This window comes from Lutra lutra, chromosome 7 (assembly GCF_902655055.1).
Source record: "Lutra lutra chromosome 7, mLutLut1.2, whole genome shotgun sequence".
Lineage (NCBI taxonomy): Eukaryota > Metazoa > Chordata > Mammalia > Carnivora > Mustelidae > Lutra > Lutra lutra.
The window spans coordinates 45688269-45791909 of record NC_062284.1 but is presented as its reverse complement, the minus strand read 5'-3'; the positions used below and the strand labels follow the sequence as shown (position 1 = coordinate 45791909).

The 103641-nt window shown below is 45.1% G+C and overlaps 6 protein-coding genes and 1 long non-coding RNA gene across 11 annotated transcripts; 5 read left to right on the top strand and 2 right to left on the bottom strand.

Moving 5' to 3' along the window:
• Positions 1–3719: 3719 nt before the first annotated feature.
• On the bottom strand, positions 3720–7855 carry KBTBD13 (kelch repeat and BTB domain containing 13). Its single transcript, XM_047739126.1, has one exon. It carries the CDS (start codon positions 7768–7770, stop codon positions 6391–6393), a length of 1380 nt encoding a protein of 459 aa, XP_047595082.1. The 5' UTR covers positions 7771–7855; the 3' UTR covers positions 3720–6390.
• A 4974-nt stretch (positions 7856–12829) lies between these two features.
• RASL12 (RAS like family 12) lies at positions 12830–26970 on the top strand. Its single transcript, XM_047739064.1, is given in 6 exon segments — positions 12830–14126; positions 16356–16412; positions 21461–21490; positions 21493–21533; positions 22249–22439; positions 25073–26970. Coding segments are annotated over 6 exon segments (798 nt in total). The 5' UTR covers positions 12830–14023; the 3' UTR covers positions 25449–26970.
• On the bottom strand, positions 26935–33890 carry SLC51B (solute carrier family 51 subunit beta). The gene is made up of 4 exons (XM_047739066.1): positions 33638–33890; positions 29532–29744; positions 28586–28676; positions 26935–27268 (listed from the first exon to the last, which is right to left on the bottom strand). Exons 2-4 carry the CDS (start codon positions 29626–29628, stop codon positions 27055–27057), a joined length of 402 nt encoding a protein of 133 aa, XP_047595022.1. The 5' UTR covers positions 29629–29744; positions 33638–33890; the 3' UTR covers positions 26935–27054.
• Positions 33891–42182: 8292 nt separating this feature from the next.
• On the top strand, positions 42183–47486 carry LOC125105515 (uncharacterized). Its single transcript, XR_007128921.1, has 3 exons — positions 42183–42364; positions 44915–45104; positions 47277–47486. It is a non-coding gene; the product is annotated as an uncharacterized LOC125105515 (long non-coding RNA).
• LOC125105513 (S-phase kinase-associated protein 1-like) lies at positions 45707–46684 on the top strand. Its single transcript, XM_047739065.1, has one exon. It carries the CDS (start codon positions 45802–45804, stop codon positions 46291–46293), a length of 492 nt encoding a protein of 163 aa, XP_047595021.1. The 5' UTR covers positions 45707–45801; the 3' UTR covers positions 46294–46684.
• A 321-nt stretch (positions 47487–47807) lies between the features above and the next one.
• On the top strand, positions 47808–72904 carry MTFMT (mitochondrial methionyl-tRNA formyltransferase). 2 transcript variants are annotated; one of them, XM_047739057.1, is made up of 9 exons: positions 47811–48061; positions 51276–51485; positions 53830–53952; positions 55645–55747; positions 57114–57189; positions 63379–63470; positions 70020–70098; positions 70963–71045; positions 72470–72904. In XM_047739057.1, exons 1-9 carry the CDS (start codon positions 47841–47843, stop codon positions 72665–72667), a joined length of 1185 nt encoding a protein of 394 aa, XP_047595013.1. In that variant the 5' UTR covers positions 47811–47840; the 3' UTR covers positions 72668–72904. The 2 variants fall into 2 exon arrangements, with proteins under 2 accessions (XP_047595014.1, XP_047595013.1); XM_047739058.1 differs by lacking the exon at positions 51276–51485 and having other exon boundaries at positions 47808–48061.
• Positions 72905–82420: 9516 nt separating this feature from the next.
• SPG21 (SPG21 abhydrolase domain containing, maspardin) lies at positions 82421–102414 on the top strand. Of its 4 annotated transcripts, none has more exons than XM_047739059.1 (9): positions 82421–82687; positions 86199–86285; positions 89188–89349; positions 93198–93278; positions 94216–94361; positions 97509–97617; positions 98393–98500; positions 100497–100637; positions 101873–102414. In XM_047739059.1, exons 2-9 carry the CDS (start codon positions 86223–86225, stop codon positions 101987–101989), a joined length of 927 nt encoding a protein of 308 aa, XP_047595015.1. In that variant the 5' UTR covers positions 82421–82687; positions 86199–86222; the 3' UTR covers positions 101990–102414. The 4 variants fall into 4 exon arrangements, with proteins under 4 accessions (XP_047595015.1, XP_047595016.1, XP_047595017.1 ...); XM_047739060.1 differs by lacking the exon at positions 82421–82687 and adding an exon at positions 82890–82952; XM_047739061.1 differs by lacking the exon at positions 82421–82687 and adding an exon at positions 83380–83401.
• Positions 102415–103641: the final 1227 nt, after the last annotated feature.

Below are 103641 nucleotides of genomic sequence, written 5' to 3'. Positions count from 1 at the left end.
CAGACTGCTGGACAGTACCCAGCTCTTCCCAACCCTGCCTGCCTCCCAGATGGGGTCCTGAGAAAGCGAGGGGGTGAAGAAGGGAACGTGGAAGGTGGGCTTACCGCATGCTGGCCCCTAGGTTCCCACTTCGCTCTCCTAACGATCCTCTGTGGCAGGGATTGTCCTCCTTGTCTGGACTGGAGACACTTTCATTTCAGCAAGCTCAAGCTACTTAGCTATGGTCCCAGAGCAGTTAGTGTCAGAGCCAGGGTTGGACTCCAAGAGGAGCTGGCTGCCTAGCAGACAGAGCTGGCCCTCTGCAGAGCCTCGGTCCCTTCCTTCCACCCCGACCCACTAGCGAGCTCCCTCCCTGCACCCCTACAGTCAGGACTGCGGGGTTACCCACATCTACGGAAGGCCAGAAGGCCACTGTTAGAATGAAAACAGGTTACTGGAAAGAGAAGTATACCTGGCCAGTGGCATCAGGTTGCACTTAGGTTTATCAAACGGTCTGAGAGACAAGAGATTCGAACCCAGATGCAACCGTTAGAGCTCAATTCCTTCGTCTCTGTCAGCTGAAAGAAAGCAGGGTGCTGAAAACAATGCGACGCCAGAGGGGGAGACTTATTGGGAAGAGTAAGCTTGGAGGTCTGGAATCAGGGAGGGCAGGTCATTGTGGGGAAGCGCCCTCCAGGTGTCCTGAGGGGCAGCACAGAGATGCAGCATGGTGTGCTGGGAAGAGGATTCCAGAGGCGTGGGCTTTAGCTCAGGGTGGTGTGTAGCATTGCTGTGTGTCTCTAGGTAAATTACCTGCCTCCCCTCTCCCCGCTACCCCAGAACTTCCCTCCCCCCTCCAGCCACGCAAAGGAGGGGTTACACAGAATGTTTATATCCTGGTCCAAGACTCTGCAGCCCCACGAAAGGCCTCCTTTACCTTTTGTTAGTTGCTGAAGCGAGTCACCAGAGAGGGGGGCGCTCCTCCTTTTCATGCTTCCCACTCCAGCTGGGGCCGAATCATGTGGGGATGAGCCCGGAGAGACCCCTCCTTGGGGGTCCCACATTCCATGCTGTGATCAGGTGCTCACAGGAGGCCTTTCTGCCGACATCTGTGTCTCCTACCAGCACAATTAACATGCCACCCTTATTCCTGGCAAATGACGGCAGCCTGAAGCAGAGCAATTAGGGTGAAAAAGAGGCTCAGCAGCTTGAGCCCAAAGATAAATAAACAGAGGGCCCTGTGGGTATTCAGCCACCAAGAGGAGCGATTCTTCATGGGGTGATTAGTGCTGCTTCCAACTCCAGTCTCCTCCCCTCTACTGAAGGCAGAGAAGTGACCTGTGAGCTGCTGTTCTCAGATCCCACTCTTCCTTGGAAGTACTACGGACCCCCCCCAGCTCATCACCTCCCCCTGAAAGTCTTCCCTGTTCACCTGCCCAGCCCCACCCCCTGCCCAAACTCCTCTGAAATCCGACAGCCCCGATGAATTTTTCCTCTGATAGATCAATTCATTCATTCCTTCTTTTGACATACATTGAGCACCATTCATTCATTAAATAATTAAGCCCTGGGGTGCCTGAGTGGCTCAGTTGATTAAGTGTCTACCTTCGGCTCAGGTCATGATCCCAGCGTCCTGGGATGGAATCCCACCTCCTCTGGCTCTCTGCTCAGGGAAAAGCCTGCTTCTCTCGCTCCCTCTGTCTGCTGCTCTACCCTGCTTTTGCTTTCTCTGTGTCAAATAAGTAAAATCTTAAAAAAAAAAAAAAGTCAGCCCCTACTATGTTCTAGTCACTGTTCTGGGTCCTGGTCAACAGATAAAAATCTCTGCTTTCATGGAGCTCAAGTTTTAGTAGGAGGAAACAGACACTAAAGAAGTAAAAGTATAGCATGATAGTTGATGCTAAATGTTATGGAGGAAAATAAGGGAGTAGGAAATGCAGAGAAGAGGAAGGTAGATTTTAAGGGATGGGGGGTGGTTAGGAAAGTCCTCAGAATGAAGGTGACATCTGAGCAAAGGCCTGTAGGAGGTTGGCAGTCAGCCAGGGGGCTAAGTGAGGGAGGTGAGCCTAGCACAGGTACCTGTGCAAAGGTCCTGAGGTTGTAGTGTGCATGGTGTGTTTGAAGAACAGCAATGAGCCCAGGAGGAGAGTGGTGAGAGATGAACTGAGGGAGGAAATGGGGCAGGGGATCCCGAAAGGACTGAGGCTTTCACTCAAGTGCATGAACGACCTGAGTCTCTGAATGGAGAAGCGATGAGGCTGGCTCCTCATTGGATGACTCTGGCTGCCACATGAGCAGACTGAAAGGAAGCAAGCAGGCAAGTAGGCTCTGGGTGGAATGTGGGAAGTTCTGGCTTCTTCTTCTGCCTCTGTCAGGCAGGCTATAGAACCACAACAGAGGGGTGCCTGGGTGGCTCAGTGGGTTAAAGTCTCTGCCTTTAGCTCAGGTCATGATCCCAGGGTCCTGGGATCAAGCCCCACATCAAGGGATCACCGGGGAGCCTGCTTCCCCATCTCTCTCTCTGCCCGCCTCTCTGCCTACTTGTGATCTCTGCCTGTCAAATAAATAAGTAAAATCTTTTTAAAAAACAATACAACAGAATAGTTTCCAGCAAGAGGGAAGCTTGGGGTGCAAGGCTTCCAGAATAGGGGGCAAGGAGAAATTTTGTGGAGGACTGGAGGGAGCCCAGAGAGTTGGGCTACAGGGCTGCCGTGGAGGCTCAGGAAAATGCTCCTTGCTGTAGTAATGTGTGTGTGTGTGTGTGTGTCTACATCTCTCTGGAAGGATAGACTTCTCAGAGTGGGCCAGTGGGCTGGGATGGAGAGATTTTTAAACCCTGCCTTCTGGGTTTAGTAACCCCTAAAGTGTCTCTTTATATTTGCCCCCGCCCCTCCCCAGCACCTGCCTCGTACCTGTTTTGGCCTCCCAAACCATACCTTCACTCAGTGGTCACGTCTAGGTGCCAGGATATGAGAGGCTGAGAATCCCAAGTTTTGTTTCCATGTCCTTGCTCTTCCACTTGACTGGCTACATGACTTTGGGTGACTCATTTCAGCTTTCTGCTGGTTTCTCACCTATAAACAGACATGGTGACCATGCTTGCCAAGGGTGGTGGGCTGTGAGAGGAACAACAGAGTCTGACCTCTAAGGTCAGAGAAGATGGGCTGTATTATGAAGACCTCCCTGACACTTCATGAGAGGGAGGGAAATCTGTGAAAATGCAAAACCCCCTCAGGGCCTTCACAAGTCATTAGCATCCTCAGGCAGCTAGCCATTAGAATCCCAGCTAGATCCTAAAGCAAGAGAACTCAGGATCGCTATTTTTTCTAACACAGGGAGAGGGGGAGGGCTAGGTTTAGGGGAATAGGTGAACCACAAGAAGAGATGGTGCAGAAAGAAAGGTAACAGGGAAGGGAGTGATAAGGAGTCTGGCAGAAACACCCTGTCCATCTCCAAATATCAGTGAAGCAGGGAGGCAGTCCCAGAAAACAAGCATGTGGCCTTGGGTTCAAGGCTGGGGCTCTGCTACTTCCTAGTTGTGTCTCTTCCGATCGTGTGACCTTTGGGTGTTTGGGTTTTTTAAATCTTCAAGGGTAGGGGTTTTGCCAAGCTGCCTAGCACTTAGAATTCTTACAGAGCTTAAATAAGTCAACTGTGGGAAAGCACACTGTGAACAGTATTATTATTATTATTTTTAAGATTTTATTTATTTATTTGACAGACAGACACAAGTAGGCAGAGAGGCAGGCAGAGAGAGAGGAGGAAGCAGGCTCCCCACTGAGCAGAGAGCCCAATCCCAGGACCCTGAGATCATGACCTGAGCCAAAAGCAGAGGCTTAACTCACTGAGCCACCCAGGCGCCTCTGAACAGTGTTATTATTATGCACAAAAGACATCTCAGAAAAGGCTACTCTGGACCAAGAAATATCATAGCCCCAGGAGCCAGCAGGCAATGTCTGGGCAGGTCCACACAGCGAGCTGCAAAAGCTGACATGCACAAAGCTCTATGGGTCGCGAGAACAGATGAGCCAATGGATCTCGAGATTGCAAATTTCAGGGCTGAGCACTAGGCAGGAGGAGTGAGCACGGAAGAGCATGCTCTGAACTGTTACGAAAAATTATCCGTAACTTGGACATAGACGGAAGGACTGTATATCTTTTCAATGTTGTTGTGGGGTAGGGTTGAATAGCTAAGAATTCTCTCAGGAAAATCTAAATCCCTGTTTCACAATTTACTATTGACTAAGAGTCCCGACTTTGTGAAGCTACACGCTCACTTGTAGCTGCATATATAATAGGTAGGTGTGTGTATGCAGAGGTGCAAAGGTTTTTAGTCCAGTACAGAACCACGAAAGTTATGGTTTTATTGTCCTGGAAATTAACAAGCTTCACCTCTTATCTTAGCAAATTTATTTCAATAGGTCTTTTCCAACTAAAGACACAAATCTCTGTCTCTCAAATGTTCCTCTTGAACCAGTTTTCCATTCTTCTGGTTCCTTTGTTAACAACTTAAATAAACCTTTGACACGTGGTAACAATTATACTGTGATGGAATCAGAAAGTGAGGGGCTCTGTTATGCTTCCCCATGGGGACAGTGGCTTTAGGTGCATCGCTTGGCCTCTGGGCCTCACGTATCTCATGTGTCTGCCATTGAGAGAAGGTACCGAACTCCCAGGACTGAGGTAGGGTTGGAGCAGGAAGACGGATGTGAAAGTACTTTGCACATTGTTCACAGGATGCCAAAGTCAGGATTTATTGTTGTGATTTAGGCTACTCCGGGGCTGGCAGATGCCAGGTTTCTGAGAGCAGCATTCCACAGGGCTTGGGACATAGGTCAGGGACAAAGCCTGCTCCAGGCAGCCCTGACACTAGGCTCCGTGCTGATGTTACATTCTATACTTCTGATGAGGCTGGAATTTTCCACAGACCTCAGGTCTTCGAGGATAGAGACCATTTAGGGCACTCAGGGCATGGAGAAGCTGAGGACTCGGGTAGGCAGGTGACCAGAAATCAGGATAGGAGTATTCTAAAAGAGGGACAAGAGTCTTCCTCTAATACCAGTTCCCTAAGTAGGACAGCCTCTATGGCCTGGGTTCTTTCAGGACCTCATCATTTGATTCTGTAGGTGGGGAAGTCTTCAGGTCAGTTGATAGGACAACGGGATCTCTGCCCTTATTATCTGCACACGTGCACGGTTTCACACATATACGGAAGGAAGTCATTCAGAGGTCCAATGAGCAATGCAGATGGCCAAGGTCGGGAACAGCCAACCCTGCACAGAGGAGGTAGGTACAGGGCCAACAGAGGGGTGGCGGGGGCAGGGGGAGAGGAAAGGCATTTCAGGCCCAGAGAATGGCAGGAGCAGACACTTGGAGGAGACAATTAACCTGCAGAATGAGGAGGAGGATGCAGTTAGACCTGGCCAGGATTGGGCTCTTGCCTTGAGTGACCTAAAGTCATGGAAGTTAATAATCCACTGCCCGCAGGGTGATGGCAAAAAAGGGAGTGGGCAAGGGCTTGCAACTGACTTCTCCCTGCCAGTCCGCATCCTGTGAGGGGGTGTGCAGAGCCCATTCTCTCTCATAGGTGTCACCCCAGGTTCAGCTCAGTTATTGTCTCTACAAGCCATGCCAGCCTCACCTCCTCCCCAAATGCCTCCATCCACAGATGTTCTGCCTTAAAGGCTGTGCTCACAGAGTCTCCTCCCATCTGTTCCAGCTTTCCCCCATCTCCTCTTCTGAGCCCTGTTTCCACCATCTGAACCTCCCCCCTGCAGCAGCTAATTACCCTGCCTCTCTTCTTCATCCTTCCTGGAGTTAAATATTTTTCCTTTCCCTATTTTCCCTTAGTCCTGATTTCTTCAATACTATTTTATTCCACTGTGAGGTTTTGGTTTTGTTTTGTTTTTGTTTGCATACTGACTTTAGCCCTCAGTGGATCAAGACAAGTGTGTGCAAACCTTGGTCTTGGGCTAGACTCTAGGCTTTGGAGACCCCTCTAGCAACTATAGTAACCTTAGGCCTAGCACTGTACAAGACACACAGTAGGTGCCTGATTCTTGCCAACTGACTGGCAGTTTGATTAACATCACTTAACTCACTCCTAGTAATGCTCAATTATTGGGCCATTCAGACACAAGCCTGGATTATTGAAATCCTACCCCCAACCCAACCCACTGGCATTGTGACCCACCACCTCTCAGCAGAGCCCAAGTAATTTGAAGGCTCAGACCCCAGCCCCATTGTTACTCTCTGAATTTCTTGGGCATGTTCATATCATCACAAGGCCCAAGACCTGCAGGTCTCAACCAGGGAGACAGAAGTTCCAAGGAGCTTTGAAGGCCAGCCTTATAGACTCAGCCATGGCTCAGCGAAGACTCGGGATATCCCCTCCTAAAGGCCAACTCAGGATCACAGTTCTGGTGTTGTTGGGGCCACAGGCCCGGGAGTGCCAGGAGGAAGCCTAAGGAGGAAGGTCTGCAAGGACCCTGGCCGTGGGAAGCCGGCCTTCTCCCTGAGCAGCCTCCAGGTGCCACCCTCGATGGCATAGAGCAACGTAAACATGCGATTGACCGTATAGACTGTGTCGCCACGCACCACCGCCGTGAAGAGCGCTCCCTTGCTGTTGACATACTGGCCAGGCAGTGCGGTCCACTGGCCCGTAGCCAAGTTGAGGCAGTCGATGGCGCAGTGGAGGAAGTCGTCTTTAGGTCCGTTGCGCACCACGTAGAGGCTGTCGCGGTGGGCCACCATGCAGTGACCGTAGCTCTGCGGACGCCGCAGCTCGGCCACCGGCAGCCACGTGTCCGCCTTCACAGCGTACTCCACCACAGCCGTGGTGTCGGCCGGCCGCCACAGACACACGAAGAGGCGGCCACGCGCCTGGGCGCAGGGCACGCCCGCGGCCGGCTGGGGCAGGTCGGCCACGAAGCTCCAGCAGCCCGTGGCTGGGTCATAGCTCTCCACAGAGCTCATGGGCGTCCTCTGGAACTCGCCACCGATGGCATAGAGACGGCCGTTGAAGCCGGCCAGCGCCATGTCATAGCGCGGCTGGTGCGGGCTGGGGAACTCGCGCCACGTGCCTCCCTCGGGGTCATAGCAGAAGCCCAGCTCCACCACCTCCTTGCTGGCACCCCGCACGCCGCCCACGATGTACAGCTTGTTGCCCAGCGTGGCCACGCCCGCCAGCAGTGTGCTGGCCTCCAGGGGCAGCGCGGCCAGCGTGCGCCACGCGTCCTCCTCCTCGTCCAGATAGCACACCGTGCGGGACGCGTCCTCCAGGAAGCCCGGCGCCGGCGTGTGCGTGCTCACGGCCACGTAGCTGCTGGGCCGCAGCGCCGCCACGTAGGCGCGGGCCTCGGGCAACGCCAGCTCGGCCGCCAGCTCGCGCCCGCCATCGCGGATGAAGAGCGCGGCGCTGTGGAACACGTCGTGCAGGCCGAAGACTGCGGCCGCGTCGCACAGCAGCGCGCAGTTGTCCGACGTGAGGCTGTACTCGAGGAAGCGCGTCAGCGCCGGCGCCTGCAGAAAGGCGGCGCACTCCACGGCCTGCAGCAGCTCCTCGTCGGCCGCCAGCGCCGGCCGCTCGCCGCGCAGCACCTGCAGCGTGGTGTGGAAGCCGGCGGCGCTCAGCGCGCCCAGGCGCACCTCGGCCGCGCGCGTCTCCAGCATGCCGGAGCGGAAGAGACCGCGGAAGAAGCCGCAGTGCTCCACCAGCAGGGCCCGCTCGGCCTGGAAGAGCTGGTCGTCCACCCGCACCTGCACCATGGGGGCCTCTGGGGCCCGTGGCATAGCGAGCCGGACGGGCGAGGGCCGCCGCCGGGGGGGCTTGGATTCAGCGGCCACAGACTCTGGGGCTCCCCCGCGAGCAGAAGAAACTTCCCGGGGGATATAAATATCTCCCTGGCTAAAGATAGTACGGCTCATGTGATGCCGTGACCGGCAAGCTGGATGGCTGTGGGCCCGCGGGCATCGGGAGACGTGCAGGGTCACTCACTTCCGTATGGGAAATAGGAACAGTAGTGACCACGTATTGAATACCGATTGCATGCGGGGCACTGTGAGGGCCGCTTGCAAAGATTTCCCCATTTAACCTACACTAAAGCGGCTGTGTGTGCTTGTGCAAGAATCCTAACTCTGACCTTGTCTCCTCAGAATGTGACCAATAATAACACCCCTTTCATGGTATTGAGGCAATATCCATCAGTGTTTGAAATGAGGTTCAGAGATATTACATGACTTGTCCAAGGTCATTCAACTGCGAAGAAGCAAGGACAGGATTCATACCTGGCCCACCCCACTGGTTCGTGGAGGTGGGGGGGGGGGGTAGATACTTGGGCCCTGGGCGGGAGAGGGAGAGGTAGAGCAAGATAGAGTGGACCAGGCTGGGTCTGGAGCAGTTTCTAAAGATTTTATTTGTTTGTTTGTTTGTTTATTTAAGAGAGAAAGAGTGTACGTGAGCATAGGGGAATGGCATCTCAAGACGACTGGCGCCGAGGTCGGAGCCCAGTGGGGGACTCAATCTCATGACCCTGAAATCAGGACCTGCAGGAGCCAAAATCAAGAGTCTGCGTTTAACCAGTTGAGCCACCCAGGCGCCCTATGAAACAGGTTCTAATTTGGCTTGAACCTCTGCCCTTGACTCTGAGCTAGTTTAATCTCCTTTTCAGCCTTGATTTCTTGGGAGCATAGCCCGTCAATGTCCAATAACTCTCTCCATGTGAAAGTACTCCTTGACTTGGTTTGGGAATGAGAAGCTGATGTCTACTCCCCACTCATCCATCCATTGCTGTGTAGCTCTGGACCTTGGGAAAGGGTCAGTGGGGCATGTCTATAGATGGGAAGGGGAAGGGTTTCTTGAATAATAATAGTTAACACTGAACTTGCATTCTGTCAGGCACTTTTGTAAGCACTTCAACTTCTATGGTCCTTGGAATAAGCCTATGAATAGATACTGTCATTTTTTCCTCATTTACTAGATGGTTACCCATGTATTGCTTACAGAAACACTATGAGTTTCCATGGATGAAAAGACTAAGGAAGGCACCAGGAGTTTAGTCACATGCCCAAGGTCACATGGCCAGAGAGTGGCAGAGCCAAGACTGGCTTGTAGCCGTCTCACTGTAGAGCATGTGGCCCTAACCACTGTGCTCTGCATCCTGACTGTGCTACAAATGCTGGCTATTCACCTCTTGCCAGGAGGTCACAACTGGAAGGAACTTCAGGTTCATATGGTTTTACCCCTTCATTTATAGTAGAGGACCAAAAAAGGAATTGCCCAGAGTCACATAGCTTGGGACAGACAGCCCCAGGCCTCCTGCTCCTCACCCCAGGGTATTTTCCCTATTATAGAGAACTTTCCTGAGTGACCAACTAAGACTTTGGGTTCCAAAATGTCAGGTGGAACAGAGCTTAGTGATTATTTTTTCCTGTCACCTTATTCTAGGGGGGGGGAGACTGAGGCCCAGACCTATGTAGGACATGTCCTACATGTCCATTCAGGACATCATGTTCAACTACAGGCTTTCTTGAGGAGGATGGAGTGGCTTACAATGACAGAGCCAGAGTTGGGAAGCAGCAGGGGAACTTTTCTCACCACTAGGGCACAAACACACATGCACAGATCCTCACGTATGAATCTGCAGACCTGACACAAATTTGCTTCTTCTGCCAGGAACTCCCACCCAGTTCACTCCATCAAAGCAGGGCTGGGATAAGGGGACCACTTCTGTGAGCCTGGGAAGCCAAAGGCCTGGAGGAGGCAGCCAGAAATATCCAGGACACTCTGCCCCAGGGACTAGACAGGAAGAGTAGGAGGAGATAGAGGGGGTGGGCAGGAGTCCTCACAAATACTATCCCAGGCCCTCTGCCAGCTTCTCTTCTTCCCTGAGGCCAAACACTGGCCGAAAGCATGACAGCCCCTCTCTTGGAGGAAAGTGGACTCTGCAGTGCCCAGTCCTGATTCTGTCCTTGCTGGTGGCCCCAGGGGGTAGGGAGAAGGTGTCTGACTGTTCCCATTTCACAGATGAGGAAAAGAGAGGCCCACAGATGGCATGGGCTTTTTCTTGTTATGAATGAAGATGTGGGACTGGATTGAACCCCGTCTGCTGCCCAATCCCCAGCCAAGTACTAGCCTTTTCTTAGGGCAGGGAAACAAGTGCCTCCTGCCAGGCCCAAGCTAAGGAACAGGGTTGGGGAGGGGCTGATTCCTGGGGAGAGTTTCCTCCCAAATGGTCTGCTTCAGGCACCTGGTACCTGGAAGTCACAACAAATAGAACCAGTGCCTGGCCCTCTCCTCAGAAGAGTGGAAGGAGAGCAACTCTTCCTGGCTGAAGCTGGCTCCCAGTGCCAGTTTTTCACAAGTGGGTTCAGTGGGTTGGGACATTGTGCACACACCTAGCACTGACCCTCAGTAGCCAAGCACTGGGGAGGGGGTCAGCGAAGGTGGGGGTTTATGGTTCCAAGGCTGGGCAGAAGACCAGCCATTTGGCCCTGCTTCCAAGGCCCCAGTGGGGTGTTGTCTGCAGCTGGTGTGAGTTTCCTCTACCCAGACAGTGAGCATCCCTCTGGGACTTGGAGAGGATGAGGAACTATCCTGGCTATGGGCAGCCCACGGAGTTCCCAGGCTCTGCCCGGCCTCACGCCAACCTCCCTCTCACCACTTTGCACCCCCATACTGGGCAATGTTCAGGGTGGGAGCAAGAAAAGACTCTGTGTCAGTGTCAGACTCTGAGCCTTTCTAGAGCACATACCCAGCTTTGTTCATCTCTCTATCCACAGTGATTGGTACACAGTGAGGGTTCTGTTAAGTGGACTCCTGGACCCTAACCTAAGTGGGAGTCTCCAGTGTGATAGAGGAGACACAACCCCTGTCCCAAAAGAGCCTGTAGTCTGATAAAGGAGACACAGTCCCTAGATGCCCCGAGCCTCATGGTGGACTCCTGGCCTTGCCACCTATGGCAGTGTTTCTGCACACAGCGTAGCGAGGAGCTTGCCTGGGTTTGAGGAAGAACACTGGACCAGGAGTCAGGATTCCTGCCTGGCTCTAATGCTGGTACTACCACTGATGTGCAAAAGCCATCCAACCTCTCCAGGCCTCAGTTCTTCGTCTATAAAGTGGAGCTTGGATCTGACATCTAAGGTTCTGTTTAGTGCTGACACCTGAATTTATCACTGAACAGCCACAGAAGGGCTTGTCATATTGTGTCTCCACAATGGAATACAGTGACACAATGGAATACAGTGACAACGTCACACAGGGCTCCCAAAAGCTTAGCTTTATGTGGAAGTGGCTCCTGGGGGGTGGATGACAAGGGTAGGACCTGGAATCTGGAAATCATCACAGGCCCCACCAATCAGACCTGTACACGCCCCACTCATTCACTTCAGAGACACCTATTGAACACCTGTTGCAAGTTCACTGCTGGGCCAGGTGCCACATCATCTTCATTTTGAATGCCTCAGGGCTCCTCATAAGAGCCTTGAAGATTGGGGGTAGGGGATAAGGAGGGTTGGGCTACTTGCTCTTGCAGAATAATCTCTCTTGACTTTCAGTGTCCAAACTACTGGTTGCTAAACAATTGTGGCTTCTTGGTGGGTGAGAAGTATGTGCTATTCATGTCCGGGGGAGTGGAGGAAACTATCATTTTGCTTTTTTGGGCCATGGGCCAAACTCTGGGTGGGACACTTTCATATCATCTCTTCTAACCCTTAATATTACCCCTATTTTAAAGATGAGGAACTGAGCCCCAGAAGAGCAAAGTAGCTTATTCCGTGGTCTGACAGTAAGTGGCTGATTCCAAAGGTCTTTCCAGTCCACAATGGGCGCTTCCAGGTGGATAAGCAGCCCAGAGGAGGAGACAGAGGTTGGGGAAAGGGACTGGTTGCAGTTGTGAGACTGGCACTGTTTTCCTCCCAAGCATCATAAGAGGGTAAGACCTCAGGCACTTAGCAGTCAAGGCCAAGGGCCTGAGTAACCAGCTGGCAGCTAGTTTAAATCTCTGACCTAGATGAGAGTTAAGGGACATCTCTTCCTATCCTGCAAGTTATGATGGAGTCTCCTTACAACACCTCTTTAAAGTGGTCACCTCCTTGGTTGCCTTCAATGTTGGAAGGTTCACTTCCTCTAAAAAACAATCCCTTGTAACTAGGGACAGCTCAGATGGTTCACACGAAGCTCGAACCTACCTCTTTGCAGTGCCCATCTAGTGGCTGGTTTTAGCCTCACACAAACAGGGCTTTAACAGAGCCCAAGTTTATACCCTACAGAGCTTTATACCCTACAGAGTTTATACCCTACAGGGGCCTACAGAGCTCCACAGCTTACCCTCTCTCCAGGAGTTCTCTGATGTGACTGGTTCTCTCCCAATAAACCCCATTCAGAACCAGTCTGTCCTAACAAGACTGGGGCCAGCCCAGGAAGGTGGCTGGAACTTGACTGCCACTTTTTTCCCATTTGCAACTCAAAGGAAAACCCTTGGCGATTAGCTCTGTGAGTGATTCTGGCCTGAGGGTGTAATCCAAACAGATTTTTCCCAACACTTTACAGACTTAATAACACAGCTGGTTTAGCATTATCTCCTACAAATACAATTAGGCTGAGTCAGTATTCAAGTCCTATGCGGGGCGGGGGGGAGGGGGGGGGCATAATTTTCCTTCCTGGTTGAGAAGTTAGTACCATGAGGCTCTGACCCCAGACTCTGCCTGTTGATCTGGCTTTCCATGGTTTCTTTTTCATGTGGGTGGGTAGATTAACTGGGGCAAGGAGGGGGAGTTGGAGAGGGGGGCATTGGAGGGAGAAGGGCTGCAGTAAGAGGTCTCTGAGACTCCCATATCCTACCCACCCCCACTCTAGCCATGAAGTATATTTCAAAAGAGAGGCTCCACTGGCTTCTAGAAAGTACTCAGACCTGGTGTTGTGTCACTCTCTGTTAGGCCTGAATCACATCATGGAATTTTGGATTTATTTTCCCCTTCCTTTAGTACTATAGATGGGGACACCAATGCTCAAAGAAGTGAGGTGACTTGCCCAGGGTCACCTCGTGAAGAGCGGCACTAGATCCTAAGTGTCTGGATTTCCCTTTGCTCTGAGTCCATCATGACCAGATTTACCCTGGGTCCCCCCAAAAATGACAGGTGACCCCTCCCAGGCTTGTCCAGCAACCCTAGAATCATTATACGCAAGAGAGAATACCAGGTTTTAGAATCAAATGCCCCATTTGCACACTAGGCTTCAAACACATGCAACTCATTAGCTCGCATGAGAAAACTAATCCAGGATGGGTTAAGTTTCTTGAAGCTGGACCCATACTGACCATGAAATGTTGGTTAAGGCTCCTTCCTTCCTAGGAGCCAGGGTTCTGCCTGGGGGTTGCAGTGATCCCTGAGTCCCCATACCGAAGAGCAGGGTAATGTGGTGGGGGAAGTGTTGTGCCAGGGCTGAGCTGGTTCTAACTGTGACCCAGAGAAAGGCCAAAGCTGCGAGTTGAACCAGGAAGGCTTCTCGGAGGAGGAGGCGGGGCCAGCTTGGTAGAACAAAGGAAGGAGTGAATTTTCTTGGAGGTGGTAAGAGATTGAGCCGAGGCTCAGATAAGGCTGGAAACATCCCTCCCCTCTAGCCCCCTACCCAGGGCCACCTCTCTGGTCCTTGTCCTTCCCTGCAGGGTCCAGGGGCGCTCCGGGAGGTGACAGTGCCCGGCCCTCGAGGCGGAGCCAGCTGTGGGGTGCGCGGCCGGTCTGGAGCTCCCTCCCAGGGTGGGGAGCGGGGGTGAGCAGGCCCCGCGGGGGGCTCCAGCAGCCCTTACAAGGAGTGTTGCGGCTCTCCGGGCGGCCCCGCCCGCCGGCCTCCGCCGGCTCCTCCTCCTGGCCGGGCTGGGCCGGGCCGCGGGAACGCAGCCCGCTTGGCGCTCGACGGGCGAGGACATCGACGGGGCCGAGCCCGCGAGCGCGAGGGGATCCCGCGATTCGTTCTGCTGGGCCCCGACGGGCGGGCACGCTGCTCGGGGCTCTCCTACTGACTACCCGTGTCCCTCTTAGTAGCCTCACCATGTCCTCCGTGTTTGGGAAGCCGCGCGCGGGCAGCGGGTCGCAGAGCGCGCCACTTGAGGTCAATCTGGCCATTCTGGGACGTCGAGGGGCCGGCAAGTCCGGTGAGTTGGGGGGGGGGGGGCAAAGGGAAGGGATGGGTGGGGACGTTGTGGACTTGCAGGCAGGCTCCCTCACTGGCTTTGGGGGCTTTCTGCACCCAGGTGCGTTGGGTCAGACAGTGTGATTTTCTTCTTTGCCTCAGTTTCTTTGTTGCTTGGTGCTCTCTCTACTTTGTCCTCAGCTCTTCCATCTCTCATCTGTCTTCGGTTCCTCGCCTGCTTCCCTTCTGTCTGTGACACTAGGTATCTCTCTCCCCTCTGCCTGTCTCGGTGTCTCCTGGTCCTCAGCCGATCTCTCCCTTGCCGTTTTGCACCTTCCATCTCCTCTCCCTGGGGCCCCCATCAGCCTTGGGGACTAGCACCAAAGGGACCTGTTAGACACTAATCCCAAGCCCAGGCCCCTGTGAGCTTAGTCACAGCCTTGTTATTCCTTGGTTTAGGCCGGGGATGAAAGAAGGTGGTAGAGGTCACTGGCTGCTGGGATTTTCCAGGGAGGGGCTCACTCCAATTCCCTGGAATGGAACAAAGTGTGCATTCTTATTAAACGTATTTGTTTCAAGTCAGACCTCTCTTGACTTTCTGGAAACACGTTGGACCTAGGTCCCAGGCCGCTGGGACTTGTTCTTGATGAACCAAGATCTTCAGTTACCACTTGAGCGCAGGTGGGTAGGGGGGAGGGCGTCACCACAGGCAGAGACCCAGAGAAAGGGTTCAGCCCTGCCCCGCTGCCACTTACAGTCCCAGGCAGCTGAAGGTAGGAGGGCAGAGGGGCTCCTCCTGGGGCTGTTACAGTTCCAGCCATTAGTGACTGTTGGACGTGGGCTGTTAGCTATGTTTCCTTCCCCAGAGTATTCTTTGAGACTCCATGGGATCCTACTCTCCATTTCTGAAACCAGCCCCCTGACTCAGAGAGGGGACTCTGAATCATGTTTTCCTACAGAAAAGATTTGCCCTCTTCCTTTTGAAAATCAAACTGTGTCTGTAGCTCTGTTATTAGTATCGTTTAGCCAGTGAACTACATGTATGAAGGAATTTAAATTTTAAAGTATGTATTCCCTGGGTAGTAGTTTGCAAAATGACACTGTTCGGAATCCTGGGAAAGAATTATAAGGATTTTCTTTAAAATATCACATTACTTTTTAAGAGTCCAGCATAATAATTGGCTGACCCTGGGCTTTATGTGGCTAAATTCTGAACAAAATCAGAGTCCTATTAATGAATTCCACCCAGGCAGAACCTCATTTTAAGTTTTACATTCTTCATAAGCGCAAGACAGAGCCAAGACTTGAGACATAGGGGACCAAGGACTGGAGGGTGTTTACTTGGGACGTGAGTGTTCGTACTCCTCCCGGGGATCACAGACTGATCAACTCAGCTTTTACTCTTTGGCTTATAGCCAGAACCAGAATAGATGCCCCCCATTCCAGAATCTTCACGACTTGACCAGGGTGGGAGATATCTCCCTTCAGTTTGAGTTTTACCAGGCTGACCCTAAGGTAACATGGGTCCTGGACCCCTCAGTTTGAGTCTCTTTTTCTTTTAAAAAAGATTTTATTTATTTATTTATTTGAGAGAGAACGAGAGCGAGCATGAGCAGGGGGGAGGAGCAGAGGAAGAGGGAGATGCAGACTCCCCATTGAGCCCGACTCAGGGCTAGATCCCAGGACCCCAGGATCATGACCTGAGCTGATGGCAGATGCTTAACCAACTGAGCCACCCAGGTGTCCCCAGTTCAAGTCTTTATAAATACCCCTTAGGCTTGCCTCTCATGACTTTTCTTGCCATTTAAAAAAAAAAAAAAAAATGCCGGGACGCCTGGGTGGCTCAGTTGGTTGGACGACTGCTTTCGGCTCAGGTCATGATCCCGGAGTTCCGGGATCGAGTCCCGCATCAGGCTCCCAGCTCCACGGTGTCTGCTTCTCCCTCTGACCTTCTCCTCGCTCATGCTCTCTCTCACTGCCTCTCTCTCAAATAAATAAATAAAATCTTTAAAAAAAAAAAATGCCAGGATGCAATTGGAGGGGCATGGTTCCTCATATTTCTAGTTTCTGCTGAGCTTCTCAAACCAAGTCCTCAGCTCCCAGACACATTCCCCCAGAGAGCTGAGCTGAGTGTCAGCCAGGAGTCACAGAGGCTAGATAAGGCCTCCCTAAATGAGAGGGACAACCTCCAGGGGCTAGCAGCCAGAGACGGTGGGGGGAGACTGAGCCAACTTCTTTCTGCTTCCCGCAGCTCTGACTGTGAAGTTTCTGACCAGGAGGTTTATCAGCGAATATGACCCCAACTTGGGTAAGAAAAGACTCCTTCCCATTCCTCCTACTGTTGTCCCACTTGGATCCCTGCAACACACGTCACTACACTGTGGTGGGCCCAGGCCTGACCAGGATCTATCATCTGGTGGCAGAGGGGAGGAGCCACCGGGATGACTCAGCCCATGGAACAACATGGTTTAAGTGCCAGAAAGACATCCTTCCATAGCCCACCCCAAGACAACTGGCTTAATTAAGAGAACTGAGAGAGGCTGATTTGCCCTAAAATATGAGGAATGGTAAGACTTAAAAAAAAAAATAGCAGAACGTCTGTAACTATTATTATTCTTTAAAATGGTCACTCGATGTACTTTTTCAGAAAAGCTGGACAAAACGCTTGAGAAATTCTGTAGTGTTACTGGCTTCTGACCCATTTTTGAACCACACAAGAAAACTTGTCTAGTTTTATAGACATATCATGGTCTATTGGAAGAAAGGATGCTCTGTTGTCAGTCAGAGCTAAGTTTAAACCCTAGCTCTGCCACTTACTGGCTGTGCAACCTTGAAGCAATAACCTAATCTCTCTGAGCTTCTGTTCCTCATCTGTAAAATGGGCATAAAGGTAGCTGTCTCAGAAAATTACTGTGAGGATTAAAGAAAGAACACGTGTAAAAGATTTATCCTAGTATCTGATCCACAGTAAACACTCAATCCATGTCCATTTTTCCTCCCTCTCTCTCTTTTATTTTTTTTTAAGATTTTTATTTATTTGAGAGAGAGAGAGAGAAAACCAACAAGCAGGGGGAAAGGCAGAGGGAGAAACAGACTCTCTGCTGAGCATGAAGCCTGTGGGGCTCAATCCCAGGACCCTGAGATCATGACTTGAGCCGAAATCAAGAGCCAGAGGCCCAACCAACTGAGCCACCCAGGCGCCCCTCCTTCCTCTTTCCTTAAGTTTACATTTATAACATTTGTTTATTGCAAACTGTTCCTGAGAAAAATAGTGTGTTTGGATATGCTTAACCTTTTGAAAATGGGGGTTTGCAGTCTTGGATGGTTTTTCCCATTCATAAGAATTGAATAAGGCACTTGTGGGACCCTTGAGGGCCCTTCTAGGAAATGCAGGGCGATGGGGCACAGACTGGAAACGCAGCAGTACAGACAGCACTGGCCGCAGCATGCCTCTGTGGAAGGCACTGTGACATCTGGAGGGAAGAGCCCCTGAGCCTGTTGGTGCCCTCAGTTCAGGTTGGAATATTGAATCCCAGTGTCAGAGCAGGAATGGACCTCAGGGCTATTGAGTCTATTTGATTAGCATGGGAGTGGGACACAGGGTGTAACTGTGTGCCAGCCAAGAGAGGTTGAGAGAGGCCAGAACATGAAATCAGATGGAGTGGAGGAAGGGAAGATAGGGAGGAGGTGGAAAGGAAAGGCATACAAGCAGGGGTGTCTGGGAAGGGGGAAATGGAGATTTCCAAGGATGGTTCCTCAAAACACATATTCTACCTAGCTCAGATGGGGAATACTTATACTAAGAAATATTAGCTGTTTCTCTGAAATTCAGATTCAATTGGTCATCCTGTATTTTCTCTGGCAGCCTGACTCTAAGTGTCTTCCTCCCTAACCCCATTCCTTACCCTTCTTTCAGGGTCCCTCCAGAAGAGCCTAGTACAGTGGTGGTTTGGGCTTCCTGACTGAGTAATTTTGGAGTTCTGACCTGAGAGCGGAATGCGTGGTCACACTGTCCGGGGGTGAGAGGGGTGGGGAGCAGCTCCACAGCGGTCAGTCGCCCTGGCCTGAGAGCCTGTCAGCTGGAGAGATGACGAGAACCTCTCCTTCAGCATTCTGGGAGGCCCGTGCCATGTCTTAGGAGTTCTGCCCCACCATCTGAACATTCCAGCCACTGTCCTATGGCTGGCCACAGCAATATGGGGACCCCAGGACCGGGACCTTTCTTTCTATGGAGAAAGGTCTGAGCATCCAAGGGAAGGGTTAGCCACTAGGACATGTAAAACAGCTCCTTCTTTTTTTTCTGAGGTCTTCTTTGAACCTAGAGTGAGCTTCTTGAGCATGGAGACCTGCATTATTTATTCTCATTTCTAGCACAGAGTACAGTACTAGGCACAACGTAGATGCTCTCAAACATGAGATTGAATTTTGGTTTTAGGATTAGCCTTTAAAGAAGAGTTCCAACTATTATCGCCATTTTACAGGTAAAGATATTGAGGCAGAGAGGGCTCAGTGATTTGCCTATGGAGAACCTCGGTACAAAGGAAGATGGGTCCCACTCCAGCAGCTTTCCCATAAGGGCAGCATAATGCCCTAGAAGGCCTGGAATCAGAGGTGTGTGGTACTGGGCTCTCTGAGCCTCAGTTTCCTCATCTGGAAGATGGGGCCAATAGCCTGTGCCGCATCTGAGTCAGGGTCGTGGCTGGGAGAGCTGGTCGGAGCTGAGAGAATCAGTGTCTATGGAAAGGCTATGCCTGTGCTGAGTGCTCCAGGAAGGGGCAGGGGTCCCCTGGAGAGCTTCCTCTCAGGAGCTGGGGCACCTTGCCTGGCTTGCCCAGGGCAGAATGACAGCTTCTCACCTCTCTTGCCTTCATCCTGCTCCAGCAAGGACATGGACACCATTTCCGAGGCATCATCCTACACACACTGACAAGAATGCCTTTAGTACCTTTAAAAGAGTATTATTGGGTAATCAGGGGGAAAGTTTGGGAAAAGAAACTTCTCTCAGCATGGAAGTCCTTGGAATATTATTTAGAAGGAGGAGTTGTGAAGCCCATGTGGACCCCAGAATGCTCTGGAGAGCAGGACTTGGTGATGAGAGGACAAGTTACTGTAACTTGGAAAGGACCCTCCACCTCCAGTCACCTCGCTTGCTAAGGAGGAGGAAGCTGGATAAGATGATCTCCGAGGCTTCCCCCTGCTCACTCCTGCGTGTGCCACATCTGGACTGGGAGCTTCTGCTCTTCCCCTGTACTCTGCCCAGATAGAGCTGGAGGATCAGCTGATCCCCTGAGCAGAGGGTGAGGGGGTCCCCACAGGGAGGCAGCCCAGCCTAGAAGACCTGAGTTCACTTTCCTTCCACTGATGGGGTGCTTCATGGCAGTGGGCAAGTTCCCTCCTCCTCTGGGCTTCCTCTCTCTTCAGTGGAGCTAACAGTAACCTTGAAAGGCTATTTGCTGTGAGGAACCCCAGGAGACCAACACTGGGCTAATGTTTTTCCTTGGGCTGGGAAGGACACAGTGCCTGTTTTGGGGTGGGGGAGGGGGTGTGGAGCAACTAAAAGGGGGGCATTAGGCAACTTTGGCAGGAAAATAAAAATCTGAACAAGATGTAGGCATCTAGGAGCAGCTCTTCTTGCACCAAATATAGTTAAACGTTTGGGGCATATTTTCCATTAGATTTTTTTTTTTAAATCTTTGAATAAGAGCAGCTATTTATCCAAGTCCCCAAACAGGCTGGGGATGGGAGCTGTCTGTGATTCCTGCTGGCTGCTAGTGGACCTGGCGTGTGTCCAGGCCTGGCTTGACTGCCAGGGACTCTCAGAGACAAGTGGCTGTGAACTCAGCCAAGGTTCGGGTGGGGTGGAGGAAGGCGGAGAGGGCCCTAGTTCTGCCCTTAGAGGTCTTCTTTGGGGTCACTTGGGGCACAGGGGCATCCAGAGAAAGGTGACAGCAAAGTGCACTCACACACATGGGCCAGTGGCATAGAGGAAGGTTAGAGATAGGGAGAATGATGGCCAATGTGACAATGAGGTCCTCTTTGCACGCCTGGCCAGTTGCACTTTCTCAGGTTTGAGATCATGAGAACCCCCCCAAAACAAAAACTCGTGAAAACCAAATAAGGTCAGTGGTTTAGTTCATAGTATGGTACCAATTGCAATTTCTGATCACTGTACTATGGTTATGTAAGGTGTTAACATTGCTGGGAGCAGAGGGAAAGGCACACAGGAACTCTCTGTACTATTTTGCAATTTCCACATAAGTCTAAAATTATTTAAAAGAAAAAAAAAATCACCTAGGAATGTGAACCTGCCCTGTAAGCTCAGGAGCACCACAGTCCCCACTGTCCTTGACCAGGCATTTATAGTGTGCCAGGCCCCGTGCCTAAGGGCCCATCCAGTCCTCACACAGCCCTCTGAGGGTGCGTAGACAAGCCTGGCACAGTGCCTGGCACAGAGTAAACTCTGGAATACTTTTAGGCAGTGTTATCATGTTACCCCCATTTTACTTTTTTTTTTTTTAAGAGATTTTATTTATTTGGAAGAGAGAGCTGGGGGGAGGAGCAGACGGAGAGGGACATGGAGCCCGAAGTGGGGCTCGATTCCAGGACCCTGAGATCATGACCTCAGCCGAAATCAAGAGTCAGATGCTCGACCAACTGAGCCACCCAGGTGCCCCATGTTACTCCACTGTAAAGTGAGGAAACAGATTCTCAAGGAACTGCCATGACTTGGCCAAGTCACATAGCTAAAAGGTAGCTGAGCTTGGGTGTGACTCCACATGTCCAACATAAAATATTCGACTACACTAGAGTCCTCTACTATTACTTGGTAAGGATTATTTGTAAACCTTCTCAGGGACTTCTGAATAGAGTCACGCACGCACACACACACACCACCACCACCACCATATGTCATATGCTTTTCTTTCCCATCCATTCTCCCACTGGGGGCTTCCTGTGGGCCGTGGCCAGAGGGAAGAGGGTGGGGAGGCTTGTTGTTTGGGAGGGATGGGCTGGCAGTGCAACCGCAGAGGGCTCTGCTGCTAACCAAGCCTGTGGGCCACATACTCCGTCCTGTAGGCTTGGTGGGTGGACCTGAACGCAATGCTATCCCCTGTGGCGTGCTCTTTGACTGACCTCTCATGCTCTGAGCCCTGACAGGTAGAGCAGCATCTCCTGGCTAGGAGGTTCTGTCTGTGTCCTCCATTTGGGTGAGAGCCAAGGCCTTTCCAGTTTGTCCTAACTCAGCCAGCCCTGGAATAGATCCCCCAGGGTCTAGCACAGGGTGGCTGGGACTCAGACCCAGTCTGCGACTGAGTGGCTTGGCCTGCCCCTGACCTGGCTCGCCGTCTGTTGCAGAGGACACCTACAGCTCCGAGGAGACAGTAGACCCCAGCCTGTCCACCTGAGGGTCATGGATACTGCAGACCCGGTAAATTACCCCTGTGGGTAACAGGGTATGTTACTCTCCAGGGTATGGAGAGCTGAGAGTCAGTGTGGCCTCCTGAGAAGTCCTTCTCCCAGAGCGGAGGCCTCAGATGGGAATTCATAAACTTAATCTCTAGTTTGCTATGTGACCCTGAATGAGGCACTGACCTTTCCAGGCCTGAATCTTTTCATTTGCTGAGAGAGAAGAGATGAAATGGGGTTGGGGAGACCTGTGGTTGCTGGTGTCAGCTCTGAGATCCTGTGCTCGGGGACTCGATGCTCATGCACACCTGGAGTAGGGCACACATGTTTACACTGTGGCCCCCTCGGCCCAGGCCCCCTCAGTACACACATTCCCTCTATGTTCTCACCATCCCCTACCAGGGCTAGATACCAATTATTCCCAGAGGCCCAGGGTCACCATCAACCTGACCCCAAACCAGCAGTGCCCAGGGACTGCTGGGTCTCTGCAGCAGCCATGCTAGAGTCTTGGCTCTGTGCCCCAGAAGCCAAGGTCCCCGAGCCTCTGGCTGGGTGGTGGGAGTGAGGCTTCAGAGACAATGACTCCTTTCACACCAAGCCAAATCCACACTCAAGCACCCCTTTGAAAAGGGTTTGGCTGGGCAACAATATACAAAGACGGAGGGAATGGGGAGGTGGGATGGAGGAGCTCAGGTGAAGGCCTTCATCCCCAGCGAGGCTTCCCTCCTTTGCCCCAGGACACCCCCAGAAACTGTGAGCGCTACCTGAACTGGGCCCACGCCTTCCTGGTGGTGTACAGCATGGACAGCCGCCAGAGTTTTGAGGACAGCAGCAGCTACCTGGAGCTGCTTGCTCTGCACGCCAAGGAGACACAACGCAGCTCCCCAGCCCTGCTGCTGGGCAACAAGCTGGACATGGCCCAGTATAGGTGAGCATGGACCATGTGTCCTCAACTCTGGGGCTCACTGTCCTCATTTGGAAAGGCTGTGTGTTGTCATCAGGGGTATTGGGCTGCTAAGGAAAGTTATCCCCCCAACTTTAGGTTAAAGTGTACAGTGTGCGTGGCCTTCCAGACAGGCCAGGGCAGGAAGAAAGAGCTTCTGGCCCACACAGGGGGTTGGACCCCTAAAAGTCAAAGAGAAGCCACTCCTTCCGTCCTCATGGGGCTTTGTGGTGTCCCTCGGCCTCACCCTTTCTTGCCTGTCTATATGACCTTCCATCCTCATTCCCCATAGCTGGCTGGTTATTATTCGGTGCCTGGTTCCAGTTCTGAAAAGAAAGGCTGTGATTGGCTCCTAGATTCAGGGGTCTGCTCTGGTCCAACCAGCTCTCGCCTCACCCAAGCGTGGCGCCAGGCTCACTCCCACCATTGGCGGTGCTGAGGGCAGTTTTTCTTTGAATGGACTGGACTTGAACCAGAGGTCACAGACTGGGCCAGAGGACAGATTACCAGCAAACACTGCAGCATTTTGCTTGGCGAGCAGTGTTTTTAAAAGACCTGGAACTGGATGCTTTGAGGAGGGGTATGCTCTTTGCAGCTGACCATAGGCCTTACCACTCCCCATGGCTTTCCTCCACTCTCTCCATACATTCCAGTTGTTTGCCTGGTCCCTGAAAGCATGACGCTTCCACCTGATGGGTAATCCCTGTGCCCTTCTCTACCACTGACGTTTGTCCTTTGTGACCTTCCACGCATCTTCCATCTGTCCCTCCCTGCTCATGGCCAGTCACTTCTGCTTCCCCAGACCCTAAAGGCCCACTGACTGGGATAAGGCAGGAGAGGATCTTTGGTGCAGAACAAATCAGATGGGCAGTGGGAAAGGGATGTGCAATCCCATGAAGAGAGGCCTCTAAAGGAAGCTTCAAAAGCCATCAAGCCCTCAGACCAAGACAAATTCCATCTCCGGGAATGAAGGAAGTTGTGTCATCTTAAAGCCAAAAGGTGGCTTTTGAGGAATCCTAGAACCCATGATGCCTGGAAGAGGGGTCAGAAGACTAGATGGTGGTTAAATCTATCTTCAGGATGAAGGGGACAACTAGACCGCTGTTTTGATCCCAGTCTTTGCCACAGGGATTGTCCAAAGATGGTTGGGAGCAAATAACAATGACTATGCGGCTCAGACAGAGCAGCTTCATTCCCAAGGAGGTCATGGCAGTTTTCCCTCTTTCCTTCTTTGATCCAGGCTGGTGGTGGGTCAGGATTTGATGCGGTCAGTCTTGTAGCTGAGATCACTGTGCTCTCATGATTGCCATGCAGCCTCATGCTAAATCGTGGGTTAGAGCAGTGGTTCCCGAGCCGCCAATAAATCGTCAGCAGGCTGTTGCACAAGAAAGGATCATGTGACATGCCCGTGTCTCCCATTCACAGACATGTATGCGTCCATGGGGTGCTAGTTTCTGGAAACCTAGGATTCAAGTCCCCGCAGTGAGAAATTTTTAGACTCAAGCTCATCATAAAAGCAAAGAACATGATGTATTCCTTCAAAGGGGTTCCTCAGGAAGCAGTGAGCTTACAGACAGGACACCAGCCCTGGGCGGGGAGTCCAGATGCTCTGCCCCTGGCCCTTTTTGGCCCAGTCACTCTCCCAGCTGATACTCCCCTGGGGAAGCTAGCCTGCTCCCAGCCCCCTGTTCTTGCCAAATTAGCCTTGGGCCAAAAACCTCTTCCCATCAATACCCACCAGTCTCAGGGGCTGTGCCACTGTCTGCAGGAATGGCCGGTGAGGCAATCAGCAGGGCAGGGGGGTCGCCGAGATTCAGCCAATGGAACCTTGGCCTCAAGACCTCGGGTACCATCATCCCTTCTTTCTTCTGGACATCTGAATGACCCAAGAGCCAGTCTTTTTCCTCTCACCTTGATCCCCATGGCTTTCAGGCCAGAAACTTCCAGGACCTCCCCAGTTAAATAAATAGTCAATCCTGTCAGGAAAGACGGTATAGGACAAAGCTGACAATAGGTGTTGTTCCCTCTCCCCTTCTTTCCCTCTTTCCCATGAAATGTCACCCTTGCTCTCCTCTGCCCCTCCCCTGGACAAGCAGCAACACTTTCTGCATGAGTCCTGAGAGCTCTGCCAACCACAGGCGTCCTGAGGCACCTCACCCTCCCTTCTCTGGGGTCTCATACCTTTCTGTCCAGATCCCTGCCTTTCTCTGGAGCTGATCCCACAGACCAGGGTGGAGGGTGGCTTATTTCCTGACCAAGGACCCATGCTGGCCTAGAGGGAGGCAGGGCTGGGGATGACCATCTTCTTCCAGCCACAAGCAGGGTTTAACCAGTAAGCTGCTCCCTTGCCCATGCTTTGGTCCTGAATTCTGGCTTCAGTGACATCAGCCATCATTTACTGAGCCCGGACTCTGCGCCAGGTACTCCACCGGGCACACAATACAAGTGGTCTTTCTTAATTCTTTTGGCAACCATGCGAAGCAGATGTCATTATCACATTGTACTGATGAGATGCCTGCAGGTCCCCAAGCCCGTGAGTGGGGAGATGAGTGTAGATGTGGGCCGGCCCAACTTGGATGTGTGCTCCTGACCCTGCCTCGCCCTGCTTCCCCCACCAGGCAGGTCACCAAGGCAGAGGGCGCAGCCTTGGCAGGCAAGTTCGGGTGCCTGTTTTTCGAGGTCTCAGCCTGTCTGGACTTTGAGCACGTGCAGCATGTCTTCCACGAGGCCGTGCGGGAGGCACGGCGGGAGCTGGAGAAGCATTCCCTGGCCCGGCCCCTTTTCATCTCTGAGGAGAGGGCCCTGCCCCACCAGGCCCCACTCACCGCCCGGCATGGCCTGGCCAGCTGTACCTTCAACACGCTTTCTACCGTCAGTCTGAAGGAGATGCCTGCTGTGGCCCAGGCCAAGCTGGTCACTGTGAAGTCATCCCGAGCCCAGAGCAAGCGCAAGGCGCCCACCCTGACCCTGTTGAAGGGCTTCAAGATCTTCTGAGGGCACCCGTCAGGATCCCAGGCTCAGCAGCTGGGCGAGGCTGCATGACAGGGGCTGGCTTCTCACCACCGCCTCTCCCTCTGTCTGAAGAATAGTCCTTGCCCTCTGGTGGACAGCTGACCCCTCTTCCAGCACCAAGTAATGTCCCGGACACCCAGTTCACTGTGTGAGCTGGAGGGACAGGCAGGAATGCTGCTCTTCCTTGCTCCAGGCTTTGGTTTCCATGGTAACCGCTGCATTTCCTGACCCCGAAGGGAAATAGCCCCTGAGACCTGGGGTCAGCCTGAAGTGGAAGGAAATTACAGTGTCCATCATGGTGCCATCACCCCTTCCTGCTCCAGCTGCAGCCAGATGTGGCCTCTAGTGTGCAGTTCTGGGATGGTCCGTCAGCGTGCCCGAGAACAGGCCGCAGGAGGAGCAGCCCTGAGATCCTAGCACCACCTGGTGGACAGGAAGGGCAAAGCGGCTACAGGTTGGTGGGGGTGTGGCTTGAGCCCGGCCCTCCTGTGGTTCTCTGACTTCACAGAAGCCCCAGGCAACAAACCTCATGGTTTATCCAAGTAGGGTCTAGTTCAAATAATCCTATGCGACAGGCTATGGAACCAAAATTCCCAGGAAGGGCTACTTCCAGTACTTTGCCTTTCAGTGAGGACTGGGGGCTCTGGGGTAGGGAGCTTCCACTGTGTTTTTCCCCAGAGACAGGGCCCCCTTATTTTCCCAGCGTAAGTGAAGGACTCTCTCCACAGACCTTCAGGACCAGCCTCCTGAAGTCTAATGATCAGAGCTGCAGAACAAAGTCATTCTAGTGACCGGCACCCAGGACTCCCGGGAGCCTACAACTGGGGTTATCAGACCCCCAGTTGGCACTGTCAGCCTGCCCCAGGCTTGTAGGTAGAAACACGGTACACCATCTGTAGTCTGGTCTAGCAGGACCCAGTAGCAGGACACTTCAACAGGGGGTCTGAATGTTCAAAGTCCACTTTTGAAAGATAGAAGCTAAGGCATTTGGGGTTCTACAGAAGGGGGTTTTGCATACATTATTTGGGGTCACTGCCACAGCTGATAGAAAAACACTGTGGCTCAGACACTCTCTTGGGATCCCATTGTTAGTACAGGATCTATAGTTTTCTAACTCTATTTACCTTGGGGCCCCTGGCCCCAAGGAAATCTCTCCTGGACCCAGGAGATAAGCAGGTAAACGGGAGGGCTCTGCTAGGAGGAAAGGATGGGAAGGGGATTCTAAGCTCGGAACCCTGCTCTTGGCAATTCTAGGACCTTGGATTAAGAACAACAACTCTAACCCAGACTTTAGCCCCATTCTGTGGATGGAGAAGCTGAGGTCAGAGGGAGGCTGTGAACTCCTCAAGACCACATGAGGAGTCCTAGCCAGGTTTCCAGACCCACAGGCCGGCTATGGATTTCACACTCTCGCTCCAAGCCGCTTGTGTTGGAACACCACTGTTTGAACAAACTATGCAATTCCAAATGCCCACTTCCAGAAGCATTTTAATAAAAAGCGGGTTCCCCCCCCCGTAACAGAATATTAGTTTGATTGCAGTTCATTCATCTATCTGCCGACGACATGGGGCAGGGCTCTGAAATCTCACTAGGTCTCCGATTCTTGTGGGTCTGGAAGGAGAACCAGTGATTCATCTCTCTCTTGTAACTTAATTTCCACCTGGCCTAAATTGTGATTTTCTGAGAGCAAAGTCTCTCTTAGGGTGTTCAGCTTATTGTCATCTCTGGTTTCAGCCTCAGCCACGTCTTGGACTTCTGGAATATGTTTTTCTGGTTTGTTTTTCCCCAGGAGCTTTTGATTTCTGGGAGGAGAGAAAACTGTTGAATCTGGGTTCCCTGTGCTGGGGGTACTGGGTTGGGGGCAGGACCAGGTCTCCCAAGTGGATTAGCACTTGGGGGAGGGGAACTCCTGTAGGCAGTTCTGGGAACTGTTAGGGGAGAAAGCCACAATAGTTTGGTGTTCTTTTTGGCAGAGAAATGGCTTATTCTCGCCCGTGCATCATCTCACCAAATCTTCATTGCCGCCGTGAGCTTAACTATTATTGTCCCCTGCTCCCCTTACACGTGAAATGGAGTTCAGAGAGGTCAAAGATTCACATACTTTGGACCTGATTTAAGTCTCCTGATTCTGGGTTCTGTGTTCTTCTTACCCCATCCCCACCTTTATCCACCTCAACGCTGGACAAAATATTTCAGGAAGTTCCTGACAATCTTCCTGCTTCTAGGTGCTTGCTTTTCCAAGCCAGCCCCACATACCATTGTGTTTCTAAAACCCTGGTGCGCACACATTACTCCTCAGCTCAAGCACCTTTAGTGGCTCCCCACTGCCCATGTCCTTAACCTGGCATTGAAGACCCAGCCTTTCTTCCAGTAACTCCCCCAAGTGTCATCGCTCTGAAGGTGCTTTTACTCAAAATACCCCTAGGCTTCCTGGCCATAGGGGAGGGACCCAGCTGTGGTAATGGCTGACTGCCCAGAGGACCTGCTCAGGCCACCAGGGGAGCAGCTCAGTGTTTGCTGCTCCCATGGACAGCCACTTTGTCCCTGAGTTGACCTTGCTGAGGCCGATGCTTCCTGACAGGGTAAGAAAGGCAAGATCACCTTTTGAGAAGCTACACCTCTTTGGTTCCTTTTATATCCTACATCTATACTAACCTTGCTAAAATAGACCTTTCATGTCCCTGTGCAAAGCCAGTCTCTGGCTCCCCAGTGTACATGAGCTAGAACCCAAATTCCTTGCAATGGCACGTAGGACCCATACATTCTGGGTCCTTCCCTCCTCTTGCCTTCCCTCCCCACATCACATTCTGCAGCCATATGGGCTGGCCCTCCTTCTCCAGCACCTCAAGCTTGGTGCCTTCTGTCCCTCAGTCTAGAAGGCCTCCTCAGCCCACTCTCCCTCTCTCTCTTTGCCCTGAAGTTCCCAGATCCCACCACTGTGCTCCCACACTATGTCCCACGCTGAGCATCCATCACTCTGATGGATAGATTCTGTAAGGCTGCATTTTACTATCCCAAAGGGTGGCTAGCCAAGACCCCTAGAAGACCACTCCCTAGATTTCCCTTGGGAGGGCAGATCCCCCCACCCCTCAGAGACCACCCCCAGACCAGCTCCTCACCTCTTTGCCTGGATGCTCCTTCCCAGGAGGATGAAACTTATCAAGCCCACCACACCCACCAGTGCAAAGATGGAGTAATTCCAAGGAGAGTCTGGGGAAGGACACACGAAACAGAGCCTTGAGGAGAATCTGCGTGCCCCTCAGGCCCACTCAGGTTTGGGGCTTGGGCTCAGACTCAGCTCATGGCATCAGTCATCCCCTGTGGTAGGCCAGGTGCCTTAGAGACTAATGAAGATTAGCCCCTGCCCTATGGGACCTCCAGTAAGGCGGAGGGGGAGAGGGAGGGACAATTTCTGCTCTGCAGAAGTCCTAATCTAATGAGAGTGGGCAAGTAAGGGGTGGGAGTGAAACTGTGTCCCACAGCTGGCAACAGAGAATACAGAAAGTGGCTAATCTGAATTTGGATAATGAGACGTGTCCACACCATACCAAAATGAGGCAGGATCCAGCCCCAGGGCTCTTGCATTGGCAAGGAATGTTCTTCCCCCACATAATCTGCGGGGCTCATCTGCAAGCCCTTATTCAAATGTCAGCTTCTTAGTGAGGTCTTCCTTGACCATGGTACCTACCCTTCTATTCCCTTTCTGTGCTTAATTTTTCTCCGTGTTGCTCATCACCCACATACTATGCATTTTAGTCATTTGTCTTGTTTATTTTCTCTCTCACTGGAATGTGTGCTCCACAGAGGGCAGAATAACCCCACTGCTGAGAACAGTGCCTGGTGCACCGAAGGAACTTAATAAATATTTGTGAGTGATCCGATAAATGACGAAAATGAATGACCACGCTCTGAGAAGAAGAGAGAGCAGTTAGGCCAGACCCCCGTGGGAATTAAGACCCCTTGGCCTCAGTTCCCACCTTAGGGGGAAATATGCAGCCTCACTGGAGGAAGCAGCTATGTCGGGGGGGTTCAGCCAGGCCCCACCCCTGATCCCGCATCACCTACCATCTTCTACCCGGAAGAACCAAAGCATTTCTTCCAGCAGTTCCTGAGGCACCGTGGTACCGGCTGGGGCTTGGATGACCCCCTCGCTGTGGTCCATGCCCCCTGCTCCTGGATGGGATCCGTTTCTGACAACAAAATCCTTAGGTCTCTGGGCTCCCCGGCTGCCCTCCTGGCCCCCTAATTTCCGGACTCTGAGCAAAGCCCTGAAGATCACTGGAAACAAAGCAGAGAGCATGACCAGATAGCCCACCCCAGTTTGACCTCCGTGACCGCCCAAACCCAGCTATCCTCTGGCGCACAGTTGCTGGACCAAGCTCGGGGCAGGTGGAGTCTGGAGAGGCAGAAAATGCAGGAGTCATTCAAGTCTTTAGGAAGACTTATTACACGTGGAGAAAAGCGTTGACCTGGGATTGAGGATTGAGTCACTGACAGGCTAAGGGACCCTTGAAGGGGACATTTTCTGCTTTTCCCTGTCCAGCACCCTCTGCAGCCCGATGTGCTCCGTCACCCTGGTTCCTTAGCAAATCGTCCCACCTCTCACCATTGATTTTCGTGTGGCAGCCAGTAACAGGCCCCCGTGTCCCCATCAGGGCCAGGCCTGTCAGTCTCTCTCCTGAACATGGGCACACCTATGACCTGGAGCTGAGAATAGGAAGATGCCAGACAGAGGTCACTGCCAGCACTTGCCACTGAGAGCCAGGCACCACGTAAGAACCTGAACTCATGCTCCTGGGATAAATCCTCTCCTTAATTTGAGCCCGTTCCCATTCCTACCAAGCAGGTTCAGTGGTATTTCGCAAACCTCTGTCAGTCCCAAACAGCCACACATCTGGACATATTCTTGCACTGCCTATACTATTACTACTTAACCTAAAAATTTCCACTGTCCAAATTCAAATGAGTGAAGTAGGTGCTATTAACTTCGACAACATATTTTCTTCAATCCAACATATCCCAAGTATTCTCATGTCAATGTAGTGAGTATAAAAATGGTTGAGGGGCACCTGGGTGACTCAGTTGCGTGGGCAGCTGCCTTCGGCTGGAGTCATGATCTCGGGGTTCTGGGATTGAGCCCCACGTTAGGCTCCCTGCTCAGCAGGGAGTCTGCTTCTCCCTCTGTTTCTTTTTTTTTTTTTTTTTTTTTAAAGATTTTTATTTATTTATTTGACAGAGAGAGATCACAAGCAGATGGAGAGGCAGGCAGAGAAAGAGAGAGAGGGAAGCAGGCTCCCTGCCGAGCAGAGAGCCCGATGCGGGCCTCGATCCCAGGACCCCGAGATCATGACCTGAGCCGAAGGCAGCGGCTCAACCCACTGAGCCACCCAGGCGCCCTTCTCCCTCTGTTTCTCCTCCTGCTTGTGCTTTCTCACTTGTGTGCCCTCTCTCTCAAGTAAATAAATTAAATCTTGAAAAAATAAAAATAAAAATGGTTGAGATATTTTACCTCTTTCATACCAAGTCTTTGAAACTGGGTGTAAATTTTACACATATTGCATATCTCAGTTCTGACTAGCCACATTTCAAGGGCCCAGTAGGCTCATGGGGCTACTGTATGATACAGCCCAGGTCTGTGCCCAGGCTAGGCCCAGGCTGTGACAGCTGATTCTCCAGCTGCTCTGGGCTCCCGGCTTGAGGAGAGCAGACCATAGGGAGTGAGCCTTGGGCTAAGAGTTAAGGAGCTGGCCCTTCCTCTGGCTCTGCCTCCCGTTAATTTGTCTAGGCAGATTACTAGGTCCTCTGAAGAACAAAAAAGGAAATAATAGGGAAAATAAGATTATCTGTTCAATGAATAATACTATCAATACTATCCCTACACATTTCCAGTAGAGGTAAGATACTTACATGCTCAAAATCAAGAAAAGACTGTTATCTAGAGTATACAAAGAATTCTTGCAAATTAACAAGAAAAAGACAGGAATCCTAATAAAAGATAAAGGATGTAAATGGCAATTTACAAAATAGGAAACCCAAAAGGGTAGTAAGCATATGAAGAAACGATCAATCTCTGGTAATCAGAAGAATAAAATTAAAAGAAAAATGAGGGGCGCCTGGATGGCTCAGTGGGTTAAAGGCTCTGCCTTCAGCTCAGGTCATGATCCCAGGGTCCTGGGATCAAGGCCCGCATCAGGCTCTCTGCTCAGCAGGGAGCCTGCTTCCCTTCCTCTCTCTCTGCCTGCCCCTGCCTACTTGTGATCTCTGTCAAATAAATAATAAAATAAAAAGAAATATGAAATAGGACTTGGCATCTATTCAATGGACTTGGTTTGGAAGGTAGGTAATTCTGCATGTTGGTGGGGCTCTGGGCTATAGCCTCAGGCACTAACGGAGGGAGTGTAGACAGGCAGCCATCCTGAGAGCAAATCAGCCAAAGTAAGTATACACACCCCACAACACAGCAATTCTGCTCCTGAGAAGGTATGTATGTACGTACATGTGTATGTATGTGTATGTGTTACACACACACACACACACACAGAACATTGAAGGAGGGGAGCAGAGTCGGAGGACTGATGCTACCCAACTTCAAACTTCCTATAAAGCTACAGTGAGCAAGACAGTGGAATTAAAACTAATCAGAGAAGAGTACAAATTTGCATGTGGGCTGATGTCCACAGGGGAATGTGGGGTCACAGACACATAGGCATAGGATGGGGTGAGGGATGTCTTCTGTCACCCTCTGCTCCCCAGCTATAGTTTCATAAACGCAGTGATAGGATTCTTTGTTGCTTGGTCCCCAAAGCCTTATACTTACTTTATCCTTTGGCTTTAAGTGGGTTCACCAGAGATGCCTCCCCAACTCCCCTGCAGTCAGGCAGGCCCAAGAAGTTCTGCTGGAGCCTGTACTTTGACATTGTCATGGAAACATTTCAGACCCAGGCCTGCTGGCTCTTTTGTTTGCAGACCCCCTTGGGGTCTGTGTCTCAGCTGGCTCTGGGGCACTGGGTGAGGAAGAGGAGCACAACTCAACGTTCTTCCTAGACTTCCTAAACCAAAGTTCTTTGCCATGCCTATAGCCCAGCCTTGCTGCTGGTTTTTTCCTTTCCTTTGGGTGCCTGCACTCTGTGGGAAGCAGGTTTTTCTATGCGGGAGCCACTTTTTTGGTACAGGGGCAACTTGGAATTTTCACCCTGTTCGGTGCCTCCTTCCATATATGTTCTTTCTTCAATCCATGCGAAGTGGCTCTGGCCTCCATCATCTCCTCGATGCCAGAGGGCTGCCTCCCCAGCTCTTGAGCCCATGGGGGTAGAGCCTCCTCGGAGGGGACTCCAGTTCTCTGGCATGGCCAGAGATATGGGCGTGTGTGCTCAATGGAGGGCAGACAGGCATGAAGGGGGAGGCGGGGAGTTACCATTGTTGCCCTTTGGAGATCGGTAGGAGGGTGGACCCCAGGGCTTGGCAAGAGCCCCTTCTGGCAGATTTGGAAATTTCCAAATAAATCCTTGTTTATTGGTGGTAAAAAAAAAAAAATTTGTTTTAATTGTATAATATTGTTATAATAAACATATACCAACAAAAAATCAAAAATGACGACTTGATTCCAGGTCTCGAGCTGAGAGTCAGCCCTCCCTGGTTGTGTTAGATGCCACAGGAAGAGAGGACACATTTCCTTCAGAGCCCTTATCCAGGTTCCTTCTAGAGTGAGCATCGTATTAATATACCTGCTTCTAAAAAACTATTAACCTTAGGGGCGCCTGGGTGGCTCAGTGGGTTAGGCCTCTGCTTTTGGCTCAGGTCATGATCTCAGGGTTTTGGGATCGAGCCCCGCATCAGGCTCTCTGCTCAGCAGGGAGCCTGCTTCCCCCTCTCTCTCTGCCTGCCTCTCTGTCTACCTGTGATCTTTCTCTCTGTCAAATAAATAAATAAAATCTTAAAAAAAATTATTAACCCAACTTCAAGATTTATTTGGCTTTCATTTTTCCATTCATGTCCTTTTCCTATTCTAGGGTCCTACCCAGGATATCACAATGCACTGAGTCGTCATGTCTCCTTTGGCCCCTCTGGGAAATTCCTGTGTTTTACACAAGCCTTAACCATCTACTGCTGGACTGTCATTCCTGTCAAAGACCCTGAGCCACCCATCCCCATGGGAGGTGGAAGACACTCACCCTGGATCCCGCTTCTGGGTCCCGCCTTGATCTGCTGCTGGGAACAAGCACTGGTTTCTAGGTCCTTCTCTCACAGGAGCACCAGCTGGTCTCTGCACCTGAGCGCTCCGCAGAGCTGTCATCTACGGGGGCAGGGCTGCAGAGCCCATGGCCATGGGGCCCCTCTGAGAGCTCTGCCCTTAGCACACACCCAGGCCTGGAGCCTCCTCCGTCACTCCAGGGTGAATGACCTTTTGAGTGAGCAGCCCCGGTGTGGCAAACTGACTCCACCTGACTTCAGGATCTGAAGGAACCAGGAGCTCTGTGCTTTCCTTCTTTCATGATCCAGAAGAACCAGGAGCTCCATGCTTTCCTTCTTATATGTCGACCTTGAGTTTAAAAAAAAAAAAAAAATATATATATATATATATATATATACACACACACACACTCTCTCTCTCTCTCTCTTTCTCTCTCTCTCTCTTTCCAGGTCAGGGACTGGGCTGGGGAGGACCCTTGGTCTGGGGGTTCTGTTGTGGCTGGGGGTATGTAGTATGCCCACCCCAGGTCTCTATTTCCTGTTCTTATCAATATTTAACCACAGTGCAGGGAGCCAAGCCTTGCCTTTTATAGCCTGTGCTTTCTCACAGTGAAGGTCATGGCCTTGTGTAAATTCTCTATAAGGAGCTATAAAATAAGACCTTTCAAGGGCTAGGCTAGGTTGAATAGGATCGTGTGGGGGTGGGGATGACTTGGTGGGGAAGCAGAGTAAGGCCAGACTCATTAGATTCTGATTGTTATGGGGCTTTTCTGCCTCCTGGCTCCTTACATTTCCAGCAACCTTTGGAGTTGGGTCAGCAAAGAGTTCCCATTTCACAAATAAGCCAACAGGTTGAGTGAGATCAAGTGAGAAGTCCAAGTTCCTCTTTGAGTTAATACTAATTAACAGTGTGGATTACAGCATAGTGCAGAGGATAGTGCAGAGGAAAGGAGACCTCACAAGGAAACAAGGTCCTGCATGGAACTCCAGCCCCTCACTGTCTTGAAACTCATTCACTCAATAAGTATTACTTCCGGGGCATCTGCGTGGCTCAGTTGGTTAGTGTCTGCCTTCAGCTCAGGTCAGGATCCCATGGTCCTGGGATTGAGTCCCGCATCAGGCCCCTTCCTCAGTGAGGAGCCTGCTTTTCCCTTTCCCACTCCCCCTGCTTGTGTATGCACACTCTCTCTGTCTCTGACAAATAAATGAATAAAATCATAAAAAAAAAAAAGTAAGGGGAAGTGACAGGATATAAAGTTGGAGGATGGACGGAAGCAGATTATGCAAGGCGTTATAAAACAGGATGATTTGGGATGTAAGGAGAAATCACCAGGCAGGAAGTGACGTGGTCTGACTGACATTTATTTAAGATCACTTGGCTTGCTGGTGTGGAGAATGGATTGTAAAAGAGCAAGAGAGAAGCTGGGAGACTTGGCATCCATCCAGGCAAGAGACAGTAGAAATTTGGGTCGGGATTGTGGCTGTGGAGATAATCAGAAGTGGTCTGATCCAGAGTGAGTTTGGAGGAGAAAAGCAGCTGATCATTTTCATGAGAGAAGAACTCAACACTAATTCTCTTAAATACGAAAGGAATTCAAAAGGAATTTATTGGCTCGTATAACTGGGAAGAGCAGGGTGGAGCTGACCTTTGGGATAGCTGGAACCAAGAGCCCAAAGAACCTTAGCTCTTCTCTCTCCTGCTCTCTCCCTGCTTCTCGCTGGATATCAGGCTCATTCCCACAGGCTAGCCATCTCAAGGAACAGACCAGGCTGTAGGAAATCCAGGCTCACATCTTTACAGCTGCAAGGATAGGAGTCCCTTTCCTCTGATTCAGTTTGGCAATTCCTGGGAAAGGACTCTGTTTGTCCTGGCCTGGATCATGTACCCATGTTTTGGGTCAGTTATTATGGCCAGAAAGTGAGGTACCATGGATGGCTCAAATCTCATGCCCATGGGGTAACCATGGCTGTGAACAGGATAGCCACTCCAGTGTGGGTCCCTAAAGTGACTCCTTGACCCCAGTCCTCCCTGATCCTCCTTGTCTGCCTTTGAGGAGATTGCCATGGGGCCCTTAAATGGCACTGTGTCCCTTTAAGAAGAACTTGCCCAGCCCAGGTAAAGAGAAAAGAAATAGTGTGAGACTTCTGAATCACTTTTTTGGGGGTAATTTATGTAAATGTTTTACTGAAGTATAACATACATACAGAAAAGTCCTTGAATATTATGCTATGGCTTAGAGAATTTTCACATGAACACACCCATGTGTGAAACCCACACCATCCAGATCAAGAAATAGAACATCGCTAGAACTCAGAAATCTTCTTGTGTCTGCTTCATGGCAAACACTACACCACAAAGGCAAACACTAGCCTGACTTTTAATACCATAGATTGGTTTGGCTTATAAATGAATATGAATGGAATCATATTTTATACTTTATATGAATGGAATCAATCAACAGGCAGTCTTTTGCGTCTGGCTTCTTTTGCTCAACATTGAATTTGTGGTAACACCCGTGTAACTGTTAGCTGTGATTTATTCTTTCTTGTTTACACAGTATTCCATCGTGCGACTGTGTCACAATATTTTTTATCTATGGATCTTGTTTTTATTTTTATTATTTTTAAGATTTTATTTATTTATTTGAGAGAGAGAGAGAGCACACAAGCAAGGGAGAGGAGAGGCAGACTCCCCAGCTGAGCAGTCAGCCCAGCGTGGGACTTGATCCCAGGACCCTGGGATCATGACCTGAGCTGAAGGCAGACACTTAACTGAGTCACTTAGGTACCCTTGGGTCTTGTTTTCATAAGAAAAATTTCAACCCACCCACTTCTTTCCTTTGTCTGTAACACAGATATGATGGTGAAAAGGACATCCAAGGACAGAAGTCATTACATTACAACCCATGAGCCAAATCTGACCTCCAGCCTACTATTTTAAGTAAAGTTTTATTGGAACTCAGCCATGCCATTTTCTTACATGACATCTGGCTGCTTTCACACTACATTAGCAAAATCAAGCAGTTGGGACAATGATTGTATGGCCTGCAAAGCCTAAATTTTACTATTTGCCTTTTCACTGAGAAAGTTTGTGACCCCAGCAATAAGAAAAAGGACTCCAGGTCCCTGAATGACTTCATGGAGCAGAGCAGCCTACCCTCCCTGGACCACCTGTCTACCTCTGGAGCGTTACAACTGAGAGAAGTAAACTTTGATATGATTCGAGGCACAGTGTCTGGGATCTCTCTGTTATAAAAACTTAGCCAGCACTGTAACTGATACATGCATTATTTGTGCCCAATAACTGCTGAATAAGGGAACACCTTAGCATCAGAAGAAGAACTAAGTTCTAGTCTATTCATCCTTGCTACAACCAGACATGTGCCCTTGAGCTAGTCACTTGGACCTCTTTTTTTAATCTAACTATATATAAGCTTCAAAGAGAAGTAAAAAGGAAAGTTACTTTAGAAATTATTATCAGGGGGCACCTGGGTGGCTCAGTGAGTTAAAGCCTCTGCCTTCGGCTCAGGTCATGGTCCCAGGGTCCTGGGTCTGAGCCCCGCATTGGGCTCTCTGCTCAGCAGGGAGCCTGCTTCCCCCCCCTCTCTCTCTGCCTGCCTCTCTGCCTACTTGTGATCTCTGTCTGTCAAATAAATAAATAAATAAATAAATAAATAAAATTTTAAAAAATAAAAGAAATTATTATCAGGAGAGGCCAATTTTGTGTTGACAAAACCGAGGCCCTTTAAGGTTAGGAGATTTCCCCCCTGGGTGGTTCAACCAGTTAGTTCTTCTGTTTAAAAAAAAAAAAAAAGTTAAAAACCTGGACATGAAGGAGATCTCTTTTCCTAAGAACAATGGATGATGAAAGTAGGGAAATATACACTGGGCTGTCCAGGGTCTTGACCCCTCGGTTCAAGGAACTTTAATCTCAGCCCAGGATTAAGGTGACAGGTAGGGTCTGGTCCTGAGCCCCAGGGTCTAAAGATAAGCATCTTCCTGCTTCTCAGCCTCCTGCCTCCCTCACTGAAGAAGGAATACCTGCTGGGAGGCTTCCGGAGACGCTCTGGACTTCCACCTTAGGCTGTTCTGCTCCTTGGGGTGGGCCATCCATCATCAGCTGACACCAGTAGGGGGGACAAGCCCTCAGCTAGCCGTCTGTTCTTACCTTCATTTCCACAAACATCACTCACACTCAGAAGGCAATTTAATAATTCAGTTTGAATAATAATTCTGGCAAGTTCCCAGTAGCAGCACATGCTCTCCTCAGTAGAGAAAACGTCATAGAAAACAAAAGGAAACCTAAAGGTGGTGAGGTAAGGAAATGATAACACAGGGGAACAGAGACAGATGGGAGAAGATGTTTACTGCAACATTGTTTAAGATGGTTAAAAAAAAAAAATCTAAATGTCCAAGAACTGGGGAGGCATTAAATTATGGTACCAAAGGAACCACATACTTCTTCTAGGGACCAATTTTTATATTAAATCCAGAGGAAGGAAACACAGAGTAGAAAGAGTGGGGGCATTTTGGGGAAAGGTAGGGCAATTAAGTCCAAAATTATTGGTGTTTAGCCCTGACTTGATGCCTCCATCTGTAAAAGGATGGTTGAAAAGAGAGATGGGTATCCAAAGGGAAACCATCTTTATGCTGAAATACAATGATCTCAGGGAGCAAATCCTTTTTCAACAGACCCAAATCTTGCTGGAAGCATTTTAGGAACTTTGCAAAGGATTGGAAGTTTGGGCAGAGACTGGTGTGTAGCAATGGAACAAAGTATGTACTTTCTCCAAGAAAGAACATTCTACTGCTGCCACTTTCAACTTAGCTACAGCATGAGACTTTCTGTGTCGTTGACCCTTCTTTATAATCCTCACTTCTGTGTCTTTGACCCTTTGGTTCTGGTTACAGTATAACCAATTATCTTCTTCAGTTCCTGACTAAATCAAAGTCCGAGAGTAGAATCCAGTCAGAGTCTCTCAGCCTCTCGTTTTTTTTGTTTTTTGTTTTTTTTAAACCCTGGACAGAGAGGACACCAGATACCTCTCGCTTTTTTTTTTTTTAATTTTATTTATTTATTTGACAGACAGAGATTACAAGTAGGCAGAGAAGCAGGCGGGGGGGGCGGGGGGGAAGCAGGCTCCCTGCTGAGCAGAGAGCCCGATGTGGGGCTCGATCCCAGGACCCTGAGATCATGACCTGAGCTGAAGGCAGAGGCTTAAACCCCTGAGCCACCCAGGTGCCCCCAGCCTCTCGTTTTAATTATGGGAGACACGTGAGGTTTAATCATGCCCATACACACCACTCTGAGTTGCTTCCTCGGAAGATGAATAGCTACATGTGAGGTGTGCCTAACCACCTGGTAAGGAAGCATTACATATTAATCTGTCTGAATTCTGTTGTTACCACCTGTCAGGAGCAAGTGATGGTTCCTTGAGGGGAACTCCGGAGCATACAGCTGACCCCAGCATTAAAGAAAACACTGCTGACAATTTAGTTAGGATCATTTATGGTTTTATTGCAATCTTGCTATAAGGGAAAACACCTTGGGTGGTCCTAATTTAGAGGTTCATTTTTGGTGAATGGTTAGATAATCATGTTAGACTAGATTTTTAAAAGAAGAAAAAAAGGGGTGCCTGGGTGGCTCAGTGGGTTAAGCCTCTGCTTTGGCTCAGGTCATGATTATGTGGTCCTGGGATCGAGCCCCACATCAGACTCTCTGCTCAGCGGGGAGCCTGCTTCCCCCTCGCTCTCTGTCTGCTTGTGATCTCTCTCTCTCAAATAAACAAATAAAATCTTTTTTTAAAAAATTTTTTTAAAAAGAAGAAGAAAGTTTGGTTAAAAGGTCACTAAGACTCTTCACCAGTATCAGGTGGATGGGTGGGTGACTAATTTTCTAGAACAAGTCGTACTTGTCTTAAATTTAGCAGAAACTTTTCTAAGCATTTTGACCAGGAATCATAATTTCTTTCCAGAAGGAAGTTGTGCGTTAAATCATTATAAAAGGGAAAAGTTCTGGGGCATTTGGGTGGCTCAGTCGTTGGGTGGCTCAGTCATTAGGTGTCTGCCTTCCGCTGGAGTCATGCTCCCAGGTTTCTGGGATTGAGTCTCGCATCGGGCTCCCTGCTCAGTGGGAAGCCTGCTTCTCCCTCTCTCATTCCCCCTGCTTATATTCCCTCTCTCACTGTCTCTTTCTCTGTCAAGTAAATACATAAAATCTCAAAAAAAAAAAAAAAAAACAAAGGAAAAAATTTCTGTCCTTGATTAAGTGTGGGACAAATTTTCTTTTGAAGCCTCTCCTTTTTGCTCAGATTGTTTTTAAAAATCTGTCTTGGTCAAAAAAAATAAAGCTGTCTGTTTATGTATTAAATTTCTTGCCTAGTTGATCGCTTTTTACATTTTTTTTAAATGGAGGCAAGTAAACATACAAAACATACACAATCATTGTTACCAGAAATATTCATACCTACATTAATAGTATTCCTTTCAATCAGCTTCCTATATTTGGGAAGAATTTCCAGATGAATATTGTATGGTGATTCAATCTGGTGGTAACAATTTCATGCAGTTTATGAGCCTGAATCATGTAAGTACTATTCTATGTGTCATGCTTTAGTTCAGAGGTCCAACAAGAGGCATTTGCAAATGCACAAAGACCTTGCTGACCGGTAAGCAAAATTATAGTCATAAGATTAGAAGCAGAAATTTAACTTTTCACTATAAATTGTATAAAGCCTTGGGGATAAGTTTCCATTCTTTCCACAGTACCAGAAGTGCTTTCTGCTGACTTTATCAGGGTGTTTGCTCTGAGGCCAGAAACCCAACACCATTTAATTCACCTTACCCAGTTTGGTCATCATTTCCAAGTCTGTTCTCCAGCTCCCTGAAACTTGTTAGTGTTTTGGGCCTGCCTGGAAGAGGCAGTCTTTTCTACCTGGAAGGTTATGGTTCCATAAGCCATGACTTTGGAGGGCTTTGTGGCATCATTTGCATATACAAAATGAGGAATCTCTTATTTTGTTTATTTGCTTATAGTTGTTTGCAGATTATGTATTTCCAAAAGTTTCCTGGAAGTTAATGGATTCTTTTTTTAAAAAATTTTTAATTTGTTATTAACATATAATGTATTATTAGCCCCAGGGGTACAGGCCTGTGAATCATCAGGCTTACACACTTCATAGCACTCACCATAGCACATACTTTCCCCAATGTCCATAACCCAAGCACCCTCTCCCTACTCCCCTTTCCCCAAGTTAATGGATTCTTTTAAGAGTCTACATTTTGGAAGTTACAGCAAAAAACTTCTGCCATCTATGCAAAAGAAAAATAAAAAATGTATTTCACTACCTCAGACTATACACACTCAATCAGGTATGTGATCAGTGTATTAAGTGGGGTTATTAATACTCTATTATACATATGCTTCCCATATGTATGGGATTGTGATCTCAGGATCATGAGATTGAATACCCCCACCATGGGCTCTGCACTCAGTGCAGAGTCTGCTTGGGACTTTCATCCTCTCCTTCTATCCCTCCCTACCATGCTTGCTTTCTCTCTCTCTCTCTCAAATAAATAAAAAAATCTTTTAAAAAGTAAAATAAAAGTCCTATACAGAAAGATTTCTTTTGACTGGCCTAATAGCTATTTGAATATCTTTCATTCCCTATATTGTCTTAGTAACCAGACACATTCTGTTAACTAAAACACATTCTATTAACTAAAACTTGTTCTCTTTTGAACACTTGTTTCTTTCTTCCTCCTTTTATTTTCCCAGCTTCTTCTTCTTCTTTTAACACTTTATTTATTTGTGAGAGAGAAAGAATGAGAAAATGAACCAGGCGGAGGGGCAGAGGGAGAGGAAGAGAAGCAGACTCCCAGCAGAGCGGCAGAGCAGGGAGCCAGACACCAGGATCCTGGAATCATCACCTGAGCCGAAGGCAGATGAGACACTTAACCGACTGAGCCACTGAGTGCCCCTTCCCAGCAGTTCTTGAGACCTTTATTCTAAATTTTTGTAAATGGTTACCAATCTCTAGAGCAGTCAAATTAGGAGTTCCATTAAATGTGAGAGGCATTACTATCTTGTCAACTTCCTTGCAGAACTAAGAAAATGTACTTTATAAAAAGAAGTCTCTCTTCCCTTCATTAATATTGTACAGCTCTTTTGCCTGGGGGAAACCAAAGATTTTAAGATTCAATCTCTCTACATCTATTTTGACATTTCAGTTGGTTTACTGGGGTTAACTATCAGCAGCAAAGGAAAACTTCCTTATCCTTAGGCTGCTTCTCATTCCTATAGTACCACATCTGCCTTCCTTCCCTTCCTGGGCACTCTGACGTCCATCAGATGACTGGACTTCTCCAGTCTCTCTCCTCAACATACCCAGGCCTGCGGGCCCAAGCTGCCTCTTAAATTCTCCCCCGGGGCCGGAAGACGCCTGGGCTCCTAACGAGGGACAGTCTGCTGCATAGAATAGCCTCCTTACTATTTAAGCGAATCGCTTAGAGGGGAAGACAGCCTGTTCCGGTCTGTCCCCAGCGGCTGGTCTTGCAGCCCCAGTCCCGCTTTGCAGAGCAGCTGGACAGCTTAAGGAGGAACGTCTTCTGAGACCACAGAGAGCAGTAACGACCCTGACAGCAGAATCCGAACGAAAGACGCTGGAGATGGTGAATTGTCCATCAACGTTCAATGACAGAACATGTTGGTGAGCAGCACCCCCTGGCGGACTTCTGATGCAACTACAGGAAGAAGTTACTAGTGCATGGAACTTCTCCCAAAGGCGCTGCATCCCAAAAGACCTTTCTCTGTACAGCGCCTTAAGGCTGGGTTCCTGACCCTGGCAATGGCCCGATACCTGTGTATGGTAGACATTCTCCAGTCACATGTGGCATTGTCTCCCAGACCACATTCCAGAATTCTTGTGGATTCAGGTATTGGTCATTTTACCAATCAGAACTTTGACCATTTTCCTCCCAGTGCCCCTGCTGCCTCTTTCCCAGGGTTCTTGCTGCTCCTTCTTTTTGACTCGGCGCCAAAGGGCTACTCTCTCTCTCTCTCTCTCTCTCTGTCTCTCCCTAACACACACACACACACACACGGAAATTATTGACTCTCTGGCAGGTGTCTGCACTCCTCAGAAATCATACACACATATTTGGGGAGAAGGTGGGATGATGGGGACCAGGGAGAGGAGATGCTTCCTGCTTCCTCTCATTCTGGATCAGCTCTCTCACCCTCCAGAAATTAAGGTCAATCCCACATTCTAGATTTCCACCAGACATCTCCACTTGATTCTCATCACTTAAGTTTCCAAGTATTTGAAGTTGAAACATCGCCACAGTTACCACCAAGCAGGCTTGCTCTCTGTGAGCAACGCTGCTCTTGTCTTGTCACCCAGATTCAGAACCTGGAGCAGTTTCAGGGATTCAGCATACATACATACTCTGTTCATCAGGAGAGAGAAATTTCTGGAAAGTGGAGCACCAGAGTAGTAGTATAGCCCAGTCCTCTTGGATGTGCTTTCTGGACATTCTTAATTTATGACCTAAAACTCCTTTCCATGAGGGGCTGGTGTCCTTGTCTTCTCTGTGTCTTTTGAAAGGGTCCGTAGACAAAAGGACGAGACCGATACAAAGCGAAAGTCAAGCAAAGCTTTATTTCGCGCCAAGCATCGAGAATCAAACTGACCGGCCAGGGCCGTCTCTTGCAAAGAGGCGACCCCTCCCAGCCTCACAGACTAACTTTTATAGAGTAAAGGCCATGTGGTTGAGCCTGGCCACACATAGGTGGCCAATTGAATTACAATTCACCCTATAGTAGTTACTTGAACTAGCCTATCACTCTGGTCAGAATTGGCGCCCAAAAGGCAGGGCCCACATTTTTGGGTGGTAAGGGAGGTGCTTTCCTGATTGGACGTCTCCACCTGGCCGAACACGTCCTTGGCGGGTAGGGAGGTAATACATGCGCTTTCCCTTGATTGGACGTTTCCACCTGGCCGGACATGTCCTTGTATCTGGACTCCGTTATCGGGGGCTATTTGGCCGTATCTCACCAGTTCTGTTTCTAAGCGCTTTCCTCTTGGGGGGAAGGGGCAGGTTCAATCTAAGTTTACTGCATAAACAACAAAATGGCTCTCTCTGGCTAAGTAGGCCCTTACACTTTATAGTAGCTCCAGCAATGGATTTTCCTGGGCTTGGGAGTAGACTTCCTCATACATTCCTAACTTACTACCATGAGTTTCCAAAATATTTCCATTTTAGTGTCCTGGGAAAACTTCAGCTGTTACAATAATATCATGTTCAGTTTTTTAAAGATTTTATTTATTTATTTGACAGAGAGAGATCACAAGTAGACGGAGAGGCAGGCAGAGAGAGAGAGAGAGAGGGAAGCAGGCTCCCCACTGAGCAGAGAGCCCGATGCGGGCCTCGATCCCAGGACCCTGAGATCATGACCTGAGCCGAAGGCAGCGGCTTAACCCACTGAGCCACCCAGGCGCCCACATGTTCAGTTTTTTAAAAAAGAACTGTGCTGCAAATCAAAGACCATCCCCTAGAAAATAAGATGTCAGTGGCAGGAGACAACCCTTTGGAGGAAAGGAAACAGATTGGCTTTGGCTCCTCAGACAAAGCAATTGCTGCACGGTTGGCAAAGGGCCCTGCGAGCAGCTCCAGCAGTTCTGGGGAGTTGGGCTAGTTGTGGAGACCCTCGGACTGCTGAAAATAAATCTAATGTAGTATAATACAGGCTAACTCAAGGAGCGAAATGACATAAACACAAACGTAGAGTCACACTTTAGACAGTGGTCAGATTCTAGGGTGGAAACTCAAATGACTGTTTGGGTTGCATTTATAAGTTGTGTTGTGTTGAAAATTACCATTTTCAAATATTTTAGAATCAGGGATGCCTGGGTGGTTCAGTCGGTTAAGTGTCTGCCTTCAGCTCAGGTCATGATCCCAGCATCCTAGGATCGAGCCCTGTGTCGGGCTCCATACTCAGTAGGGAGTCTGCTTCTCTCTCTCCCTCTCCCTCTGTGTGTGCTCTCTGTCTCTCTCAAATAAATAAATAAAATTTTTAAAATAAATAAATATGTTAGAATCCTATTCCACTTACTACAGAAGATATTGGAACAAAACTTGATTGGAAGCATGGAAGGTCTGAGGTCTCATCTGCTCCTCTTCCTATATGATTAGATGAGCAGAAGCACTGAAAATACAGTCTCTCACTTCCTCCTTGCCTCTCTCTTTTCAACACACAGGTGAATTTGTCAATGTCGATGCATAATCAGACAGCTTACTTGAATAATTCCAAATTGTGTGAGAAGCAGCAGTTCCCACGGAGCATTAAGGAGGCACCGCATGGAAAACCACATTAAATTCATCCAGGCAAGAGCTCGAGGCTTCTGGGAAGATATCTGAACTTGGCATTGAAGAATGGATGTCATTAAGGTAAGTGATATGAGGAAGGCAGTCTAGAAAGAACTGCAAGCAGGGGTGCCTGGGAGGCTCAGTGGGTTAAGCATCTGACTCTGGTTTTGGCTCAGGTCATGATCTCTGGGTGTTGGGATCAAGCTGTGCCCATGTCAGGCCCTGTGATGGGCTCAGAGTCTGCTTGAGATTCTCTCTCTCCTTCTACCCCACCCCCTGTTCATGTGTTCTCTCTCTAATATAAAAATAAATACATCTTTAAAATTAAAAAAAAAAAAAGGGACGCCTGGGTGGCTCAGTTGGTTAAGCAGCTGCCTTTGGCTCAGGTCATGATCCCAGCATCCTGGGATCGAGTCCCACATCGGGCTCCTTGCTCATCAGGGAGCCTGCTTCTCCCTCTGCCTCTGCCTGCCATTCTGTCTGCCTGTACTTGCTCTCTCTCCTCTCTCTCTCTCTGACAAATAAATAAAATCTTAAAAAGAAAGAAAGAAAGAAAGAAAGAACAACAAGCAAAGGCACAGAAGCAGGGATGGGCAGAGCTCATAATTTGGGAAGAAGGACTGATCCAGGGCCACGGGGGTCTAAGACTGTGTGATGGGGAAATGTGGTTAAGAGTAAGAATAGAGAGTGGCCTTGTTCTCCTTTTTTCTCCCCACGTTCTGGAGGCCGCTGTGTTTTTATCAGCCTCCGACCCGCAGTCGGCCTGAGACCGAGCACCATGCCTTCAATTAAGTTGCAGAGTTCCGATGGAGAGATATTTGAAGTTGATGTTGAAATCGCCAAACAGTCTATGACTATCAAGACCATGTTGGAAGATTTGGGAATGGACGATGAAGGAGATGATGATCCAGTTCCTCTACCAAATGTTAATGCAGCAATATTAAAAAAGGTCATTCAGTGGTGCACCCACCACAAGGATGACCCCCCTCCTCCTGAGGATGATGAGAACAAAGCAAAGCGGACAGATGATATCCCTGTTTGGGACCAAGAATTCCTGAAAGTTGACCAAGGAACACTGTTTGAACTTATTCTGGCTGCGAACTACTTAGACATCAAAGGTTTGCTTGATGTAACATGCAAGATTGTTGCCAATATGATCAAGGGGAAAACTCCTGAGGAGATCCGCAAGACCTTCAATATCAAAAATGACTTTACTGAAGAAGAGGAAGCCCAGGTACGCAAAGAGAACCAGTGGTGTGAAGAGAAGTGAAATGTTATGCCTGACACTGTAACACTGTAAGGATTGTTCCAAATACTAGTTGCACTGCTCTGTTTATAATTGTTAATATTAGACAAACAGTAGACAAATGGCAGCAGCAAATCAGTTGTTTAAGCAGAATATTGTCCTCCTCGCATGTGTAGTTTGAGTACAGATTCCAAACTTATGGCTGAGTTTCTTCTAGTACGATCAAAAGTTTTTTTTCTTTGCTCTAAATAAACCTGAATTGTGAGTTCTCTGTAGAAGGTGGCATTTTGGGCTTTCCCTCTCTTTGTAAAGCGATTTCTGCCTAGTTTATTGTCTAGTTAACTTTAGTTTAATGACCTTTTAAAAGTTGGCATTGTAAATAAAACAAGTTGAAAAAAAGTTTTCTGAAATAGAATTAACAACGTATTATCTTTATTCATGAGTTGGAAACTGGAAAAAGGCTACTTGAGGTAAATGTTTTGAGTGGGATTATTAGGGTGTTTTCCAGCTTCCTGGAGTCAAGGAGTACCACTGGTATTGATTAGCCTGTATGTAGCAGGGCTCCCTTAATTGGATCTAAGGACTTGTTTTTGCATTTTTAATTCTCAGCTTTGAATATGTTGGTTAGAAACCGAGTTACTACTAAATTTGTGGTTCGGGGGGAAATGTAACTAGCCAGTCTGTCAGCTTTTCGATTAAAAAAGACAAATAACCCAAAAAAAAAAAAAAAAAGAGTAAGAATAGAAAGGAAATCCAGTCTCCACTCTATAGCCATACACAAGATGTGTGATCATACACGAGAGGGCCACTGTATGGGCCTCTGGAATGCAGAATCCAAGCACTAAATTTCCTTACAGTTCTTCTGGGGCAGCTTCCCTTGCTTTTTCCCCCTGAAAATTTCCCCTATGGTAACCCTTTGTGTGGGAGGGAAACCACAGGGGCAAGAGTGGGGCCTTAGATTCATCAGAATGACTGCAAGCAAGTAACTGAGCCTCAGTTTCCCCTAGTGCAAAATGGGGACTTTGACTTGCCTAGTACATAAGGATTGCCATGAAGACCAAATGGTAAGGATCACAGACTTTGGAGCAACATGAACTAGGTATCAGGAGCTTAGGTAGGTAATCCCCTTCACTTCATTGAGCCTCGGATTCTCTTCAGTAAAATGGCTGTGATATCTACTTTGCATGCTTGATATGAGGATTAACCGAAATAATGGATATAAAATGCCTAGCCAAAGCAAGGCATACAGTAAATACTCGGTAAATATTATCATAACTACGTAATAAATGAGATTTCACTGTCTGAAAACACAGGATTTGCTCCCAAAAGAGTTCTTTTGGGGAGATTGGTTAAATCGTGCAAACAAATGCAATAAAATCATGGGGACGCTAGAGCCAGCCAATTCCTACAGGAGCTCCAACACAGGTGGGACACGCGTCCAACCACACAGGCTTCTCCTCCAGTCGCCAGCAGACCCCGCCCATCAGCCCTCCTTTCCGGCCCCGCCCCTCCGGCCGAGCACGCGCACCGTCTTCTAGCCCGACGCGCCTGCGCAGGATAGCCTGGAGGTGATGAGGGTGCTAGTCCGGCGCTGTTGGGGGCCCCGGCCTGTGTGTGGCTGTCCCGGCGGTAGGCCGAGCCCCCAGTGGCGAGCGCTGGCTGGGCTTGGAGGGTCCCATGGCGGGGAGGATGGCCGGGGCGTCCGAGTCCGCGAGAAGCCGCCCTGGCGGGTGCTCTTCTTCGGCACGGACCAGTTCGCCCGAGAGGCGCTGCGGGCGCTGCACGCCGCCAGGTACCGGGGCCGGGGCTTGGGGGCGCGGCTGCCGAAGGCGCTGATGCCGACCCTCTGCAGCCGGCCCCAAGGGTTTGCGCTCCTCGCAGGGAAGGCAGCAGGGTCGGAAATGTCTGGGCCCAGAACCCGCCGTCTCCGGTCTGGGCGCAGATCCCGGCGTCTCCGGGCGCCCGAAAGGTGCACGGGGCGCGCCTGGTCCCTCCTGTCTACACTCCCGCTCCCGGCTGTCTTTCGGTTCTCCAAGCGCTGCCGGGCGCCGCGTGGTGCCAAGCCGGCGCTAGTAGCTTTGCACACATCTCCTCTGTCCTCTGCCCGCACCTCCGTGCCCAATTTGTGTGTGAGGAAACCGGAGTTCAGAGAGGTTAAGCGATTGCCCAAGGTCATCATCTGAGCATGTCGGGCCTTGCCGGGGTCTGACTTTGTCTGACTTGAAGTCCTGCCCTTTCCACTTCCTCCATCTACCTTCTGTTCATTAATTTGTACCCTCCAGTCCTTTGGGCTTCTTACCAGGCACTGGCACACTCATGTCTCACTTGTCTGCTCCTCATCTCCTCCCTGTATACAACGGGACCCTGTTTTCTGGGGCTGAAATGAGGACACAGTCCAAAAACAACTGTTTTCAGGTGAATAAATTTATAAATCACAACTCTTAGGTATACATTTAGTATTTCTACAATTTAATAAATGCCTTTTACTGGGGAAAAAAAAAACTGAGATCCAGCCTGTTCTAAAAGTCCATTATCTATGGTGGCTGGACCCAACTGTACTGCTCTGCCTGCCTTCCCTCAGCCTCCATTTGTTATTTTCCCACAGCCTTTTTTCCTGATGCACCCCCAACACTACTTGTCATCTCCATCAAGTCTTCCCTACAGATTCTTTTATTTTTTTTTATTTTTTACTATTAACCTATAATGTATTTTTGTTTCGGGGGTACAGGCCTGTGAATCATCAGTCTTACACAGTTCACAGCAGTTGCCACAGCACATACTATCCCCAATGTCCATCACCCAGCCACCCCATCCCTCCCACCTGCTCCCCTCCAGCAACCCTCAGTTTGTTTCCATGGTTTGTCTTCTTCTCTGGTTTCCTCTTGTTTCATTTTTTCCCTCCCTTCCCCTATGATCCTCTGTCTTGTTTCTCAAATTCCTCATATCAGTGAGATCATATGATAATTGTCTTTCTCTAATTGACTTATTTTGCTCAGCATACTACCCACTAGTTCCATTCACGTCGTTGCAAATGGCAACATAATATTTGATGGCAGCATAATATTCCATTGTATTTATATACCACATCTTTATCCATTCATCTGTTGATGGACATCTTAGCTCTTTCCATAGTTTGGCTGTTGTGGACATTGCTGCTATAAACATTTTCCCTGCAGATTCTTCACAGCAGCCCCTCCTACTGACAACCCCATTAATCCCCTCGTATCATATTCCTCCCTCCACCACTCTGCTCTGCGCGCACACCCTGAAACAGTCTCTTCACACATGTTCCTTTTGCACATCCTCATGATGTACTCTCCACACACTGCTTTCTCTAGATTGTCTCCAGAATCTCATGGCACGTGTTCCTACCTTTCTGCTGGTGCTTTGCTTGGCGGGTCCATTACTCATGTGCTCTGTCTTTAGGGCCTCCTATATATTCCTTTTCTCCTAACTCCTCAACACATGATGCAATACCTGGTAAATAGACTAACACCCCTGGGCACTGGACTACAATGCAGCAGGTAAAAAGAAAGATGTAGTACTACATGTACTGCCATGGAATGATGTCCATGGGATATCTTTTGGTTTTTTTAATGTATTTATTGGATCGAGGGGTGCCTGGGGGGCTCATTCGGTTAAGTGGCTGCCTTTGGTTCAGGTCATGATCTCAGGGTCCTGGGATCGAGCCCCACGTCGTTCTCCCTGCTCAGCAGGAATTCTGCTTCTCCCTCTGTCCTCTGCCCCTGCTCCCTGTTTGCCCCACATGCGCCCTTTCTCTGTCTCTCTCTCTCCAAATAAAATCTTTAAAGGTTAATAAAAGTATTTATTGTTTGGCTAACACATGATTGTGGTATAAAATTCAAAAGGTTCAAAGGAGGGGCTCCTGGGTGGCTCAGTGGGTTAAAGCCTCTGCCTCTGGCTCAGGTCATGATCTCAGGGACCTGGGATCGAGCCCCGCATCGGGCTCTCTGCTCGATGGGGAGCCTGCTTCCTCCTCTCTCTCTCTGCTTGCCTCTCTGCCTACTTGTGGTTTCTGTCAAATAAATAAATAAAATATTTTTTAAAAAAGGTTCAAAGGATATACAGTGAAAAGTCAGTTCCCTCCACCTCTGTCTCCCATTTCCACTTCCTCTCTTCAGAGTTTTCAGTTTCTTATTCTAGAAATGTTTGTTGGATATACAAGCAAATGTATATTTAACCCGTTTTTTAAAAAAGACTCACGTAATAGTAATATAGTGTTGTTAAGAGGGAAAAACAAAATGCAGAGCAGTATATATAATACCCTATTTGTGTAAAATATCTATACTGTATATGTTTTTGTATGCACAGGAAATTTCTAGAACCCTGCTATCCAAACAGTAGTCATTAGCCACATATGGCTCTTTAAATTACAAATAATTAAAATTAAATAAAAAACAAAAACTCGGGGCGCCTGGGTGGCTCAGTGGGTTAAGCCGCTGCCTTCGGCTCAGGTCATGATCCCAGGTCCTGGGTTCGAGCCCCACGTCAGGCTTTCTGCTCAGCAGGGAGCCTGCTTCCTCCTCTCTCTCTGCCTGCCTCTCTGCCTACTTATGATTTCTCTCTGTCAAATAAATAAATAAAATCTTAAAAAACAAAAACTCAGGGCGCCTGGGTGGCTCAGTGGGTTAAGCCTCTGCCTTCAGCTCAGGTCATGATCTCAGGGTCCTGGGATCGAGGCCCCCATCGGGCTCTCTGCTCAGCAGGGAGCCTGCTTCCTCCTCTCTCTCTGCCTGCCTCTCTGCCTGCCTCTCTGCCTACTTGTGATCTCTCTCTCTCTCTCTCTGTGTCAAATAAATAAATAAATAAAATCTTTAAAAAAAAAAAAAAAAAAAAACTCAGTCTCTCAGTTGTACTAGTTTTAAGCATTTACCCTTAAATGTTTCATGAATTTAACTATAGAAGTACTATGGAAGTATGTGAAGTAGTTTAACTTTGAGTCATTGTCTTAACACTCACAATTTCTTCCAATCTTTCCAACTTAGGGAAAACAAAGAGGAAGAGTTAATCGAAAAATTGGAGGTGGTCACAGTGCCCTCCCCATCCCCAAAAGGACTACCAGTGAAGCAATATGCTGTCCAGTCTCAGCTTCCAGTGTATGAGTGGCCAGATGTGGGATCTGGAGAGTACGACGTTGGAGTGGTAGCTTCATTTGGCCGACTTTTGAGTGAGGCTCTTATTCTTAAATTTCCCTAGTGAGTTTTTGTTTTTGTTCTTGTTTTTAAAGGAGATACAGTATAGGAGGCTTTTGGTCTTTATATACGGACCTGGAACGGGGCGCCTGGGTGGCTCAGTGGGTTAAAGCCTCTGCCTTCGGCTCAGGTCATGATCCCAGTTTCCTGGGATCGAGCCCCACATCGGGCTTTCTGTTCAGCGAGGAGCCTGCTTCCTCCTCTCTCTCTCTCTCTCTGCCTGCCTCTCTGCCTACCTGTGATCTCTGTCAAATAAGTAAATAAATAATCTTAAAAAAAAAATGTATACGGACCTGGAATCTAAAGTGCAATGATTTGAATTCTAATTCTGCTTTCTTTACTGTTTTCTCTTAAGATAAAAAATTTTGTTAGTGTCATGAATTGTTGAAATGTGTGATGCTCTTGATCTCTGGGGTCTCTCACCCACCCTCATTTAAATTTCATGTAGATGCTGGCAGTTCCCAGATGTGTCCCTCCAGTTCACATCTCTCCCTGAACTCCAGGCCACTGATACCTAGTGTCTGATAGGCACCTTACATATAAGATGTCCTAAACTACATTCCTGAACTTTTGCCCAACAGCTCCTCCTCCCCAAGTCTTCATCTCCATCAATGGCAACTCCACCCTTCTGGGTGTTCAGACTGAAACCTTTCAGGGACTGGTGATTCCTTCTCTCACACCACACACCCAATCTATGAGGAAATCCTATTGGCTCTGCCTTTGAATTCTAGATAGAATTCACCTATCACTCTGCAGTAACCGCCTCCCTCTATCCGCCCCACCCCCACCCCCAGTGTCTGCTGTCCTTGGCCTTCTCAGTCTTTTACCAGCCCAGCAGCCAAAGTGATCCATTTAAAGCAGAGGTTGGATCATGTCACTGTGCTCAGCATTCTCTGGTGTTTTTCCATCTCACTCAAGTCGTCAAGAGTCTGGGCCTGTGAGGACCTACCTACTGGGTTTGGTCCCCTCCTGGCTGTCTGGCTTCGTCTCCTCATGTTATTCCTCATGTTCATTCCACTCCAGCCACACTAGCAGCTTTGCTGTTCCTTGAACTTGCTGAACACTTACCTTCTTCAAGATACTTACTGTTCCCTCTGCCTGGAATGTCTGCATGGCTTACTCCCTTACCTCCTCACGTCTTTGTTCAAGTGTCTTCTTATTGGTAAAACTTTCTGTGACCCCTGTTAAAACTGTCGTCTCCCACCCAGTACTCCTACCTCTTCTCTGCTTTATTTTCCTCCATAGCCCTTAGAACCATCTGACAAACTTTTTACACAGTTTTGTGTTGTTTGTCTCCTGCTCTTGGCATGTAAGCTTGCTGAGGGCAGAATTTTTCCTCCTTTGGTTCAGCGTTGCTTGTATCCCCAGCACATGGACTGTGCTCAGTAAATATTTCTTGGGTGAATCAGACGGGGCTGAACAGTGGAATTTTGAATCTAAGACTTTCGTGTACACGCACTCCCGAGTGCATATTCCTGCAGTGGAGACATCATCAGACTAATCAGCTTACCTAGTAAATGATTGAAGTTGCTCATCACTGGGCACTAGGTGTGTTGGGATAAAGAGCAAAGATGAATAGATTGTTGGATGGGGATTCAAGAAACTTGTTCTAGGCATTCTGTATGCAGACCAAATGAAACAGGGTAATTGGACTAAACTGTATATTCACACTGTCCATGAGACGCACAGGGGGGTTTGAGTGCTTCTCCTATAGTATAAAAGCTATTTTTTGCTTTTATTTAAAAACTCCCAAGGGCACCTGGCTTGCTTAGTTGGTGGAGCCTGTGATTCTCGATCTTGGGTTTATGGGTTTGAGCCCCATGCTGGGTGTAGAGATTACTTTAAAAATAAAATCTTTAAAAACTCCCAGACATCACAGACTGTTGTGGAACATCTTTGGGACAATGAATAGTTTTCTTGTTCTGTTTTTATTTGATTTTATTTATTTATTTTTTAAAATATTATTTATTCATTTGGAAGACACAGAGAGCACAAACAGAGGAGAGGCATAGGGAGAGGGAAAAGCAGACTCCTAGCTGAGCTGGGAGCCCAACATGGGGCTCGATCCCAGGACCTGGATATCGTGACCTGAGCCAAAGGCAGACGCTTAACCATCTGAGCCACCCAAGTGCCCCTCTTGTTCTGTTTTTAACTGAGTTTCATTGATCTCTTATGGTAAGAGAGTAAACTTAATCTCTGGCTCCCTTTACAGGTAGTATAAGACTAGATTCAAGTTTGTTTTCCAAACTTTCTGGGGAAGTATAGTGATAAAAAGTCGCATATTTGGGTAGCAGGAACTAAATGGTAAAGCCCACTTGCTCACCAATTTCTGCCTTTTCTGACTCAGTGGCATATTGAATGTCCATCCCAGTTGCCTCCCGAGGTGGCGTGGTCCAGCCCCTATAATCCACACCGTGCTTCACGGAGACACAGTTACTGGAGTGACGATTATGCAAATTAAACCTAAAAGGTAGGAGATATTTTCTTTTCTCTAGACTTTGTGGTTTTGAATGTTGATGTCAGTCTTTTCGAAGAGGACGTGGAAGTGGATGAATGGATGGTGCTAATTCCTCTGACTCCACAGTGCCTTCCCTTTCTGTCTTTTCCTGGTTTCTAACATAAACTATATGTGGTTTGGTGTTACATAGTGTCTCCTTAAGTTCTTGTGAAATGTTTACCTTGTTAACTGAAATAAATTGTATTATTGATAGCTGGGTTTCTGTGAAAAACATTGTATAAATGAGAGATGGATTTTTGGATACGAGTTGTAATGAATCTTGGTTTTGCTGGCCTTGGTTTCTATGGTCAAAAATTTTTGGAACCTGAAGTAAGACCACATTGTATGCCAATGTGTAATATAGTTATCTTAAACATTTTTAATTTTTTAAATCCTACTATAGTCTAAAACAGGATTATATTAAGCCTCTATCTGTTATCACCTAATGTCCCCATAGAAAATAATTCACAGCTTCAGAAGAACAACTGCATACCCGGGATTTGCTTTAACTTACTTGAGAAAACAAGAAAGGCAGATGAAATGAATTGCAAAACTTTAATAATTCTAAACTCTGGATGATGTTATTTGGGGATTCAAGAGACTATTCACACTGTTTTGTGGATGTTTGTAATTTTTGATAGTAAGCATTTTATTATAGGTTGAAAATAGAATTAACAACCACAAAGTTATTTAAAATGAAGCATATTTCTAATAAAAGCTGAGAACCAGTATTTACGGAGCTTGATGTAAAATGTAAGACTATGGGAATGCATATACACTTGTATCAACTTATAATCACCAATGATTATAATCTAGGCAAAACTCTTGTCCTTTGAGAAGAGATATGTAGAAAGAACTTATGAATTTCTTTTTTTTTTTAAGATTTTAAAAAATTTATTTATTTGACAGAGAGAGAGAGAGAGAGATCACAAGTAGGCAGAGAGGCAGACAGAGAGAGAGTGGGAAGCAGGCTCCCTGCTGAGCAGAGGGCCCAATGCAGGGCTCGATCCCAGGACTCTGAGATCATCACCTGAGCTGAAGGCAGAGGCTTAACCCACTGAGCCACCCAGGCACCCACATTATGAATTTCTTAATGGTACTTCCTTGGAAAATAAATTTTTTGCTCTGTGTCTTCATTGTATAAATAGAAACTTTTTAAATACTCTTAATTACTAAAGGTGGAATTATTTGCAACTGCAATTAAATCCCTCATATTCAATTTTGTACTTTTTTCCTTTAGGAAAAATAGATATAAAATCTGAGTATAGGCCAGATTTTGCATTCCCTTCTTTCTTTTTTTTTTTTTTTTAAGTTTTTTTTTTTTTTTTAATTTACTTGATAGACAGAGATCACAAGTAGGCAGAGAGGCAGTCAGAGAGAGAGAGGAAGAAGCAGGCTCCATGCTGAGCAGAGAGCCCGATGCGGGGTCTCGATCCCAGGACCCTGAGATCATGACCTGAGCCGAAGGCAGAGGCTTTAACCCACTGAGCACCCAGGCACCCCAACATTCCCTTCTTTCAAACTGATGTTTCTCTTTTGCTCATGGCTACCAGTCAAGTCCACAGTCAGGGTTAAACTATCCTTGCGGTTTGTAAACACTCACGTAGATAAACCTATTGATCGGAAGAAATAGTAATGTTGTTATTTGCTTTTGATTTTTGGTAGGTTTGATGTCGGCCCAATTCTCAAACAGGAAACGGTTCCTGTGCCACCTAAGAGCACTGCCAAGGAACTGGAGGCAGTGCTGTCAAGACTGGGGGCCAACATGGTACGGTTCTCTGATATCCCACTGCTTCATTTCCTAGGTCTCCTAACGGTCGGTGATGCAAAGAACACTTCTGGGATGCGTCATTTTCATCTTTTTGTTTGTTTGTTTGTTTCTTTTTTTTTTTTAAGATTGTATTTATTTATTTATTTGACACAGAGAGAGAGAGAGATCATAAGTAGGCAGAGCAGCAGGCAGAAAGAGAGGGGAAGCAGGCTCCCCGCTGAGCAGAGAGCCCGATGCAGGCCTCGATCCCAGGACCCTGAGATCATGACCTGAGCCGAAGGCAGAGGCTTAACCCACTGAGCCACCCAGGCGCCCCAGCTTTTTTGTTTCTTTTAACCAATTTTTCTCCCTGCTTCCTAACATCAAGGTTGGCATTTCTCATGTGAGTCTTTGGGAAATGTACAGAGTGGTACTTAATACAGACTCTCCTGAAACACGTGAGCTTCTGTGGCCCCCCGCATTCCATTGAGGCCATTAGAAGCTCCTTCCCGGTTTCAGCCTCCGGCTCCTAGACTCACCTGGCACCCCTGTCAGACTGGCCAACAGCCATTCCCTCAGTGACCATGCATTCCTCTCCTTTCTGTGCCTGCACTGCGGTCATCGCCTCCATAGTACTGCAGTTCTGCTGATGCCCCCACTCTAAATGAGCTCTCTGGCTTTGTATAGCTCGAATTTGCATACAGTAGGTCAGAGTGAATGCTTCATGGCCAAATCAATGATTTTCATCTGAACTAGTTAATTTTCTGTAGAGGATAGTTTTTCCCCAACCGTCTAGACGGTGCTTCCTAATCCAGGCACTCACCAGAGAAATGGTGTTGCAATAGTGGCTCGTTTTTTAAGGACTGGCTCGTGTGCCGGGACTATTCTGGGTCCTCCTTAGACTTATTTTCTTACTTTCCCAACCAACCTTTGAGGCAGCTGATACTGTCATCCGCTGAAGGCTACACGGTCAAAGAACTTTTCCACAATGTCACAAGAGTAGGTGGTGGAATTGGGATTTGAACCCAGGACTGTGTGACTCCAGAGTACATTCTTCTTTGAGGCTCCATTGCCTTCCCTCCTAGGGCTCAGAGTGTGGATTCCTGAGCACACACTGTTCTGACAAGAAAAGCTTGCATAACTGGTAGAACTCGGCATTCTCTGGAAGCACTTCATTGCTCTGTCCTCAGAGAGAGCACCATCTCCATCTAGACTCCATTGAGGAGGCCTGTGTGGTCATGGCCTCAGGCAGTTTCCTGCCCTACCCTGCCACACAGCTCCTTCAAAGCTTTCGGTAATGTCTTGTACTGAATTGTAATGTATTTCTGCTTTTGTTCTTTTCATCTTGAATATGTTGTTCTCCCCCCCCCCTTTTTTTTTCCAGCTTATTTCAGTTTTGAAAAATTTGCCTGAGAGTTTGAGCAATGGAAGGCAGCAGCCAACTGAGGGAGTGACATATGGTAAGTGAAGGTTACAGAGACCTCAAACTCCTCCACGGGGTTTTTGTCTGTCATGATAGCACCTGAATGCTCTGACTTCAATGGGACATTGCCCTTGATTTTGACTAAAGAGTGAGTGCCCACTTGTATGTCTCTTTCCAAAGAATGGCAAGTTATAGTCTCCATTTTCCTCTTAACATGTAGTCTCTTGAATGATTAGAAATGTTTTCTCTATTCTTTGTATTGAAAAGTACCAGAGAGAGAAGTTAAATGATGATGAATACCAGGGCACCTGGGTGGCAGTCAGTTAAGCATCCGACTCGTGGTTTTGGCTCGGTCATGAGCTTGAACCTGATATCAGGCTCTGCTCAGTGAGGAGTCAGCCTAAGACTCTAAGTCAGCCTAAGACTCTCTCTTCCTCTCCCTTTGCCCCTCCTGTACTCTCTCTAAAATAAGTTAATAAATCTTTGATTAAAAAAAATGATGAATACCTGTTTAACCCAGACTCAGTAATTCTTAATATTTGAGCATATTTTCTTTCACTATATATGTGTATGTGTTTATTTAGTATATATTTTAAAATTTCTGCTTAATCCTTTGGAAGTATGCATCATAACCTTTCATTCCTAAATATTTGAACATGCATCTCTTTTTTTTTTTTTTTTTTTTTTTTAAGATTTTTATTTATTTATTTGTCAGAGGGAAAGGGAGAGAGAGAGAAAGAACACAAGCAGGGGGAGCAGCAGGCAGAGGGAGAAGCAGACTCCCTCTTGAGCAAGGAACCCAATGTGGGACTTGATCCCAGGAGCCTGAGATCATGACCCGAGCCAAAGGCAGACACTTGACCGACGGAGCCACCCAGGCATCCCTCAACATGCATCTCTTAAGAGAAATGAATAGTTCCGTAATAGCATTTAATGTCCAGTACATAAATGTTCCTAATTGTCTAAAAATACATTTTTTTAGCTGGATAGTTTTTCAGAGTAGTATGTAATTATAATTTGTTGGTGTATCTCTTTAATCTAGATTAATTCCTCCATTATTTTTCCCCCTCCATGTCATTGACTTTTTTTTTAAGTTTTTTTTTTTTTTTTTTTTTAAGATTTTATTTATTTATTTGAGAGAGAGGCAGTGAGAGAGAGCATGAGCGAGGAGAAGGTCAGAGGGAGAAGCAGACTCCCCATGGAGCTGGGAGCCCGATGCGGGATTCGATCCCAGGACTCCGGGATCATGACCTGAGCCAAAAGCAGTCATACAACCATCTGAGCCACCCAGGCGTCCCTATGTCATTGACTTTTTGAAGATAATAGGCTAGTTGTCTGTTTCCTTCCAGTGTTGTTTAACTTATTTTTCTAGACTTCATATTTCTTCTGCATTGGAAATTCTAAAGGCTTGGTTAGGCTTAGGCTTGACGTTTTTGGAAAGAATATTTCATAGATGTTGTTGTGTTCCAGTGGTACTTGTTTCAGTTTGTTTTTAATTTTAAGGATTGCTTTTTATTTTTATTTATGATTTATTTCTTGAACATATAAAACATTTACGTGATTCAGAAGTTAAAATTGTTTAAGGGTGCCTGGGTGGCTGGCTCAGTGGGTTAAGCCTCTGCCTTCAGCTCAGGTCGTGATCTCAGGGTCCTGGGATCAAGCGCTGCATCAGGCTCTCTGCTCAGCGAGGAGCCTGCTTCCCCCACTCTCTCTCTCTGCCTGCTTCTCTGTCTGCTTGTGATCTCTCTCTCTCTCTGTCAAATAAAATAAAATCTTTAAAAAAAAATTGTTTAAAAGGATATGTTAGAGTGCCACCTCTCTCTGCTCTAGTCTTTGGATGTCACATCAGTGAGTGATAATACCAGATTGCATCAAGGTTGGTGAAGTTCAGTTTGACCACTTGGTTGAGTCCAGTGTAAAGATTTGTTTTTCCCTTTGCAGTTGGCAGGTAATCTGTGGGGTGATGCTTTAGCACCATGCAAATAATCCTGTTCTCTAACAACCTTTCATGTAATGATTGGCATGGGTTGGTGCTTCTTCCCTGAATGAATTATTTCATTAGGGATTGCGAAATGGTGATTTTCCAATTCCTTTTACCTTTAATATTTGGCATTATTCTATGAAGAAGAGCTTTTCCTCATTAATTGAAGATGAATCCTAGTTCATTCTAAAATGGCAAGATCAATGTTTAATTCTTTCTCTACCAATTTTTAGAGTAAGAAATTAGTGCCCACAGTCACTTTCAATTATGGTGGCAACAAAGTTTTTTTGTTTGTTTGTTTTTAAAGATTTTTTATTTATTTATTTGACAGACAGAGATCACAAGTAGGCAGAGAGAGAGGGGGCAGCAGGCTCCCTGCCAAGCAGAGAGCCCGATTCGGGGCTCGATCCCAGGACTCTGGGATCATGACCTGAGCCGAAGGCAGAGGCTTTAACCCACTGAGCCACCCAGGGGCCCCGGCAACTGAGTTTTTAAAATTATGATTTGACTCATGGATTTTCACTTACTGTGTTTTACAGTTAATTACATCTATAATTCTTTGTCCTGTTCAAGTCATCCCAAATTTAGCCAAACCTTAACTAGTTTTTAAGTGCTTCCTTGCTTTCTTTTATAAGATGCCCAGACTCATCTTTTTTTTTTTTAAGATTTTATTTATTTATTTGACAGACAGTGATCACAAGTAGGCAGAGAGACAGGCAGAGAGAGGGAGAAGCAGGCTCACTGCTGAGCAGAGAGCCCGATGCGGGGCTTGATCCCAGGACCCTGAGATCATGACCTGAGCCAAGGACAGAGGCCTTAAACCACTGAGCCACCCAGGCATCCTGCCCCAGAGTCATCTTATAAGTTCTCTGTCCCATGTTAGAACAAACCATCTCTCCCTTGTTTGTTTTGGGAGGGGTGCTATTTGGAATCCATCTGGTACAACAGTGTGTTCCAAGATAAGGTGTCAATGGACAAGGTGAGGCATTATATATATATATTTTTTTAAAAGATTTTATTTATTTATTTGACAGAGAGAGATCACAAGCAGGCAGAGAGGCAGTCAGAGAGAGAGGAGGAAGCAGGCTCCCTGCTGAGCAAAGAGCCTGATGCAGGGCTCGATCCCAGGACCCTGAGATCATGACCTGAGCTGAAGGCAGCGGCTTAACCCACTGAGCCACCCAGGCGCCCCAAGGCATTATATCTTTTTAACATTTTAAAAATAATATTTGAGGGGCGCCTGGGTGGCTCAGTGGGTTAAGCCGCTGCCTTCGGCTCAGGTCATGATCCCAGGTCCTGGGTTCAAGCCCCGCATCGGGCTTTCTGCTCAGCAGGGAGCCTGCTTCCTCCTCTCTCTCTGCCTGCCTCTCTGCCTACTTGTGATCTCTCTCTGTCAAATAAATAAATAAAATCTTTAAAAAAAAAATAATATTTGAGTTCATACCATTATTGATTCAAATATATATGTGTGTGTGTGTATACACACACACACACACACACATTTATTTATTTAAGATTTTATTTGACAGATCAAGGGGAGGAGCAGAGGGAGAGGGACAAGAAGACTCCATGCTGAATGTGGATCCCAATGCGGTGCTCAATCCGGCAACTCTGAGATCATGACCTGAGCTGAAATCAAGGTCAGACACTCAACTGACTGAATCACACAGGCACCCCCGATTCAAATTTTGAATTTCAGGGTTTTTCTTATATTTTCTTTTAAACTGAATATCTTTTCAAAAGTTAATACTGACCTATTTATTTAATTGGTAGGCATAAAATAGTTTCAGAATTACAACACCAGTGTTATTACAAACAGTAAAATTATCGAGTAATATTTCATATTCCTCTGCAGGTTTTTTTGGTCCATAGAATTATCCTTCTAATAGTGTGTAGTCAGAGTGCTATGTCCAAAACTTACTGGAGATGATGATTATTTTTTCCATTTCATTACCTAGTTTGACACATAGTTAGATTTATTTGTTTTAGTTTGTTTTCAATTTTCAGAGTTGTTTTTCTCTTTATGATTAAATTTTATTTTTAAATCATATAAACCATCTCTATGATTAAAAAATTTAAGCTATTTGAAAAAGTATACTCAAGAGAAGTCTCACTTCCATCCCTAGCTCCTCCTCAAGTGACTATTTTATGAATTCCTGATTTAGCTGTCCAGTTGTTTTCCTTTTATCAAAATAAGCAAATACCACATATTTTTAAATTGATTTTTCCTGAGGCACCTGGGTGGCTCAGTCAGGTAAGCGTCTGCCTTCAGCTCAGGTCATGATCTCAGGGTCCTGGGATCGAGTCCCTCATCAGACTCGCTGCTCAGTGGGGAGCCCGCTTCTCCTTCTACCTCTGCCTACTGCTCTACCTACTTGTGGTCTCTCTCTCTCTCTCTGGTAAATAAGTAAATAAAATCTTTAAATAAATAAATAAATTGATTTTTCCTTTATTTCACAAAAGGTGGCATAAAATATATACTCTTTTGTACCTTTGTTTTTTTTGGTTTGTTTGGTTGGTTGGTTTTTTTACTTAACCTTGTACCCTGGAAATCCTTTCCTGTCAATAAGAAGGTTCCTTTTTTTGGCAGTATAATTCTCACTTATATGGCTGTATCATAATTTATTCAACAGATTCCCTATTGATGGACATTTTGTTTCCAAACTTTTGCTATTGCAAAGAATGCCATTATAAATAACTTGAAGCTAGTGGCGCCTGTGTGGCTCAGTGTGTTAGAGCCTCTGCCTTCAGCTCGGGTCGTGATCCCTGGGTCCTGGGATCAAGCCCCGCATCGGGCTCTCTGCTTGGTGGGGAGCCTGCTTCCCCCTCTCTCTCTGCCTGCCCCTCTGCCTACTTGTGATCTCTGTCTGACTTGTGATCTCTGTCTATGAAATAAATAGATAAAATCTTTCAAAAAATAATAATAAATAAATAAATAACTTGAAGCTTATGTTACTTCCAAAGCCAATAGATAAGAAATTGCATCCCGGAGTAGTTTTAATTTACATTACTCCTGTGAGTGAGGTTGAGGATCTTTTTGTATGTTTAAAGACTACTTGCATTTATTTTTTCTAGGAAGAGACATATCTTTTACCCATTTTTCTTTTTTTTTTTTTAAAGATTTTATTTATTTATTTGACAGAGAGAGATCACAAGCAGGCAGAGAGGCAGGCAGAGACAGGAGGAAGCAGGCTCCCCGCTGAGCAGAGAGCCCGATGCGGGACTCAATCCCAGGACTCCGAGATCATGACCTGAGCCGAAGGCAGCGGCTTAACCCGCTGAGCCACCCAGGCGCCCTACCCATTTTTCTATCACATTTTTGGTCTTTTCTTCTCAGTTTTTAGGAGTACTTTATATGATAGATATAAATAAATCCACATAATAGATATAAAGTAGTCCTGGATATGATATTATTATATTAAGATTATGTTACATAGATATATATATTTTTTTAGATTAACTTGTAATTATAAACCTAATATTTGTTATAAATAGATCTAAAATATTGTGATGAAAATTACAAATACTTTCAGGTTTTGTTGTTGTTGTTGTGTTGTTTTTTTAAGTAATCTTTACACTCAATGTGGGGGCTCGAACTTGAAAACCTGAGATTGAGAGTCACGTGCTCTACCAACTGAGCCAGCCAAGTGCCCCCATCATTTGTTTTTAGACTCGATTTATTACCTTTCTTTTTGCCATACGAAAGTTTATTTTTATTAAAAGCTTATTTTTATGTATTCATATTTGTCATTTAATTGCTTCTGGATTTTGAGTCATTGTTAGAAGGGCTTTTTCTGCTCCCAGGTTACAAAGAAATTCACCCAGTTTTCTTTCGTATCTGTGTGATTGATTTATTTTTACTTTTATGGAAAATTTCAAATATACTCAAATTATGGAAAATTTCAAATACTCTCAAAAGTTGAGAAAGTAATAAAAGTTCACTTCTCTCAGTCAGCATCAATAGTTGCCATTTCAGGCGCGCCCGGGGTCGCTCAGTCTGTTAAGCGGCTGCCTTCAGCTCAGGCCATGATCCCAGGGTCCTGAGATTGAGCCCCAAATCAGGCTCCCTACTCAGCGAGAGCCTGCTTCTCCCTCTCCCTCTGCCTCTCCCCTGCTTATGTGCTCTCTCTATCTCTCTCTTTCTCCCTCTCAAATAATTAAAGGAATTCTTAAAAAAAAAAAATAGTTATCAGTTCATGGACATAGAACCTGATATTTATTCCTGCTCTTGGCTTTATCTTGTAGCCCCTAAGATTTCTGCTGGTACCAGATGTATAAAATGGGAGGAACAAACTTCAGAGCAGATATTCAGACTTTATCGTGCCATTGGAACTATAGTAAGTTGGAAGTCAGATTGCAGTTTTACCTAATTGTCTGTGTATGTGATTCATTTTCAGAATACTTTTATTTAGGAATGAATTGCAAACTAAACCTAAAGAATCCTGAAATTCATTTTATTCTTAAAACTTTTAATCTGATAAAAGATATATAACATAAACCATTTTAACAATTTTTAAGCATGTAAATCAGTAGCATTCGTGATTTAAGTGTATAAATCAGTAGCATATCATTGTGCAACCATTGCCACCATCCATCTCCAGAACTTTGTAATCATCCCAGACTGAAACTCTGTACCTACTGAACACTAATTCCCCCATCTCCCCTTCCCGCAGTTGCTGGTAACCACTATCTACTTCCTGTCTCTTAGAATTTGCTTATTCTAGGCACCTCATATAAGTGGAATCATATTTGTCCTTTCGTGTCTGGCTTATTTAGCATCATGTCCTTAAGGTTCATCCATGCTGTACCATGTATCAGAATGTCATTCCTCTTTAAGGAAAACATTCTGTTTATGTGTATGCCACATTTTGTTTATCCCTTCATCAGTCAGCAGAGGTTTGGGTTGTTTCCCACTTTTGGCTGTTGTGAATAATGCTGCTGTGAACATTGGCGTACAAATATGTTCGAGTCCTTGCTTTCAAAAATTCTTGTGTGTGTATGAAATTCATTTTTTAAATATTCTTTAAACTTCAAATTTTTATATGGACCTTAAAATTCGCAAAGGACTTTTGAATATATATTCATATATATGTGTGTGTGTGTGTGTGTGTGTATGTGTGTGTGTATATGTGTGTGTGTGTGTGTATATATATATGAACTTCAGGGTGCCCCATCACAAAATAATGAATCTAAATCTTCTAACATCTAATCCAATGCTTTTCCCAGTATGTCTTTCTGCCTGTAGCCAGTTTTTTACAACTGGATTCTTAAATCCTCAATTTCTACAGATGGTACACAAAGTGGAGTTGAAACTGTAACTTTTCTATTAAATAGTTCTTTATTTATACTTACAGTATTTATTACATACTTATTAAAATATGTGGCGTGCCTGGCTGGCTCATTTGGTGGAGCATATATATCTTGATCTCTGGGTTGTAAGTTCAAGCCCCACATTGAGGGTGTAGAGATTACTTAAAATCTTTTTTAAAAATTAAAAAAAATACTTTTTAAAAGACCTGAGTTAAATTCTCAGTTCTTTGACAAATGTATCAGGTTTTTCCCCCTTCATTTTGGTAGCCTCTTGTGTTGTTTGAACTTGGGGCCTACCAAGTGTGGGGTTTTTAATGAGCCACCTGTTATTTTATTTTATTTTATTTCTTTTTCTTTAAAGATTTTATTTATTTATTTGACAGACAGAGATCACAAGTAGGCGGAGAGAGAGGGGGAAGCAGGCTCCCTGCTGAGCAGAGAGCCCATTGCAGGGCTCCATCCCAGGACCCTGGGATCATGACCTGAGCCGAAGGCAGAGGCTTTAACCCACTAAGCCACCCAGGTGCTCCTGGGCCACCTGTTATTAACATTGATTAAGATGGAGACCTGCCACTGAATACTTCTAGCATGCCAAGTTCTTCAGTGAGGATCACAGCCTTATGTGTGGGTATCATCTGATTTTAAATTGATGAAATTGAGGCTTAAAGTAAAGAATGGATGGCACTGAATATTGCTCAACCATTGCCAGTTAGTGAGAGGCAGGTTTTGAACCAGATCTGTCTGACTTCAAACCCAGTACTTTCCCCACTGCAACAGAAGGCATAGGGAAAGGAACATGGACTTTAGAGCCAGGCAGAGCTGGGCTCCACCTTGTCTCTGCCACTTATTATTTAACCTCTGAGCTTTAGTTTGTTCATCTGGTAATTAGGGCTGATATAATGTTTATAAAGCATCTAGTATAGTATCTGGAGTAGGTACTCATTAAATGTTATCTGCTATTATTCATGCATTCATTAAACAATTTTTTTTAAAGATTTTATTTGTCAGAGAGACAGAGAAAGCACGAGCAGGGGGAGCAGCAGGCAGAGGGAGAAGTAGGCTCCCTGCTGAGCAAGGAGCCTGATGCTGGACTAATCCCTGGACCCTCGGATCATGACCTGAGCCGAAGACAGATGCTTAACTGACTGAGCCACCCAGATGTCCCTAAACAAAATATTTTTTGAAAGCCGACTATGTGTCAGGCATTGTATTAGGTACCAGAGATAAAGACGATGTGAGAAAACAGAAACAAATAAGCAAATAAATAAAAAATCAGATAGTGTGATAAGTTCTTTGGTGAAAATTAAAAGAGGAAAATGTGATAGACTAACTGAAGGTTATTTTAGATTCGGTAGATGGAAAAGGCACGTCTAAACTGACATTTAAGTTTAGATCTGAAAGACAGTATGAAGCCATGAATCATGCTGAGATTAGGAAAATGGCATTCTAGGGGAGGGAGCAGCTAGTACAAAACCTAAGGTAGGCTAAACAAGATAAAGACTTCACAAGAAAAGAAAGCCAAAATCCATATCCTTAATGAATATAGCGGTGAAAATTCTCAGCAGAATTAGCAAACTAAATTAAACAACATATAAAAAAGGATTGTATACTATGACCAAGTAGGATTTATATGAGGAATGCAAGGTTGAATCAACATACAGAAACAAACCATGTAATACACCATATAATAGAATAAAGGGCAAAAGCCACAGAATTTACTCAATAGATGCAGAAAAAGCACTTGACAAAGTCCAACAACCTTTCATGATAAAAATGTACAACAAACTAAAAAGGGAACTTCCTCAACCTGACAACAACCCACAGCTAACATCATATTTAATGGTGAAAGCCTGAAAGCTTTCCACCTAAGATCAGGAACAAGACAAAGATGTCCACTCTCACCACTTCTATTTAGCATTGTGCTGGAGGTTCTAGCCAGGGCGATTAGGCAAGAAAAAAGAAACAATACAGAATCAGACTGCAAAGGAGTAAGTAAAACTCCATGTGCAGATGACATGATCTTATATATAGAAAATCATCAAGAATCTAAAAGAAACCTTAGAGTTAATAAGCAGTAAAGAAGATGTAAGTAAATGGAAGGACCTTGTTGTTCTTGGGTTGGAAGACTTAATATTGTTAAGATGGCACTGTTCCCCAAATTGATCCGCAGGTTCAACACAATTCCTATAAAAATCCCAGTTGATGTCTTCGCAGAAATTGACAAGCTGATCCTGAAATTCATATGGCATCCCAAGAGACCCAGAATTGCCAAAAAATCTTGAAAAAGAAGGACAAAGTTAAAGAACTCACCTTTCCTAATTTCAAAACTTACTACAAAGTTACAGTAATGAAGACAGTGGGATACTGACATAAGGATAGACCTGTTTTTCAATGGAATAGAATTGAGAGCCGAGAAATAAACCTTCATGTTTATTGTCAATCGATTTTTGATAGTGGTACCAATATAGTTTGATGGGGAAAGAATAATCTTTTTAACACATGGTGCTTGGACAGTTGGGTATCCACAATAAAAAAGAAATGAATTTGGATTCCTACCTCACAAACTCCTAATGGATCAGAGACCTAAATATAAGAGCTAAAATGATGAGACTCTTGGAAGAAAACTTAAGAGTAAGTCTTCATGACCTTGAATTAGGCAGTGGTTCTTAGATATGTTGCCTACAGCCTAAGCATCCAAACTAAAAATGGAGAAATTAGACATGAAAATTAACAACTGTTGGGGCTTCAAAGAACACTATGAAGAATACAGAGACAACCTATAGAGTGGAAGAAAATATTTGCAAATCATGTATCTGATAATAGTCCAGTATCTATATAAGGATCTCTTCCAACTGTACAACAAAAAGACAAACGTGATTAGAAAATGGGCAAAGTTTCTAAATAGATAACTTCTTCCAAGAAGATCTATAAATAGCCACTAAACACATGAAAAGATGGTCATTTCATTAGTCATTAGGGAAATGCAAATCAAAACTGTACAGAGATGGGACGCCTGGGTGGCTCAGTGGGTTAAGCCGCTGCCTTCGGCTCAGGTCATGATCTCAGGGTCCTGGGATCGAGTCCCGCATCGGGCTCTCTGCTCAGCAGGGAGCCTGCTTCCCTCTCTCTCTCTCTCTGCCTGCCTCTCTGTCTACTGTGATCTCTCTCTGTCAAATAAATAAATAAAATCTTAAAAAAAAAAAAAACTGTACAGAGATACCACTTCACACCCACTAGGATTGCTATAAATTTAAAAAAACAGGCAATAGGCACACCTGGGCGTCTCAGTGGATTAAGCCTCTGCCTTCAGCTCAGGTCATAAGCATGGGGCTCTCTGCTCAGCAGGGAGCCTGCTTCTCACCCCCCACCCCCACCCCCGCCTCTGCCTGCCTCTCTGCCTACTTGTGATCTCTGTCAAATAAATAAAATCTTTAAAAAAACAAAACAGGCAATAACAAGTGTTGACGGGATGTGGAGAAATTTGGAACTCTCATACATTTCTGGAGTGGGAATGTAAACTGGTACAGCAGCTATGAAAAAATTGTTTGACAGTTCCTTAAAAGTTAAAGTTGCTGTTTGGTTCAGTTGGTAGAGTGTGTAACTCTTGATCTTGGGGTTGTGAGTTCAAGCCCCACATTGGGTATAGAGATTACTTAAAAATAAAATCTTGGGGCACCTGGGTGGCTTAGTCATTCAGCGTCTGCCTTTGGCTCAGGTCATGATCCCAGGGTCCTGGGTTCCTGCCCCGCATCAGGCTCCCTGCTCCTTGGGAAGCCTTCTTCTCCCTTTCCCACTCCCTCTGCTTGTGTTCCCTCTCTCACTGTGTCTCTGTCAAATAAATAAAATCTCTAAAAAAAAAAAAAAGTTTCAAAAATAAAGTCTTAAAAAAGTTAAACACAGTTCCATTACCATATAATGATCGTTATCTTCTGCCGTTCACCTTTCCTCTCCATCGAGAAAAAGCTTGGGCCATAACAGAATGAGCACTTACGAACCAGAAGGTGAAATTTGATTCCTAGAGCTGCCATTTACTAACCAAGAGCAAAACCCGCTATTTTCTCTGGGTTTCTGCTTTTTTACCTCTAAAACAGGGTTAATCACCATGTCCACAACTGCCAAGATCAAAGGAGATAAGCCTTGTGAATTAAATCCATGCAAACATATGATTTTGAAATCTTTGAAACAATCTAACTCATTTGAAAATTAAATGACCTCTTTAGGGGAGGTGATAAAGAGAGCATTGAGCTGAGAATGAGAAAACCTAGATTCTGGTCCTAGGCTCTAGCTGTGTCTAAACTTGGGAAAATAGCTGCATTTCTCTGGGCCTTACTTTCCTTGTCTATGAAATAGAGGATTGAGCTACAGTCTGAAGATACATGTATTTACTTCAGAAATTTGAGAGAACTTATGTCCCGCTACATGTTAATTTTTATTAGTCTGAAATCAAAATGTGACAAAAGTGTCACTTCACATTGTGGGGCAGGGTGAGATGGATTGTCCAGTAAATAGGGTTGGGACAACCGAACTGGTTAGCCATTAGAGGGTAACCAAATCCTGAGGCCCTCAAATCCTGACTTTCAAAGTCAAAATAATGATCAAAAAAAGAAAAATGGATCAAGCATTTAAATGCAAAGATGTGAAACCACAAAGAACTAAGGGAAAAGCACTGTTGAATACTTTTATAATATTTAATAATCTTAAAGTGTAAGGGTAACCCTTTTTAAGCATGATGTGAATTACTGGAGCCATGAGAGAAAAAACTGGTTAATATTACTTCATAAAAATAAAAAAAACTTAAATGCACAGGAAAAAAATTACTATACCCAAGATTAAAAGTCCATATACTGGGAAGAATAGCTATTAATAGTAGCAAGAAATTGAAAATAATTGAAATGTCCATCATAAAGGTATTGGTTGCATAAATTATGATATAGTCATGATGGGAGTACTGTCCCACAGATAGAGAGGAAATAGACATGCATATGCTGATGAAAGTTGCCCGTGCTTCAGTGTCAGGTAAAAAACTTCCTTGTAAGAGTATGTTCTAGATTTTTGTAATATTTGCAGGAAAGAAATAAAAGGATATACCAATCAAATTGTTAACAGTGGTTACTTCTGGTGTTGAGAGTATAGAATAATTTCTAAATTAAAAAAAAATTATTTTTAAGTTTTATTAATTTAAGTATCTTTACGCCCAACATGGGACTCGGACTCAAAACCCTGAGTTCAGGAGTTACAAGCTCTTCTGACTGAGCCAGCCAGGCACGCCTACTTTCTAAGTTTTTAAAATATAATTGCTGTAATGCTTGCATTTCTTACAATGAACATAAATTTAAATTAGAAATATCAATAAAGATATAAACATTGATTTTTAAAATAGTGTTTAAGGTCTTATCAGTCTTGGAGACTGTTGTAGAGGGTACACAGCTGTGTACTGTATCATAAGATTTAGAGACTCAGTTACCAATTCTTCTGTAACTGGGAGAGTCAGACCAGATTAATGCAAAATAGTAGCTGAAAAGGATTTGGGGGTTGAGTGTATTTCATTATCATACCTTCTTTAATTTTATTTGCAGATTCCGTTGCAGACTCTCTGGATGGATAATACCGTTAAACTTCTGGATTTGGTAGAAGTTAATAGTTCAGTCCTCACTGGTACTAACTTTTGAATAGCTGATGTGGAAAACATTTTCACTGTAGTCCATTTGAAAATGTGACTGTTTTACCATAGGTCACATTTACTAAAAATAAGGATTCTTTTAGTGTCAGTTCAGTAATGATAATGCTTTACATTGATTTATTGTCTTACTCTGTGCAATGTCCATTCTCATGTATTTTTTCATTGGTCATCCTAAGAATGTGGGAAGTAGGCAAAGCAGTCTTACTGTCCCATTTTAAGCTCTGTGATTTCCTACACTAAGGTTTTCAGGGAGTGCAGAATGACTTGGTTAGTTTCATTCTGCTGAATATCATAATGAAAATCCCTGGGCAACTCAGGGAGAATCCTAGGCCAGGGTGTAGCATTTTGTGACACAGTCCATTCTAAGGCCCATTAGTGCCCTCCCAATATGGTGGACTGAAGGAGTGGGAGCCACAGAGGGAGGTGGTCCAGCTCAGAGGGAGTTGGGAGTTCCTCAGGAATCTAAGAATGGGATTTGCTGGGTCATGGATGGAAGGGTCAGCTTGGATCGCAAGCTTCCTGTATACCTCTCCACTGGTAGCTAGTTATCTCCCTCAAATGGTCAAAACTTCTAAATTTGACATTTTTCGGTTGATCTTTGGGAGACTGGGTAAAGGTCTGATAAGTTCCTATGTGTATGGAAAGCTTCCCTTTGGGTTTGAGATGCACTAGAGCACCATGGCTCCATTGTAAGTTTGGATTACGGAGTCAGGGTGTCAGCAGGTATGCCCTCTGGTATTAGTATTCCCTCCTAGGATGTTTTTTTATTTTTAAGCACCATGAAGTTGCATAATTATTTATTCTCTCTCCTGTCCTTCTCTCCTCCCCCAATTCTTTAGATCCAAAATTAAGAGGACAACCTGTTACTCCAGGATCATTAGTATACCACAAGCAGTCACAAATACTGCTGGTTTGTTGCAAGGTACATTCGCCTTTAGCTTTAAATTATACTTGTTCTACTGAGTTTATAGCTTATCATTTTTAGTTAAGACTTCACTCAACTGTTTAATCCATCAGAGTGAGTCAATGGACAGTTTAATTTTTCTTAAGAAATAGTAAGAGTCGCTAGTATAATTTTTGAAAGTGATGAAGTCTTACCAAGGCATTATTACTGAAAGAAGATTCAGTAAGTTTAGTGCTCTTTTATTTATTTATTTATTTATTTATTTTTAAAGATTTTATTTATTTATTTGACAGACAGAGATCACAAGTAGGCAGAGGCAGTCAGAGAGAGAGACAGAGAAGCGGGCTCCCTGCCGAGCAGAGAGCCCAATGTGAGGTTCGATCCCAGGACCCTGGGATCATGACCTGAGCCGAAGGCAGAGGCTTTAACCCACTGAGCCACCCAGGCGCCCCAAGTTTAGTGCTCTTTTAAAAGAAACTTGTATATTCTCAGCAGTCCAATTTAATTAACAAGTTCTTGTTAGTAACTAACAAGTCTTATTTAACTAGCAACTCACCTTGTTCATATGGTGATCACAGAAGATAGCCATAGTAGAGTATCTAGCTGAACTACTACAGTGCAGGTATCCTACTTGCTTTTACTGTTCAATAGTGGTTAAAGAGGAGATTTCTTAACCTATTTAAAATGACTTTCGAACCATTATTATGTTATGATTTTATGGCCTGAGAGACGTTCCACATTTCTTCAATTTCCTGGTATTTTCCTTCATATGGTATTGATGTGCCACGTTTCCTGCTCAAGAGGCCAAGTTCACAATGTATAATAGGGTGATCTGACCTACACAGACTGTAGATCCACAGCTCCCACATCAGCCTCTCTTTATCTTGCTTATTCTCGAACGGTGTAGTGTGGATATGTTTGCTGTTGTCTGGGTCTTTATAGGTCTGTCCTGCAAATCTTCAGTTTGCTCTCATAGAAGGAGCTGGGGTTGTCTGAACATGTGAGTTTAAATCCCACGAGTTATGTCGCCTTGGACAAATCGTGCACTTCCCTGGGCATCAGTTTTCTCTTAAATCAGTTTCCGCTGGGGATGATATTGGATCTGCCTACTTTTAGAGCAGTTATATTTTTGATGATCAGTCATAGTAAGATACATGGACATATTCTGAAAACTGTAAAGTACCATGCCAAGATGACACACTTCTTTATTCTGCCCCCTTTATATTTAAATAGGTTTAATTAATACAGGTCTGTACATTTGTTATCACTCAATAGTAAGTTTAGAGTCAAAGAATCATATATGTTATTTAGTGCAGTGCTATCTGCAGCTAGGCGTTTGGTAAAGATTTGCGGGTTTGTTTTCAGGCTAAAAGTTGTATTAGCTAAAATTTACCTCCAGTTTTGCCACCATCCCCAGTTTACTGTTTGTCTTTTGCCCTTAGGATGGCTGGATTGGTGTTCGATCAGTGATGCTCAAGAAAACACTAACAGCTACTGATTTCTACAATGGGTATCTGCACCCCTGTTACCAGAAAGATTCCCAACCTCAGCCAAGGCAATGCAGATTTCAGACTCTCAGACTTCCAATAAAGAAGAAGCAGGGGAAAAAAATTGTTGCTATGCAACAGTGCATTAAGTAGTTAGGAAGTAGATGGATAAGAACCTACTACATATTTGTAATTTATTAAAAGCCTTATTTACAAGGAATTACCTTGACTATCAAAGAAGATGACACTGTTGGAGGGAAAGGAAGGAAGATTATTGTCAAAAGATGAATTACTTCACTTCCCATTTTTTGTTTAACAGTAGTTAAAACCACTTTTTCTGTTTGAATAACAAAAAGAGCTTTAAATAAAACTTTTATTTATAATGTGAAACTCAAGGAGATTTTCTCTTTCCCTAAAAGCAAATACAACTAACTAGTAATTAGTGTGTATGTGTGTGTGTATAGACACATACCCCTAACTGAATAGTTTCTTTTAAAAAAGTGCATCTATGAAATTTTTTAGATCATATGTCCCCATTGATTAAGCTATCATTTCAGCAGTATTTAATCTACATTTCTGATTTTCAGTAAGCAGTAAAGTCAGCTCTCTAAATTTATCTACCATCCAGTTCTCATAAAGTGGTAAATATACATAATATTTAATCATCTCTGTCACATGAATCTGTACTATAAATTCATGGTTTACATCTAGGTTTTCTTTTTTTTTTTTTTAAGATTTTATTTATTTATTTGACAGAGAGAGAGAGAGATCACAAGTAGACAGAGAAGCAGACAGAGAGAGAGGGAAGCAGGCTCCCTGCTGAGCAGAGAGCCCGATGTGGGGCTCGATCCCAGGACCCTGAGATCATGACCTGAGCTCAAGGCAGAGGCTTAACCCACTCAGCTACCCAGGAACCCCACATCTAGGTTTTCTTAATGTAGGGATATGTTAATATTTTTCAACTTAATTGTGCAATAAAGGTTATTGAGCATCTGGTTTGTGCAAACTCCTGTCTCCAAGAGAGTCAAGCACTCCTGGGGCAGGAAGGAGATAGAGCAGCCAGCTGTTGAATTTTTGAAAATTTTTACATACCGGCTTTTCCCACCTAGATTCTCAGTACAAACTGTTCTCCACTCATTAATAAATCCATTCCACATTTATTGATAGGGTGATCATATAATTGGTCATCTAAATTAGGCACATTCATGAGTAAAGGAAGCACTTAAAATAATTACTCCGCACAACAGGCATAAACCAGGACTCTCTCAGGCAAACCAGGTTGTATAGATATCCATCCTATTTACGGAACACTTGCTTTGGAGGGAATGTTTTTGCAAATCCATCCTTTCAGACAGAGCACAGAATAGGCTGTTCCCAGGAGGACCCCAGACTTTATGCTGCTTGCTGGAGATTCAGAGATTAAATAATATTTGGTATCTTCAATCTACTGGGGAGGCAAACATGTAGGCAAGTATAATAATACCTTTATGAATGCCATAATGGAGGCATAATGGAAGCATTAGTTCTCCCTTAAGGGATTCAGTGGAGGCTTTCTGGAGGAGGTAAAGCTGCATCTGAGCTCCAAATGATGATGAGGTCACCATGCAGACTAAAGCATCCTAGCGCGCACAGAGGCATAAAAGAACACTATCTCACAGCAGGTTATGGAAACGTGCTTCTTAACTAGGCAGTGGGAGCATGATAGCCTTTTATTATCATTCTTTTTTTTTTTTAAAGATTTTATTTATTTATTTGACAGAGAGAAATCACAAGTAGGCAGAGAGGCAGGCAGAGAGAGAGGAGGAAGCAGGCTCCCTGCTGAGCAGAAAGCCCGATGTGGGGCTCGAACCCAGGACCTGGGATCATGACCTGAGCCGAAGGCAGCGGCTTAACCCACTGAGCCACCCAGGTGCCCCTATTATCATTCTTTAAACCACAAATTTGTGATGCATTCTCTTCAATGTATGAGCTAGTTACGTGCTTACAGATATATATGCACCTGGCTGGAAAAAAGCTGACATTGGATCATGGAAGAGCAGCAAATGGCATGTTAAACACTGGGAAAAAGAGCAGAGTATTTGGAACCAACTGGAATAGGGCGGATGGAGACAAGACTGGAAGAGCAAGATGGGGGCCATGTCACTGAGGGCTTTGAAAACCATGAGACTGGGGCGCCTGGGTGGCTCAGTGGGTTAAGCCGCTGCCTTCGGCTCAGGTCATGATCCCAGGTCCTGGGTTCGAGCCCCGCATCGGGCTTTCTGCTCAGCAGGGAGCCTGCTTCCTCCTCTCTCTCTGCCTGCCTCTCTGCCTGCTTGTGATTTCTCTCTGTCAAATAAATAAATAAAATCTTTGAAAAAAAAAAAAAAAGAAAAAGAAAACCATGAGACTTTGGACCTTTGTCTTCTATGCAGTAATCAGGGAAGTGATGACCAGACTGGCATTTTGGAAAGATAACTCTGGTGGTGGAGTGGAAGGTAGAGCAGAGGTAAAAGCTGTGGCAGGAAGGTCTGGTGGGAAGTTAGGAGTGTGAAGATCCGAACTACAGCCGCAGTTATAGGGAGGGCGGAAAGGATTTTACAAGATTTTTGCTGTAGAAGTAAGAATGTGGGTTATCATTCAGGTATTCTATTCTGATGGAGAGTTTTGGCTCCACCACTGATTAGCTCTTTGGTCTCTAACAAATTACTTAACCCTCCTTGAACTTTAGTTTCCTCAAGAAATGGGGCTGAAGGGCGCCTGGGTGGCTCAGTGGGTTAAGCCGCTGCCTTCGGCTCAGGTCATGATCTCAGGGTCCTGGGATCGAGGCCCGCATCGGGCTCTCTGCTCAGCAGGGAGCCTGCTTCCCTCTCTCTCTCTCTGCCTGCCTCTCCATCTACTTGTGATCTCTCTCTGTCAAATAAATAAATAAAATCTTAAAAAAAAAAAAAAGAAATGGGGCTGAAGATTAGAAAACAAACAACTGCTCCCCAAACAGTTTTGAAAATCAGTGACTGTATGAAAGTGCTTTTTTGCTGTCGTTTTTCAGTTAATATGCATGGACCACTTCCCCCCTTCTGGGGCTAAGGTCATGTTGTGGAATTCAGAGAGAATGCGAATCAGTGCCATCTAGGAGCTTGCCTGCGCAGGAGCAGTGATAGCAGGGGACCTAAGGAAATGCCCACTCAGACCCTGCCAGAGGGAGTAGAGAACCTCACTGAGGGCACAGCTTTCTGCTTATCCCTTCTGATCTCTTAACTAGCTAGTGGTGAATGGTCTCCGGTCTGCCACCCCACATTCTGGCCAGAGCCTGTCTCATTTAGCTAATACCATTGGCCTTGCTGCACAGAATCTGATGCCAGAGCCCCTCTAGCCCTTGGCCAGACTGTGAGTTAAGACCCAGTCTGGTCCTCATGATTTCACCTGCACAAAAAACACTACTTAATGCCAAGTAGGGGGCTGTGGGTGATGCTGTATGAGCTAGAAAGGGAAACTGGCATGTTTCACGATTGGCATGATTGGTATACTATGAAATACCTTTTATACCCATGAAATCTTGAGGCAAGAGTGCAAGACTCAGGGCAGTTTCCCATCCAGAGAGCCTCAAGCCCATCTTGGGCCTGGAGCGCAAACACCAGGTTTAGAAATGCCATCTGCAGTTTGGCAGCCCATTTTGGAAAGGTAAATGGTGTACATCCCAGGTAGGTCTCAGGAAACTATTTACAGTTTCAGGCCCCCTACAGAAACCACAATCCAGTATGACCGAGCAGTGTTTCTCAGCTAAGCTAGAGTCACCTAGAATACCTATTTAAAATGTAGATTACATACATACATACATAAAGTGCAGATTCCCCCCCACTTTTTTTTTAAAGTAGGCTCCACCTCAGCATAGAGCCTGACATGGGTATTGAACTCACCATCCTGAGATCATGACATGAGCTGAGATCAAGAGACAGATATTTAATGGACTGAGCCACTCAGGTGCCCCAAAATGTAGGTTCCTGAGCCCAACTCCACACCTTGAATCAGAGTTTTGAGATATGGGACTCTGCATTTTATCACAATGAACAAATAATTTTTATGCTAGAGTAGTGACAGCTTTAACTAGATTAAGAGGTGCACATGGAACTACGTGCTGTTGCCTAGGTCCGGTGTCCTCGTGGGAATAGCCTATTCTGTGCTCTGGCTGAAAGGATGGATTTGCAAAAACACTGCGTCCTTATGCAAGATGCTTCTATTTTGGTTCCTCTCGTTGTACAAAAACCTCAGACTCAAAACAATTCGATTACATATTAAAAGTTGGGTGACCTACAACAAGTTACTTAAATTCTTTAATGATAAAAAAAAATTCTTTAATGATTTCTCAACTTAAAACATGGATAATACCTACCTTCCAGAATAGAAATACACATAGAATATGCCCAAGGAACTGCCTGGCACATAGTAGATACTCAGTAAGTCCTAGATATTACTTTCAGTGTAGTCTAATACTGCTAGAATGCCTTCTTTGAGCCTGCAACAATACTTTCTCCTCTGGATGGCAGCAACAGTTTGCTGAAATGCCTTTAGACCAATAGGAAGAAAAGAATTTAGAGAAGGTTCTGTGATTTCATAACTCAAAATTTCATCTAAGAGATGATGAAACAGGGACTTAGCAAAAGCTTGCTGGTGACAATACTAGGATTAGAACCTCAGGACCACAGTAAATTCTGTTAAAAAAAAAAAGAATTTTACTCATGGTTTGATTTGGGTGACAAAAGTTTATCTGAGCATGGCTGCTGAGAGATGTTTATTGTTTTGTACTTCGTATTTAAGACAGTACAACTTTTCACCACTCTTTTTTTTTTTAAGATTTTATTTATTTATTTGACAGAGAGAGACACAGTGAGAGAGGGAACACAAACAGGGGGAGTGGGAGAGGGAGAAGCAGGCTTCCCGCTGAGCAGGGAGCCAGATGTAGGACTCTATCCCAGGACCCTGGGATCATGATCTGAGCCAAAGGCAGATGCTTAATGACTGAGCCACCCAGGCACCTCAACCACTTTTCTTTTTTTTCTTTTTTTTTTTTTTAAGATTTTTATTTATTTATTTATTTGACAGACAGAGATCACAAGCAGGCAGAGAGGCAGGCAGAGAGAGAGGAGGAAGCAGGCTCCCTGCTGAGCAGAGAGCCCGATGCGGGGCTCGATCCCAGGACCCTGAGATCATGACCTGAGCTGAAGGCAGCGGCTTAACCCACTGAGCCACCCAGGCGCCCCTCAACCACTTTTCTTAATACTCATCAAACAGTTTCAAAGTGAAGACAGAAGATTTTGAAAGGCAGACAGATTCAACAAACATGTCATGAGCCCTGGCCCTGCCACTGACCTTAAGTCTAGGCTGGTTACTCACCCTCTCTAAATCCATTTCCTTTTTATGAAATGAAAGTTGTACCTGCTTTGCAAGGGATGTCATGAGGAATATATATATGCAATGCACTAGCACAGTGCCTGGAACACCGTAGGTTCTCAAAAGCATTATTACTAGCTAATACTTACTGAGTGCTAGCCAGATTTCCAAGGACTTGACCGGAGCAATCTCATTTTATCATTCCAAATAACCTTGTGAGGCAGATACTGTTCTCCATCCTCATTTTTCCAGAACATTAAATAGCTAATAAGTGGCAGATACAGAGTTCACACTCCACTGGTCTGACACCAGTCTGTGGGCCTAACCACTTTCCTACTCTACCTCTATTTGCAGATGTTTTTAACCTTGATCAGGGAATTTAATGTGTTAGGCATTAGTGCTCCGAGACAAAGAAGTGGGAGCCCATGGTAACTGAGTGCCTATTAATATGCAGGCACTATGCTACACAATTTCTTTCAAAAAGATTTTTTCGGGGTGCCTGGGTGGCTCAGTGGGTTAAGCCTCTGCCTTCGCTCAGGTCATGATCCCAGAGTCCTGGGATCGAGTTCCACATCAGGCTCCCTGCTCAGCAGGGGGCCTGCTTCCCCCTCCCCCTCTGCCTGCTTCTCTTCATACTTGTGATCTTTCTCTCTCAAATAAATAAAAATAAAATCTTTAAAAAATAATAATAATAAAAGATTTTCTCATTTCAGTTAGTATTTAATCACAGTCTTCATTAGCTCTAAGAATTCATAAAGCTTTCTAGAACCCTACAGAGAGAAGCTGCTTTATTTTGTACAATAATAGTACAATTCTTGTTTTCCAGATTTCCTTATTGTAACTTTTCTTCCAGAAGATAGATTATCACATTGATACTTACAGAAGAAACATTAATGAGATACTAAATTGTCAGATGATCAAAAGATGTGTTACCTTTGCTTAGGAACTTCTATATTAAAAAGTTAGCAGTGAATAAACATTAGCTTACCTAAGAAGGTACAATATTGTTTCCAGAGAGAGGCATTTTTGTGTGCCAGCTGCTTTTAAAGTTTGATTGGGGTGGGGGGGTTTCTGGGTGGCTCAGTCACTTGAGTGTCTGCCTTCTGCTCAGGTCATGATGCCAGGGTCCTGGGATTAAGACCCACATCTGGCTCCTTGCTCAGCAGGGAGTCTGCTTCTCCCTCACCCTCTGCCTCTCCCCCTTCCTGCTCAAGCTCTCTCTCTCTCAAATAAATAAATAAAAACCTTTAGGGGCGCCTGGGTGGCTCAGTGGGTTAAAGCCTCTGCCTTCGGCTTGGGTCATGATCCTGGGGTCCTGCGATTGAGCCCCACATCGGGCTCTCTGCTCAGGGGGGAGCCTGCTTCCTCGTCTCTCTCTGCCTACTTGTGATCTCTGTCAAATAAGGAAATAAAATATATTTTTAAAAAAATCTTTAAAAAACAGAACAAGTTCTAAAAAATAAGTGATGGTTTATAACTTGTTTGATGGAACCTTTTTTCGATAGGTAGCAAGCTACAGAATACACATGTCAACATCTTTCTTGGGCAATTCCAAAATCTCCACTCCATGTCTGATCCCTATAATCCAGTGTGGCATGTATCTGACACAGACTGGGTCTGGCAGTAAGGAAACAGCCTTCATTCTCAGTCTTGGGTCTCAGCATAATTTGATAAATAACGCTGTAGTCAAAAGTATCCTGGGCAGCTTTAAAGGATGTATTCCAGGGTGCCTGGATGGCTCAGTGGGTTAAGCCTCTGCCTTGATCTCAGGGTCCTGGGATTGAGCCCCGCATCGGGCTCTCTGCTCAGCAGGGAGCCTGCTTCCCCCCTCTCTCTGCCTACTTGTAATCTCTCTCTCTCTGTCAAATAAATAAATAAAATTTTTTTAAAAAATAATAAAGGATGTATTCCAAGAACTGATATTACTGCGAAAAACTAAGTGTTTCATTTCTCTTTCACTTTTTCACACATCTATGGTTTCTAGGGGTAAAACAGAAGTAATTCATTCTGGTGGATCAGGTGGGAGACCATTCTAAGTGGAGGGAAGAGTATATATGAACACCTAGAGGGTTGAGACCTTGTAGGGTACTGGGTGCCCTTCGAGAGAGCCAGACCTGCTCTTGCCTGTTGATGTTGGACTTTAGCTTGTAGGCCGAAGAGAGCTACTTTTTTGTTGTTCTTAAAGATTTCACCTATCCATTCGGCACAGAGAGAGAACACAACCAGAGCAAAGAGAGAAGCCGACTCCCCGATGAGCACAAAGCCCAATGATGTGGGCTCCATCCCAGGACCCTGGGATCAGGACCTGAGCCAAAGGCAGACACTTAACCAACTAAGCCACCCAGGCACTCCCAGTAGGGAGCTATTAAAGAAGGAGCAGGGTCTAGAGCATGAATATAGTTGCTTTTAATTATTTTTAAATAATACAGTAATATAATGAATATATTCTTAAATAAATTCAAATACTAAATCTAAAGCCAAAGTTCTTCACCACCCGTCCATCCTCCAGTTTCTCCTCAGAGGTAACTGCTGTTCCATTTGTTGTCTGTACATACATGCATAAGAGATATATCTAGGATTATTTTGCACGTGTGTTTTAAAACAAATATTATCCTATTGAAAGATCAGTTTGAAGGATAGAGCTTGAGTTTGGGCAATTCTGAGAACCAGCTGGCCATCTGTTTACTTTGCCTGGTGTTCACAGATTATCTTGTGAACATTCCAGTTTTTAAGTGAGATTCTCAAACAGGGATTGGTGTTGTGGGAACCATCTGGAAGACCCCAACCGTGACAGCTGCAAACCCTCACAGCCATATCCACCAGGTCTGCCTGTACCATGGCCTGCCCTGGGTCAAAAGTTTGCTCTCTGCAGTTGTGCAATTACAGGACAACTGGAATTCACAGAGATTAAATGTTCCCTGTTCACATTAGGGAATGGATAATGTGCCAGCCATGTGTTACAGGACAAATGAAGATCCAAACATGACCACAGGGTCCTTTCCTCAGAGAAGGAAAACGTTCATTACTTTGGATTTGATCGTTTACATTGTAATAAAAGTTCACATGCAACAAAGAATACACATAATGAAATCAACAGTCAAGTTAAAAATTATTACAAAACTAACAGAATAAGGACTTCTATATGTTTAGGCATATCCATAGCTTAAATCTCATTAGAGCTGTTACTAAAGCGAGGTCTTTAGTAACAGGAGATGTGGGAAATAAGGAATTCACTGTTAGGTATATGTGTGGATTTATTTATTCTCTCATTAATTCATTGAATATACATTTAGTACCTGCTATGAGCCAAATCATGTGCTAAGACACTGGTCGATTACTGTGTTCCCTTCGACCTAAATTAAAACTCAGAGCCCACCTGTGGAGACATAAATAATGAGTATCCATAATGGTCTTTACAGACAACCAGTGATTTGGAATTTATTCCGTTCTTTGAACTATTCCAAAGTTTTGAGGAAAAAGCCACAGGTTAAAAATCTGTAGAAACATGCCCTTTGCACCTACCTGGTGTTTATAATAAAAGACCACTTCCTATGACTGACTGAAAATTCTGAAAGAAGTGCTGGGGTGGGGAGGAGCCGCTAAACTGTGATTGTGGTCTTGGGAAATGCGTCTGGGATTTGTAGTTCTAGACTGGGACCCAACGTTCATGAGCAGGAAGGCAGAGGTCACAACTAAGGGTGCAATTTACTCAGATTCTCCCCTGACCTTAATCCCATAAACAGTTGCCGGTAGAGGCACAAACCAAAGGCTTTAAACCGGATAAAAGCTTTCCCTAAAACAGATTAGGGGGAGGCACTTTCAACAGGACCTTGCTGCAGGATCACAAAAAGACTTCAAACAAGACTTACATGTTATCCAACCTTATTACACATTTTTTTCAGCAAACTGCAAATGCCTTAGTGAGTAACCTCTGCCACATTTTACTTAAAAGTTTACAAATATATTAATATTCTATATACCTTTAAGGGAAAGTGATGCAGGAGCTGGAGGCTTGGGGGAGCCTTTCTGAGCCGTTCTCAGAAATCCCTCAGAATGTCAGCCCAAGTCTGGAAAGTGTTGTGAGGAGTGTTACAGGGGAGGACTACGGAGGGCGTCTTGGTTGTGCCAAGAGGAAAAAAATCTTGCCAAGCAAAGACAGTATACAAAGCGCTGTTCACCAAAGCCTGTAATCCAAAGGGGTCCCCCAAAGCTTTACATGGCGGAGAGAAACGGTCCGCACCTGCTTCCTCCAGGAGGGCGCGAACTGAAGACAGAGGCAGGTCCCAAGGATTCAGGCGCCCCCGACTCTCACAGTCTCTCCCTCGGTGCCCGATCGAATGGGTGACCTAGAGCTGACCCAGAGGCAACTCGGATCTCCTCCCGAGAGCGCCGCCACCTCCAAGGCGGACACCGATCCCCAACCGGCAGGACGAACTGAGAGCGCCCGGAGTTACTCACCTAGATCTGCATTTCGTCCTGTCGTCATGGTGACCGGCGGAGCCACGTAGCCCCGCCCCTTCCTCATAACGTGGCCCCGCCTCCTCCGAACCCGGAAGCGCGAGGCTCGCGCCCACTGCGCGGACCTTTCGGCGAGGGGGAGCGCGGCGGCCCAGGCTCGCCCGGCCGCGCGCCCCGCCCCTCGGAGGCCCGCCCTCCTGCTCGCCCCCACAGCTCGCAGCGCCTGCGGGTACTGAGTGCTTCAGCTGCCGGCGGTGACCTGGGCCCAGCCACCCCCACGGCCCGCGCTCCTACTGGAGGGAAGAGCCGCCTTGGGGAGGAGGGAAAGGGACGTGGGGGAGGCCACGGCAGGTGAGGGGTGGGTGAGGGCCTGGGAAATGGGGTGTGGGTGTGTGATGTGTTTAGGCTTGCAGGTGGGTGTGTATGTAGTGTGCGCGGCTGCCTCCGTTGGTGTGACTTTGTTAGTGTGGCCCCTAGTGGGTTGGTCCATGTGACCATGCACGTGATCGCACGTCCCTCTGTGTGTGTGTGTGTGTCTGTCTGTCTGTCTGAAGTCGAGTTTGGGTTCCTGACGTGGTCGGTGTACCTGTGACCCTGCCTTTTTGAGGCTTTCACGGTGGGACTGGGGGTGGGTGGGGTCTGTATCTGGATCATCTGGCGTGGGGGTGGGGTGGGGGGCGCTGGACCGGAGCGTACTGCTATAATCCGGTCCTGGGGATACACTGCTGCAGTCCAGGAATATGTTTTTCAACTTTTAAGAACTCTGAGCAGAAAGAAGCTAGTTATTTTGGAGATTGCACCTCAGCCTGAAAGTGACAAATGTCTTTGTCATTGCCAGGTGTGAGGGAGGTAGCAGGACTAGTGTTTTGCTTTTCCTCTTCTGGTTTTCCTGGGGAGTTATAAATTCTGCATTTATGCTGCTGCTTTGTCTCCTCGCGCAATGTTCCAGCTCCTTGTAGCAGAAAGACTCAAGAGACTCAGGAGTAACTTAATAGCTGTGTGCAAATTTCCAAGAGCTTTTATCCCAAGACAGCACAAGGTGAGGTGTCACCGAAGAAATGTCAAGTAGGCAGCTTTTCCTCCCATGAGGTTTAGACTATAATGGAGTAAGTTCCTGAAGAGAATAGGGATAAATCTGCCCCTGAAGAGATCTGAAAAAAGGATAGCTCTCTACTGGTGTGGTGAGCTATGGAGACTTGCTCTTAAAAAAGCCAGTTGGATCGCCTAGAGACTCTCAGGTTCTAATATTTACTTATTGCTGGTATTAATAATCACAGATTGTCCATTTGCGGATCAACTACAGATTGAGATAAAGGATCCAAAAACCTCTGACTAGTTAAGCTGGTTATGTGACTTAAACATTTTTAAAGACAATCTCGCTGATTGTAAACTGGCAGGTTCTGTTGAAACCCTGAGGGATAAGTGCATGTAATTCTTGGTGCACACTCAAAATTGGCAATTTTATTGTCTAGCACCTCAAGGGCTAGAGAGAACTGGGTGTCAAAAGCTTTCCTTAAGGAGGGGTTTCCTTAGGCAAGATTGAGGCTGATCTCTGCAGCCCTTTTCCCACCAGCGTGAACAGGTGCTTTTGTTTTTGTGGAAGAATTGAATTGTGAGAGATCAAATCAGTCCACATTTGATCCACATTCTTTCTTATTTAATACTGACCAGTTTGGTCGCAATCTCAGTTAACTTTTTTTTTTTTCCCATATACAGAATGTTCCTCTTGTGACTTGGAAAAGTATACCCCTTTAGAGAATGAAAGAGAGCTAGGAGAACAAACTTCCTTTTCATACCACTCACAGCTGCTTTGCCTTTGCAGCAGTGAGTTGTTTTTTCCCCCCACTTAGATGTCAGTTGGTCAAATGCAACGTTTGGTATCTGTCTTACCTTTCATGTGCTGCCAAACTAGCACAAGTGTTAAAATCACTTGCCCCTACAAAAATGTAGTCACAGTTGGGTGGAATCTTTCCATCTAATGAGATTAGTTATAAAAAGTTATAATGCTGAGTGGGTTGTGAATAATACCGCGGACTGTGGTAAGGAACATCTTTCTACTTATTGCTGTGGGAAGAAATGGATGACAGTGAATGTGTGTGCCCATGTATGTCTGTATCTGTATGTGTACAATTTGCGTGTGATCTTTATGATAGTTTGGTTTGTACATTGCAGCCGATTCCAAAACTGAATAATTTGTCCCAAGTTTGACAAATCTAGAAGCTAACTATTTGGCTTTAAGGGCCTTAGGTGTTCTATAAACCTGCTGAGTCGATAAATGGCTTAGATTTTTTTTTAACATGTTAGTATTTGTTAAGAGAAAATGGATATGTAGAGCATGATTTTCTTTATTCCAGTATGAATTATAACTGCATTTGTGCACACTGATTTCAGCTTAAGACTGGCTAATGATATTCTCAGTACTCTTTAGAACAAGTTATGATTTTAACAAACTTTTCTAAAATCACCGTCCTAGCCTTGAGAGAACAGACCATTATTACAATGTCAGGGTTGTAAGTCAGGTTTAGTAATGGATGTCTACATTTGCCATCTCCTTGGGGTTTAGTTTAGTAACCCCGCAAGGTTAGAGGTAACTGTTAAGACTGTTAGTTCCTTGTACTCCCAAGACAGCAGATGTGGGAGGCCAAAAGCGAAGAGTTTCATTGGGTTTAGAGTCCCCAGCTCCTAGCCAGTCCAGAGAACCTCTAAAATGACAATTCAGAGTCAGCCCAGGAGTTAAGTCTAGTGGTCATGAACACATCCTAGCCCTATTAGGAAATCCAGACTTACCCTAGGGGTAGAGGACAGGATGAACAGCAAGTATTTGAATCCTTCCAAACCGGTGGGTTGAAGTTCCTCATTTGGCAATAAGAATCTGCAACAGAGAGCTGTAATTTCAGTTTCTTATTATGACATAACACAGATGCTTTAGCAAAGAGGGGCAGCCTTTCAATTGAAGATGCCCAGCCAGTCCGAAGCTTTTACAGGGCTGAGTCAGAGGGAGTTTAGGATGGCCTGATCCAGTCTTCTTAGGACATAGTCATCCATTTTGTCAATGGATAACACCTCTGTGCCAAGCCCTATTCTAGACTTTGGAGATACAGTGGTGAAACAGTCATAGATGACGAAACAAGCCCAAAGAGGGTCGGTGACTTTTCCAAGGTCACAGAGCTCTAAAAGCTAGAAATCACCAATTTTTTCTAAAGGCACATGTTTTGTTGCTAGATACAGTGCCTCCAAGCCTATTCTGGTATTTTATCACAGATCTTTCGGAGGAGGTTATATCACTTTTAATCACACCAAGGTGAACAGCAAATCTTCCTGTATTTTGCATTAAGAACTACATGTGAAGTTCTGAAGTTATATTCCACTAGAGTTAGATTTATGGCATTTTGTGAAGTGATCAGGAGGCATGCTTACATAACCTCCTTTCTCTAGTGTGGACTGTTCCCTATAATTCTACATCTTTGTTAAAATAGATTTCTAAGATACTGTCAACAGAGTTTGCAGTCATTTAACTAGGGCAGGCAGTCTGATGTCAGAAAAGACTCTCCCCTGCCTCTGGTCCTAGCTCTTTAATAGCCATGGGATCTCTGGTAAGTCATTTAAATTTTCTAGATTGGATTCTTCATCTGGAGGAACGAGGGAGTTGGAGTCATTATCTCTCAAGGGCCCTATCCTGCGCTATGACTATAGGATTTCACCAAATTGTTTTCTGTAGCTTAAGTATATACAAGAGGTAAAATAGTCCATTTCCTTGGTTTTACCATTTAAGGTATTGTTGGTATAGCTAGACCAGACTCTACATTTAGTTCTGATGTAAACATGAATTCTTGACATGAAACATCACATGCTTTTATTTCAGGGTTAACCTCCATTTCAGCTAATCATGGGAGAGATTAAAGTCTCTCCTGATTATAACTGGTTTAGAAGTACAGTTCCCCTTAAAAAGGTATGTATGGTTTTACTACACCTCTTCTTCTCAAAATCTTGTGTTTTGTTTTTGTGACTGAGATGTTATGCCTTAGTAGTGTTTGAGAGTAAAGGTTATTGCCAAGTATCGTGACTGTGGGCTACAGAGCATAAAGTTCTCCTCTTCTTTGTCAAGTGCAGTCAACTTTTGAGACTCATTCAAGAGTAAAAGTGGGTATAACTATACTCATTATTTTATAATTGCTTTTATGTATCCAAGCAAGCAGGAGTATATGTACTCCGTTTAGGGGAAAACTTGCAGTAACAGCAACTACATAGTAAGTGTGGTCAGATTATGTTATAAAGCCTTTTACTGTTCCTCGGATTTAAGATTTACTTTGGGTCACGTTATAGGTCCTCTGTTTGCAGTGGTAGTCATCTTCAGGAAACCTTATTTACCTGGGATGTCCAAAAACCCCAAGCACTTGTCTTGAAGTTTGACTGTTGACTCTGAGTCCCTAAATAATCACAAATGTTTGGGGATCACACTAGACAAAAGCTAGTTAAGCCACAGAGCAAAATCTTTGCTGATCCCTTTGCAGAAGTATGAGAGTTACTGTGATCTGAAAATCTTCTGTGTCTCTATTATAATCATTTTGTCAGGGTAGACATCTGTGAAAGCACCATGCAGGTTTGAATTAATAACAGAACTTTTCTCCATATAGAATTTGAGATAAAGTTCTCCTCCAATTATAAACAGAGTATCTGCTATATAACCAGCAGTGTTGTAGAATTTCCTGGATACTTTATTTAATTCTTCGAATGGTTTAACAAAGTGGGTAATGATGCCCATTTCACAGATGACAAAACTGATATCCAGAGAGGTTAACCTGTTAAAGGTCACACAGCCTGGTAGAGTCTGGATTAGAATCAAATTATTCTGGTTTCAAAGCCAGAAATACTTCACTGCTTACCAAAAGGAGCCTCCCTTCCTTCTTGTTCCCTGGGAAACACTGTCATGCTAAAAGATAATTGGCTCCTGGGGTCCCTCTACCTTGTCCCATCCCTGCAAGTAACTCATGTGAGCTCCTCTTGATGGACTCACTTTCTCAGCAAGCTGATCTCCAGACCCAAGACACCAGACTCACTGAAATATTTTTTTTTTTTTTAAGATTTTATTTATTTATCTGTCAGAGAGAGAGGGAGAGCGAGCGAGCACGGGCAGACAGAATGGCAGGCAGAGGCAGATGGAGAAGCAGGCTCCCCGACGAGCAAGGAGCCCGATATGGGACTCGATCCCAGGACGCTGGGATCATACCCAAGCCGAAGGCAGCTGCCCAACCAACTGAGCCACCCAGGCATCCCTCACTGAAATATTCTTAAAAGTAGTTTGAAATATTCTTAAAAGTAGTTATAGCCAGTAGTTTCATTGATGTCATGTTCTCCAGACTGACCTCAGTCTGGTCCACAAGTCATGATAAGTTTGCTTGAAATTTTGTGGTGCTAGATTTTAAATTATCAAAGAGATACTGTGTCTTCTAAAATTATCAAATATAATTCTGACAGATTTGCCATTCAGGGAACTCTGAGAACATTGAAGTGATAAACTTACTTCAAATGGATTACTGAAATAATTTCCTAGAAAATCTTGGAGATCTGAATATCTTATCTCATATGAATGTTATTACTACAGGATCGGGATTTACTGTGTGTACTGTCAAAAGCCGTTAAGAGATTTTCATCACAATCATAACAAAAACAAACAAACCCAAAAAACCCAAAAAAACAATGAAAAGCAAAATGGTGAGTGGCAAAATACAAAGGGCAAAAACACAGGTATGAGATATTATTGTCATCATCTGTGAGCTGGGGAAGTCCAAAAGCGAATTGTTAGGGTCCTCTGGACATTACCTTGCCCCATTTGTCTGCTCCCAGTGACATCCATGATCTCGGTGAGTGTGTTGCCATCCACAGTGACCCCCTGGGCCCACAGCACTGTCAGCTAGGAGCTCTCAGAAAACAGAACCTGGAGACCTTGAGATTTTTAATGGGAAAGTAGCATAAATATTGATTTGCATTGGCAAAAGTTCAGGCAATAAATGTACTTTTCCAAATCCCACCAAAAAGTGAGCCAGAGAAAACAAAAATGATTACGCAGTGAATAATACTGATATCTAACACTCACTGAACACAAAATATCTGCCAGACTCAGCACTGAGCACCTGACTTGACTCAGCTTATTTAATGCTCATCTTTTTTCCCCTGATGAGTTAAGAACTACTAATTCAGAAGGGTTGCTGAGGCTCCCTACCCTCTTTTCCCCAGAAAGACAGTTTTTCCCTTTGCCAACTCCCCACACCTGACTGACTGGTTTGAAACATTCTCCCAGGACAGGGACACCTACAGCTGCGGCATCCTTCCTCTCTAGCAAGAGTCTCCCGCCTCAGAGGCATGGTCTGGATCAGCTTCCAGAACCATCTCCTGAGTGTGACCATCTCTCCCTAGTTTGTCCGAGAGCCTGGAGTCTTTTCTCCCCTCTGGACAGCGCTGGAGAATGACTTTGCAAATTGCCTCCTACACACACACAGCCAGAAGTATGGGAAAGAAATAAGATGCCATATACAGAATTTACTTTTTAATGGTAAACAGAATAGGGCCTTCATATTATCATGGATGGGAAAGAAAATTAAAAACTGATTTCTGAAAAAAAGCAGCTCTTTGGAAGAGTATGAAGCAGTTCTGTGTAATATGTTAGCACTGAAGAGGGAAAAAGAGACTAAAGCAGTTTATTATACAAGCTAATCTGGTGGGATCCCCAGGGAACCTTGTAACAACCAAGGCAGTGACATTAAAATTGTCAGAGATATTGTAGTATAAAGTAACAGTATAAAACCAAATCCATAAGCTTTTCCTTTTTTCTTTTCTTCTAACTTTCCCTCCAGATTATCGTGGATGATGATGATAGTAAAATATGGTCACTGTATGATGCAGGCCCCAGAAATATCAGGTGTCCTCTGATCTTTCTCCCCCCTGTCAGTGGAACTGCTGATGTGTTTTTCAGGCAGATCTTGGCGTTGACTGGCTGGGGTTACCGGGTTATAGCTGTAAGTATTATTGGGTCTGTATTACAATTCATGTCCACATTTAATGGACATGTGTGTGCTTCTGTTTCTGACTATAGTAATGGCCCATGTTTTTGGTGTCTTTTTTTGTTTTAGTTTTTGTTTTTAATGGAAGGAAGATACTGTTTTCCTTTTCTTAAATGTGAAATGAAATCTTTTGAAGGAAGGCTGTGCAGTACACGGACACACAGAGAAGCAGGGGGAACAGACCTCTGTGGAAACCTCTGTGCCTAGCTTTTACGTAGATTGTCTTAAGTCTGAACAGTAGGAAGCATCAGCCTTGTTTACAGATGAGGAAATGGAGGTTCAGGTCATTTGGGTGATCGTGGCAGGTCATGGCCACTAGGAGGTGTAGGGAGAACCGACTGGAGTCTTCTGACTCCATTTCCCCTCCTCGTTCATGATACCGCTGCTTCCAGAGGAGATGAATGTGCACTCTCCCACAGAAAGGGGTCTGCTAACACTCGGGTAACTGAAAGCTTGCTTTAATGTAAGTCTTCAACAGTTGAGATGAGGTTTATTCATTATAATGCACATAATCTCAGCATTTGGTTAAGAAGTGTTCTGTTTTCTGTTCTATTACTGAGTTTGGACTAAATCTAGTTTCCCGTTGATTGTTCTCAAATCCCTTCTGGGAGAGCAGCGCAGGTGAGGAAGTCGCTGTTGTTTGCGACTAGTTTTGTGGCATGCCCCGACTGCGTAACAGTGGAGGCTGGTCTGGCTTCCTGGGATGGAGAGACTCTGCGGCTTTGAGCAGGCAGTTGTTTCTGGGAGCTGGATTAGTAACACCTAAACAGGTCTCCCTGTGGGAGTATTGCTGTTACTATTTTATTTACTGTCTGAAGGAGAGAAAACTCTGACCAGATCTCTTCTCTTGGAAGGTAACTGAAAATTCTACTGGGTTTATCACCAACTAGGGCCACACAAAACAAATCCCAGTTCTTCCTCCTGACAGCCCTTCTGGAGAAAACTAGTTATTATCAGCACCGCCTGCTGCCTTCCCCCAAGGTCTTTTCTTCTCTGGCAAAATTCTCCACATTCTTTAATCATTCCTCATATGGTGTGTTTTGAGTCTCTGCAACATAATCCTCCTTTGTTCTGGGTTTTCATAAATTCCTCTTGGTGGACAGCATTTTAGGAGAGCAAGATGGCCGCTGCAGCCCAGGACACAGTAGTAGCTTTCCTGGTGGCCGCTGTTAATCAGCCGGGGATGGGGTAGCCTGAGTGGCTGCAGGCTTCTCTCTCACTTTAGAGCACTATCTGAAGTTGACTGTGTTTTTATTGCTCCTAACTGGCAGGTCGTGCTTGCTTTGCCTTCCAGATGGGTACTTCTTTTAGTGCTCAAGCTTCTTGATGTGGGATTTCCGTATTTCATTAGCTAGATGAAGAATAAAGAAAAGTCCAGGGGCTTCTGGCTGGCCCATTTGGTGGAGCATGTGATTCTTGGTGTCGGGGTTGTGGGTTGAGCCCCACACTGGGTGTAGAGATTTCTTAAAAATAAACAGAAAAGGCCAATGGTGACTTCAAAGTTACTTTGTCCTTATGTGCCTAATTCCATGAGATTTTTTTTAAAAAAAGATTTTATTTATTTATTTGACAGACAGAGAGAGAGATCACAAGTAGGCAGAGAGGCAGGCAGAGAGAAGGGGAAGCAGGCTCACTGCTGAGCAGAGAGCCCAATGTGGGGCTTGATCCCAGGACCCTGAGATCATGACCTGAGCCAAAGGCAGAGGCTTAACCCACTGAGCCACCCAGGCGCCCCCCCATGAGATTTTAAAATATACTAGATACTTGTTAGTATCTCACAGTTAAAAGGCACAGGCCCTTTTCTCATTTAAATTTTTATTGAGATAACTATAGATTCACATGCAGTTGTCAAAAAATAATACAGAGCTATCCCTTTTATTCTTTGCCCAGTTTCTCCCAGTGGTAACATTTTACAAAACTATAGTAGGATATCATAATCAGGGTATTGATTAATACAATCCACTGATCTTACTCTGATTTCTAGTTTTACTTGTACTCGATTGTATATATTTATGTGTATGTCTGTATGTTAAGTTGTATACAATTTTATTACCTATCTAGGGCATAGATATCTTTAAATTAAAGACTTCATAAAAATACCTTCTTGGGGCACCTGGGTGGCTCAGTCATTAAGCATCTGACTTTGGCTCAGGTCTTACTCTCTGAGTCCTAGGATCAAGCCCCATATCGGGCTCCAGGCTCTGCATTGAGTGGGGAATCTGCTTGTCCCTCTCCCTCTCCCTCTGCTTCTCCCCTCCACTCAGGCAGGCATGCGCTCTCCCTCTCTCAAATAAATAGATAAAATCTTTAAAAAAAAAAAAAAATGTCTTCTTGAGGCACCTGGGTGGCTCAGTTGGTTAAGTGTCTGCCTTCGGCTCTGGTCATGATTCCAGGGTCCTGGGGTTGAGCCCCATGTCAGGCTCCTTGCTCAGCGGGGAACCTGCTTCTCCCTCTCCCTCTGCTGCTGCTCCCCTGCTTGTGCTCTCTCTGTCAAATAAATACATTTTTTTTAAAAACATAAATAAAAAAATAAAAAATACATCATCTTCTTTCTTTTCTATCATCTGACTCAAATTCTCAAATTTTCTGCTAGGGAGAGGCTCTTTTCCATCCTGTCAGAATAGTGGAATCTTACCTACAAATGAAATTTTTAATAATAAAAGTAACATAATTCCATCAGTTCTAAAATTATCCTATTATATACTTGGCAGTATCTATTCCAGTGATTTGTTAGTGACAGAATGAATCTAAGTGCTTAAAACAACCAGCCTGTCAGGCATCATTTACTTATTATTTTTTTAAGATTTTATTTATTTATTTGACAGAGAGACAGAGATCACAAGGAGGCAGAGCAGTAATCAGAGAGAGAGAGAGAAGAGGAAGCAGGCTTCCTAGTGAGCAGGGAGCCCGATGTGGGGCTCGATCCGAGGACCCTGAGGTCATGATCTGAGCCGAAGGCAGGGGCTTTAACCCACTGAGCCACCCAGGTGCCCCTCATTTACTTACTATTAAAGAGAGGGCAATTCTTAGGTGACAAGCTAGAATCCCCTCAAGGGACTTAGTGACTTGTATTTCTTTTCCTCCTCCTCATCGGAATTCTTAAGCTACTTAGGGTCAAGCACCCTACTTCCTTGGTTACAAAAGTACAAGAAATCAGAATGACTAAGTCAATTTAAAAAAGAGGAACAATTTTATTGAATACTCCCTTTAAGCCATGCTACCAAAAAAAGAGGGAATTCTCCCCAGACAGAATTTTATTTAGAGCCATAATTTAGAATTAAGGTAGATTTAAGGGCAAACAGTATTTCTTTACTAGGAAGGGTTCTGCTCTGTTCATCCATGAACCTCAGAGTTTCTTAGCTATTTGGGAAGGAAATAGATGTGAATTGAAATTGTTATTCGATTCCACTAATGTGCTATTTTTTTTTTAAGATTTTATTTATTTATTTGATAGAGATCACAAGTAGGCAGAGAGGCAGGCAGAGAGAGAGGAGGAAGCAGGCTCCCTGCTGAGCAGAGAGCCCGATTTGGGGCTTGATTTGGGGCTCAATCCCAGGACCCTGGGATCATGACCTGAGCCGAAGGCAGAGGCTTTAACCCACTGAGCCACCCAGGCGCCCCACTAGTGTGCTGTTTTTTAAATTGGTCTGTTAGGTAAAATGTGAATTTCAAAGTTCAGAAGAAGGTGAGAGCTTATTTTCACATAGTTTGAATAAGGAGGACAGCTTGAGCAAATGAGAAGTGCTGTTATGGGAGTCCTAAATTTTTCATTTGTATATAGTTATTAATTAATGTTATTTCAGTTGCAGTATCCAGTTTATTGGGACCATCTCGAATTCTGTGACGGATTCAGAAAACTTTTAGACCATTTACAACTGGATAAAGTGAGTCCCCTAAAACTAATTATTTAAATGTGATTTTAATGCAACATTTACATTGTAAAGGGTGGTGTTACCTTTCATTTTTTTTTAAGTGGTAGTTCTTTTGAGATATAATTCACATACCATGTAATTTACCCTTTTAAAGTGTGTGACCAGGGTTTGTAATATAGTCACAGATAGATGCAACCATCAACACAATCAACTTTAGGACATTTTTTTTCACCCCAAAAAGAAACCCCATAGTCATTAGCCATCACTCCTGACCCTTCCTCCTGCTGGCCCTGGCAACTTAATCTACTTTCTGCCTGTGTAAATGTACCCTTTCTGGGTATTTTGTATAAATGGAATCATGCAATATTCATCTTTTCTAACTGACTTGTTCACCTTAGCATAGTGTCTGCACAGATCATCCTAGTAGTAGCCTGTTTTCAGTACTTCGTATTCCTCTTTATGGTCAAATAATATCCCGTCGGGTAGGTGAACCACATTGCATTTATCCATTTGTCAGTTGAGGCACATTTGGATCGTTGCATTGCTTGGCTGTTAGAAATAACACTGCTCTGAACATTCATGTGCAGGTTTTTGTGTGGACATACATTTTCGGTTCTCTCAAGTATGTACCAAGGGGTAGAATTATCAAATCATAATTTTCTTAAACATAAATTACTAAATGGCTTCATTTTCTATTGCAACCTATAGGTAATGCTTTTTCTTTTTTTACCTTGTATTTGTGTACACAAATTGTTTTGATGGGATGTGTCTAAATTGTTTTTAAATACAATATTTCCTGAATGTTGAACTGCTATGGTTATTTCATCTAATGACTAGTGATGACATTATATTCTTCGCTTGGTGATAACTAAAACAACTTTTTTGAGGGTTATTTATGTTCAGGATTGATTATTGTTTTAGTATCCTTCTTGTATTTGTTTGGAATTAGGTTCATCTTTTTGGGGCTTCTTTGGGTGGCTTTTTGGCCCAGAAATTTGCTGAATATACACACAAATCTCCCAGAGTCCATTCCCTCATCCTCTGCAATTCCTTCAGTGACACCTCTATCTTCAACCAAACTTGGACTGCAAACAGGTAAGAATGTAAACATTTGGCCAAAATTATGACTTTCGTTCAGTAGAATTTTTTAAAAAGCGGACTTTTGGGGTTTTTATGTTGTAATAAGGAGCGGGGCGCAGGGATTATATCTACTTCCATCTTCTGAAACTACCCTGGCTTTTAAAATTAGAAACAGGGCACCTGAGTAGTTCAAGTGGTTAAGGGTCAGCCTTCGGCGCAGGTCATTATCCTGGGGTCCTGGGATCAAGCCCCATATGGGGCTCCTGCTCAGCAGGGAACCTGCTTCTCCCTCTATCTCTGCCTCTCTTTCTGTCTCTCATGAATAAATATATAAAATCTTTTTAAAAAAGAAAAAGAAAGAAAGAAACAATCAGAGGCACCTGGGTGGTGCAGTCATTTGGACTTCCAACTCTTGGTTTGGGCACAGGTTGTGATCTCAGGGTTGAGATCAAGCCCCGCATGGGGATCTGTGCTCAGGGTGGTTGTCTGCTTAAGATTCTTTCTCTTTCTGCCCCTCCCACTTGTTCTCTTTCTCTCTCTCAAATAAAGAGATAAATAGATAAATATTTAAAAAAAATTTTTTAAATAAGTAAAATTAGAAACAATCACCTTTGCAAAAAAAAAAAAGCTGGAATAAACTCTGAATTCAGTTATTTCTCTTATTCTGAATTATTGTTTAGCTTTGTTCAATGTACATTCATGTGCTCTTACAGTATCAGTTATACAGAGCCTGTATACAGAGGCTGTAGAACTAATACAGTGTTCTGCTTGTTCCACTTACTATTTTGCTATATATCGACTGACACAGTTTCTTTAGGCATGTGGCTTCCCCCTATTCTTCATCATGTTCTACTGTAAATCTTTGTACAAATCATTTTTTTCCTTCCCTTTCTGGATTATTTCCTTGAGATGTGTTTCCAAAAATAGAGGGAATAGAACATTCAGTCTGTCAGCAGACATTTTGCACATCATGACATGTTAACAATAGTCAGCTTCCAGAACAATGGGAATGGTGGAATCCTTTGTGGGGCAACCAGTGGGGGGCTTGTTTCCTTTGAGCCATCCCTTCATTGAAGATAACATTTCAAGTAGTTTGATCAGTATGTAATAGTCACCTTAAAGCTGACTTAATGTGGTTTCTTTCATTGCTAGTGAGGCTAGGCTCTACCCTTAAAAAAAATAAAAAGAAAAAAAGGCCCAGTGAATATACATACCTGTATGACCAGGTTGATTTTCCCCGAATGCTATAGGTAAACATTGTTCTCATGATTTTCACATCTCTTTAAAATTGAAGGGGCAGCTGTCTGGCTCAGTTGGTAAAACATGCGATTCTGGATTTCTGGGTCCTGGGTTTGAGCCCCACATTGGGCGTATAGCTTACTTAAAAAAAAAAATGGTAGTCTGGTCTTTTTAAAAACTTTTCCTGATGTTATCTCAGTAGTTTGCTGAGCAATTGTGCAACAATACATTAGCTACAAAGAGTTCATGTCCAGACAAGGCACTAAAGCTCATTGATTATTTTTGATGATTTTAATGTTGTTTTAATTGCAGAAGCCAAGACTGCCCCTACTTTGTTTTCTTTTTGTTTTTGTTTTTTTCATTGTTTATGCACCACACCCAATGCTCTTGGAATCGGTGCCCTCCTTAATACTTACCACCAGGCTCACCCATCCCCCCACCCCCTCCCTTTCAAAACCCTCAGTTTGTTTCTCAGAGTCCACAGTCTCTCTTGGTTTGTCTTGCCCTCCGATTTCCCCCAGTTCATTTTTCCTTTCCTTCTCCTCCATAAGTTGGGTATTCATCCTTTCCGATGGAGGCATAATATTCCATTGTATATATGAACCATATCTTCTTTGTCCAGTCATCTGTTGAAGGGCATCTTTCCACAGTTTGGTAACTGTGGACATTGCTGCTATGAGCATTGGGGTACATATGGCTTTTCTTTTCATTACATCTGTGTCTTTGGGGCAAATACCTGGTAGTGCAATTGCAGGGTCATAGGGCAGCTCTATTTTTTTTTTTTTTTTTTTTTTAATTTCTTAAGGAATCTCCACACTGTTTTCCAAAGTGGCTGCCCCTACTTTGTGCTCCTGCATGTGAGCTATATTTTCTCAGGTATCTGAGTGCTTGTTACATTCCACACATTGAGGCTACAGGGGCAGGCAAAACCAACAGGATCTGCCCCTCACAGGGGGTACCTAGGCAGCATCACCTTGAGAAGATGTGGAAGCCGTAAGAGGCGGGACGGAGAAAGGTAATGAAAGATGACCAGCTGTGCTTGTTGAGGGAAGCTCAGCTAACTTCCAACAAGCCATTCCATGGAGAGAACACAAGTCAGAACTTAGTCTGCTCCTTTTATAAATCATTTTCAGCATAGGTTTAAAGAAAGTAGTATTTGCCCTAGACAATGGCTCTTAGCATTTGTAATTAATGGAATAAATACCAACTAAAAATCACATACAGAAATTGGTAGATTGAATTGCTTTGAATTAGTCCAGTTGAATCTGCTTGTAGCAAACTTCGGGAGGTACAATAACTCTTTCATTTTGCTATTTTGAAATATCAGTCATTCAAAAGGTGATAGAAACCTGAAGGTTGAGATCTTAAGGTTTCAGTTTTCTTTCTTTTTTCCTTAAGATTTATTTACTTATTTCAGAGGGTGAGGAGGGTAGAGGGAGAGGGAGAATCTCCAGCAGGCTTCCTGCTGAGCACAGAGCCCAAGGCAGGGCTTAACTCCCACGACCCGAGATAGTGACCTGAGCCAAAATCAAGAGCCCGCCACTTAACTGACTGAGCCACACAGGTGCCCCAAGTTTCTAGTTTTCTAAAGGAAATAGTTTAGCCATTAGAAATAAAGCCAATTAGTTAAAACAAAATCTCAGAATTATCAAAATGTCTACTTTGGTAAAGGTATTTGAAATACTGCTTATAATTATTCTAAATCCTCAAAACTTTGATCATATTAAACCATAACTCTTTGGGAGCTTGGGAAAATATATGTAAAAACAAGATGCTTCAAAAGCAGCTGTTTGAAAGAAGAGACCAGCTCTTTTTATCTTTAGATCCTAAGTACCTAGCTAATACAAAGCTACAGTAGTGAATGGAATATTTGCATTTTTGTGTAGTCTTGCAGATTTAAATTATCAGATCTTTGTTTTACAGCTTTTGGCTGATGCCATCATTTATGCTCAAAAAAATCGTTCTTGGAAACTTTTCATCTGGCCCAGTGGACCCTATGATGGCTGATGCTATTGATTTTATGGTGGACAGGGTAAGGATCATGGCATTAGAAGGGGGCCATCTTGTACTAGGAATTTTCATGTCTCCTTGGTTCCTGATGATCTGTCTGTCTCATTGAGTATGTATTAGAGATGTTTGTTAAGCAGTCTTCCATATTTACTTTAGTACATCAACAGATGTTACTGCTGGTAAGTAATTCATCACAATCACTTGAGGGGAGCTTTTAAAAATACAGATTCTGGGGGCACCTGGCTGGCTCAGCTGGTAGAACGTGTGGCTCTTGATCTCGGGGTTCGCATGGAGCCTACTTAAAAAAAAAAAAAAAAGAAAAGAAATACAGATTCCAAAGCCTCGCCAGCCCATTGAACTGGAATCCTGGGCATTGGGTCTGAGAATTTGTATTTTTACTCTACTCCCCGATCCTTCTCCTCCCTGAGGGAGTCTGAAGTAGCGAGTCTGCACACTTGCAGTAAGGGGCTATGGGGCTAGATGATTTTCCTGAGGTCTCTTCCAGCTCCAAAATCTCTTAAAAATGTTGATCTGTCTGTGTGGGGCTTTGGGAAATGGCTTGCTGCCCACAGGCACCTGATTGAAGAGGCACAGGTTGAAGGTTACTGAATGCCCAGAACAGCGCCACCAGCTGGGAAGCCCAGTGCTGGTCTCCCGGGTACATCATATTTCCTCACAGATGACGTGGCCCACCACACATGATGCCACCTTTCTAAGCACAGATATCAGCTGTGGATTTAATGTAAACGTGAGGCACAAAATTAATCCAAATACTTTGCCTGTGTTTCTTCCTGCAGCTGGAAAGTTTGGGGCAGAGTGAACTGGCTTCAAGACTTACCCTGAATTGTCAGAATTCTTATGTGGAACCTCATAAGATTCGGGACATCCCTGTGACCATTATGGATGTAAGCTTCCTTTTAAGTAAAATAGATGCTTTACCTTTTTAAATGTATATATCAAGAGCTTCCTCATAATTATTTTATAATTTTTCAGTATGCCTCTTCAAATGCTGCCTTGGATTTTTTTTTTTTTTTGGACAGCCCTTTTTCAATTCTAAAACAGTCAGTTTATTGCTTATCCCATATTTTCCCTGGTAGGAATAACACCCTTGAAATCAGGATAAACATAAACAGGCATGGTAGTCCTTACCCATTTTGATGTATTTTTGCTGTTGTCATCTCCAGATATGTGCAGCGAAGAAAAGTTGCCTCAAGGGGCAGAGAATCAAGAATTCCATAAAGTCTCATAGGCACAAAAGCTTGCTTCTTATATTTTTTGAGTTGTGGTTGAATACACATAATGAAATTTACCATTTTAACCATGTTTAAGTGTACAGTTCAGTGACATTAAGTACATTTGCAGTGTTGTGAAACTGTCACCACCATCCATTTCCAGAACTTTTCATCATCCCAGACTGAAACTCTGCACCCATTAAGCACTAGCTCACCAGTCCTTCCTCCTCCCAGACCCTGGTAACCAATATTACATATTATATATAATATTATATACTATCTCTATGTATTTGACTAGTCTCTGTACCTCTTGTCAGTGGAATCATATAATATTTATACTTATGTGTCCAGCTTATTTCACTTAGCAGAATGTCTTCAAAGTTTATTCCTGTTATAGCATGTGTTAAAGGCTGAATAATATTCTCTTTTACTATATACCACATTTTATTTATGCAATCGTCTGTTGATGGGCATTTGGGTTATTCCGCCATTTGACTAGTATGAATCATGCTGCTCAGAGTATTGGTGTACAAATATGTTTGAATGCCTACTTTCACTTCTTTTGGGTCTAGAAGTAAAATTGCTGAGCCATATGGTGATTCTGTGTTTAACTTTTTGAGGAACCATGATACCATCTTCCACAGCGGCTGTACCATTTCACATTCCCACCAGCACTGCACAAGGGTTCCAGTGGTTCCATATCCTCCCCAACACTTGTTATTTCCTGTTTTTTTATAATGGCCATGCTAATAGATGCAAAGTGGTATTCCATTGTGTTTTGGCTTATTATTTTTAAATCATGTAACTTGCATACCATGTAACTTTGCCTCATAAATGGATGTATTGCTAAAATCAACATATTTTTAAGAATTGATTTTTGTCAGGAAATTAGCCATTACAAGTATATAAATAATAACTTCTCATTCTCAACTGGAATCTCTACATTCTGACATTTGCCATGACACAGAACGAGGTTTTCAGTACTCTTGGTAAAATATTTGGTCCTCAGTACATTTGCACTGCTTGCCCATCTTTCCAAGCTGAGCTCACCACTTGGGTACATGGTCATTGAAAACGGTGTATAAGCTTCAGTCCATTGGAGATGCTTTTTATGTGTGCTTCATTTAAAAAATTACTTTTTGAAAGCTTATTTGCTTGTATGTAAACATAAGTTTATGTGGGCATTAAAAGATGTCTAGAATCATATACTCCAAACTGCTAACAATGGTTCCCCCAGGAATACATCTGGACTTTTTCTTATACTCTTAAAAATTTTTTTTGGATTTTTTTTTTCCACTGAGCATATACTACTTATGTAACTGTTTTTAGGTAATAAAGTAAAAGTTCTTTTGGGATTTTAGTGATCTTTTTGAAATTAATTGGCTTTCACTATTAATATTCTTTCAGTTTAGTCAGCTGTGTTTGAGGAGAAAAAATTCATGACAGGATTTTCCCCCAGTGAATGCAAGAGATGTTTGAAAACAGAATCTGTAGCTTATGTTGGAGTTAGAAGTCACCAGGGATGAGTAGGAGATGGCCAGAGGTTCAGCGGTGTCTCTTCACAAGCAAGAAATGCTTTGGGAGGCACGTTCCACAATGTGCAAAGAACATATTAAAATACTGGTAAGCTTCAGCTTTGTGGGTTTTTTTTTGTTTTTTTTTTTTGAAGGTATTTGACCAGAGTGCACTTTCAACCGAGGCTAAAGAAGAAATGTACAAACTGTATCCTAATGCCCGGAGGGCTCACCTTAAAACAGGAGGCAATTTCCCATACCTGTGCAGAAGTGCAGAGGTGAATCTTTATGTACAGGTAAGTCCCAGCTTGGAAGCCAGAGCACTTTGAACGCAAAGTGTATGGTTTGAAACATAAAGCTATTTTTCTTTTCTTTTCTTTCTTTCTTTTTGATGGTAGAATAAGAGAACTACAGAGTTCTCTGTAGGAATGAGGCAGTCACTTGAAAAAGGTGGTTTACATTAATGGTTTATAGCAGAATTCAGCTGGGTATATTAGAGACAGTTGACTCTCTCCCTACCGTCTCTTTTCTAAGAAGAGCAGGCCCACATCCACACATACCGAAGTAGCCACGTCCAATGATGTGACCTTGCCTCCTGAATACAGTGAATTCAGTCAGAGCAAAACACCTTCATGAAGCAGCTTTCTGATCCATTTCTGATGCATTAAAAAAAAATACACACAGGGAAGGGCGCTTGGCTGGCTCAGTCAGAAGAGCATGCGACGCCTGATCTCGGAATTGTGAGTTCGAGTTCCACGTGGAGTGTAGAGATTACTTAAATAAATAAAACTTAAAAAAAAAAAAAGCACACACACACACACACAAACAAAAACTGCCCCTTCACCCTCTACCCAAATGGGCTTAATTAAAATAGTGAGAAATTATTGCTTTGGCAAGAAGTATCAAGAGCTTCAAAACCCAGTCACGTCTTTTAGTCCTGTCATCTGCTTGTGGCAGTGGATCCTAAGGAGAGGACCCGAAATTCAAAAAAATCTCAAGACAGTCATCACGGTCTTACTCAGAACAGCAGAGGATGGGAAGGACCTGAGTCACAGCAGCAAAGTAGGAGGGTAAACACCTACTCACAGAGCAGCGTGCCACCGTTGAAAGTGCTGATAAAGAGTTTATAGGAACTTGGAGAGACTTGTCACACAGGAAATAGGGAGCAAAGATCCCACATTGGGGTTTTTTCAAAATACCTCTTTGACTTTCCTGTGTTTTCTAGCTTTTCTGTAATCGGCATGTGTTCCTCTGTAATTTATTTTTTTTAAGATTTTTTTAAAAAATTTATTTGACAGAGATCACAAGTAGGCAGAAAGGCAGGCAGAGAGAGAGGGGGAAGCAGGCTCCCCACTGAGCAGAGAGCCCAATGTGGGGCTCAATCCCAGGACCCTGAGATCACGACCCAAGCCAAAGGCAGAGGCCTAACCCACTGAGCCACCCAGGCGCCCCTGTTCCTCTGTAATTTTAGAAGTATAAAACATTTCTGTGCTGTCGTGGCAATGAAAATAATGATCCTGTGTTTCCATAGATCCATTTGCTGCAATTCCACGGAACCAAATATGCGGCCATTGACCCGTCGATGGTCAGCGCCGAGGAACTGGAGGTGCAGAAAGGCAGCCTTAGCCTCAGTCAGGAGGAGCAGTAGCTGCGGCTTCGCCTGTTGATGACGAGTGGTCCAGAGAGTTCTTGTACAGTCAGCGGCGGGAGTGCCTGCTGGGCGGCCTCCCCGTTCCGTGGTCGGGTTCGCCGGTGATCACTGTGTTTGGAAGTAGGGACTGTTTGTCATCTTTGTGACAGGCAGCAGCTCTTCTGAGCCAGTGTAACTCTTCGTTTTTTTTTTTAGCTTTTGAATTTGAGGAAGTACTTTTGAAGACTCCCATTTTAAGAATTGTGAAAATTTTGCTACCAAAAGTCTTCTCACCATCGTGTTCTTAAGGGAATGTTAATTTCTGAGGTTTGGGGTTTTGTGAGGTTATTTTTTTCTTTTTCCTTTTCCTTTCTTTCCTCCTCTCTTTCTTTTTATGTTATTTGCTGTAAATGCTGCACATCCAGATTGTGTATTGGAAGGACATTGGTTATTTTTTTTTTTTTTTGACATTGGTTATTTTTATGCTTTCTTGGTCATAACTATTATCACAAGTGCCAAGGCTCTCTGTCACCCTACCGTTTGCTCTCCTGCAAAATCAACTACTTCTAATTTCCGGTTAAGCAGATCATTTTCAGTTTTATCTGTTGTCTTTCTAGCCATTACAGTCATTTGGAATAAAAATTCAATTTCAGTGAGTGGCTTTGGTGATTACTGTAGCTGCCCAACTGGGCTACATAGACCTAGGACTTTCTGAGAAGCAGGCCATGGTGTCGTTGGCCAGTCCTTTGTGACATTAGGTAAGTTACTTAATCTCACTAAGGTGCAGTTTGCTCCTTGTCAAGTAACGGTAGCCCCTATTTACTGAGCTGTTAGTATGTGCCAGGTACTTTTCATAGGTTCTTGTCTCCTCCTCAGTGGGAATGTCTCTTAAATCTCTTGTAGAATGTAAATTCCTATTTTTTTTTCCTTGCCATTACTCTGTAGAAGAAGCAGACTCATTTGCTCTATAGAATTCCCCACGGCCTGGATTTTGCTGATTGCAGCCTCACAGTGTCCTTTAACTTGTTTCTATGTCCCTGGTATTTGCCCTAAACTGGCAGTTACATTTAGAGGATCATTCAGGTTCAGATTCAGTCTTCTGGGCAGGAACACTTCGTAGGCAGAGCTGTGAGCTTCCCACGGTGTCACCTCGGGAGGCACGTAACCTGGTTGTCCTGAGTTGTGGTGAAGATGACTGGGTGGGGTCAGCCAGCTCCAGTCACTGGGGAATCCCACGGTTGGTTCTGCTGCCAGTCCTGATCCCCGCTGAGACGCTCTGTGCTATCAGAGGGCGCAGAGCAGTGACAATAACTCTCATTTTTACCTTCCCGTTTATTAACTAGAGTTCTCAAATTTGTTTTTTTAAATCTTACCCTCATCAACTGTTTGGTTTCTCTGGGGTATAATTTAGACCAAAAAATCAGCATCAGTGCTTCTTTCCCTTTAAGTTTTCAGAACATTGAGTTAGCCATATTATTTCTGATTTCATCTCTCCCACAACCCTGATTAAACTGATATTATAGGTGAGATCATGGAGACTGGGAGTGGCCAAGACAGGAAGGGCAGAGCTGGGATACCAACTTGGGTCTGACTATCCCTAAAAGCAGTGATCTTTCCACATAGTGTCTGCTCTGACTGCCCTGTGACTTGAGAACAGTCAGGAGTTATGG

Excerpts from the sequence above, each read along its gene's own strand:
- KBTBD13 (XM_047739126.1), bottom strand. The coding sequence starts at position 7,770 with ATGCCACGGGCCCCAGAGGCCCCCATGGTGCAGGTGCGGGTGGACGAC.
- SLC51B (XM_047739066.1), bottom strand. The coding sequence starts at position 29,628 with ATGGACCACAGCGAGGGGGTCATCCAAGCCCCAGCCGGTACCACGGTG. Across the intron at positions 28,677-29,531 it reads GTTCTTCCGGGTAGAAGATG|ACTCTCCTTGGAATTACTCC; the intron begins GTAGGTGATGCG and ends GTCCTTCCCCAG. Across the intron at positions 27,269-28,585 it reads AGGAGCATCCAGGCAAAGAG|AAATCAAAAGCTCCTGGGGA; the intron begins GTGAGGAGCTGG and ends CTCTCCTCCCAG.
- LOC125105513 (XM_047739065.1), top strand. The coding sequence starts at position 45,802 with ATGCCTTCAATTAAGTTGCAGAGTTCCGATGGAGAGATATTTGAAGTT.
- MTFMT (XM_047739057.1), top strand. The coding sequence starts at position 47,841 with ATGAGGGTGCTAGTCCGGCGCTGTTGGGGGCCCCGGCCTGTGTGTGGC. Across the intron at positions 57,190-63,378 it reads AACTGAGGGAGTGACATATG|CCCCTAAGATTTCTGCTGGT; the intron begins GTAAGTGAAGGT and ends TTTATCTTGTAG. Across the intron at positions 70,099-70,962 it reads TAATAGTTCAGTCCTCACTG|ATCCAAAATTAAGAGGACAA; the intron begins GTACTAACTTTT and ends CCAATTCTTTAG.
- SPG21 (XM_047739059.1), top strand. The coding sequence starts at position 86,223 with ATGGGAGAGATTAAAGTCTCTCCTGATTATAACTGGTTTAGAAGTACA. Across the intron at positions 86,286-89,187 it reads GTACAGTTCCCCTTAAAAAG|ATTATCGTGGATGATGATGA; the intron begins GTATGTATGGTT and ends CTTTCCCTCCAG. Across the intron at positions 100,638-101,872 it reads AGGTGAATCTTTATGTACAG|ATCCATTTGCTGCAATTCCA; the intron begins GTAAGTCCCAGC and ends GTGTTTCCATAG.